Source organism: Phalangium opilio, unplaced genomic scaffold, assembly GCF_054372755.1.
Source record: "Phalangium opilio isolate 3A_F unplaced genomic scaffold, DU_Popi_V2 ptg000105l_1, whole genome shotgun sequence".
NCBI lineage: Eukaryota > Metazoa > Arthropoda > Arachnida > Opiliones > Phalangiidae > Phalangium > Phalangium opilio.
In genome coordinates, this window is record NW_028324207.1 from 1,666,924 (window position 1) to 1,781,115 (window position 114,192).

Consider the following 114,192-nt stretch of genomic DNA (forward strand, 5'->3'; position numbering starts at 1 on the left):
AGAAGTGTTCCTAAAAGTCGGGGGATTTTTAGAAGTGTTGCTAAAAGTCGGGGAATTTTTAGAAGTGTTCCTGAAAGTCGGGGGATTTTTAGAAGTGTTGCTAAAAGTCGGGGAATTTTTAGAAGTGTTCCCAAAAGTCGGGGAAACTTTGGAAGTGTTCCCAAAAGTCGGGGAAACTTTGGAAGTGTTCCCAAAAGTCGGGGAAACTTTGGAAGTGTTCCCAAAAGTCGGGGAAACTTTAGAAGTGTTCCTAATAGTCGTGGAATTTTTAGAAGTGTTCCCAAAAGTCGGGGAAATTTTAGAAATGTTCCCAAAAGTCGGGTAAAGTGTTCCTAAATGTCGGGTAAACTTTAGAAGTGTTCCTAAAAGTCGGGAAAACTTTAGAAGTGTTCCTAAAAGTCGGGAAAACTTTAGAAGTGTTCCTAAAAGTCGGGAAAACTTTAGAAGTGTTCCTAAAAGTCGGGAAAACTTTAGAAGTGTTCCTAAAAGTCGGGAAAACTTTAGAAGTGTTCCTAAATGTCGGGTAAACTTTAGAAGTGTTCCCAAAAGTCGGGAAAACTTAAGAAGTGTTCCTAAAAGTTGGGCAATTTTTAGAAGTGTTCCTTAAAGTCGTGGAAATTTTAGAACTGTTCCTAAAGGATAGTGATTTTTTAGAATACTTCAGAAGTAAGTTAACGGTTCTAATAAAAGTAGGCGTATTTTAGAATTGTCCATAAAATCAGTGAATTTTATAATTGATTTCAACTAAATATCAGAATCAATTCCTTGACATTCCTTGCGAATTTCGAGAAAAATATTTTTTGGGTGGTTTTCTTTACACCAACTATTTATCCTAAAAGTTCCCTTTCTAATATATTATCGTTTTTTCGCGTACAATAAAATTTTATTTTTCCGGCGCTTTTTAAGATATCCCCCAACACCTGAACATCCTTTATAATTCTTCATTCGCTACACCTGGATTTTTTTCACCAAGATTCTCTCCGTAGACAGCAACGGGTGCTCGCTCGCCTGAGATAAATTTTCGATTTCTAGAGTCTGTTCCAACCCCCCCTTACGTGACGTCAGCCTTAGACCTCAAGCGCGCGCGGTTTTGATTCTGTACGGTAGACTATATGAGAATTGCCATGAAATTTATTTTTAAAACGCTAATTATAGGGCATAATTTTTATATATTTTTTAAATTAAATAATTAGAAAGGGTTTGGCATAGATAATTGTGCACATTTTAATAAATAGTAAGGCAGAAACCGAAACTTTATGCTTCTATCAAACTTCATAGTTCAGTACCTATTATGATTTTCTTTAAATTCAAGAGGAAAATGATTACAATTACTTAATAACGGTGATAAGTAATCAATGCATTAGACCAAAAAAATTTAAACCAAGTATAATTCCAATGAAATGAATTTTATTTCTATTGATGAGTTTTGAGATCTTAATTTGAAAACTCCAGCCAATTATAACAATTATAGGAACTTTAGTTTACAATTTTCTTAAATTTTTTACCTAATTTTCTCCCACAATCTGTCTTGCTGGGCTTGATTGAATTGTGATATTTCATTCTAATGAAAATTCTTAATTTGACAAATGAATGGATTAAATCCAAAGGATAAGTTTCATGTTCTTGGTGAATTGAATTGGATATGTTTTTAACAATATTTATTTCGTTGGAGAGGACTTTGTTTGGAAGGAAATTACGAAAAATGGTTTCAAATGAATTCATTGCTTTTAAGAAAGTAGAGCTAGGAACAATTAAACCGCCATAAGATAATATTGTAGCCCAAGATGGTAATTGATAACAATGATCACTCTGACTTGAGTCTCTTAAATCCAGATTGGCATTATAAAAAAACGTCTTGGTTTGGACCAAGGCCGAAAAAACAAACGATATGTGTGAGGTTTATCAATTGGCTGAAGTTTCAGATATTGCAATTTTTTTAGTTATTTTTATCCATTTAATCCTTAATCAATATTAAATTCAATCAACTGATTTTACTGTTAATCGATCTATTCCCTCTAAATTAATTGAAAAAATTACATATCTACGCTTTTTCAAGAACAATTACATTTTCCGAAAACATTTTATCATGAAATTAATTATTTTGAAGGGAGTACGTGTTGAGGGATTTAATATTGAATATTTGAAATACTGTGTCTAAAAAGGCCAAGCGAACTTTGACATAATTCGAAAGGAAGATGTAAATATTTAATAGTGGATGCCAAACCAGGGTGTTGCACGAATTCATACATTTAATTTCGTATATCGAAATGCTACATTTCTAATGTCGCGACTGTGAAAGAAAGGTTGCACTGCAATTTTCATCTTCGTACTTTATACTTTCTTGGGGGGGGGGTTAAGTTAAGTGTGACCTTCTTCGTTTAACTGGTAATGAATGGAAATGAATACAAAAGCCATTGGTACTGAAACGTATTTCTTTTTATGTAATCTTTACCTATACCTTTGGTTATATTTATACCGATATCATATTTTTCCAGTGCTACAGATAGCTACTTACTAACAAAAACCTCACAGGATAAACGATGTTGCTTTGTCTTAAGTATACGGCATTCGTTTATTAACTAGTCTGAACAAAATAAATTTAAATGATCATATTTTTTTTAACATCAGTCTTCTTAGCAACTTACCGATTTAAAGGAATAGCGACGTAATTTAAAAATTATCTCAAATCTAAAGAAAACCTTACTTTTTTGAGAGTATAAACTCTTCTGATTCCAAAAATATGCTTGATTAATATTTAAATATGAAGGAAAACACAGAAAAAACACTTTGAAAACTTGAAATTTGGGGGGCAAAAGCAAATTTGCGGAGAAGATTTTTGGCGGGTTTTCTCCTTGCTACGTCACTCACGGCATCTCGCGGAAAAGCCAAGCGCGCGCGCCCGAGACTCCCGAGTATACCAATGCCGCGCGAATCTGAATAAAATAGGCTTAACGCGTCGCTGAGACACTTATAGGCGTCACGTGAGCGACATCAAGAGTGAAAGTTTCTCCTTACTACGTCATAAAGCGAAACAAAATTTTAACTAGGCCTTTTCCAAACACTAAACTTTGATTGCAATTTTACTAATTTCTACGAAACCAAATACAAATCATAATAAACTAGATTTTTCAAGGATTTTTTTAGCATTTTAAGTTTGTGGGTGACGAAAATTATGTCGCTAACACTTTAAGTTTTTTTTTTGATGCAAACTTGAAAATTTGTCAAGCCAGCAACAATTAAAACTATGTCCGTCAAGTGCTTACACGAAATCCCTTCAAAATAATTAATTTCATGATAAAATGTTTTCGGAAAATGTAATTGTTCTTGAAAAAGCGTAGATATGTAATTTTTTCAATTAATTTAGAGGGAATAGATCGATTAACAGTAAAATCAGTTGATTGAATTTAATATTGATTAAGGATTAAATGGATAAAAATAACTAAAAAAATTGCAATATCTGAAACTTCAGCCAATTGATAAACCTCACACATATCGTTTGTTTTTTCGGCCTTGGTCCAAACCAAGACGTTTTTTTATAATATCTGTTACTTCAGTCTTAATGTAATTGAATTTTGAATAATTATGTTTGCTTTACCGTCATACATTTGGGGTTGATCTATTTCTAATTGCTTAAAGAAGTACTTCAGTATCGTTAATTACATTTAACTTATATCCAATAACATTGATTTCGATAAGCATATAATGTTGCACTTTATTTATGAAAGAAGCTTAAAAACGACGGTATTTGAAATATGGAAGAAAAATATTTGTTTCGTACACTGTATACGTATACAGTGGTGTCGAGATCAGATTAACAGCTTCCTTTATGTACAACCCCCAATACTGCCAACGGGTGATGTCATACTAAATTATACAGGGTGTAAATAAATGTTTAGAATTCATGTTTTATTGTATGCAAGTGACAACGAGTGACAAGGTACAAAAAGAATACTGGAGAATGCAACAAAATATTTTAAAGCACTGTCCTACGATTAGTCTTAGAACGTGGGCCTCAAATTGCAACCTCTTAACTGTTTGGTAAACACCTCAACGTAAATATTCGACGTTTCTACCATTGTGGTTTAGGCAATCTTCCAGACGACTGTCCATGTCTTGCAATACATTTGCAAGCAGTAAACTCATGACGCATGGTAAGACTAATGGTATTGCCGTCTTGGGAAATCCTCGTCCGTTAAGGCTTGATGTAGGGGGTATGATAATGCCAGTAATGATGCCCTTGTAAACTGGCACAAACAGTAGAATGGCTTAGTGCAACTTCTTGTTCCACCGCTCTACTATTAGCATGAATTGGCTTCAAAACGTGCTACGATGTCAAAATCTATATCCTCATTACAGACTATACAGTCTCTTCTACGTTCATGATCTTGCACTACCGAAATCACGAAGGTGCTCGCCAATGTCGGAAAAGGTGCTTCGCACCGGATGTTGTCGGTGTGGAAACCGTTCGGCATAAAGCACTGCCTTTAGTTGAACGTTACTGCGACCTTCACCCAAAATAAACATCCTGTCCAATTTGTCCTGGTTAGAACAGGTTGGCATTTTGCTAGGAAACGAGACTAACTACTGTAATTCTTATACTTAGCTCCAACACTGAAGACCCTTATATCAAAAGGGACCGGAAGTACCTCAAAGTTGAGTTTTCAAAGATTGCCAGATTGAGCAGGTCATGGGATTTAAAGTGATGAAGGTCGCTTTAACGTTCAACAAGTGACACCGCGGTATGTTTTTGGTGCTCCAATGTCCTCACCCGATAGGTCCAAACAATTACCATCCTGGTTTTTCGGCTCAGCGTTGCGGTATTGCCGGTTCCATTAGAAATACAAGGTCTGTAGTGTTACAATTGTAACAATACTCCTGTTAAAAAGGCACACAAACTGTACCCCCGCCCCCTCCCCCCAAAACACTTTTAAATTTCGCGCCTTTTCAATGGCTCTCTTTTCAATATGGGAAAAATGATTTTAAATTTTTTAAGTGTAAGAATTAAACAGTAAAATGGAGGCTGAGTGAAAGATAAGTGTAGTTTTAATTATAATTTGTTAGTTTAATTATAAGGTATCCATGAATTTACCAAAAACATTCGTGTTTTGGGTTAATTTCAAATTAATTATACTTAATTAAGTTTTATTTAACGGTTTATCTAGTGTGGATTTAGTTTATAATACAAGTTTCAATGAAATATTAACTTTAATTGCAATTACTCTAAAATATGTATGCGCTTTTGATGTATTTTAATGATGAATTAAATTAATTCGAAAGCGAAATAGGAAACATCTGTGGCTGTGCGAAAAACTTGCGTTGTTTTAATCTTAATTTGAGCGCAGTTCGGGAGAGTGGATTAAGCTTAAAAGTATAATTTATTGGAATTTTTTACCCTAATTGGAATATTTTGTGCAGTTTAACATTTTTGCCACAGTCATTATTTTACCCTAAACTTTTGAATTTCGCGCCAATTAATCTACTTTAAACATAGTTGAAATTAACTGAAGTGTGAAATAGAAAACATTGGGATTTACCAACGGCTTGGGTAGTTTTAATCTTAATTAAACAGTTTATTTAAAAGTTATTTGAGCTTTTTATCCAAAAAATGAATATTTTTGGTTTAATTTCACGTTAATTATATTTAATTGATTTAAAATTAACGTAAGATTGTATTTCGGCAGTGTACATTTAGGTTATAAATGACTTTCAATATATACTTAACCTTAATTGCAATTTTTAGTGGGTTTTGACTCTTATTTTACCTTAAACTTTCAAATTTCGCGCCTATTAATGTACTTTAAAGATAATTTAAATTAACTAAGTATGAGATAGAAAACATGGGGCTATACTAACAGCTTGTGCAGTATTAATCTTAATTAAGTATTTTATTTCAAAGTTACTCGAGTTCTCATCCAAATATGTATATTTCATGTTTAAATTAACGTTAATTATACATAATTAAGTTGAAATTAATGAAGGATTGAGGTTTGGCAGTGTTGATTTAGCTTATAAAATGAGTTTCAAATCACCTTAATTGTAAAGTTTAGAAGAGTTTTTCATTCTTGCCAACACAATGTGTTAAACTTTTATCATACCACGTGCTAAATTTGCGGTAACATAAAAATCATCTATAACATATGTTAATGAATGATGTGATTCTATAGTTTAGCAACTTTGGCTTCAATAACAGTAATTAAATTAAATACCTAAACAATTCATAGCAATTTAGACAAATAAAGGTGAACTGTGGAGATAGCCAACAACGTAACCCTCCGTTGCTGACGTGGTTACGTTGGAAAAATCTGCGCTGATGTAAACATGGAAATTATTTGACTAATTAAATTACATAACGACACTGTCCTCCTGGATTAATCAGCACCACTGTTACTTATATTTATGAATTAACAAAATCCACTGTTGGTAACAAATAGTTAAGCTGCGCTAACGTAAACATCACGACTCTGCAGTAGGGAAAACATATTAAACTTTTTGTCATCTTACGAGTAGTATTTTGAAGTTTTCGATCTTTTCACAGGGTGAAAAGCATTATCTTTATTTCAACACGTTAATAATTTGAATAGGTATGCCATTTATTGGAAGCGCACACGGTAAATACAGCATAAAAAGCCTAGTGTTAACCCGGTTAGGCTATGTTTCTAGCATAAAATTGAGCAGACTATACACAGGATTCCAAAACAAATGAGAGCTGGAAATCAGCCTTTTTAATAATCTTTAAAGAGTAACTAAAATAGGGTAATGGCAGCCCTCTGCCTTCGACTGTATTAAGCTCTATGGGGAAATAAGATGGGGTGCTATTAGTCTATACAACTTAAGCCTTGGCCGTAAAGAACGTTCAAAAACTTACTTTAAATGATATAAAAACCTCTGTTAACTGTAATTATTTACCTGAATTACTTTTCTAGACGAAAATTCGACCTGATAACGACGTATTTCTTATTAAGGGTGCTACAGTTAATTAGAAAATACATATAAAGGTGCTCAAGCTCGGTTGAAATACCAAAGTAATTTGTTAGCGTCCACTGCTAAGAAATTAGGAAAATCAGCAAGAAAGCCATCATTTGAAATATGTCAACGTAACTTGTTAGCACCCACAAACCTAGGCCCTTCTAGTTGTCAACGAGAACGAAATGTAGAATTAGGTTTAAGCGTGCTATAAGGTTAGGCTGACTTCTGGCCCAAAAGTAATTTTTGACGTACTATCTTAATTAGTTAAATTACAAAAATTAGAATTCATTAATTAAAAATCGAAACACGTAAGTTTCCCATTTAATAAATGCTTGTTAATTTAGAAGTATTCCGAAAACTAACTTCGCTATACTTTTCCCGTATGACCTATGACCATTTCGTTAAAAAACCGAAAATTTTTTAATGCTTTTTCTATGGGACGCTAACCCTAAAAGGTGTGACTTTTTCTTTAACATTACGGAAGGGTGTCATGTCATATCTACAAGGGCCTACCGGCCCTGTAGAATATTTTTTATAGAATTTTTTGGCTATAAAACCAGACATGTATTCTAGCCCATTTTCTTCAAGCTTTGAGAATTAGTTGCTTCATTCGTGAGATTATCAATTGCAGAAGGACTAGATTTCTTTATTAAATTGTTAACGATGACTCGCTCCTCTCTTCGTTGCACTCTGGATTTTCTCTCTGTAGATTTACAGTTTTGACTTCCTTTCAGTCCCAAATTTTCAGTTGGAATAGCGTCTTCCAATAATTCCTTTTTATTAGGAATCCCCAGCAACTCAGACCTAAGATCCCTTTTGTAGGCATGTTCGTTAAAGTGCTGCGAGCAAACATGACTAGTCATGGGATTGATTTTATCCTCTCTGCGGCATTTAAATGCCCAAACCTTTCTCCTATGAATGTCATTTGGAAATTTGTGATACACAATATGTTTTGTACTATCATTCTTTTTGGTTAAAACTAGGCTATTATTGCACGTCGCGACCGCGCACCTTGTTCCAGGCATGGCTCATAAATTTTTATTATGTATGAATCTAAAAATATACAATTTATTCACATTAGTATTTTGGTTTTGCACCCAAATAAGTTATAACAACCCGAACCGAGTCCCTAGTCTTATCCCTTAAGTCTTAATACAAATAAACTAAAGAAGCAAGTTCCAAATATCTCTAAAAGCTTCCTAATTTAGCATTAATATTTCATACAAAAAAGTTATCAGAATAAAGTAATTAATTTACCTTTGAGGATGCCAATACAGCACAAGCTGCACAACTCGCGCCTCGAAAGACTATACATAAGCAGACGATGCTTCACTAAGGTCTACGGGAGACGTCATATTCGGCAGCCAATAAAAGTCGCGAATTTTCGAAGGTAAAAGATGGGCGCGTGAGCAAACCTATATTAGCGAAGCGGCAACTCTATAGACCTTGGATTGAAACTAGTTGCGAATTCGAAGCTCGTTTCACATTTATAATCTAAATTCAATCGTAATACGCTTCACAGCGTTAAGCTACTGTCGCCGTGGATTGTAGAAGGAAAGGTATAATAGCGGTAGGTATTGTCAATGTGGCAAAGTCGGGGTGGTTCGCGTAGAGTTTAAGACTCAAACACCTTCATAGGGGTTGGGTTGGCTAAATACGGAGAGAGGGTCGCTAGACTGGGTCCATAGCGGAGGAAGCCAAAGATGGAAAATGCCAAATAGAAGTTCTAATAAAGCCAATTGGGGATAGGAAAACTGGGAGGGCGCTTGCAATATAAATATATATATAATAATAACGGAACGCTATGCAATATTGGCAATACAATTAAGATTAGCGCTCTAGTATATCAAGGTCATTCAGTGCTCTGTTTATGTCAAAATAATATAATTATTATTCATCTAAAATTATCCTCCATTGAAGAAAATTAGGCTTTAACAGCTTGGAAATAGGGAGCTAACAGTTCTGACCCTAAAACGTCACACCCTTCTATCTCTTACTGGAGTTTCATCCCCCCTAACGGTTGGAAACAGTATTCTACACGCAAAAATGCCAACCAGAGAGGGGCTGCGTGACGTCAGACTATCTCTTCCCCCTAGCCAGTTGTTAGCTCCCTATAATAATCAATCCCTTGTTAGTTAAAAATAATATTTGGAGTTTTACTCAAATATAGGTACATAGTTTCAGACTTGGATAATTGATACCATTTACACTAAGAAGCCAGGTTGCTTGGCGGACAAAGTTTAGTACCAAGTAGCCTATTCTCCTGGTGTAAATGGAAATCAAGCCTCCTGGTGTAAAAGGTATCAAGCCTCCTAGTCCAAAATCTATGTATTGTGTTGTTTTGAATATTTTATAGCGTCTTATGGCAACTCCACGCTTAATCATCCTTGATTACACACTTTATGTCATTCTTTTCTTTTCCTTTTTAATGTATTTTAAACTACTTTATCTACGTTTCTGACATCTTTCCCTTTAAATATATTTTATCATTATCGATGATGACAACTGTCATTTCAACCTGACTCGTCATTTTTCAAACTTTGATAAATTTCGCGCTTCATCTCAAAAGCAGGGATAAGGGAGTCAGATGGATTGGAAATGATGATGGGCGACCTGCGGCACCATATCTCTCCCAGTGTACCTCGCGCACGCCCCTACCTTTCCGTAGGCGATTGCTAAGTGCTGCCGCGTAGCGCCATTTTATTTGAATGAGAACTAGCTTCTATTTTTGAGATAGAGGGAGCGTCCTTTACAATTTCGTCCGGCACGACCCTACCTAACCGCTGGGGATGATGGGAGGACTATGGTGCCGTAGGTGGGGGTACAAAGGCAAAGCTTAAGGTATGGGGGTTTCCACTCCATTACTCTCTCCTTCAAGTCAAAAGTAGCGCCTTATTCCGCTTCCTATTGTCATTTTCCATGGAGAGTTATTATTGGAGTGAGAGTCAAACTTTCTCTGAAACAGCAGTACTACAGTTAGGTCTCCCTAAATATTGTTCCATGGTGGCAGTTAGCAACCAATGAAAAACGGCTTAATGTACAGCAGGGTGAAGCCATCTGGCGACGATAAAAAGTGAACAAGCGGCTTTTAAACGTATCATTCTTAGCCAATCAGAGAACGACAGCACAGCCCGATTGAAACTCGTCACGTTTCGATAGAGCGGGAAGAGGACACGTAAAGAATTGTTAAAAGATAGAAAATTACTAACGTGTTCTTTCTGTGAGGAGTAAGGCTTTTTAACTCGCAGTTATCTACCGGCAAAGTCGCGGTACACGATAAAGAAGATGTATTTTAAATTTTTATTCGCATCTGTTATTTATTCTATAATTTCTCAGTGTTATTGCGAAGATGTATTAGATTTATCTGGCTCGGATTTTGAAGATAGAGTTAAAGAACATGACACAGTCTTAGTTGAATTTTTTGCTCCTTGGTAAGTATGTCCAGCCAAGGCTTGACTCATCTTTTCAAGGTTGCGCTTTTACCGGCCAATTTTGTACAATTTCGTTCATTATTTCGTCTGTAATTAAGGTGTGGACATTGTAAAAGATTGGCTCCTGAATACGAAAAAGCCGCTACAGTTTTAAAAGACAATGACCCATCTGTGCCATTAGCTAAGGTACTGTTTTACTATACTTTCTATGTTGGATATGGGTGTGGAGTCATGTGTTTAATTAACGCTAATTGCAAATTAACATTCTCGTCCTTAAAAAGGTGGATTGTACTACTGATAATGGCAAGGAAACTTGCTCTAAATATGGGGTTTCTGGTTACCCAACACTTAAAATCTTCCGTCATGGAGAGTTTTCTTCAGAATATAATGGACCTCGTGAAGCAGGTATGTGTCTTAGTTATTTTTGCATGGGGTATTGGGTTAATTAAGGTTAGAGCAGCTCTTAATTACCCTTAAAGTGACCTTACACTAAGCTGATAAGAATTATTTTTGCATGTCTTTAAAATAGACTAGTGACAGCTCATATTATTTGCCCATAGAACTTTACACAGTTAAAGCAAGGGGCTGCCATTAATCTTTACAAAATTGAAACCCATTTGAGTTAAAGGGTTATAGGGTAGGATTTCGGTATGAGTGAATAAGGTCAAAAATCATTTTAGAGCAAAATCAAGCACACCATTCAATAGAGCGTAAAATTTAGATCTAAAATAACCCCCGCTTTTTTCAAATTTCCAAAAAAAAAAACCAAAAAAAATTTTTTGCAGTATAGGTGAACAAGTTCAAAAACAGTGTGGAAAACATCAGAGGGCCAATAATTTGCCACCTTTTCCAACCTAACCTAACCAAACCTAACCTAACCTAACCAAACCTAACCTAACCTAACCAAACCTAACCTAACCTAACCTAACCAAACCTAACCTAACCAAACCTAACCTAACCAAACCTAACCTAACCAAACCTAACCTAACCTAACCTAACCTAACCTAACCTAATCTTATCTAACCTAACCAAACCTATTCGGCCTCTTAAGTGAAAATGAGCCCTAACGTTAAACATCAATATTTTGGAAAAGGTGGCAATTCTTATGGGGGATAAGACTTTTTTTTTTTTTTTTTTTTTGGAAATTTGAAAAAAAGCGGCGGCCATTTTAGATCTAAATTTTACGCTCTATCGAATGGTGTGCTTGATTTTGCTCTAAAGTGATTTTTGACCTTATTCACTCATACCGAAATTGTACCGGTTATAGGCCTAATTGGGGGAAAGAAAATTCGTCTCCCCTCTTTATCTTTGTTATAGAGTACCAAAGGTTAGCAGTGCAGTGTTGTCAGACTCTTTATTAGTCAAGTTACTGAAGTATTTATTAATAGTTCAAACTTACTGAACTGGCCTACAGAATTTGGCCTAAAAATAGATAATTTTTTTTTTAAATTAAACTAAGGATAAACCTAGTTAAATTTGATGACCTGGAAATTATTGAAAAATTTAATGGGAACCCTGAGAAATAGCCACTCAAATTTGACCTATTTTTGGCCTAAAAATAGATCATTTTTTTAAATTAAACTAAGGAAAAACATAGTTAAATTTGATGACCTGGAAATTATTAAAAATCTTAATGGGAATCTTGAGAAATAGCCACTCAAATTTGACCTATTTTGACCTATTTTTGAAACAGGGGGTATTGTTAAATACATGAAAGCCCAAGTTGGGCCAAGTTCAAAGGAACTTACATCTGTAGAAGATGCCAAGAAATATTTAACCAAAGATGAAGTAGTTATTATTGGTAAGAAACTACAAATTATTAATTATTGCCTAATTTTATTTAAATTAATTAATAAATAATTGGCATGCATTTCTGTAGGATTTTTCAAGGATCAATCTAGTAGTCTTAAAGACGCCTTCCTTAAAGTAGCTGATAAGCAACGTGAAACTGCCACTTTTGGCCATTCCTTTGATCCTGATGTACTTAAGGAATATGGATACTCCGAGTAATTAATTAGACTCATTAGAAAGTTATGAAAGAGTACTATATAATTACGCAAATTAATTATAATTTTAGGCAAGTTGTACTATTCAGGCCAAAGAGACTTCAAAGCAAGTTTGAGGACAGTGAAGTCAAATATGAAGGATCTGCTGATTCTAGTGGAATCGAAACATTTATCCGAGAAAACTAGTAAGAATGGCTAATTACTAGTAATTTATTTGATCTTGTATACTTGGTAATTTAATCACTTAATCCTATGACTAATTGCTTGGTAATTTAATCACTTAATCCTATGACTAATTGATTGGTAATTTAATCACTTAATCCTATGACTAATTGCTTGGTAATTTAATCACTTAATCCTATGACTAATTGCTTGGTAATTTAATCACTTAATCCTATGACTAATTGCTTGGTAATTTAATCACTTAATCCTATGCTCACGTAATCCTATGACTAATTACTTGGTAATTTAATTAGTATTTTACGAACCATTATAGCCATGGCCTTGTTGGACATCGTACCCAAGACAACCACCAACAATTCAAACCTCCAGTTGCCATTGCTTACTACAATGTTGATTACGTCAAGAACACCAAGGGCACCAACTATTGGAGAAACCGTATCCTTAAAGTGGCCAAGGAACTCAAGGGTCAAATGAGTTTCGCCATTAGCAACAAGAACGACTTTGCTGGTGAAGTTGATGAATTTGGTTTGGACAGCAAATCTGACAAACCAGTTGTTGCCGCGCGCGACGATAAGAGCCGCAAATTCCGTATGACTGATGCCTTTAGTGTTGAAAACTTGGAGAAATTCATCAAGGATGTCCTTGAAGGAAATCTCAAACCTCATCTCAAATCCGAACCTCTTCCAGATTCTAATGACGGACCCGTTAAGGTACCATTAATTTAATTTAATTAATTATATGGCATTCAACTCATTCATTAACTCTAGTTTAAAATCTCCAATTAATTATTTTTACTTAGGTTGCTGTTGCTGAAAATTTTGAATATCTCGTAAATGAAGCTGATGCTGATACTTTAATTGAATTTTATGCACCTTGGTGTGGTCACTGCAAAAAGTTAGCACCAACCTTTGAAGAACTCGGAAAAAGGGTATGTAAACGGAACCGCTGCTTTTTAGCGACGAAACTGCTGGTTTTTATCGACGAAACCGCTGCAGGGTTCATACGAACATGGAAAACAGGGAAAACCTGGAAATATCAGGGAAATTGGTGTAGAGGAAAAAATCAGGGAAATATCAGGGAAAATGAAAATTTCTTCGAAAAATCAGGGAAAATTAATTTTTTTTCTAAAAAAATCAGGGAAATTAAATAAAGTGAAACAAATACACTTCAGTGGGACCCATAATCTAATTTGGTGCACGAAAAAAATCGTCTTATGACGGTTTTAACGCAAAAATAGCGAGATCACAGTTGATCAAACCCCAAAATCGTGGAGCTCGCTTGGCTCGCTCAGCAAATGTTTAACTTATTATTTAAAATTAATCCAGTTCAAATGAATGTTTTGTTTTTGATTTAAAACGGCATCAATTGCTTTGAATTCTGTAATTGAATTTCGCCGTAGACCTTTTATGAGGTGACCTTTCCTTTGACTGGGCTAAATTACGACACTGACCTTCAAAATATCTTTCAAATCGGTCATCTCTGAAAACATTTCATTTCAAGTGGCCCTTTTTTATAGCTTAATTCGGCTCAATTTGCCCCTATCCTATTTAGTCACTTTTTGCTTACTATTTCGAAATTAATTAGTCACTTATTCAACTAAAATTGAGCGTATGAGTGAGTATCAGCCCTGGTGTATGGAATTCTGTATTTTGGTACTGTCTATTATAACCTAACAAAGAATTGTAAACATATAATATTTATTTCTTAACCAAAGCTACTGGCAACCATAGAGGCATGAGCCTATATAATGTGGTTGTAGGTATAGTATATATTTGAAATTATAACACTCCTCCAATGCCAAAAATGCACCTGGAAATTTATAAGAAGTACTCTGGAAAACCTGGAAATATCAGGGAAATTGGGTTTGGAAATTTCGTATGAACCCTGCGGCGGCTGGTTTTTTAGAGACGAAACTGCCTAATTTTAATAACAAAACTCAATTGGTTTTAGTTGGAAGGTGAAAAGGGCGTACAAATTGTAAAGATGGACGCGACCGCTAACGATGTTCCTCCAAACTTTGAAGTTCATGGGTAAATTATTAATTACAAGATTACTGTTTAATAACAAACGAAACGAGCCAATTAATATTGAATTAACATTACTTTCTTAAAGCTTCCCAACAATCTTCTGGGTTCCGAGCAATGATCGTCAAAACCCTAAGAAGTACGAAGGCGGTCGCGAATTGGAGGACTTCCTTAAATACGTTGCCAAGCACGCTACAAATGAATTAGACGGATATGATAGGAGTGGAAATCCAAAAACAAAGGAAGAATTATAGTTTCATTAACCCTAAACCCCGCCCCCTCTTTTTTTTTTTTCTTTAAACAAATGGAAGATATTTTAGGGAAATTTGCAAACAACCAAAACTTGACAATTGTTTAATTCTTTTGGTCCTTTTCTACAAAAATAATTAATTTCGTCGTCTGCTCTTTTTTAACGGAGTTGCATTCCATCTTCCTCGTAATTTGTTTGTTGCGTGATCTCTCTATCTCTCGGGTGTAATTCATGATGGTGTATAAAAGTTTGTTCCTTTTTTTTGTTTTGTATGAATGAGATTGTTTATTTTTGAGGAAAAAGAAAAACCAGTCATCGATTTAATAAATAAAGTTAACGACGTTTCTTATTTCTTACAAAGACTAGTTTTTTTATTGTGGGCTTTATTAGTGAGTAACGCTAAATTTGATCGGGGGTTTTATAGTAAACCACGCCTACTTAAATCGGTTTTTACACTGGCACGCCTACTTTAATCGGGTTTATACTGTAGCGCGCATACTTTAATCGGGTTTATACTGAGGCGCGCCTACTTTAATCGGGTTTATACTGTGGCACGCCTACTTTAATCGGGTTTATACTGTGGCACGCCTACTTTAATCGGGTTTATACTGAGGCACGCCTACTTTAATCCTGTTTATAATGAGGCACGCCTACTTCAATGGGGTTTTTACTGAGGCACGCCTACTTTAATCGGGTTTATACTGAGGCACGCCTAGTTTAATCGGGTTTATACCGAGGCACGCCTACTATAATCGGGTTTATACTGAGGGACGCCTACTTTAATCGCGGTTTTATACCGAGCGACGCCTAGTTTAATCGGGTTTATACCGAGGCACGCCTACTATAATCGGGTTTATACTGAGGCACGCCTACTTTAATCGCGGTTTTATACCGAGCGACGCCTACTTTAATCGGGGATTTATATTGAGCCACGCCTACTTTAATCTGGGTTTTAAAGCGAACAACGCCTACTTTAATCAGGGTTTTATAGCGAACAACGCTTACTCTAATCGGGGTTTTATAGCGAACAACGCCTACTTTAATCGGGGTTTTATAGTGTGCCACGCCTACTTTAATCGGGTTCATACTGAGGCACGCCTACTTTAATCGGGTTTATACTGAGGCACGCCTACTATAATCGGGTTCATACTGAGGCACGCCTACTTCAATGGGCTTTTGTAGTTAGCCACGTGCACCTTCTATTTCGTGAAAAAAACAAACGAACATCGAAACTTGTCTAAATTTCATAAATTAGTTCTTTAATATACTGTTCCCTTGTTTGTTTCGTGTAACTTACAAACCTAAACAGAGATATTGGCAATACTTTGTAACCTAATTTCTCGTACTGTCGTATCTTAGTTTTCGCAAGTCCCAAAAAGGATTTAGACTCCCTGTGGTACATTTGACGACCGATTAGAACGACGGCGATCATAGTGGCATCTTCTTTGTACGGTTTCACTATTTCTCCTTGCGGCCAATTTCGAATTCGTTTAGGTATTGCGATAAATGATCCGTTTTCTTTAACGAGGAGAATATCGGGGTTGGAAAAATGAGGTAGTAAATGCGTAATCGCGCACACTTCGTTGATGCCTAAATTTCGATCCAAAATGGTGGCAATTTCCAATGTTTGTCTTTCATTGAATGATAAGTGTCGCGTATTGTTTGTAGGAATTCGCGACATGCTTGAAAGAATTGTCTTTAATCTCAAATCCTTCTTTAGTCGATTTCCGTCGTAATTCGTGTTTTCGATCTCGACGGAATAATCCAGGAAACATAAGTCACGGTTGAAACTATTGTCGTGCGTAGCGTTTAGAGTTTTTAAAAAAGTTGGGCTTAAAGCGTGATTTATTAAAGTCACGGGGTAAATGTTTTGTTGCGCTAAAGAGACTAGACTCGTCACTAAACACGAAGGGTGTTTGTTAATTTCCTTCTTTCGTTCAGGACGTTCGAATTCGGTAATCAAGGCGTTGTTGAATTTTTTAGATTCGTAACCGAAAAACGATAAAGAATGAGCAACTTTCGCGATTTCTTTGATTCTGACGTCACGTATGTGACGAGTTACGTTCTCCGAAACTTCTTTCAATAAATTAGGTTGAAATATTTTAAAGTTATCGGCAAGGTAACATAAATGCATCCCAACAATCGGACTATGCTTCGATACGATATCGCAACTACTTTCTAAAAGTTTCTCCATTTCCGGTTTCTTGTAAATATTTCCGCTAAACCGGAAATGCTTCAAAAGCACAGCAAATGCGTGACTTTTTAAGGTTTGAATGTTTTCCCGCGTTATTTTCATAATGTTCAGTAATAACTCGTCGTTTTTCATCGCAGTCTGTGTTTTGAAAAATGACATAACCGCAATTGATATTTCATCAATTGTTAATGAGGGCAAACGTTTAATTAACTCGTTTTCGACTTGCATTGAAACTACGTTGGAACCCATTGTTCGTTGTAAGTTAATAAGAAACAAAACGTAGACAAATTGATCGTTTGTTAAATTAGATCGAATTTCGTTCGATAACATTGATTGAATTACTATGGAATTATACCGAACAAATTTACTCATTATGATAAGGTGGTACCATAAATCGGCTATTTCTAATTGATTTACGACAGAGTACTCGTTAATTCTTTTACAAAATTCAATGTCAAGTTGATGCCATATCGTGTAAAAATTATTTCCTTTAACCGCGCTTAATTCAGGCCACAAATTTAACACAAAAAGAATGTTTTTCAATGTAACATCATTTGTAGAATCCATATTTTGAACTAAAAATTTAACAACATTTGTGTATTTATTATCTTCTAGGTTTAATTTTTCCATCCTACTTAAGTATGATAGTGAAATGAAGTCTTCCCAAGTATTAATTTCGTTTTTAATTAATAATTGATCAATTAAACTTTGCGGAAGTTGTTCTATTTTTGGATTTAAATTAATGGGATGTGGTTTAACATAATGACAATATTTTGTGTTGTTTTCCATGTAATTATGAAAAAAATCATTTTCCTTTCTGGGCGTAATATTTTTTGTGCAATATAATTTGGGTGTTTCAAATTTAAATGTTTTTAATATTATTTTGTGAATATTGTGTGTGAATTTGTTCATGTGTGTGCACATCATTTGGGAAAATAAGGTAGTCATTGAAAGTGGACAGTCTGCACGTGGTTTTTAATACCCACAACTTCCCACAAGTTAATTATGTAATCTAGCAGGATTTAAAACACACGTGGCCTCCTTAATTTTAAGGGAATTCTAAATTTATTTACCTCAAAAGCCACAATTACACCCAAGTAATAGACGCCCTTAGTGGTCAGATTCAAACGCACGTGTTCTCGTCTAGCAGAAATTCTAACAGACTGCTGAGTGCTGACGCGCGTGCTGCACACAGTTTACAATCTCTCTCGCTAGACGGCTTCTTTCCCGCCGGAAGCGCAAGCCCGCCAAAATTGATCCAAGAATCACGCGCGCGATTAAAAAATTGGCGGGATTATCAGGAATTTACATGCGGAAACGATACAGGTAAAGGAATATTTTGGTTATAAGAAATATGAAAATTTACGTTGCGTATATGCACATCAATAAGGAGAAGGTATTTCTAGTTGCTCTTTAGACATAGGTTTATCGATATTATTGATATATCTAGTTCAGTGAACTGTTCTGACTCAACTATTCGAGTTAACCATACGAATACGAGAAGTTTTCGAGTTAAAATTGTATCTTCTTGAAAGCGGCTTCATATTCTCGCTATTGTTCTAGTTGATTTAACAAGTTCTCAGGTTCGGATAAGTTACTTTGTCATGCTGAACTATGTTAAATAACGAGACAATTAACGTCAATTGCGTTTTTCTGTTAAAAAAAGTGCACTTTGGAAACGACGAAAGTAGTGTCAGCTTAAATCTTTGAAACGTCTCGTTATTTAACACAGTAAAACTTAATAGACCAAAAAAAAATAATAATTTTCAATAGACTTATCTTAATGACGCGCGTTTAGAACAATCTTGTTTAACATATCTTGATTAATTTGATAACAATTCTTTTATTGTTTTTGTCAATGCAATGCAATACTGAACAATCAAACAATGGCAGCGGTGAAGATGGCAGAAGCTGTGAATTACGTTCTCATGCCGGACGACGATGAGTCGGTAAGACTTCAAATATTTTGTTATACAGGGTGTTTCTAATAAGTTTGCCACAAGGAAGATGTTCTTTGGGTCGCTGTTTTCGAGTTATGATTTGATGGGTTGTTTTACGGATAACTCCTTATTTAAATTAGAAATCATTGTCCAGTTCAGTTTCTTAATTAAATTTAAGGGGTCATCCGTAAAATACTCTTGATAATCTTAACTTGAAAACAGTGACCCGGACAGCATATTCCATAGAGGTTACATTTTCAACTCAAAGTTGCCCAAAGAACATCCCCCGTAATTTATGTCAGACTTATCAGAAACACCCTGTATATAGATTTCTTTTAAATAGGGCTCATACTTTAGGCAAGATTAGGTTAGCTTAGCTATCGACGATGAAAATTAAGAAATTATAGGTAGGTGCTCGGGAAATTGGGGAAGTAAATGAAATAAATGTATAGACCATTTCGGAAATTACATACTGAGAAACTAACACACGGGGGCGAGGCCGCCATAGACAAATCTGTTTATTACAAACAGAGAAATTAACACACAGGGGCGAGGTCGCCATTGGGGTATCCTCCCTCTTGCCAAGAAGTTCCGCCAGAGGCAGCGCGAGTTGGTTAGCTTCCCGCGTGTAGTGAACTCGGGCTCCGTCTGGCGTGGCTTCTTGGCGCGAAGGAGAATACCCCAATGGTGGCCTCACCCCTGTGCATTGGTTTCTCTGTATATAATTTCCAAAATGGTATATTCCCCTAAGATTACTGCATAATTTATGCTAATTTCATCGCAAAACAAAATCCCTTTTAAGCTTGTCCTGTTTATCAAAACAAAGTCCATGGTTAATCTGAGGCATTCTCAGAATCATAAGTCATCAACCTTTTCTTTAAGAGCACCCCATCACCATGACACAAAATTTTCCACCATTAACCGTTAAGTTCGTTAAACACCTAAAATATCCCACTTGTGAATTTCCGAAACTGTAACGGAAAAATACCGAGAACAGCAGCTCTTGAGGGGTTAGTTAGACTATATGGAGGACCACTCTCATTTCTGACACTCTTTCTTTAGCAAGCAACCGAAACTAACGGATAACAATGCACAACTGAGAGTTGGTGAGAGAGTTGTTTGTTTATTTTTTTAATAATGTATTGGTAAATATTCGGTTGCCTTAGTACCTGAAAACCCTGGGAAAAGTCAGGGATTTTATTATATATGGGTGCCAATTGTCCAGGAAAATTAGTACCTGGAAACAGTCAAGGATTTTATTATAAATGGGTGCCAATTGTCCAGGAAAAATATGGGAATTTTAAAAGTCAGAGAATTTCAAATTGGTTTGGTTATTTTCTTTTCTATAGTATTACTAGCATGAACTAATATATTTCTAAGTTCATGACCGGTACTGGTAATTTTTAGCAACTAATTCTTACTTTTCCAAAATTATAAAAGTGCAGGGCTCCCACCAGGTCCTTAAAAGTCCCTATTTTCTACAAGGTCCTTAATCTACCTTACAATCGGTATATGGTCCTTAAATGGCCCTATTTTCCAAAAACCGCAGATAAAAACCATTTATTCAGTAGTTAGTCAAGGGGAGATATCTAGAATGACTCTTTTCGTAAAGAAATAACGAAAAAGTGTCAATATAAACAAAAATATCTGTAAGAAAGTCCGAGATAACTCGCTACTTTGTTGAAAATCGGATGAAACAAGGCGACCCAAGGGCTCGTAATAGTAGCCACATCGTACGAGTGAATAGCCCCTCTATACCTACCCTAATGAGTGGATAACCCCTCTATACCTTACCTAACCTACTGTGATTGTTCAATCCTTTACTCCTCAATTCGAACTAGGAAACGATAAAAATGTACTGCGCACACACGACAATTTAAACGAACGTCAACAACAACAAAAAATTGTTAATTATAATAAGAAATTACTAAATAATTGTTAAAAGAAGTTAAAAAAATATTCCGCAATATCTTAGCACCAAAAAAATAAACGTCTCTTCGTTTTGAAGCTTTTACAAGAATGAAAGGAAAGGAATGCTGCCCCAAGCTAGTACCTTCTTTTAAAACTCTTCTCGATTTATGGAGAAACGACGTAACTTCTAGTAATAAACACCACCTTTCCAAATATAACGTCGGTATATAGTTCCTTTTGCTTTTTAAAAATCCCCCTCGATTTCTTTGAATTTTGAAATCGGGGGGTGAGATGAAAAGCGTGAAACCCTTATTGTTGACGGGTGACAGGAATTTTAAAGGGAGTATTAAACCTTCCATTTAAATTAAGCCAATACTAAATTCCTCTCTCTCTCTCTCTCTAGCTTTAAATATATGGAGCAAACGTAAACCACATTTCACAAAGCTTAACCTTACCTGTACAATTAAATGTATGCTTGCACTTACTATTATAATCCCCATCCTTTTAAAATACACGAACGAAAAATATCACCTCACCACAATTCTCTCACATTCACTCTCCCTTCAATGTCGAACGAAACGTTTTATACTGCCAAAGCAATAAAATAACCATTTCTTCGGTTAGCTCTGACTAACTATTTCTTTGGGTAACTCTGACCACATTCCAAATCGCGAAAAACTACTACGACCACCACGACCACCACCACCACCACTCCCACAGGCTCGCGGGACAAACTAATAGCCTCATCGTATATATACGATGTGGCTAAAAAAAGAGTGATAAAATGTTCTAAACTTCACTTAATACTTAAAAATGTGTCAGTTAAAGACTTTTTTATATATTAAAGATATCATTTTTCGGTCCCTATTTTACCTTATTTTTATCGCGGAAAAGTCTAGGCCTGTGCGAGTACTCGAATGAAGGCGAGACTCGAAAATCAAAATTTTAGGACTTGAAAATTATTTCGAGTCCTTAAAAATCTTCACTATTGGACTCGAGGAGGACTCGAACCGAGACTTGACGCCTTATCAAGTCCAAAAATATTTACTGTGTGACCCGGAATTTTAAGTAGAGCGCCGCATCTAGTGGGGTTTAATCGATTTAAAGTTTAGAATAGACAAAAATTTGACTTCAGCTAAAGGAGTTAAGCAAACCAGAACCAAAATTTAAAATTATTGTTACTGCGCGTCATTTTCGTCGTGAGATTTATACTTTGTGAGTAAAATTTATCCTTATTAAAAATTAATTTATTATAATTCTTGTATTATTAATTATGTAAAATTAAACTAAGTAAATTAAATTAAAGTTAGTATTAATAGAATTAGTTTAATAGGACTCGAGTGGGACTTTATATAATTTATCAGAACTCGACACTAGACTTGAAACCTCGTTCTTAAGCTGACTTAAGGACTCGATACCAATTAAAAGACTCGACTCGAGATTCTATGAGAGCTTTTTTAAGGACTCGAGACTCGACTCGAACCCTAAAAAACTGGACTCGCACAGGCCTAGAAAAGTCCCCTTTCACTCCAATTTATATTTGAGATTTTAGTGGGATCCCTGAAAGTGGAAATTAAAATTGGACATTGAAAATTGATAACGTTTGAGGGTAATTAGGGAAAACCTGATAAAGTTAGTTAATATCAGAAGTAAGATGAGACTAGAAGTAAAGAGCACTAGCATTGGTAGTAGATCCTGGCACTAGTGAACAAATTTGAGGATTTTATGCCGCTTCTATCGCGCCTGCACTAGAGAGAAAAAAATTGGTCGAGTTCCAAAAACATTTCCTACCCCCTTCCCCTCAACCTAAAGCCACGGAACACGGACGCGGGTGCTTTAATCTAGTTCGGCCGTCTACCGCCACGAGCGTCTCACGTTTTGGAGGGAAATCTCGGAAACCGCTGCCAGAGGGCCAACCGTTGGTGTGTTATCAAGAATATTCACTTTCGCCAAGTGAAGAATTTGGTTAGCTCAGTACTTCTAGTCTCATCTTACTTCTGTTAATATTCGTGACAACCCTGTAATATATCAGCGTGAATCTACTGCAGATTCGTGATATCCATCTAATACAGGTAGAAATAGGTTGATATTACTTAAGACACGCGATAAAGCATGTGACTCGATAATTTCAAATACATATTGATAGTGGATAAGGTTGAAATTAAAACAAGCGCCAAGTCAGATAAAAAGTACAAGCTGCGCTACTGATACGACCCCCATTTTGCGTAATACGCATTAACGACTTTACCTTGTAACTCTTCGTTGAAGTAAAGTACTGACCGTTTAGATAAACGAAAAATAATGGTTGGTTTTAAGCAACTTTAAGATAAAAATCATTCATTCAGAATTCTAGATATCACGCCTATATACTATCGTCTGCATGCGTCAATGAATTTTTTGTTCAGACCATGAAATACTTATTTCACCCTTTTATCAGCTAAAACTTATTCAGGCATCTTATAAATATTCCCAGGAATGCATGCAGATAATTGGAATCATGGTGTAGACATTTTCTCAACGTATCTAGTCGGATTTTGTTAGAAGAGCTAGACTAATCATTATACATGATGAATTTTATCTCGCGAATAATCTATCTCGAATTCTCTATGCGGTTGAACCATGGATTAACTAACGCTAGGGATTGTTCGTTCCCCCTAAAAGATAAAGTATACATGTTCCAAACGCCCTCTAGCCGCAGCTACTATCCCTAACAGGAAGTTATAAGAAGATCACGTGTCCTATGACGTCAAAATCAAAACCCAGCCTAAATTGGGCGCCGCCATCTTTAAAATCCGCAAAAACTATTTATTTTGACTAGAGATGGCGCTACATCTACATCCGTTTTGGTCCAACAAATTTGGGGGAATGAAGAGGGGAATTAAGGAATAATTCGGAACACGTAGCTGGCGATACCAATACATGGGAAACACGATTAGTGAACAATCCCTAGCGTTAGTTAATCCATGGTTGAACCTTGCTCTTTGCTACCAACCAATTAAATCACAGTTAGAAAGAACGTCAGAATTACGACGCATGACGGATAAAACTCAAGCCCGGCCCACAAAACCCGCATAGAAGTAACATGGGATTTATGGGGGGCACAATTATCCCTAGTAGTTTTATATATTCCCGATGCAATATCAAATAGGAAGTTAACGATTAGCGTCAACGGAACGACCATTCTTCTAAATTTAATTGCAGTGAACTCGCTGTTTTCTTTAGGCTCCTACGACAAACCCATTCTTATGGAGAGCGTGATTGGGTTACGCTGATACTAATAACAATATGAATTTATAAAGTAGATACCCTCTTTAAATATATAGTTGTTTACTTGTTTTCGACTTTGGAGGCGAGAAAAGACCTTAAAGATAATTTTTTTGGCATAAATAGTAGATAAACTAGTTAATTTAGCCTAGATTTTTGTATGGAGAATGTACACAATACGAAGTAAACAATTATCGTGGAATGCGAGCCGAATTTAATAACACATTTCAATATCATCACCATACTGTGCAAAAGATGATAATCAAGTCCTCTAAATATTTTAATTCTTCATCACTGAAGGACATTTTTAGTTTACACTTCTACGTAATTCTATATTTTTAATAACAATCTCAACCTTGAGTCTTGATAAACTAGTAATTTATAAAACTGTAAAGATAAGGTGAAATGAGCATCTACTCTTACCAGATATTGATGAGTGTATCCGGGGATTGAATCGATAGAATTATACGCTTTTCATTCTGCCTTTAAGCAAGAAGCGATAATACCCTTATATATGTAGAGAACCGTGGGAGATCTTTTTTTTCGCAGTTGCTAATATTATTATTTATTATTTTGTAAATATCGTAGGTTTATTAACGTAAGAAAATTGGGGAACGAATATACTGGGTGTTCCAAAAAGGGTAATTATATAGGATCGAAGTACAGTGGGTTTCATCAGGAATAGATTTAATTTTAGAAGTAGGAATGGAGAACAGAGTAATGTCGGCGCGCCTCAAAGTCCCAGACCGCTTCCCCGGGACGGAGGGGTATGAAAGAAGAGGGGGGTGATAGCGACAGGGGTAAAAAGGAATTACGTATTTTTCGCCGTCCCCGTCAGCGACGACATCAAAACGTAGTTTAAGTGAGCCAATAAGATTGTTCAAACTTTTCGTTACGTGTTGGAGGGAGGGGCTCTATACTGGGCTATAAGTCGGACTGAAGTAAATACTAACCGTTCTCCATTCCTACTTCTAAAATTAAATCTATCCCTGGTTTTATGGACTTTTTGAGTCGAAAATGTAACTTTTATAACATTTTGAAACAAGGGCCACCGTTTATGAGTTATAATTAGATTGTTTAACCGATGACCCCTTAAAATAGGGACACGGCAGTAAGGGATAGACCTCTACTTCAAAACTTCAGACCTCCGCTTAGCCAATCATATTTACTCCCCCAATAGCCTTCTACTTCATATAATCCTCCACCATGTCGATGTAGATATTGGAGGGGCCGTCTGAACCCCCGCCCCTTTTGCTGTTTCCTTATTAAATAAGAAATTTATTGAAAGATAATGCTAATTTAATTAAGGGCTGGTCTTCCCTAAAACACTCTAAATCATAACTTGTTTAGGGGATGCATCCCCTGTGGGGGCAAAATCTGTCATAGAAGTATAGAACATTTTCGACTCAAAATTGATTGATTGTCCATAGAACAGTCCCATTCAAACTGTACTTCAGTCCTATAATTACCCTTTCCTTTATAATCACCCTGTATATTTGAGAGTGTTATGAATTATGTTAGAGTTCTTAGAAGGTCGCAATTTATATATATACTGTTGATTATCTTATATCGAATAAATATATTCCAATAATAAACATCTAAGATCCAACTGTTCGATCTAAATTTATGAATATTCAATTACAAGAAAATAAATAATTCAAAACATTTATAGCTAACATCTCAAGCGGTGTCAGAAGGACGATAGTTTTGCCTTAGAAAAGTTATGAATTCCAGCTCGGTTAAGTTTAATCTTAGAGAAGAAGGGGTAATTAACTAATTGCGGGAGGGGGGGCGGTCTCATCACGCGTGGTTAGGTTAGGAGGAAAGAGAAAGGAAAGGATGGGCAGAAACTGCATCTCCCGTCTTGGGGAGATGATGCGGCGTCTCAGTGTCATTAAGGAAAGAGCTCTGCAACATTTTCAAGATCGCATTGAACGGGTGAGTTCAATACAGCTCTTCTCTTTCTGGCCCGAGGGGGTGTAGCAGCTCGCCAGTGGTTATCTTTTTTTTTCGTATTCTTTAAATTTTGTTATTTATCACGTCCCTTTTGGTTAATGATTATATTAGTTTCGTTTCTATCTGAAATCATACTCAATCCGGGCTGCAAACAGGAAAGGTTTGAAATTTTTCATAAATTTTTACTGGTAATGGCCAGTATAACGATATCGAAGTTTCACTGGAACCGATACCGATTTTGACCGATTATTTAAACTCGGCGAGATAACTAATTATTTAATTAAATGAAACCGATATCGACCGACTTTTACTATTTATTAATGAATTTTTACCGATTATCAATTAACCCATAATTATTAACGGATATTTCCTCATTATTATCTAATCGGAAAATTAACCTCTATTCGATAAATAGGTAAATTAATCTCAAACCAATTAATCAGTAAATTATTCTCGAACCAATTAATCGGTAAATCAAGCTCGAAACAATTAATCGGTAAAAATCGGTAAATCAAGCTCTAACCGATTAATCGGTAAAAATCGGTAAATCATGCTCGAACCGATTAATCGGTAAATCAAGCTCTAACCGATTAATCGGTAAAAATCGGTAAATCATGCTCGAACCGATTAATCGGTAAATCAAGCTCTAACCGATTAATCGGTAAAAATCGGTAAATCATGCTCGAACCGATTAATCGGTAAAAATCGGTAAATCAAGCTCTAACCAATTAATCGGTAAAATCGGTAAATCATGCTCGAGCCGATTAATCGGTATAAATCGGTAAATCAAGCTCGAACCGATTAATCGGTAAAAATCGGTAAATCAAGCTCGAACCGATTAATCGGTAAAATTCGGTAAATAAAGCTCGAACCGATTAATCGGTAAAAATCGGTAGATCAAGCTCGAACCGATTAATCGGTATAAATCGGTAAATTAAAATCAACTGATTTATAGGCTAAAATGCCATAAAATGTCACCGATACCGATATGATATCATTAAAATTGGCTCTATGAGGTAAATGCATGCGAAGCCATATGAGTAACCTTGATGAATAATCTGTCAGCACGCCTCTTTGAACTGAAGTTGTTGTTGAACGTAATAGAATTTCCCCGCGCGGTATAGTACTTGTACATAACAACACACGTGTTATACGCTAAAATTGTTGTGTCTAACGAGAACGAAGCGTTTCATCCCAGTTTACTCCAAATCTAGCAACGATACCACCTATCCAATGCCACTGAGGAATCAATGCTAAAATTGAATTCCCGAAGACTCTAATAGAGTCTTTAATAGTAATTAGCTATTCTACGTTGGTTATTGTAAATATAGGTACTGAAAAAAATCATTATAAGATGGAGTACTCAGTACGTAATCGCGTTATGTATTTCAGAATGACAAAGGTAATTATACTTTGCTCGCTTGTTTTTGTGGTCGGAATTATCAAATGTAAATAGAAAAGACAGATAGTAAGGCACGTGGAGGTTATAATAGATTCACCTGGGGCTGTTAAGTGTGAAATTTTCGATGACTGGTACCAGGAATACATAGAGCTAATTGGAATAATTGTGTAGCCATTTTGTCAACTTGTCTGGGCGGATTTTGTGGAAAGAGCTAAACTAACCATTATGTATGACGAATAATCTATATCGCTGTGTAAAGGAACTCGAGTGGCTACCAACCAATTAAAGGCCGACTTCCAGCAAAAAAGGTTCTAGCAAACTGAAAACCGAGCATCGAGACTAACAATAAAGCGACCGTGCCGATTTTCGAAGCCCCGCTGGGTCAAAAGTTGGAAGGGTTCTCGCTAACTGAAAGCCGTGCAATGTGGTTCTAGCGAACTGAAGATGAACAATAGAAATCCTTTTAAATTTATTTCCTCCCGAATTTTTTCTTTCCCTTGAAGGAAATTCTCTATTGTGTATCTTCAGTTCGCTAGAACCTTATTGCACGGCTTTCAGTTAGCTAGAACCCTTCCATCTTTTAACCCAGCAGGGATTCGAAAATCGGCACGGTCGCTCCATTGTTAGTCTCGATGCTCGCTTTTCAGTTCGCTAGAACTCTTTTCGATGGAAGTCGGCCTTTAAATCGCCATTATGAGGTGTGACGGATAGTTCTCAAGCCCGGCCCACAAAGCCCACGCATAAATTAACCTGGGAATTGTGGAACAATGATTCCTTTTATCTGTGTGTTTTCCTGCTAGTATTAGAAAATCCATAGGTGAGGCATTATATTTCTTTGATTCAGAGAAGTAAATCGCATCCTACTTTCTATTATTTTCTATTTACATTTGATAGAACGAATACGCTATTTTTTTCACGGACTCTCGGAGCTCGCGCAGTCTGTATCATTTCAAACGAAAACATGTTAATGTAGGTGTTGTTATTTGATATTGTTTTTTATTTTTTCAAGAGATGCATCGTCTCCCGTATCGAGATTGAAACTGGCACCATATTCTTATAAAACGTATAATAGCAGATCAAGTGTCGATCGTTATTTGATTCTTCAAAGTTTAAGATTACTTGAAATTTTAATGGAAGTATGAAAAATGTGATCGCTTTTGTAATATTTGAAGCAACGGAAACTATACGGTACATGCATAAATGGCAATGTACTTTTTTTTCTCATCGCGTGATTAAGGTTAATTCGTGCTCTAGAAAATCAAACGCCATCAAGTTTGGTTACTCGGTAAGCTTTTTGCGATATTCGCGAGTATACGCCCCTTTGTTAAAAGCGAAGTGCGTGTGGCCTACGCTGAATTTGCTCGGTAACCAAAAAATAGACCATTTTCGAAAGTCGTGCATAGGACCACATTGTTCTCTTGAGACGGAATATTCGGTATGTAGCCACCAAAGACGTTAGATATGGCTTGATACAAAAGAATTTTAGTGCAGGACTGGTAACGTTGAAGCCCCTTGCGTCCACATACTGTCCTATCAATGACGGGCCGGTCAGTGTGTTCCGCACGTGTTCTCGTCTAGCAGACTGCTGAGTGCCGACGCACTGGCACCAGTCTGGGAAATAGCACACTTCCTTTGGTCCAAAACCAGGTTATTAATCGCTTGGACCAGTTTTTAAATTCTAGAAGTGGGGTTACTGGTCTTTGGGACCAGTTTATTAATTTCAAATCTAAAAGAAAACAAAGGGGGGCAAGTTCATGGACCAGTTTATTATTTTGGACACTAGGGGGGTAACTGGACCCAAAGACTAGTTCAAAAGTATTCTTATTTCCCAGACTGGTTCCGTCTTCTCTTCACTCACCCTATCTGAAGCAGACGATACTGCACCCCTCCCCAATGAAAAGGATCTATTACTGATTGTTAGTCCTATTTAGAAATATAAATCCGTGTTTCGTATTAAACCATGGTTATTTTAACCTTTAAAAACGAATTTATTTGTTTTGTAGAACTTTCATTTTGAAAGTGGGTCAACCGTTTACTCGCTATAACTGGGTGGCCATTTTATAATTATTGCAAAACTATTTAGTGTTTTAGGATCCCTTATAAATAATTAAATTTTCTGTAATGTTAATTCACTTAGGAAATAGACTACAGATTATCAACAATGAGATTCATTGTATTTTAAACATGGATGATCGGTGGGTGTCATAAGCACGCAACATGTGTGATCCTTAACCACAGTCAACATCACGCAAAATTTTCGGTACCCATAATTCATATCCCTTGTTTTCTACCCCAAGGCCTGAAGACGTAAAGTCTGGAACCGGTCAATACAAGCATTAACAATGTTTTCCCAGACTAGTGAACTCTCCTCAGCAAAATAACAATTTTTTTCTAAAACTTGAGTTAAGCACGAGATTGCGCGAGCTAAATTTCGAATTAAAGAACACATGCACTCTGTGAAAATGTAAACGTATTACAAAGTCCAGTACGTTTTACCATATGTTGCATAACTAGTGAAATACTTATGCAACATATGGTAAAACGTAATGCTAGAGTCTAGAGACTTACTGAGAGCAGGGATATATTTAATTTTAGAAGTAGGAATGGAGAACGGTTAGTATTTACTTCAGTCCAACTCATAGCTCAGTATAGAGCCCCTCCCTCCAACACGTAATGAAAAGTTTAAATTATCTTATTGGCTCACTTCAACTACGTTTTGATGACGTTGCTGACGGGGACGGTGAAAAATACGTAATTCCTTTTTACATCTGTCGTTATGACCCGCCTCTTCTTTCATACCCCCCGTCCCGTGGAAGAGGGTCCGGGACCTTGACGCGCGCCCACATTACTCGGTTCTCCATTCCTACTCCTAAAATTAAATCTACCCCTGCTGAGAGCTAGTTCGAGAACGACAAGCGAGAATTGCAGTCCATCTTCCTATTTAGTCTGTACTAAGGCTTTGACAGCGCGTCACCAGGCGTTGCTTTACCCTGAATCCCTGACCTACTTCAGTCACTTCATGACAAGCTCCCAGTTACAAACTTATGGGACATTACTTATGAACTTATTGTTTTGCAAACGTGGCGTGGCCACTCCTGGCTATAGACATATGTGAGAAAGAGATCAAGATTTGGAGCTGGGTTGGGTGTAGGTCGCAAACGCCATATCTGGTAATACGCTAAAATAAGGACATTCATTCGTCTTGTGACTCTTGTCAGTGCTTAGCTCACTTTCAACAAAGTTATTTCTATTTGTCTTTGTCAATAAGGGAGAGAACACAGACGTGGTTCCTCCCACGTCCCACAAAATGGCGTATTAGAAGCACAAACAGGTGACTTTGAAGCCTATTATAACGTCTTTGCCTACACATATTGTCCTATCAATGTTCCATCTTAACCCTACATTAACTAGACGACACTGCACGCGACCCCCTGTTTGAAAAGGCTCTATTGAACGTAAATTTTTACGATTGCATGTGTGACTTTCTTTTAGCTCGTACAGTCATGGTGTACATTATAGTCGACGTGTCACGAGAGACGCTAATCAATAGGAACTCGCTAAAAGCATTACCATATTTCCGACAAACAACTCTTTCCTAGAGTTCCTGCATTCGGGTTGACATTATAGTTGGGATATAACGCGTGTCCGGTCTGACCGTTGCTATTTCTGTTACGTAAGCGCGCCAACGCGAGTTTAAGTGGTGCATATGGCGAAGGACGTTACTTACATACCCAGCCATACTACCGCGATATAAATTTAACTGCTGCCGTGAATTGACTACAATATAAACTAATTAACGTATTTACGACTTATCTAATGTCCAAAGAAAACTTTAAGAAAATGCCACAATATTTTTACGATCCTGATTTTGCTCAAAATATGAACTTTTATTCGGGTCAACGACGCAGGTCCGATGTACTCCTTCAAATGCCTTATCAGGGTTATCCATACGCACACGTAAATATCTTTCTTATACCGTATGGTGTTTCACACATGCCGAATTGAGGTTAAACGCGAACCACGTACGTAACTTTGCGGGAGTCAATAAAATTGGGCGGAACGGTAGTTTGTGGCTAATAATTTAATGCACTTATGCTGAGGAAATTACACTTTTCTTTACCAATGATGTTTCTACTGCAATTTGTTGTTCATTATTTACCAATTATCGTACATGGATAATAGATATCCTCAATTGGGGATGGAAAAAGTGGGAGAGGGCTTACAATACATAGGCTAAATAAAATATGTAATATTGGAACGGATGTAATATCAGTAAGGAAATTAACAATTAGCGTTCACTAGTATATCAATGGAACGGTCATTCGAAATTCATATAATTTCCGCGAACTCGCTGTTGAAACGTTTTAAATGGAGAAAACATAAGGAGTGGAGCCTATAGTTTCGTTTGTATTTGCCCCGGGTCCTCTCATTTCTCTTTACCTCATTGCCTGTCCAAAAATCAAAGTGTGTCAGCAGTAGTACATAGATTCCCCTGTTTGCAATCTTTAAGAGGCCATAGATCCCATACTAATATCTGATTGAAGGTAATGGGAAGGGCTTAAAACTTAATCTAACCGTCCGTTCTTCCTTCCTCGCGTTTCATTGGCTATTCGCAAATATATGGCAACCGTTGACCCTAGGTCTAATCGTTCACACTATGCAAAGAAACCTTGCTTACATTCGTATTCGGGGCCTTATAGGTCACGGGAGTTGTGCCACAAGTCGCTAGCTACGTCAATGTCACGTGGTTTCAAAGTTCATGCTGCTATATGCATGACGTTAACGTCAAGGGTGATGGGTTCTACAACTCGTCCCCTTTAGTTCAAGCGGAAAGGCCCGAAAATGGCCTGTTAAAGATTCCGAGTAGAACAAATCAATGTATTCCTGTTTGAAGCCATATCTTAATTTGTTGTCCGGATGTACCGTCTAATATTAACAAGGTGCTCAGCACACCAGACTCTATTTTACTTTTGAAACCAGGGTGTCTTACGATACATCTATAAATTACTGATATATTAAATATATGTCTATTTTTGTAGTTGATGAAATATACAAAATTTTACTCTTTTGTGTTTCAAGCCAAAAATAACTCGTAAAAATAAATTTTGTTGTTCTCGTTTATTATTCCTCCCCGATTAACCGTCCACAAGAATTCCGTGACTCCACCTTCGATCGTGACTCACATTTATTACGCATTAACACGATACTCCCTAAAAATGAAAGTTAATTAATTTTATCCTGGGAAGTATAAAACTCTAAGGCTTTCTATGGTAAACATTTCTTGGGTCTTGCGGTGATCGCAAGTAACCTAAGCTTATAAGGTATATTCCATAAGTATGAGACTTTCTATATACTTCGTAATGCTAGAGACTTACTTAGAGCCCGTTCGACAAGCGGGAATTGACTACACTCGGTTTTGCCGTCCATCTTCCTTTTTAGTTTGTACTATAAGCCTTTGAAAGTGCCTCACCACGCGTCGCTTTACAAGAATCTGAACAGTTAGTCTTATACTTCGCGGAATAGTAGTCATTAACTTCTGGTATGAAGAGGAGGGATTATAATTTAAGGTAATATGTAAATGCCTATAATTTCTTGACCATCGTCCAGGAAAGTGTAGTAGCGTGTGAGTGAACTTCTCCCGCTACTATAATGTAATAAACATCTGGCGTAGTAAAATTGTAACTTGATATTCCACGAGACCTCGCCCACAAATTTACCGGTGGACGTTTTACGTCACCGCGGAGTAGGGTTTTAAATTTGATATTTTCTCCTCGTGGGTTCGTTAGCGAGGGTTTGCCACTTGACCCTCGCGGAATCCTGACGTTAAAAGACACTTTGTTAATTTGACCAGTGAATCCGCTACCTCGTTAACGCCCATACCTTTAGTAAGGCCAGCCTCGTGAGGATGATGGTCATTCGGCAACGTTTTCGGGTTGACCTTAGCCGATATTTCGCGTCCGTTTTTTGGCGAACATTATTATGTATTACTCGGATTATCCGTATCAAAAACCCGTGATTTTACGAGATTCTTACATGGAGATACGGACAATAACTGTAATGGTACGTTTTGAATATACTGTATTTATTTTATATAATGTAATTAGTAAAGAGGGTGTTTATGAAAGGTGTGTCAGAAATTAAGGGGGATGTTCTTTGGCCGATTTCGAGTCGATAATGTAACGTCTATGGTATTTTATAGTAAGGGACACAGTTTTCAAGTTATGATTGGAGTCTTTTACGTATGATCCCTTAAGGTGTCCCTTGTGGGGGCAAAATCGGTCATAGAAGTTACATTTTCGTCTCAAAATTGATTGCTCATAGAACAAATTACCCTTTTTTGAAACACGCTGCGTATTATTTAGTTAGATAAATGTAGATTCAAGAAGTGATATCTAGTTTTATTAGGGAGAAGTTATAAGATGCCTAAGTATTCGCGCGCCATAGTCCCAGTCCCCCTTTCAAAATACAAGGGGGGGCGTAAAAGGAGGCCGGGCTATTTCGCCTCTCCTCAGTCGGAAAATACGTAATTTTCGTCATTCGCGCTGCGCTGACGTGAGTTTTCAAGAACCAATGAGATGCTGCTTGTAATTTAGAGGCGGGGATTAACTCCGGACCTGCGTTTGGACTGGAGATATAGCTAGAAATGTGGCGAATTTATACCTTCTCCCTAATAAAATAGATATCACTTCATGGTAGATTAAAAAGGCACTATTAAAACCGAAGGATATCTTCGTTTTGGTAGGAATTTTTCCAACCGTGTAATTAAATGAAAATGGACAATTGTATCAAAAACAAAGATTTTCCTCGTACGCTATAAACCTTTAACAAAGAAAATAATCATAATTCAAGCTAAGCATCCGTGACTGTAAGAATAGTCGCGACCCTGAATTTTATTTGGTTTTTTAAACGTTCCGATACAGAAATCTGAAATCGATACCTACAAATATTAGTATACGAAGGGCGCCTGTTCGATTTCGAATTAATCGATAATTCAATAAACCCACGATATCGTTACGTTTGCGTAAGTACGCCCCAAGTACCACCACTATCAGCTTCGCTATAGTTACAGAATAGTTATGTAAATTTTTTCATCTCATCAGCGTTCCTTCAACAATAGATAAGAACGCCTTCCAATCAGGTTACTAGAACCAGGAATACATACAAGTAATAGGAATCATTGTGTAGTCATTTTATCAACGTATCCAGACGGACTTTGTGGGAAGGGCTAGCTAGACTAATCATTATGTATGACGAGTTTTACCTAGCGCGGTACCAACCAATGAAATCGCGGTTAGAAAGACGTCAGAATTATGAAGAGTGGTGAAAGTACTCAAGCCCGGCCCATAAAGCTCGCGTAGAAATTAACTTGAGGACCGAAAATAACCTTTTAAATATTCCAAGTGTAAGAAATCTACGTATGTATAAGGAAAATAGAACCGATTAATCTAATATAACACCACTTATAAGTTTTCGTTTATCGCTAAATTCTAAACGAGATGTAGGCATAGTAATGTCTGGCGTATTATACCTTATTGACACGATGAATTTTCCAAGAAAGAGTTGTACAATTCTTCTTCAAGGACACCGTTAATACGACAGCGTCTTTCTTATCTTTTATTTAACGATATTTGTCCAACTGTTCTAACCTTACGCGAATTTTGGTTTTTTCTTTTTTCTGATTTCAAATTACAGACCTCAGCGTATGAGATAAAGTATTTGGGATATAAAACGCGAGGATAAAGACTGAAATTCTTTATTGTGTTTTGTAACAACAGGTGAATAAACTTAAGGTTAGGTTATGGTGTTTTGTAGAACCAGGGAATATTTAGTTAACGTAAGTTTAGGTTTTATTCGTGATTCGTTTAAATTTTGTTCCGATGATTTAATTGTTCTTCATTTCATTTTATATGTAGCCTAGAAGACCTAGTGTATTTCGAAGGCACAAAACCGTCGGCCCACCGGTTTCCGAATCTGTTATGTCCGTAGAGGCCGAAGAGCGTCGTGGTTTTTTCGATCAATTTCGATCTAACAGTACAACATTTCGAGAAATTTTAGCCGAGTTTCTTGGTACATTTGTTTTAACGGTAAGTTGATTTTTCGATCAAGGTATAATGACAAAAAAAATCCGCCTCGTTTTTAAAGGGATAAGCGTTTAATTTCGGCTACCATAAATTAAGGTTTTGATAGTTATAAATAACTTGAAAATATAGTGTATGAAAGCAAGGAGTGATATCAAGTTTATTAGGGAGAAGGTATAAGATGCCTAAGTATTCGCGCGCCATAGTCCCAGTCCCCCTTTCAAAATACAAGGGGGGACGTAAAAGTAGGCCGGGCTATTTCGCCTCTCCTCAGTCGGAAAATACGTAATTTTCGTCATTCGCGTCGCGCTGACGTGAGTTTTCAAGAACCAATGAGATGCTGGTTGTAATTTAGAGGCGGTGGGGATTAACTCCGGACCTACGTTTGGACTGGAGATAAAGCTATAGAAAGGTGGCGAATTTATACCTTCTTCCCAAAAAACTAGATATCACTTCTTGATGAAAGGCTTTCGTTTATATACAGAGTATTGAAAAAAACTTAATTATAGGACCGAAGTAGAATGAGATGGTCATAGAAGTTACATTGGCTACTCAAAATTGATCGCCTATTGAACCGCACCTTTTTTGGAATAAAATTTAAAATATGAACCCATCCAAATAGGTTTATATGGTACTATCCCTTTAAAAATAGATGTTATAACTTTAGTATTATTGTTGAAGCATTTGGTTCTTTCATTTGTTGCATATCGCGTGTCGAATTTCATTTTCACTTCAATTTTGAAGCCCAATCGATATATTCAAAGTTTCTCGTAAACAAACTAGTTAAGGTCTACTGCTCCAGCTTAAATCCTGCATTTTTAATGTACATTTATTTATAGTAGCATTTTATTAAATGTAAAATCAATGGAATGACTCGTGTCATTATCAAGGCGTGGCTTCTGCCCTTTCTCGCCAATGAAGATGACCAATTAGTGTTTTATATCTAAATTATAATTGTTTGAAGCAAACCTCATTTATTATTAGATTAGATTCTGCTAAAAAAATATAGTAATTTAGTAACGGTCTCTAAATTAACAGTGAAGGCAAGATTGGTCTTAGTATCAAAGACAAATAGAGCCAGAAGGGGATAATAGAAGAAAGATGACACTCTATATATCCAATAATTACTTTAGTTATGTAACATGATTCTTCCCCGGCTCACCTGTTTTAGTTTGCTGTACCACTCATCAAACTTGAGATGGGTATCGCACCGTGCTAGAGTGAATTATATAACTGCTTGGTACCAAATCCTCAGCAATCAACCCAAAAACCTTGTTTGTCTTGACGTGGGACAAAATCCCACAAGCGCATGCGCCTTGGCAAATAGTTAAACACTAATAGAGTAATGATGTGGGAACTATTTATCGCATATGTGATTCGGTTTAGTAACCTTGAACACTCCAAATGTAAAATGATGTTGGGAAGAATCATGTTACAATTACCCCGCTTTGTGGTACACTTCTCTCGAAGAGAAGTAATATATACTTCTGATAGTAGTAAAAGATTTGCGCACTTTCTGTAACTTCCATTGGTAATATTATCAGGATTTATAATTAACATTAAGCGTCTAAAAAATTAACTGCTTGTGTATGTTTTTCGGTGTTTTTCTTTCTTATCGAAAATGAAGGTTAATATGTCTCGTAATTCTTTATTTTTTCTCTACTTACTTCCTTAATATTATCTTGGCCTCAAATTACCAGGGATTATTCTGGTTTAACTCAGTCACATATTCATTTATTACAATTTGTGATAAATTCAAGGAAATTTGTCATAAAGCCCTGAAATTCCGCTAATTTTCGAAAGCATAATTAGATATGGTTAATTAGACTCTAACTAAACATACCACAACGGAAATAGGTTTTTTTTTTATAAAAGAATTCCAAATTGTCTACCATATATATTTGATGGAGGCCAGAATTTGTGTTTTCAGTTCGGTCTAAGAATTTATATACATCATATACTTTATTCTATTGTATCCTATTGTTTCAATTAAATGGCTCTTAAAGGACGGTTTTTGTGGATTAATGTAAGGTGTTAATGTAGTTACATTATAAAATATACCCTTTTCAAAAGTTTGACCACGGCAAAATAATAGTCTATTGTTTGACCACCTTCTTTTCTCAAGACGGAACATTGATGTGTATGTGGATGGACAACAAAGACGTAAATTAAGACATGGCTTCAAATAATACGGACCATCCAAATTTGGTGGTGGACTGGTAACTTTGAAGCCCTATCTAATGTCTTTGCGTCCACATACGGTCCTTTAAATGTTCCATCTTAACCCTATGTCAAGGAGACGAAAATAGTGTATATTTTTATGTCCAGGACTCGAGAACTGACCCCAAACCAGTTCATTCTAGTTTTTTATTTTTTCATTCTGTGTTAAGCCTTTGGGAAGAGAACTCTGAAAAGTTGTGAGAAAACATCAGGTTTTATGATGAATCGCGTATTGCTACACGCTACATCATTAACTTAAGTCAAACTGTACATATAAGTACATTAACTTACAATAACATTATTGATTAGAATAGAGTCCTCATTATATGTTTTCAAGAAGCAATGATTGACATATGAAAAGAGTATACGATTTCGAGTTTCGTATTTCATGTTGTTTTGAAACAAAGGTTCATACTGAGCCACGTGGTTATATTGATTAGTGTTCTTCACAATATATACAGGGTGTTTCTGATAAGTCTGGCATAAATTTAGGGGAATGTTCCTTGGGCGATTTTGAGAAGAAAATTTAGTTTCTATCTCCACTTTGATTGCCCTAAGGGCCACTGTTTTCGAGTTATGATTTGAGTGGTTTAGGGATGACCCCTTAACTTAATTAGAAATCATTGTCTAAATCAGTTTCATAATTAAATTTAAGGGGTCATCCGTAAAATACTATGGACAATCTTAACTTGAAAACAGTGGTCCAAACAGAAAAATGGAAATAGAAGTTCCATTTTCTACTCAAAATCGTTTACCCAAAGAACATCCCCCTTAATTTATGCCAGACTTATCATAAACACCCTGTATATTCCATATTTTCATAATTATGCCGGCTTTTAGTACAAGTCACGCATTAAGGGCAAGTACCATAAAGTAAACGAAGTAGATCACGCGATATGCAAAGTATTAAGTTGTTTACGATTCACTGGGCCATGCATTACCTACCGCGGGTTGGTAGAAAAAACGTAACTATGGATCAATACGCCTACTGTTTAAAAGATGTAATAACATTTGTTTGAAAACACAATGAATTTTAACAAACGTTTTGAGAAAAACCCAATTTAAAATATCCCTTATTGTGATGTTAATATTCAAAATTGTTAGACCTATTGTCTAGTTTGTTTGCTATTCTTTGAAAGTATGTTTAAGAAACCGTGGTCAAAACGTTAAGAACTATAACGAAAATAATTTATTCCTTTTGATGAAAAGTTTCTAATTGTATTTTGTATGAACAAACAGGAAATCATTTATTTAAAGTTAAAAAGATATTTCAAGTAATTTAATATACGATATTTATCTTTTTAATTTTAATGCTAATTCCCAATTAACGAAAATAATATATTCGTTTTAATGAAAAGTTTCTAATTATATTTTGTATCAACAAACAGGAAATCATTTTGTTAAAGTTAAAAAGATTTTTCAAGTAATTTAATATACGATATTTCATTTATTTAATTTTAATATTAATTCCCAAGGGCATATTATCGTTTCCTCGTGAAAAAAGACCTTTATCTTTTTCGTAGTATATAGATATTCAATATCAAACGACAACTTAATTAGGCTGATGATTTTATTTCGAAACAGCTTTTAAACACCCATTGATTAATAAGGTTATCGATTCCTTATCTTAATCGAACTCGAGAAAGACTTTAGATATCGTTTTAAGGGGGTATTATACGCTTTTTGAAACCGCGTTGAATTCTAGTGTCATCAAATTCACGAGTTAAAAGAGGGGACCGGCTTATCTAACTCGGGGAGACTCTACCAGGGGTTAAATGTGAAATTTTCAGGTTTTCATTCATTTAGTTTTCCCTAATTACTTTTCAGGCAAACAAAAGCTAGTTGTCAATCAATGTTCATAGTAAGGACTATACAGATATGCGAGCATCCAAGATGGCGGCCATGACATGGTTTGACTTTTGGTTTGAGTTTGGGGATGATGTCATGGCCGCCATCTTGAATATCTGTATAGTCCTTACTACCAATGTTACTACTAATGTTAACAGAGATATTTCTTAGTAAGATTATAGCGTTATAATCAACGCCAACTCTAATTTGAAAAACATTTATTTTGGAACACTTAATTTGGAACTTTGATTGCAATTTGAGTAAACCCAAGAATTTTGCCAGACTAAAATCACATTCCCTGATTTGGTTCAAATTCCCAGATCTTCCCTTAATTTGTCCAAATTCCCTAATTGTGTACAAATTCGGAGATTTTGTTCAAATTCCCTGACCTTTTTTGTCCCATTTTTAAAATTTCTGACTACTACGTGTTGTCCCAGCAAGACTGCTATATAGAGAAGTCATTTCGGTACCCAGAAAATAGACAAGACATGTGACCTCTCATTTAACAATAACAGGGATAGATTTTAATTATAGAAGTAGGAATGGAGAACGGTTAGTATTTACTTCAGTCCGACTCATAGCCCAGTATAGAGCCCCTCCCTCCAACACGTAACAAAAAGTTTAAATTATCTTATTGGATCACTTAAACTACGTTTTGATGACGTTGCTAACGGGGACGGCGAAAAATACGTAATTCCTTTTTACCTCTGTCGCTATGACCCGCCTCTTCTTTCATACCCCTCCGTCCCGTGGAAGGGGGTCCGGGACTTTGACGTGCGCTCAGATTACTCTGTTTTCCATTCCTACTTCTAAAATTAAATCCATCCCTGACAATAACAATAATAAAGCTCCACTATATACAGTCTCCCTGCCTAATTGAAATTAAACCCTTGTCAAGACTTGTTGCTATTTTACGGTCCCCAAGATAATCAATAAATTAATTAACCACGTCTTTAAAAGTGCCGATAAAACCGATACTTATGATAAATTTGTTTTAATTTTTTTTGTAGTTGTGTGGTAACGCCATTGGAGCTGTGGTAGCTTTTAAAGGCGTTACGGACATATCGTTAATAGTCGGTCCACTAGGATGGGGGTTCGCTGTCGGTTTCGCCATTTACATAGCCGGTGGACCAGCTGGTATGTCCTTATCTTGTTTTTGAAGTTACCACCAAAACAATCTGAATAACTTGAAATATCCAATCTAGGTGCTCATTTGAATCCAGCGGTCACTGTTGCATTAGCATCCATAGGTAAATTCAAATGGTCCAAAATCATACATTACATGTTGGCTCAATACCTGGGAGCGTTCCTCTCAGCCGCGGTGCTTTTTGGAGTTTACAAAGGTGAGTTGTAATGCGCGCGAAGTGGACTGTATATCATATTAACAATTATGTTTAAAACATATCTAGATTCATTCGACAAATTCGACGGAGGAGCCAAAATAACCGGAACAAGTGATAATGCCACGGCTGGATTTTTCTCGTGTTTCCCTCAGGATCATGTCGGGACAATGGCGTGCCTCGGTGACCAGGTAAATTATAATTTCAAATTAAGAAAAACACTGCACAATCAAACTAACTATGCACTAAATCGCACTTCGGGGGATTTTGCTGTTCCCTAGTGGAAATTATATACACTGGGCAGGACCGATGTACAATGGGTTCTATGATCGATTTTGAGTAAAAATTGTTCTATGACATTTTACCCTAAGGGTCAGCGTTTACAAGTTATGAACATTGGAGTGTTTTACGTATGACCCCTTAAATTGAAGTAGGAAACTGAAATCATTAGGGGTCATCCGTAAAGTACTCAAATGATCATAACTTGTTTTAGAGGCGTGTCCCATATCGGGCAAAATCGGTCATTGAAGTTACATTCTGGACTAAAAATTGATTGCCCATAGAGTCATTTCACTGTACCAGGGATAGATTCAATTTTAGAAGTAGGAATGGAGAACCGAGTAATGTGGGCGCGCGTCAGGGTCCCGGACCCCCTTCCACGGGATGGAGGGGTAAGAAAGAAGAGGCGGGGTCATAGCGACAGAGGTAAAAAGGAATTACGTATTTTTCGCCGTCCCCGCCAGCAACGTCATCAAAACGTAGTTTAAGTGAGCCAATAAGATAATTTAAACTTTTCGTTACGTGTTGGAGGGAGGGGCTCTATACTGGGTGGTCTATGAGTCGGACTGAAGTAAATACTAACCGTTCTCCATTCCTACTTCTAAAATTAAATCTATCCCTGACTGTACTTAGGTCTTATTACCCTATTTATAATACCCCGTTTAACTTAATTAATTAAACTTAAATTATTTTATTTAGGTTTTAGGAACGGCACTTCTTCTGATCGCCGTCCTGGCTGTCTCTGACGACAAAAACATGAAGGTCGTGAGTGGCCAACAACCGTTAGCCATTGGTTTCTCATTAACTTGCATCATCATGGCTTTCGGACACAATTGCGGTGCACCGCTCAACCCCGCCCGGGACTTAGGACCTCGTTGTTTTACCGCTATCGCCGGATGGGGGAGTCAAGTCTTTAGGTAAGTGCTCGGCGTTAAATTAACCTTAAATTCGCGCGTAGTAAGCGACTGCAGTAATGTTTTAAGTGAAAGGCTTTATTTTCCGGGCGTGACCGGATGTTCAGGGTTAGAAACGGAAATTTGAATTTTTATTTTTGTACCTATACTGTTAAGGTTAATTGTAACACTGAAAGGTTTGTCAGTAAGATGTCAGTTATGTCAAGAAACTTCGGCGATAGTTTAATGGATTACGTTTATTTAAGCTTTAGCAATATTAGCTTGATTATGCAAATGTAATACACTTTTTGAATGAAGTTGATGAACCTATTTGCGTAATTGTCATTCACAAATAAAGGGTGTTCCAAATTATAGTGAGATGGTTCTATTGGCAATACATTTTGAGTCGAAAATGTTACTTCTATAACATTTTGCTATAAGAGACACCTCTAAACAAGTTATGATTAGACAGTTTTAAAGATGACCCCTTAGTTTAATCAGGGATAGATTTAATTTGAGAAGTAGGAATGGAGAACAGAGTAATGTGAGCGCGCGTCAAAGTCCCTGGAGGGAGGGACTCTATACTGGGCTATGAGTCGGACTGAAGTAAATACCATGAATCTATATAACTATGAATATACAGCTGCGTTACGCTGTCTAACTTCTCGATAAGGTTTTGGCGGGGCTTAGCGAAAGGAGACATCATTCACGTGGTGTTAGGAGCGGGAGAAGGGAGGGGGAGTCCGGGGTGTGTAAATTCGAAACGTCGCTTCCTCTTGTCTTGTGATTGGCTATTAGAGCTACGCAAAACGCGTTAAAGCTAGGAGGGTAACACCCAAACCAAATCGACATGATAGAGCTGCATATTCATAGTTATATAGACTCATGGTAAATACTAACCGTTCTCCATTCCTACTCCTAAAATTATATCTATCCCTGGTTAAATTAGCACTGTCTTTCAAGTTCTTACTTAAATTTTAGTTGCCACTTCAATGATCATAATATGATTTGCAATTTTATAATTTCAGTTACCGCGACTATAACTGGTTTTGGGTGCCCATCGTCGGCCCTCACGTCGGTGCAATCTTAGGAGCTTGGATCTACAAGTTAATGGTGGAGATTCACTGGCCTTTGGAGCAACCACTTCGTGAGGAGATTAGATTGCCTCCTTGGAAACAAGAAACAATCACTACAATAGCCAGCGATGGACGGGGTAAAGACGAAATTGTTAAAATACATGGCAAATCCTCCGCATAAGGGAATGCCTTGTTGCTTTGTTTATTACCGTTGTATCCCGTTGTAAAAATTGAGTTCCATTTTTAACAACCCCTATTGTCTTCAAACACCTTCAAGTAGAACTGTAGTAGTAGTAGTTGTTGTAGTGAAAGGAAAAACAATTTAATGCAAATCTGTTTTTTTTGGTGAAGTTACGAAGTAACCAAAACAACAAACAAATATAAGAAAAAGTACAAACATAAGTATATAAGATATGTTCCATGATAAGTATGACACTTCCTATACTTCGTAATGGTAGAGACTTACTGAGAGCTAGCTCAAGAACGACAAGCGAGAATTGACTACACTCGGTGGCTAATTTTGCAGGACTTCCATCTTCCTATTTACTTTGTACTAAGCCCTTAACAGCGCCTCATCTGGCGTTGCTTTACGAGAATCTATGACGTTTCACCTACGTCACTTTATTAAAAGCTCTCAGTAACCAGTCACAAATTTATGGAACATATCTTATGAAATTGGTACAAACAATGCGGTTGCCTGTCCACACTTTCCGCATCTTTCTCTTAATCACATCTTTTCTATTTCTGTTTCTTCCTTTCTTTAGGTTCTAATAATCACTACTAAAGTCAGACTTAAAACCTCTTTCCTGTAAAAAAATCTTACGTATTGACGATAAAGGTCTATGGAAGACCACTTTTAACTCTGAAATATTGAAATTGAACTCTTGTATACAGTCAGTGAAAAAGAGAGAAAGGATTCATCTTTTGCGCAATTGTGCCAATTTAAAGAAATACCAGATTCAAGCTCACAATTTTTAAACGTTCAAAATTGAATAGACTACGACTGAAAAAAAAATTATTCTTGTTGAAAATTAATAACGTTTAAATCTCTTCTAAATTTTAATCTAAAAATGTTTACAATATATTCTAAAGTTTTTAAAGAAAAGTTAAAAATTATCATATCATAAATCAATTAGACCTAATTCAATATGGCATAAGTAATCAACCTGTATTGTACCGTATCGTAAGTCTATCATATTCTCCATAAGTATGGGCTTTGAAAGAATATTTGCTATGAGCCGATAAGCGTCTTCGTGAAGGCGTGTTCTCGTGGAAGGGCGCCTTCTGGTGGTGAAAATAGAAACCATGTGATCTTTATCACTTCCCAAAGGAAATCTCAGCAAAGAGGGTATAAAGAGGGGGAGTAGAAGGCTTGCCTGGAGTGTTCTCGCTTTGAAAGTTCTCCTCTAACCTTCTGGTGTGCGCGCGCATCTTTCTCTGCCCTCTTATTGGTTGAAATACGGTGAACCGGATATTAGGAGGAAAATATAACAAATAAATGAAAAGAAAAACGAGGGCTCCCACAATGCCTTGCCAAAGTTGCTAGGTTCAACTCCCCCTCACAGAAGGAAATGGCTGTATTTTGTTCCGGTTTGAAGTTAAAACTTTTAAAAGTAGATGGCGCTACAGTCTTAAACCCCTACGGAAGACCCATACTTATGTATTATAGGATTATACCTGTGCAATTCAAATCATATCATAACCACTGCCGTGGAAGTAAAGACATTCTTGAAGAAACAATTTTGTAAAATACGTTGTCCGGAAAGTTACCCGATTTTGAAATTTATCGGTTTGAAGAAAGGAATTTTAATTGTTAAAGTTAAGGGAAATTTGTTGGTTTAATGATATAATATCCCAAAAATAATGTAATTTATTAACTCTGACCTTATATTTTAATAATATCTACTGTAAATTACGAAGCAAGGATGATTTGACTTTGTACACAGGATGATTGATAAGTGAAAGCTGAGACTAAATCGCAGGAAAGGGCATCGTTAATCAACTGCGCTTGAACACCGGTGGTTCAATTGTCAAGCAGAAAAACCGTTGATATTAACCATCATGGGTACAAGGTCGTATCATGTCTCTATTGATAAATTTTCACGTTACTACTTGATCGTAACTTGTGATAATATGCAAAAAATAAATGTATTTGTTTATTAAAAAGAAAAGTGTATTTAAAATTTTTAAACCGAAAATCCATGATTTTTGTTTTTTAAATTTGACACAGAACCGGAAAGAAGTATTTTTTTAATAAGCCACCCTCCCTCTCCCTCTCCCTCCCCTTCTCCGCCTTTTTCATTTTTGGCGCAATTCCAATTAAACCTAATTTTCAAGTTCATACCGAAGGAAGCGGTACGCACGCTTTGTCTCACCAAAAAATACTTGTATTTTCGCGTTTCCAGTGTCGCGTGATGAATTATATGTTTTTTAAATAGTGTAATTAGCCTCGCATTATGGAAAATTAGGGTTAACAACGTGGAAATATTTTACGACGTTCATGTAAGTCAAAAATACAGTATTTTTTCTTATTAATTCTTACGGGGTAAAGGTGAATGAATCATTGACATGCGATAAGACGACAACCCGGCCACCCATGGTGTGATCGTTTAAGGGAGGTTTCTTTTGGTTAGGGTTAAGTTAGGTTCGATTTGGGGGCGGTGGTCAGATTGTCGTCTTCTATAGCTTGTAATAAAATAGAAATTGAAATTAATGGCCGTTTTGAAGGCGCGTAGAAACATAACATGTATTCAATCTTTTCTGACAATACTATAATTTCGTAGTGTTCTCAATAACGTTTTGTATTGTCTTGGTTTCTATGACTTTCTCTTTCTGTCCATCTTCGGTTTCTTTCCCCCATGGTTGAAGTTTAGACGTCCCAAAAATGACGAACAGTAGACAACAAAAAATAGAGATAGCTATGGTTATATAAAATGCCTTATGCCATTGCTCCAGGGTTTGCTGTGAAGATATAATGCGTTAAGGACATAAACACGAGTCTGTTGAGTTTGATGGTGATTGAAGAACGCCATCTATTATATTAATACTCACGTTATTGTCCGTTAAATATCCCACCATAAGCGGCGCTAATATACCACTTAAGTTAGCCAATCCATTACACAAACTAAATAGTGTACCTAAAAAAAATTGGAAATTCACCCAGAATAAGCCTCTTCGATATAAAAATGGGGGTAGGCAACTCTCATTATCAGCCGTGGACAGTCTAGGCGCTCTCGGGACTCAAAACGCCTAGAGCGCAGGCGCCGATATGCGAGATGGAAGGCAAAGTTTTACCCCCGTGGGTTTCCCTCTTAGAGGCCACCATGGAGCAATATTTATGAAGACGTAGTGGCAACGTAATGCGCTTACGCGTAACTTTCATTATCAATCCAATAAAATAACTCCATGGGAATTACCGATGGACTTACCCGCGTAGGAAGGTGCAAAGTCCATAATGGCTATTTTGACTCCAACTACAAGGAATCCGTTAACTGCTTCCGAGGCATATAATAATACCAAAACGGAGATTCTATCACAACCGACAAAGGTTACGCCCAACATTAAAGCAGACGCTCCGAAACAGCCAATAAAATGCATTAACTTTCTGGTATTAGTGATTGACAACCATTCTTTATGAATGATTACCTTGGAGAGATATCCCGATAATAGAACTGTCGCCATGGTGATCAAGTAGGGTAGGGAATTTAGCAAGGCATTCTGCAAGGAAATGCGAAGTAATATTTCTTTAATTATGGTTTCAATTCAAATTGTAGCCCTATAAGGGTGTTCGTCAAGGATGTAATTAGGTATCATGGCGTTATTAATCAGTTAAGGAATGAGGTTTACTTGGGAGGTGATGGAAGGGATGTTGGGGTCAAGTCACCTCAGGTGGACACGGGGCAGCCAGCACCCATAGAGTAGGTTCGCCGAAATGTGTCGCGTTCCCGCAAACTTTTTCCAAAATCAGCTGGGCTTACAGGAGTGCGAATGTTGGGTTAGAGTAGATATGGTGACCACTATAGGTTATATTAGGCCTTTTACGAAATAGACTTTCGACCCTTATACTTAAGGATAGTATGACGCTCTTATTATAAAGTTTAGTATTAATATTTGTATTTACCGAATTCAAATCGAATTTTAAAATTTGATTCAAAAATGTCGGGGAGTCTGTCAGCAGTAATGTGTAACCCCATGATTCTGCGAACCCGCTAACAATAAGGACCCATGATCCGGAAGACAGTAGGATTTTTTTCCAGGGAGTTTTGCACTAAGAGAAATCAGACCGCCATGACATTAAGAAACAATCTCAATAACCGAAATATATGTTCCATTTATGAATTGTTATTGTACGTACCTTGACTTTCCCAGTGTCTCCTTGATTATCAATTAAGTATTTTAGTTCTTTGGGAGAAATAGTAGGATGATCTGATGGATTTTCGTAGATAAATACGAACCAACATATTGAATATAGGACACCAAGGCCGCCTGAAATTACGTAATTAAAAAAATTACTCGAATTGGGAAAAATTTAATTTAATAACTTATAATTTGCACTCGGTTTTTTCGTAAGTCCACGCAGTGAGCGCGTATGAAAAGGACGCTCGGATAGAGTAATGTCAGTTCAACGTATGCAAACGTCATACCCTTCTATCTCTTAGCTCAGTGTCATCCCCCCGACCAGGCGCGTACAGTATCCCCTCTTACAAAAGCGCGCCTAGAGGGAGGGATACACAGTCTACTCCCCTCTCTACCGACACTACTCTATAGACCAAATAATGTCACGTGATTACGGTGGATCTATATTTACCAAAGAAATAGTACGGTGATTGCCATCCCCCTAGTGACTTGCACAGTACCGCGGTTATGGGCGTTGCAACGACATTGCCCAAGCGACCACCCAATTGAACAAATGAGTACAAAAAGGCGCTCTCTGTCGTAGTATACCATTTAGCGCAGAGTGTAACCATGGATCCTTGAGTTATGCCCTGTATTAAAAAAGAAGGTTACAAGGTTCTCAGGTGTTTTGGCTAAAAAATAGTTCAAGGTTTTATTACCTCGGCGAGACCCATCAACACCCGTAATACTATAAAGTACTTATAGCTGATGTTGGCTAAAACTGGTCCAAGTAGATTAAGAGCCGATGTTAAAAATACCCCAATGAAAAATACGATTTTTCCACCGAACCGTTCGGCCAAGTAGCCACCGAAAAAATTGGAGATTACGTATCCGTAGTAAAATGAACCCAACACCATACTTTGGACGTACTCGTCCCAGTCAAATGGACCTCCCTGTTAAATAACATTCTTAGCAAATTCAGGGCCGTGTTTCTGATAAATCTACCATAAATTAAAGAGTGTGTTCTTTTGATCAAACTGAGTGGAAACTGCGTCAAAGAACATCATGGGGTCTACAACATTTAGTTACGGAGATAACATGGGCTCGCAAACATTGATTGACCCCTAAAACCAGGAAATAGTTACGCGTGCGCTGTAAAACATTTCAGCCTTCAATCTAAAAACGTTATTGAACCTTTATCTAGCAGAAGTGTACGAGTAGATGTCTGCCTAAGCTGGTAAAGCAAAGGTATTTGCTCCACGTTTGTGTCTATTTTCTTGTTTTAGAGGCCAATAAATGTTTGGGAGCCCGTATCTACGTATAACCAGAAGGGGATAATAAAAGAAGGATGACACTCTGTATCCTCTTAATATTTTAGTTATGTAACGAGATTCTTCGTAGGCTCTCCTGCTCATCAAACTTCTGATGGGCATCGCACCGTGCTAGGGTGAATTCTATATCTTTTGGCACTAAACCCTCAAACCTGGTCTTGGGGCGGGACCAAAATCCACAAGCGCACGCGCCTTGGCAAATAGTTTAGCGCTAATAAAGTAATGATGAGGGAACTATTTATCGCGTGTGTGATTCGGTTTAGTAACCTTGAACACTCTAAATGTAAAATTATGTTGGGAAGAATGACGTTACATTTACCCCGCTTTGTGGTACACTTCTCTCGAAGAGAAGTATTATATACTTCTGGTGTAACTAAATGTTGTAGATTCCGGTTTTTTTTATACACTTCCCACTCTTTTTGACCCAAAGAACACGTACTTTAATTTTCAGCAGACTTACCAGAAACATTCTGTATACTGTTAATATTGACAACTATTTTTTGGACTAAAAATTTCTCAGTGAAAACCCAATTCAAACTGACCTCTTCAACCAAGATATTGGTGGTGCGATTTTCTGAACCGTAGGTGCATTGCGTACCCTCGCTGATAGTATCATTTGAATTTCGGTATTTGACCATGGCTATTAAAGCGATGTTGAGACTATTCCTTAATGAAAAAAGGTTACCCATGCCAAGGCTCATCAATAACGTCAGGACGTATCGTTTAGGTATCATGTTTTCTGTTGTTTGTTTCTATTAGAACCTGCACAGCACAGGCAAAAGAGAAACTGGAAGTACGCTAAAAGTTATATTTTTCATCGTTTCACCGAATGATATTTTATCCACCTGGTTTTAACCTAGTTCAGCAACATCTGTTTGTATGTACATGCGAATTTCTTTTTTACCATTAATAACATAACTACAATAAGTGTGATGTGCACCCAATGAAATACTTTAATAATTTTCGATTATAACATGATTTCCGTGAACTCAACTTGTTAATTTACTATTTGACAATCAAAACTAGCTTAGAATAGATCATTTCATTAATGCAACAAGAGAAGGAAGGGAGCTATTTCCTTCGCGCCAAGACGGAGCTCGCGTTCACTAAACGTAGGAGCAAAAATAAATAGGGAAAAGTGTCGGACTCTCTCCTTCGTCTATGACATGCATTTGGAGGGGTGAATGCATACTCGAGAAATCTGTTTCATCCCCCTCGCCTATTCACCATGTACCTAAGATAATTTGTGATATTGCGCGTGAAGAAATAGTGCGGTTTTATTTTACATTAGCTGCTTTTGACTGAGGCTAAAAGTGGCCACTGCAGTTTATCGCCACAATTTAATTTGATGATGTACATGATTGTTTTAATTTAGTTTGCTAATATTGATGCTATTTACTAATATTAAAACGTTTTAACTCAGGGCCTAAGTTTAAACGAAATTCTAAAGGATTTTAACGATGAGTTTTTTGAATTAAATGATGATTACAAGAACATCTGCGGCATTTTAAATTTAATTTCGGCTTGCTAACGTTTTAAACAAACTTCAACCTCGTTCAAACGCGAAAATAACACTAAAGAAAATAGAACAGAGCGCGGAGGTCCGAGGTTGTGACTCTTCCTTGAGATAAGCCTATGCCAAATTTTCCCGTTTGGTGGCGTACGAGCGTTATTTTCGGGAAGAATGGCATCATCAACTACAAATCTGATTGGCTGATACCATTTTAAACACCTCTCGCGCGCTTGAGCGTCTCGAAATGCATGTCAAGCTAAGGCAAAGGCAGGAAAATATGGCAGTCCGACACTTTCCCCTATTTATTTTTGGTAGGAGGTTGGTCAACTCGCACAGCCTCCGATGGCAGGCCCACCCCTGTGGTGGTTCCTTCTCTAGCCTTATGGCATTGATGGAGTAGTCTATGAAAGTAGATCAGTCAACCCTAAGAGTATTATTGAAGGTTTCAGAGTTGCTAATTTGTAATCTAAAGAAATTTAGAATTATAGCCGGGAGTGTGGCGCACTCCTGTAAGCCAAGCTTCTGGGCGGCAAAGTTTGAGGGAATAAGAGACATGCCGGCGATCCTACCCTATAGGTGCCGACTGCCCCGTGTCCGCCGGAGGTGACTTGACCCCCACACCCCGTCCGTCACCTCCCAAGTAAACCTCATTTCTTCCCCTGCTTACACACGTACAGAAACCTGTATAATCACATCCTTGCCGAGGTCCACTGACCCACTCGCATTGAAACCCTCCAAAAAAAATTTAGAATTATGGAAAGTGTCAGACTTATTAAAAATTCATCATTTGTGCATAAATTAACCCTGCTCGTAGTTTGTATACGTAAACTCTCGGAAGGGTACTTGCGTTAAGTACTTTTTGCCTCTCCGAGTGACGATGACGGAGAGGTATTACACTGGACGTATCTGTCTGCCTGTGTGTCTGTTACGGTGTACGCAGTTGTCAAATCGATGCAAATGTATATGCAATATCCCGTGTTCGGTAGAAGTCAAACGTTATGTTTAAAATAATTTTAGTAATAATCTATCTTATAACGACTTAACTAGAATTACTAACGATTAAAATAAATTAATATCTTTTATATCAGAATTGAGATGAGACTAGAAGTACTGAGCCAACCAAATTCTTCACTCGGCGAAAGTGAATATTCTTGATAACACACGAACGGTTGGCCCTCTGGTAGCGGTTTCTGAATTTTCCCTCCAAAACGTGAGACGCTCGCGGTGGTAGACGGCCGAACTAGATTCAAGGAGCCGGGTCCGTGTTCTGCCGCTTTATGTTGAGGGGAAGGGGATAGGAAAGGTTTTTGGAACTCGACCAATTTTTTTCTCTCTAGCGTAGGCGCGATTGAAGCGGCATAAAATCCTCAAATTTGTTCACTAGCGCCAGGATCTACTGTCAATGCTAGAGCCCTTCACTTCTAGTCTCATCTCACTTCTGATTATATTTATTTAACTATCTACGAAAAACATCATAATTGGGTGGGAGAGCTTCATTTTGGTTTTCCAACTTGTTAGAATATAATTCATATGTATTATAATAATGTTAAGCAAGATGGATTAATATTTAAAAGAGCACATTCATGATTCAAAATTGAACAGTTTTAATATAATAATTAATTTTTAAAATAATGTTATTTTAAAATTCAATGCTGTATGGATAGTTTGGATGAGCCTCAATTTCGCTGAAAATATATTTGAAAAATATTAATATTTGCAACAGCTGTTTTCTATGTAGAGTAGAATTCCATGAAGGGAGGGTTTAAGGTAGTATTGAAATAGTCTGACTCTGGTACGCCGAGCGTATGACCGTGGAACTTGTTTATGTAGGTAACAAGTGCCCTTGAAGTTAATCGCGTATAAGGCTATCATAGTAGCAGATAATGGTTTAATGCCTGACGAATATAAAAAGTATACAGGGTTGAGTCGTCCCTGGAATAACTGCGAAAGTCAGGGACTTTGAAAGGACTCTTAAAAGTTAGGGAATTCTCAAACCTTATCTTCAAGGAATTCAGTTTAGCTTGGTTCCCACTTGACCAAAATAATGACCGAAAATTATTATTATGTCAAAAGAAGCGTCATCACGAAAAATGTTTTGATTTTGTTATCAAAATATGAAATAATTTTACGCCAGCCTTTGCGTAAAAATAAATAGAACACAAATTCTCTCCGACCGAAAGCTGTTTCGTATGGGGCGCCAAACCGGACAAAATTCGTCTAAATAACTGGTATATCTTAGTCGAAATGTGATATATATTAGTCGAAATGTGATATATATTAGTCGAAATGTGATATATATTAGTCGAAATGTGATATATATTAGTCGAAATGTGATATATATTAGTCGAAATGTGATATATATTAGTCGAAATGTGATATATATTAGTCGAAATGTGATATATATAAGTCGAAATGTGATATATATAAGTCGAAATGTGATATATATTGGTCGAAATGTGATATATATTAGTCGAAATCTGATATATATTAGTCGAAATTTGATATATATCAGTTGAAATTTGATATATATCAGTCGAAAACTGATATATATCACTCGAAAACTGATATATATATATATATTAGTTGAAATCTGATATAGATATATTAGTCGAAATCTGATATATATATATTAGTCGAAATCTGATATATATTAGTCGAAATCTGATATATATATATATATTAGTCGAAATCTGATATATATATATATATTAGTCGAAATCTGATATATATTAGTCGAAATCTGATATATATATATATTAGTCGAAATCTGATATATATTAGTCGAAATCTGATATATATATATTAGTCGAAATCTGATATATATATATATTAGTCGAAATCTGATATATATATATATTAGTCGAAAACTGATATATTTTTGCAGCAAAATATTCCACGCAGGTTCGAACTAGGCCTACTTCAATTTCAAATTTTTAATCAGATACAAGATGCCTTTAATATGGTATCAGCTTTGTTTGTGATATTTTGTTTTGAAGAGAGGTAAGGGATAAGAGGTTCGATTTTAGCAGACCGCACTAAACCAATTGCGGCGTAGTAGACCTCGTTTTTAAGATTAATTAAATGCTAATTATTTTGTTACAAGATATAGTTTTTATATACTTTTCTTTTTGTATTTAAAAAGAAGCCTTTATTTTAAGATATAATGTTATGTTACGCGAACTTTTACTTTAATAGGCAAAAGAGCAAAAGACAGGGAGTAGGAGATAAGCGTTTCTTCATCCCATTTTTCATTCCTCTAGATCCCCTTACTTTGAAAGAGTTTACGTATTTTTTTGCTATTACAATATTTTTTTATTCTTCCGATTAATCCGCCTTTCAAAAGTCTGAATTGGCATTAAAACATTTTTTGTAACAGTGAGTTAAAATAAACATATTATTGATCTTCTTCAGTTGTGTCAAAATTCTCGACTACGTAAAAAATCTAATATTCGTAAGTAAATATTTATCCCATGATTTCCATCATCGGAAGTGAGATCAATGGAATTCAGAAGTTCTCCATGAATTGCATCACCAGGATAAAAAGCACACTCGTCAACAATAACATTGTTGTCACTTTCAACGGGAATGCTGGAAATCTCATCCACGCCGTATAACAAAGGGTCGTTAACGTATTCAAAATCAGCATTTTGAATGTCTAATTCATTCATGGTTGACATACACCAAAGTTGAATAGGAGAGTAAGAATTTTCAGTGCTTAAGGAATGGTGGTTCCAAGCTTCGGTCAGCGATCTACACGATTTTCGAATTCTCGGTAAGAATACCAAATGTAACGCGTATAAGTGCATTTCATTGTCGGCATCAAGGTAGCCTTCATCTTGCATAAACCGGAAAATGCCTTTAAAATAGGATGACACTAGACGATTTACTTCACGCCAAAGCCGTTCTATACGTTGGTTATGCACAGATAGACCTGTTATAAAGCTACCTCTATCCAAGCCACGATTATTCAACATAAATCTAGCAACTTCAATGTTCTCCATGCCCTTGTCTCCTCGAACCCTTAGAGGCAATCCATAAGACCTGACGCCCTCTTCAAAAAGACCCAAAACACTGCTCGCTCTGTTGTTAGAGAAGCATTGCAAATAAATTAAGTATCTACTGTATCCATCGATGCATCCGTGAAACACGAGTCTCCAAGCTATCAATTTATGGTTTGAATCCATATGCCTGTAAATAAAATCTTATCAGGATGCCCTCAATTCATATTTTCGCGGTCTACGACTTGAGATTTTCACTTACCAAAGAGCATTAGCTCCTTGAACATTGTATCTTCGTCTTGGGATAAGATTTCGTCGTCTAAGAGCTCTTCCCACAGGGTCTAATATATTTAGTCGCTCTCTCACTCTCCATCGTTGCACTCTTAATCTCGAGCTTCGCAAGGCACCAATAACGTACGTTTCCCCAATGTTGGGATTATTATTTAATATATTTGTAATAAATTGGTCAAGTTGGGCATCTGTTATAGGTTCGTAATTTTCACTTTCCAGGCCAAGATAAGAACGGTGTCGCTGAAGTGTTCGAACTGTTACTCCAAGAAATGACGCTACTCTCACCCACGACAAACCGAGTGTACTTCGACAAAATTCTATCTGCTCAATAGTTAATTGATATCGCGGCCTTCCTACAGTGCATTCTCGCAAAACAGGGCAAATGTAAGGTTCTTCTACTTCCTCCCTAGTGTTTATAATATCCTCCATTTCGTTAACCAAAGAAGCAAATCCGTTATATACTACTTGAACTAAGTTAAGAAGGACGCCATTTGGATCGGGATTACGTTGAACAGAGGTTAAAATTGCTTCCAAAACTCTGCAGTGGCCTTGTAGCCTACGATGATTTATTTCAACAACATTAATATCCATTGAATAACGGTGTCGCAAACATTGCTCGTAAGCGTGTCTTAATTCACGAATGTAGTCCTCAACTTCGTTACAATTACAATGTAAACAGAAAACAATGATAACTAAACCTAATCTAAAAAATGCAGACTTCATTTTGAATAATTTTGTTTCTAAGAGATACCAATATTGTGACTTTCTGCTATTTTAAAGAACAGAAGACTGGGACGAGCTAACAAAACATTTTCCACGCTTCAATTTTACCTTCCCCTCTATCTGTTGACCCCCACAATCCCACCCGGAGATTGAACAAGTGTCACTCTTGACCACCAACTTTCGACTAATATATATATCACTTTTCGACTAATATATATATATAACTTTTCGACTAATATATATATATAACTTTTCGACTAATATATATATATATATATAACTTTTCGACTAATATATATATAACATTTCGATTAATATATATCGCTTTTCGACCAATATATATATATAACTTTTCGACTAATATATATCACTCTTCGACTAATATCTATCAGATTTCGACTAATATATATCACTCTTCGACTAATATATATCAGATTTCGACTAATATATATCACATTTCGACTAATATATATCACATTTCGACTAATATATATCACATTTCGACTAAGATATATCAGATTTCGACTAATATATATCACTCTTCGACTAATATATATATATCACTCTTCGACTAATATATATATATCACTCTTCGACTAATATATATCAGATTTCGACTAATATATATCAGATTTCGACTAATATATATCACTCTTCGACTAATATATATCAGATTTCGACTAATATATATATATATATCAGATTTCGACTAATATATATCAGATTTCAACTAATATATATCAGATTTCGACTAATATATATCACATTTCGACTAATATATATCACATTTCGACTAAAATATATCACATTTCGACTAAAATATATCACATTTCGACTAAGATATACCAGTTATTTAGACGAATTTTGTCCGGTTTGGCGCCCCATAGTTTCGGTCGCGTTTTGTGGGAACGTTTTTACCGCAGAGGTACTTGCGCGGTGTGTCGGTCAAGTGGGAACTTTCTCTGTATGTTTTTCCGAAAAATGGTCTATTCTCTAACCATATCTTCAAGGAATCCAGTTAAGACTTATATGAACTTACGGAGTCAAATTAGAGCTGAAGAAACGTTTTCCAGCGTCTAATTCTCGAATTTTATCCATATCTTCTTGGGAGAGTTCAAAGTCAAATATCTATTAATTCATTAAGCAATAAATAAATCTTGTTATCTCGTGATTGAAAATTTATCGTAACATACTTGAAGATTTTGTTCTAGTCTAGCTTCGTTAGAACTCTTTGGAATTACGATAATACCGCGTTGAATGGTCCAACGTAGCACGACCTGCGCGCTGGTTTTGTTGTACTTCTTACCAATTTCAATCAAGACGTCGTTACTCAAAACCGACGGATTTTTGGGAACTTCACTGTAACAAATGTTAATCGATTCGGGTTTTTCGGATCAAGTCAAATAGAAATAAATACTTACATGTTATTCTCTATCTTTCTCCCCCCGTGAATGGCGGGTGAACCAAATGGAGCGTACGCAGTAATGGTCACTCCCAAGTCCTTGCAGAACTGGTAAAGTTTCTCTTGTTGCAAATAATTTGAAATGAACGTGCAACTCTACTTGATTGTTTGATGGTTTAATCCTGGCGTTGTCGCAAATTAGTTTCACTTGTTGACTGTTGAAGTTGGATACTCCAATGTCCTTAGCTAAACCAGAATCAACCAGAGCTTCCATGGCCTGTAGTGAATTTGTTTTATAGACAAGCACGAGTGAAGTAAATTCTAAACTTACCTTCCAAGTTGAAACTAAGTCGTTAATTTCAAGTTCAGAGTTCTCTCTAGAGAAGAAATCCTCACCGCTCTTGTACTATGATAATTTAAAATTAATCGTAGAATTTCAAGAATCACCTATGACATTTTACCAACCTGATCCTTTTATACTTACCTTAAAGGCTATTGGGCTATGAACGAGGTACAGATCCACGTAAGATAGTTGCAAATCTGCCAAAGACCTCTTTAAGAAATACTCCACTCTATCTGGATGGTGACCGTTGGGTGGTAGCTAATTGTTTTTTTATTTTTGAAAATGTTTTTACAAATGTTCAATGAATTAAAAGTAATTAACGATGTTAAGTACCTTGGTGGTTACAAAAATATCCTCGCGTTTGACTAAACCATTCTTGAAAGCAATTTGTAACGCTTCACCAATAGCACTCTCATTACGGTATACAAATGCCGTGTCAGTATGGCGATAACCCAACTCCAAAGCCTTCAATATGGCCGCTACCCCTTCTTGCTCCTTTGCCTGTAATATCATTATTTGGTGAACTGAATTGCATCATTAATAAAAGTAAAAGTTCGAGTGACCAACTGACCATCAAAGTTCCTAACCCCAAAAGGGGCATGTTAGCCCCGGAACGTAATTTAAGTCCAGACGTTGGTGTCATCTTGAAGTTTTTTAAAGTTTGAGCTTGAGTCAATTTGGGTTGACACTTAGCGTCTGCAGTTCTTTATATACGACAGATAAGTAACCGACACTCCCATAGTTTATCTTATGAAAGACTATGTCTTTTCTATACCTCTCAGAGTGACGATGATGTCACGGACTTATTTAAGATAATTTTATTTCTCAACTCAAAGTTAATACAGAAAGAGTAACAAAATCGTCTATTTGTGTGTGTGTGTCTGTTGTTACACTAGTGCATTGCGTAAAGTTTTTTCACAATACAAAACGAAAATATGGGATGTACTGTATTTTTCAGAATCACGATGCCTTTAGGCCAAGTAGTTTTGTAGCTATAAAGCTCTGCTTCATTTCGATATTCCAGGAATATTCTTTGATATTAATATTTGTAATATTAATTAGCTATACTTCATTAAAAACGGTAATTTAGACATTGCAAGATACAAAGGAAGGTAATGTTCAGTTTTATTGCGTCCATTGATTTTTACCTGCTCGTAAAGGCCCGAGATGAGATGAATGAAATTTATGTTTTGATTTTCGTGTTCACCATGAAGAGACATTAACGGTTCAGAGTGAGCTGAAAGTCAAATACACATTAAAATGAATTGTTCTAGGTAGTCTTTCTCTCCACTTGAAGAGGTAATATTTTGGTTTTCCAACTTGTTATGAATAGAGTTCGAAAATCACAATTCATTGTCGTACGTGTTTACAAAAGTAACAGATAAGAACAATCTAAGGCGCTTAGATATCACCAAAAATGTCATCGAAAAACTGTTTTCTCTATAATTTTTATTGAAACCTTATCTTTTTCCCAATATGAAAAGAAATTTCATCGAAAAACCGTTCTCTCGATAATTTTTATTGAAACCTCATCTTTTTCCCAATATAAAATTGAGGATTTGACTTACTTCAGATAATCAGTTAAAATTATTTTATTAACTATAATACAATGAGTCTCAGTTTCCGTTTAATTTCGTTTCCAGTGAACTAATTTTGAAAATTTAAATTTCAAATGATCAAGCCTAAATAAATCCGTTTCTTGCTACAAAAATAATTTAATAGTTAATTATTTATTCATGAAAAACTACTTTTTGGCGATAAAAGAATTTTTTTACGTTTCTAGAATAAATTTGAAACTCTGTTCGATTATTTAGATTACACTAAACCGGGAGTTTAACCGGTTGTTGTTAATGCTTATCCAGAAAATTGGGCAATTTCCCTCGCGCCGAGAAGCAACACCAGACGGAGCTCGCGTTCACTACACGTCATTTCGTACAGCATGGACGAACCAATATTGGTTAGTCCATGCCGCGATGGATAGCCTACGATAATGTCCCCGCCCTCGCGGTGTTTCCTTCACTTATGGCATTAATTTAATGGTCCATAAACAAAGCCAATAGGTGTAAACACTTTCCAAGGAGTTGCTAATTTTCCATCTTATGAAATTTAGTGTTACGTTAGGAAATGTGAAGTGTCAGACTTATCAATATTATGTTTTTTATGGTTTATAAGATAGTTCCTATACCCAGAGTCGGCATATGTGCAGAACTTGGAATTAGTTCAAGTACTCGTGTTTTGTAAGTGTAAATGCGCTTAAGGTTAACTGCGAAGGTTCTTTCTAGAATATGATGTGTAATCAAGAAGTGATATCTAGAATATTAGGGAGAAGGTTTAAATCCCAACAAAAACATCTCTGTAAAAATATGCCAAGTTGTTTGGCCATAAAAAGAAGTGAGATTGTTTGGCCGTAAAAAGAAGTGAGATCTAAAATACGGCCAAGTTATTATCTCCAGGTGAACCAACATTTTATTCGACTTAAAACTTCTCAAGAATGTTTTTTCTGACTTGGCCATTTGCATTTCAAAGATTCGTTGAATTCCAGATATGGATCGAAATTAAAATATTAAATCAAATTGGTTAAATATTCTTGAATAGCCTTTGTGGTTAAACTTGTAACTTCCGTTCTTCACCTTCACGGGCGCAAAGAAGAAGGATGCAAGTTCGGAATGCTAATGGCCAAGTCAGAAAAACATTCTTGAGAAGTTTTAAGTCGAATAAAATGTTGGTTCACCTGGAGATAATAACTTGGCCGTATTTTAGATCTCACTTCTTTTTACGGCCAAACAATCTCACTTCTTTTTATGGCCAAACAACTTGGCATATTTTTACAGAGATGTTTTTGTTGGGATTTCACTCCTTTTTGTACGTGCATGTTCTTGTAGAATTATAGAAGTAGGATTATGAAATGAAATAAACATTTGTACTTTAATATTAAAAGACGAAAAAATTAAATTATAATGACCTATTATAGAACCATTTCAGACGAAATGAAAAGGAAATGAGTAAAAAATGTATTTACTAAAACATTAAGTAAAAAACATTAATTTTACAATACGAAAGAATCATATTAGTAAAAAATATTAATATTAATAGACGAAAAAATTAAATTATAATGTCCTATTACGAGGGGATCTAATTTATTAAACCCCCATTTCAGGGGCTAACAGGGGAAAATTCCCGCTTTTGGGACTTTTTCCTTTCTTTGTATGCTAAGTCCTACTTGTATGCCAAATTTTATCATTCCCGCAACACCGGAAGTGCCCTAGAGGTTTAGATGATGACTCTAATTCTAAACCCCCAATTCAGGGGCTAAAAGGGGAAAACTCCCGCTTTTGGGACTTTTCCCTTTCTTTGTATGCTAAGTCCTACTTGTATGCCAAATTTTATCATTCCCGCAACACTGGAAGTGCCCTAGAGGTTTAGATGATGACTCTAATTCTAAACCCCCATTTCAGGGGCTAAAAGGGGAAAACTCCCGCTATTGGGACTTTTCCCTTTCCTTGTATGCTTAGTGGAACAAGGATGCCAAATTTCATCATTCTAGCACCACCGGAAATGCCCTAGAGGTTTTGATGATGTGTCAGTCAGTCAGTCAGTCTCATAATGTGTCATTTTCACATAGGATTATCACAGAAACCAGATGAGTTAGAAAGCTGGAAGTTGGAGGACTTCCTAGGATTAACACTGTGCCCTTGAGGTGTAAATATAAGTGGTGTACTATTCCCCAGTACCGAGTTACGAGGGGGTGAAAATGAGGCTGAAATGTTTCGGGTAAAGGATTGCTGGTAGTGCACGACAACTTGGCGGGTGCACTGCCGTGCACCCAGATTTGCCACATTAACAGCTTTATCTCCAGTCCAACGTAGGTCCGGAGTTAATCCCCGCCTCTAAATTACAACCAGCATCTCATTGGTTCTTCAATTGGCGAATGGCGAAAATTACGTATTTTCCGACTGAGGAGAGGCGAAATAGCCCGGCCTCCTTTTACGTTCCCTCTTGTATTTTGAAAGGGGGACTGGGACTATAGCGAGCGAATACTTAGGCATCTTAAACCTTCTCCCTAATAAACTAGATATCACTTCTTGGTGTAATCAAGAGAAGGCTGTTATTTAACGATGAGCATGATGGAATAATATTCAAATTTTTCAAAATTAAACATTTTATTTCTTTAATTAATTTTTAAGGTCATATTTTTTAAAATTCAATGTTGTACGGATAGTTTGGATGATCCTTCATTCCGCTGAAAATATATTTGAAAAATATTATTTATTGCAACAGCTGTTTTCTACGTAGAGTAGAATTCCAGGAATTGAGGGTTTAAGGTAGTATCATGAAATAGTCTGACTCAGGTACGCCGAGTATATGACCGTGAAACTTTCATTTTTAGTACCTTTCAAGTTTAACACGTGTAAGGGTATCATTGTGTGGCACATAACTTTAATTATTTCTATTTTAATGCCTGACGAATCTAAACAGTATAGGCCTACATGGTTGGATCATCCCTGGAATACTTGGGAAAGTCAGGGACTTAGAAAGGAGTCTTAAAAGTTAGGGAATAGAATATTTCGGGATAACATACAGGGAAACCAACACACAGGGACGAGGCCGCCATTGGGGTATTCTCCCTCACGCCAAGAAGCATCTACAGACGGAGCAGAAGTCCACTACACGCATTGTCTCTAAAGCAAGTAGTCCACTTAGCCTTGCGAAACCGTATCGTTACCGTTTTAAGTTAGTAAATCATCCGAAAGAGGGCGCCTATTACCGAAGTCCGAAAGCATCGTTTAAGAAACGTTATCAGATGGCGTTCTGTTCGTATTTGGATACGTGACGTTACGTTAACGATACGGTTTCGCAATGCTTAGTGGACTACTTGCTTAACGGTGCTTCTTGGCGAGAGGGATAATACCCCAATGGCGGCCTAGCCCCTGTGTGTTTCTTTCTCTGTATGTTTTTCCGAAGAATGGTCTATTCTCTAACCATATCTTCAAGGAATCCAGTTAAGACTTATATGAACTTACGGTAGAAAATCAGAGTTAAAAAATCGTTTCCCAGCGTCAAGTTCACGAATTTTGGCCATATCTTCTTGGGAGAGTTCAAAGTCAAATATCTATTAATTCATTAAGCAATAAATAAATCTTGTTATCTCGTGATTGAAAATTTATCGTAACATACTTCAAGATTTTGTTCTAGCCTAGCTTCGTTAGAACTCTTTGGAATTACGATAATACCGCGTTGAATGGTCCAACGTAGCACGACCTGCGCACTGGTTTTGTTGTACTTCTTACCAATTTCAATCAGAACGTTGTTACTCAAAACCGACGGATTTTCAGGAACGTCACTATAACAAATGTTTATCGCATTTTTTTACTGTTCGCGAGATTCGGTTTCAAACAATTAGAAATAAATCCTCACATGTTATACTGCTTCTTTCTCCACTCGTGAATGGCGGGCGAACCAAATGGAGCGTACGCCGTAATGGTCACTCCCAAATCCTTGCAGAATTGGTATAGTTTTTCTTGTTGGAAATAAACGTGCAACTCTACTTGATTGTTTGATGGCATAATCCTGGCGTTGTCGCAAATTAATTTCACTTGTTGACTGTTGAAGTTGGACACTCCAATGTCCTTAGTTAAACCGGAATCAACCAGAGCTTCCATGGCCTATAGTAAATTTATATTAGATTCAATTATGAGTGAAGAAAATAGACCGTTTCGATGTAATTAAGAGGGAAAGACACGGTGGCCTCCGCTGTAGCCGTTTTGTATCATGGGAGTGCGCAGAGATGGAAATTTATCAACCCTCCTTATATGTCCCGATACTGAGGGTTGCCTAGCCCTACTTTTTACGTCGAAAAGGTCTATTCAAAAATTACCTTCCACGTTGCCACTAAGTCGTTAACTTCAAGTTCGGATTTACCAGGCTCTCTGGAGAGGACGTCCTCATCGCTCTTGTACTATGATAATTAAAAATTAATTGCATAATTTGAAGTATCACCTATGACATTGTACCAACCTGATAATTTACTTACCTTAAAGGCGATTGGACTATGAACAAGGTACAGATCCACGTAAGATAGTTGCAAGTCTGCCAAAGACTTCTTTAAGAAATACTCCACTCTATCTGGATGGTGACCGTTGGGTGGTAGCTAATTGTTTTTTATTTTTGAAAATGTTTTTACAAATGTTCAAGGAATTAAAAGTAATTAACGATGTTAAGTACCTTGGTGGTTACAAAAATATCCTCGCGTTTGACTAAACCTTTCTTGAAAGCAATTTGCAACGCTTCACCAATAGCACTCTCATTACGGTATACAAATGCCGTATCAATATGGCGATAACCTAGCTCCAAAGCCTTCAATATGGCCGCTACCCCTTCTTGCCCCTTTGCCTATAATATCATTAGTTCGTGAACTGAATACGTACATCATTTATGAAAGTAAAAGTCCAGATTGACTAACTGACCATTAAAGTTCCTAACCCCAAAAGGGGCATGTTAGCTCCGGAACGTAATTTGAGTCCAGACGTTGGTGTCATCTTGAAGTTTTTTAAAGTTTGAACTTGTGGGTTTGATACTTCTGTTTTTCTTTATATATGACAGATAAGTAGCCGACGCCCCCCAAAGCTTTGATAAAACGTTTACGTTTATGCTAAAACTTATCTTATGAAAGATAATCTCTTTGTTATGAATATAGTTTGAAAATCGCTATTCATCGTCGTACCCGTTTACAAAAATAACAGATAAGAACAGTCTAAGGCGCTTAAATGGCACCAAAAAATATAATCCTCAAAAGTTGATACTGAGTTAATATAAAAATGTACCACTAACCATTTTAGAGCATTTGCAGTTATTATAGATCCGTTAAACACTCTTGAAAACAAATTTGTAAAAGCTGGTCCGAATGACCACTCGAAATCACACAAACAAACATTCCCCTTAAGCTTCAGAAAACTCTTGTGTATTTTGTTATCTCACGCGATCGTGAAATTACGCCGCTACTTTATTTTCTAATAAAATAAGAGTAAAATATGCAAATGATTGTAATTATATAAAGATATTAATTACTTCTATTCTCTGAAATATAATAATGACTTTGGTTACGACAAGAATCAAATATTTTAAGTATTTACTTTAACTAGAAGTGAGATGAGACCAGAAGTACTGAGCTAACCAAATTCTTCACTCGGCGAAAGTGAATATTCTTGATAACACACCAACGGTTGGCCCTCTTGTGGTGGTTTCAGAATTTCCCCTCCAAAACGTGAGACGCTCGTGGCGGTAGACGACCGAACTAGATTCAAGCACCCACGTCCGTGTTCCGCGGCTTTAGGTTGAGGGGAAGGGGGTAGGAAATGTTTTTGGAACTCGACCAATTTTTTTCTCTCTAGTTTTAGCGCGTGGGAAGCGGCATAAAATCCTCAAATTTGTTCACTAGTGCCAGGATCTACTATCAATGCTAGAGCCCTTCACTTCTAGTCTCATCTCGCTTCTGCTTTAACTAAAATGCTTTTTTTTTCTAAACAACTTTAACGTAAAACGTAATGGGTTAAAAGGTTCGGAAACAATGGAAAGTATTTGCAGTTCAATTAACGTCCATTTAAAACCTTTTAAACAATGGTATTTGAGTAGTGTATTTTTTTCGCGCTTTATAAGTAAAAAAATTAAAGCTTCACTCTGGGTCATCGACAACGACTCTACCTTCGTCATGGAAAGCTCTAACAGCAGTTCTTACCCTTTGAAATATTTCATCCCGGGGGTAATAATTTTTAAATATATAAAAAAATTAATTGTGTAATTACGTATAAATAATTGAACTTAACTCACTGCGCAGAGTGGGAGAAAGGACCTTTGTACTTGGAGATCGCACGGATATCAGAGTTATTTCACAGTAGTTTTTGGTACATTTGTTCTTTGTCATTTGAAGAATGTTTCGTAAGATGATAATTAGTCTTAATCGTTCAATCACACGAATTACCGCTACTTAATTCTATTTAATTTAAGGATTGTTCAACTCCTTCCGAATCATTTCAAGGAGTTACTAACTAGTCGGGACATTGTAATGACTGGTGATGACACTTGGGACGGTACAAAAGCCCTGACTGAAGGCGTATGTTCTTTAATTAAAGATGTTTTAAAATATATCTCAATGTTTCTTGCCTTGAATAATTTTATCAGGTTATCGATTTCTTATTGTACCCCATGGGCATTACCAGTCATTCTATACCCCTGAAAATACACGTATCGCCGAGCTACGAATGCTCGTCGAACGTTATATATACATGCGTTGACAAAATGGCCTCTAGGACTGGTCAATATAATATCCTTGGCCTACATAAAACTGTTTGGATTACAACTGCCTTCTGTATGCTTTTCGTCGTGGTAATTTTAACACGTTTGCTGGGAAATGCTTCCATATTTAAATCATGGAAAATGTCGTTTCGTATTTTGTGGGATTTGGTTTCTGATATTCTTCAGAATGGTGGGTAAAGTCTTTACTTTGACCTCTAGATGTAAAGAGACTTTTTAACTAAAACCAAGAAGTGATATCTATTTTATTAGGAGGAAGGTATAAATTGTCTAAGTATTCGCGCGCCATAGTCCCAGTCCCCCTTTCAAAATACAAGGGGGGACGTAAGAAGAGGCCGGGCTATTTCGCCTCTCCTCAGTCGGACAAATACGTAATTTTCGACATTCGCGTCGCTCCAACGTGCGTTTTCAAGAACCAATGAGATAAAGCTGGGGTGGAAATGTGGCGAATTTATACCTTCTCCCTAATAAACTAGATATCGCTTCTTGCTAAAACTTTTCGCATTCGAAATGTAGGAATCGTACCAACTGGTGTAAGCAATTCTGTAATGTTTGTTTTTGGAGCTTGGATTTTGTCATCGAGTGTCCTTATGAAAGCATTTAGTGGAAATTTGAAGAGCGAGTTTATGATCGCAAAATCTTCTCAAATTAATTCAATCGAAGACATACTGAAGAATCCGTCTATTGAACCAGCTGTTTGCATTGAAACGTCATTTTTCCACAAACTAATGGTAAAGTTGAGAAGGTAGGGAGACGCCGCGGGGTGGGGGTAGATACATCGCCGTCTTTGCGCACTCTTGGGACCGAAAAAGAAACTTCGGCGCAAGTGAAGAAAGCGGTGTTACTGCTTCGCTTTTCCACCTTAGTCCTGTCATGGAAACATATCATATAAATCAAAGTCCTGAGTCCTGACTGACTTCAACGCCCAGCCCAAACCGCTTGCCCTAGAAGGCTGAAAATTTTCAGGAACGTTACTCATAAGTAGTAGACGCGTACTAAGAAAGATTTTTCCAATCCGCCGCCATCTTAATAAATGGCGCCCAGAAATGTAAAAACTCTTCTCCATGCAACAAAGTCCGCGCGTTTCAACCGATTTCACAAATATTTAGTACACTGGTTTCCTTTAACCTATAGACGGGCTGAATGGTCATTTGGGTTCGATTTGTTGCCATCTTTTTAAATGGCGGCCAGAAACTTAAAAACCCTTCTTTATGGAATAATTTCCGCGTGAAAAGTAATAAAAAATGACCCGACGGGCTGACGGGCAACGCCGAGTGCCTTCGCTCCTAGGGTGCTACAAAATATTAGTCGTCAGTAAAATCAACCCATTCTTTATACCATTTTGATGGAAGTTCTTATTGCACGCGAGCAACGCCGCGGGTAACAGCTAGTTGGTTATAAATGCAATGCGAATTTTCTTTTAATAAACTTTAGTTCAACGAAGGACAGCTGTCCAGTTTTAAGGCGTTACGGGAACGAATAGACGTGCACGGACATTATTTCCAATATACTGACGAAATTGCGCAAGACTTTATTGCTGGAAAAGTCGCTGTGTTTGCGGGCAGCAATGGACTCTGGCCTCATCTTATTTCGAAAATGAGTGATGATAAAGTTCTATATACAGGAAAAGAACAGTACGAGTTATCAACTGCTCATTTTTTCCTAAGCAAATTCATGCCTCGTTACGTTAAGGAACTAATTGATTATCGGTGAGCATTAAGGAAATTTCAGGGAATAAATGATCATGGTGTATTTTGACTAGCTGCACGAGATTCTTGGAAACCGGTCAAATTCTAAACATTCCGCATAGTAAAACGTTGGCATTTAAAATTCGAAAAGCTACTAGTTTTCAACGTCCGAAATTCTGGGATTTTGAACCTATGGAATTGGTCTATCTTTCCCCCGTCTTTAAATTATGGATCTACGGAATAATGATATCAATCGTCGCCATAGTCTGTGAAATTGTAATTGGATGTATTAACGGAGGATATGGCTATTAAATTAAGATTTTTGCTGTCGTGCTTTCGTTCAGTTCAGTGTCGACACCTTTTGATTCAAAGTGGACATTACGAATGAGATATAGTCACGTCAGGAAATTATAATTCAAATCAAATCTTTTAATCATAGAATGGTACAGAATTAATTACCATTAATTAAGACAGTATCTCTTACATTCCACCATTTTTCATCTTATCACTGCCGAATTCGCGGATGTTGCTTACAAAGGCGAGGGTCAGGTTGACAAGAAATAGGATTGGTCTCATGACACGGGCAAGGTTTTGGCTTGACAATGGTAATCCTTGGGTTGTCAAGGATTATTAAAGGGTTTTTAAGGATGAGGACAGTTTGTTTTCCATGATGAGAAGGTTTTCTAGAGCTAGGATCCAAATCAGAAGGTTTCCTAGAGCTAGGATCCAAATCAGAAGGTTTCCTAGAGCTAGGATCCAAATCAGAAGGTTTCCTAGAGCTAGGATCCAAATCAGAAGGTTTGTATGGAATTTCATTGGTACTGTCGCTAATAGGTTTATAGGGTCTTGGTTTGATATTGGGTCTGGTATAGGGTCTTGGTTTGATATTGGGTCTGGTATAGGGTCTTGGTTGGATAGTGGGTCTGGTATAGGGTCTTGGTTGGATATTGGGTCTGGTATAGGGTCTTGGTTCGATATTGGGTCTGCTATAGGGTCTTGGTTCGATATTGGGTCTGGTATAGGGTCTTGGTTCGATATTGGGTCTGGTATAGGGTCTTGGTTCGATATTGGGTCTGGTATAGGGTCTTGGTTCGATATTGGGTCTGGTATAGGGTCTTGGTTCGATATTGGGTCTGGTATAGGGTCTTGGTTCGATATTGGGTCTGGTATAGGGTCTTGGTTCGATATTGGGTCTGGTATAGGGTCTTGGTTCGATATTGGGTCTGCTATAGGGTGTTGCCTCGGTAGTGGGTCTGCTATAGGGTGTTGCCTCGGTAGTGGGTGTTGTGCGTCGCACAGTTGTAGTTGTTGGTGTCCAAGTTGAGGTTGAAGATGGAGTTGTACTGATAGTCGTTCTAGGTGTTGCTGTTGTTCTTGGGGTAATTTCTTAAATTGATAAAAACAACAAACACGTTTTTCTAGGCGGTTAATTTTTTTTAAGTGTGTACAGGGATGGATTTAATTTGAGAAGTAGGAATGGAGAACAGAGTAATGTGGGCGCGCGTCATAGTCCCGGACCCCCTTCCACGGGACGGAGGGGTATGAAAGAAGAGGCGGGTCATAGCAACAGAGATGGAAAAGAATTGCGTATTTTTCGCCGTCCCCGTCAGCAACGTCATCAAAACGTAGTTTAAGTGAGCCACTAAGATAATTTAAACTTTTCGTTACGTGTTGGAGGGAGGGGCTCTATACTGGGCTTGGAGTCGGACTGAAGTAAATTCTAACCGTTCTCCATTCCTACTTCTAAAATTAAATCTATCCCTGGTGAGTATAATTAACCTGTTATGTATTGACAAAGACCAGGAATTTCAATTTGGCACGGTACGTCGTTCCACGTTCCGTCAATTAACATTTGTCCACAAAATTCCACGTTACGTTGCTAAGAAAGTAGAAATGGTAAAAATCGCTAGAAATTGACGGAAAATCGTGTAGTTTTACTCTATTGGGTTCACCCGGCGCGTAGTTTTTGTAAATGGTAGGTGTACCGTCAACCCATTCTAGGTCCCCTTTCGGAGGGTTCTTCATTTTCAATCCAATCCATACTGGGCCCCGATATATTAGTTTTCCAAGAATTTGTCGTTCTATGAACACTGAAAAATAAAGGATGCGTGTCCTAGTTTGTAAATATCCTTTCGACCAATACTTATTTATTTTATGATAGCCTTATGTTTTGCGTTAATAAATTAAACTCACAATTTTCTTCGCTTGTTTTTATCATGGCGAGAGAACTTATTGAGGTGTCGTTTAGGCACAGGGCCTCCATATTTTTGAAGTTCGTTCTAGTGTCAATGTACTTAAAGCATTTCACAGTTTCGATAGTAATACCATATCGAAATTCTACCCAGCCTGGGGCGCAAGACCCTTCGGCAGTGACGTAATTCGTAAATGTACCAATTACAAAAAATGCCCAAGAAATGGCAAAAACTAAAAATATACAATGCGGTTGTTTATTTAAGCTATAGATCCAAATGCAAATAGAACCTTAGTCTGTGCTTTTCTTATTTTCAATTTGTCTTTGCCCAATACTATAGATATTTAAAAACACTTACCTGTTAGTTTCGGCATTTTCAATCGTTCTCAAAACGAAATTTAAAACGACACTCTAACGAGGAAGTTTTGTTTTATACCATTTAAATGCATTGTAAATTACGTTACATTTGAATCGGAACGTAAATTGTAAATTAAGTTTATATCATTATTTTTAATTCACTATAGAGTTGTAAATTCCATTATTAAAACGACAAATATTACATATATATACATAATTAATGACTATATTCTTTTAAGTCGTACTTTATTGATTCGGTTTTTGTAATAATTCTGGCTTATTTATATGATGCGGTCGATACGTATCGGTGTTTGTTGAGGAACATTTTCACTTGACGCTGTATTGTGTTTTAATTACGTTAGTTTTGATATAGTTAATTATTATTGACTTTTGAAACACGTCGGTATTTTGTATTTAAATTTTACGTCAATACCAGCAATGGTTGATTCACAATTTAAGTGTAAACGAAGCTTAGCCTAAGACCAGAAGTAGGATAAGGGACTAGAAGTACTAAGCTAACCAAATTCTTCACTTGGCGAAAGTGAATATTCTTGATAACAACACCAACGGTTGGCCCTCTGGTAGCGGTTTCTGAATTTTCCCTCCAAAACGTGAGACGCTCGTGGCGGTAGACGGCCGAACTAGATTCAAGCACCCGCGTCCGTGTGCCGCGGCTTTAGGTTGAGGGGAAGGGGGTAGGAAATTTGTTGGAACTTGACCAATTTTTTCTCTCTAGTGTAGGCGCGATGAAGCGGTATAAAATCCTCAAATTCGTTCACCAGTGCCAGGATCTACTACCAATGCTAGAGCTCTTTACTTCTAGTCCCTTATCTTACTTCTGCTAAGACCAATTTGACCCATGGTTCAATAGACCGGTTAGTATGATCAATTGCACTGAACCCAACTTAGAAGACGTCTCCTTTCTCGCATTGTAAAATCGGCCATTAAATGAAGTTTTTAAAATGGTTAGTCAATTTTAAATTTTAGTATAATCAGATTCGTAATCTATTGTACACGTTTTTAATAGAAAATTGTCGACGGCTATATCGCTATATAGTTTGGAACCCAATATGGCTTCAAATATAATCTACAACCAAATAATTAATATTTAAAATTGATTAACAAAATTTATTTAATTAAACTCACCTTAACGGGTGTTTTTGTTTGAAATGATAGTTTCATGGGTTGCCATTGTGGACCTTGATTACCATCGATTTTGGTTAAAAGTACAGTGCCTTCTTCATTAGACGCGTAAACGTTTAAAGTACCCATTTGTCCATTTCCACCCCACATAGAGTAACTAAATGAAAGACAGACGATGCTCTCGTCGGATTCTCCGCGAAATTCAGGCGAAATCAGTTTCGACTTTTGACCTTCTTTTTGAATTTCTGATTCCACGTAAACGTAGTACCCTGCAATAGACAATGTTAGCACCATGCTAAACGGAACAAGAATGGAATAATACGCATTACGTAATTGGTAATCTTACCAACCGTTTCCTCTCTGGTATGGTCAACTAATGGTCCAGAATATTGCACAAGTTGTAAACTCGCTGACATTCTATTCCAATTGAAATCGTTATCATCATGATGACTGAAGTCGCACATGTCAGTCTCAAAATCACACGCTACGAATGTTTTTGGGTCTATAAAAGATATTAAAGCAATTATTGGCGTAGTTTGGGAAATATTCAAGTAATTATTGGCGTAGTTTGGGAAATATTCAAGTAATTATTGGCGTAGTTAGAGCAATATTCAAGTAATTATTGGCGTAGTTAGAGCAATATTCAAGTAATTATTGGCGTAGTTAGAGCAATATTCAAGTAATTATTGGCGTAGTTAGAGAAATATTCAAGTAATTATTGGCGTAGTTAGAGAAATATTCAAGTAATTATTGGCGTAGTTAGAGAAATATTCAAGTAATTATTGGCGTAGTTAGAGAAATATTCAAGTAATTATTGGCGTAGTTAGAGAAATATTCAAGTAATTATTGGCGTAGTTAGAGAAATATTCAAGTAATTATTGGCGTAGTTAGAGAAATATTCAAGTAATTATTGGCGTAGTTAGAGAAATATTCAAGTAATTATTGCCGTACTTAGAGAAATATTCAAGTAATTATTGCCGTACTTAGAGAAATATTCAAGTAATTATTGCCGTACTTAGAGAAATATTCAAGTAATTATTGCCGTACTTAGAGAAATATTCAAGTAATTATTGGCGTACTTAGACATTGAGGTAAAGTGCCAGAATACTGTCCGTCAAACCTACACGTTCTGACGGCTGACCCAACCAATACAGTACCAGGTTCGCATGCGTAGCGAACCATGTCTCCCACCATGTAAGGACCACTAGATATTATTGATACGAACTTAGAAGTCTCGGGTTTATCGCATGCCATGATATCTGCGTGGAAGTATTAGTGTTAGCGAAAGCCTATCACGCTCTTCGAAAGTGAAACTCACCACATTCGTATAAGAGGTTGATTTTCTCAATGTCCAAATCGCTCAACCCTTTTCTCTGTCCAATAACGTTAGTGTATTGCGGTTGCAATACGTCAATAGTATTCTGTCCGTTGACGGAATAATCTTTATGGCCGTAATGCATTATTGACTCGTAGTCATACTCCGCCAAAGTATCCGCCAAATGTTCCGGATGTTTTTCGAAGTTAAATTTCATACCTGCGTATTGCGGCGAAACGCCAAAATTGTTAGTCTTTATTAGTCAATTGGCCAATTCGTAAAACTTACTCGGTTCGATGTTATCCGAGTTAACCTTAATATAATCATCACGGTCAGGTCGGTTATGTTCATGCCATAAACCCAAAGTATGCAATAGCTCGTGCAACGCGATTCCAGCACCCCTTTCCAAACATTGAGTAGGTAAATTGACTGATTGTCGACCACCGTATCTTCCGATGTCAGAGAAGCATCTTAAGGTGGTAATTTCATTAGAGGTTAAAGGTCAGATGGTAGCGTCCACTTACCCTCCTTTCTTCTTTGCGATAAGGACGTAATCGAATTGATCTCTCCTTGGAACGAAGGTAACGCAACTTTGCTCCTCGATGGTGTTCATTGCAGAAATGATTAGTTGTCTTTCAGGCGGATCTGATAATAATAAATTAACGTGGTGTAACTTGGTATATATATAATTTTACATATAATTTGGATACTTAACTGTAACCGGGATCTAAGGTGTAGGGTATTATCCTTTTGTTCCAGAGTCGATATTTGTCTTTGGGTGCCATGTAAAATGATACCTTAATCAATTAAAAATTGTATTAGATGAATTTTAAATTAATAGGAATGTTAATTATACCAACCGGATTGTTCCGAAATATTATATCACCTTTCACCAAAGTGACATTAGATTCTACTGTAAAACAAGGGCCAAAATCATTTTACAATACTCCGTGTGGTTTCCAAGGTACTAAGTTTGTACAGCACCCAACAATGATCTAAGGCTAAGGGTTTTCGTGAGCATCCCATGACCCCACTAACTAACTAACTGGGTATCAGCGCATAACTCCGTTGGCTATTACATAACCACACGGAGAAATGAATGTAGTTAGTTATCTAGTTTTTGTTATTTTGGTTATCTTTCCCAAAAAATTAAATCATACCATGATAATCAAATTCAGAATTACTGGTATCACCGTCAATCTGAAACATATTTAAATATTTAGCAGCAAATGAAACATATTGAAACGCGTATCTTTACCTTTAAGGGAAGCCCTTCGCAAAACCTCTGCGACAATATTAATAAACCTAAAATCAACCATAACCTAAATAAGGAACTCATTTTGTGTGGCCAACAATACGTTTCAGTGTTAATTACAATCACCTGTCTCTCAAAATTATCTCGAAAACAAAGCTTAAAATTATATCTTATCTCTTACTTATTATATCAGGAATACATAAAGCTAATAGGAAACATTAAGCCTCCATATCTTCCACCTCAATTTTTTACACGGGTTTTGTGGGCCGGGCTTGAGAACTTTCTGTCCGTCACGGCTCATAATTCTGACGTCTTCCTAACTGTTGTTTCATTGGTTGGTAGCAGCTCGAGTTCCTAGGCGCACGCAAGATGCAACGCGTAGCGAGATAGATTGTTCGCGAGTTCACACATAATCCGCCTAGATACGTTGAGAAAATGGTTAAACATGATTACCATTAGTTGTATGTATTCCTGATTATATTAAACGTGCTTGCTAATCTTTTGCTAATTGTGCAAAGTGTCACACGTGTAATTAATAGATATTTCCCAGCTTTAAACACATTTGTTGAGCACTGACAAAAGATTTAAGTTAAACCAGGGATAGATTTAATTTTAGAAGTAGGAATGGAGAACGGTTAGTAATTACTTTAGTCCGACTCCCTCCAACACGTGACGAAAATTTTAAATTAACTTATTGGCTCACTTAAACTGCGTTTTGATGACGTTGCTGACGGGGACGGAGAAAAATACGTAATTGCTTTTAACCTCTGTCGCTATGACCCGCCTCTTCTTTCATACCCCTCCGTCCCTTGGAAGGGGGTCCGGGACTTTGACGCGCGCCCAGACTACTCTGTTCTCCATTCCTACTTCTAAAATTAAATCTATCTCTGGTTAAATTAAAGAGTTTAAGAAAATGTGTGGCCCCAACCATCCCTTTAACAATTAAAAATAGAAGGTCGTATACGAAAACCTACAAAACAAAATTAAAATTAAAAAAAAATCTTCTATTTCCATTAAATCCCGCAAGACCCAACTTTCTTTTTAATTTGAAATTTCTCATTTCTTTTCTTTCCACGATATCTTTTAAATAGAGACGCTTTAGTTAAAGATTTATTTATTTCATGTCGACTTTTTAATTAATTCCCTTGACTAGTTCTACCCTAGCTTGAATCTGAAGGGTTAGTAACACACACTAGCGAATATCAGCGATTTGAACTATACCGCTTCAACAAACATATAAAAAGATTGGTCCTAAGTCATTAAAGGGATAGAATCGGATTTATCTGAGTTGGTCAAACTAACATTGGTTTTCTATAAATTAACCACCCCTAAAAACATGGGAGTCAGTAGAAATCGCGAGAAACATTTATTAATTAAAATAAACGTGAATAAAAATTAAAATTTTGAACGCCAGATTTAAAATCGGCCACCATTTTCAACCCACTACCTACGTAGGTAAAGTTCGGCCTCTGATTGGTTGCTAGTAGTTGGAATGAAAACTGTTGTTTTAGGAGTAAAAAGTAGTAGGAACGAGAATCTAGGTCAGCTTGCCTGGTGAATCGTCGTCTGCTTATATGCTTAAGAATGTCAGACGAGAAAGTATTTCTGATCATTCCGGTCCTGAATCTGAGGATGAAAGTTCGAACTCTGATTCTTTGGATTCAGAAAATTCGGAACAATTTATAATAAACGAATCCGAGGGTAGTTCTTCTGAAGTAGAAGAATTTGGTGCGCAGTCATACCATTTCGAGCCTCTGTCACTCCCGTCAATCTGTATCATACTGCGCTCACAGAATGAATCCCCCTACCAGTAGGAAAAACACTACGGAACCTAAGAGACTTATGAAGTCGAAATTGGAAGAGACAAACTAGTAACGTTTTTCGGTGGTTCGACTATGTATCACCAGGTGTCCTCATGATCGCAAAACAATAGCATTTTGGATCTTTCAATCGTAATTTAAAAATCATTAATTAAACTAAAATATAAAAACATATATTTTCAGAATCCTTATTTGTCTATCTATCGAAATAAATTAACCTTATAGGGATTTATTGCAATGAAATTAAAAGAAAGTATCCCTTTAACCCTTTAAAATGAACGCAACAAAAGCTGGAGTTTCAAGTCAAACAAAAGGATAAGTCTGGAAGCGCGAATGGGAATAGGGATTTTGGGAATTGAAAGAAAAAAACTTAAACTTGGAAAGATTAAGATGTGGGTTGTAATCGTAAGACAATATTTTGCAAAATAGGTGATATTTAAAATTATTGTTTGGGAATAAACTAGCTTGTTTTATTGATCTGTCGTTATTATACAGAACGGCTCCTCGATAAAACTTGTTTTTGTAGTACCAAGAAGCGATATCTAGTCTACTAGGGAGAAGGTAAAAATTCACCACATATCCAGTTTTCTCTCCAGTCCAAACGTAGGTCCAGAGTTAATCCCCGCCTCTAAATTACAACCAGCATATCATTGGTTCTTGAAAACTCACGTAGCGTGACGCGAATGACGAAAATTACGTATTTTCCGATTGAGGAGAGGCGAAATAGCCCGGGCTCCTTTTACGTCCCCCTTGTATTTTGAAAGGGGAACTGGGACTATGGCGCTCGAATACTAGGGCATTTTATAGCTTCTCCCTAATAAACCAGGTATCACTTCTTGGGGCACTCCGACATAGCTCCGAGCAGTCCAATTGATACACTATTAGACTCTTAGCTTTGGCTTCAAAAACGAGTTCATTCCAGTCCTTTCTTAAATGTCCTTGTTGAAAAAAGCTTTTTTATCCCCCAAAAAATAGCAGGTTTTATTAAAAGGGCTAGGTTTTTTTGCGGGCTACAAAAGAATATATTGTCAAGAGAATGGGATGTATCTGTAATCATTAAGAGCCGAAAACTTTGCTTGCTAACTCTCGAGATCTTGAAAATCCTTTTTTTTTAGTTTCGAGGATTCCTTAAATCTTTCTCACTTGGGATATATATGTACATACCAAATAGAGTCAAAGCTAAAACTTTCCAAGGGAGTCTTCGCTCCAGTTAATCTGATACACCCTTAAATCAATGAATTTTCATTAAACGCGGTGAACATCATTTACTTTAGGAGAAAGACTAAATAGAATTGGTGCGTAGTTTCGGAAATATTGAGTTTTTACTCAAATTGTGAAGCTGAAGGGTGGGTGTGGCCGAACAGCATAGACCCTTAAAGAAAATAAACAAGCTGGACACCTTATATCGCCGAGTCGGGATTTTTCGAATAGAGTACCAACGCCATCTAGTGGCGAAAGGTTTCGTTGAATAAATTTATTCGTCTGCTCTTTCAATTTCAAAAAACTTTACTAAGCCTTTGCCAAAATCTAAAACTGTGTAATTTCAATGACAAGCTTTGGAAATCTCCTTACCTTTCTACGATTTGAGACTCCATTGCGAAAAACAACAAGGTAATTACCTTGTGAGCTTGTGGTAAAGCGAAATCTGCTCTAAAAGAGTTCCTAAATCACTTTCACCTGAAACTTCAGTTCCCAAGTTCCGCCATTAAATTTTTAAAGTACACTTCCTTGCCACTACTGCGCAAAATCGGCCCATAGCCACGTTACATGAAAAGGATACATACTGAGGCCTAGAATATTTACTTTTTAATAAAAAAAGCGTTTAAAAAATTAATTAAACAATTTTAACACAATAATATTCTCAAGAAATATCCCTCTTAACCTTGACTGACGACTAGCTTTTGTCTTAATGATTAAGTTAAGGTAATAATCAGGGAAACTCTGAAATGTCAGGAAATTCGAACTACGGGCGTCATATGTAGTAGTGAGGAACACCTCGGTATGTACCCAAAACGAATAGATTTAAACCTTAACGTAATTATATCTTTTTTTTCTCGTTTAATGTTCGACTATCTGTTACATCCCACATAGGGACACTAAATAGCGTTTCCAAGGACCACTGACCATTTTCTGTTGTAATGGGAATGGCGGCTTAAATTTATCGAGTGGTTTAGTTAAGCACCGATTTTAGAAACCTAAAATTAAACAGTAAAAGAAAAATGATAAACAACGTAGTGTATACGATAATAAATCTTGAGTAGTTTTAATATAATTTTTAGTATTTTAGGATTTAAAAATACACTTATTTTTTGGTTTAACTAAGAGGAAAAGGTGAGGAGCTCTGTAGTTACACAGCGGCGGTAAAATTGATCGATGAATACTGAAAGTCCATTTTCAGTAAGCGAAAACGCGACGAAAATTCACTTACCGCGCGCAAAAATCTAAACGGAATTCTTAGAAATCATGACATTTTTCAGGGACGACTTCTATCATGTTGAAACAGCGAGTTCATTGAAATGCTGGTGAACGCTAATCTCTAATTTCCTTGCTGATATAGCATACCGTTCTGTTATTATTATGTCATAATTTCGTATTGTAAGCGCTTTCCCATGAATTTTTAAAACCGCATCCTAGGCCCATAGGAAATATTTAAAAGATCCATGGCATTGAAAAATGGGCATAGCCATAGTTTAAACTTGTAGCTTCACGCGAGATGTCGTTACGATAGCGGTATGACACTGGCTATGAAATCCAATTTCCTCTAGACTGTAATACCAAAGTAGATAAAGTAAAATGTCATTTAAAATGCTGGTAAAGAACTTGAGAGGATTTAAGTTTCATTAGTTGCGGAAATTGGGAAGAACTGCAGCGTTTTAAATGAAGAAATACCGTTGTTTTTCTCGAAAGCCGCCTTTTGCAGCAGATGCACGCAACCCAACCCAACCTAAATCCCTGCAGTTTCTATTAAAGTTTAAGCTTTAATGTAATAGCGTTGCACGCTCCTCTTCGAGCGAAGGATCTTTTCGTACGCCAAGAGAAAATTAAATTAGGAAATAGCGTAGGATTTAAGTTTCGTTTTCGTCTTTTAATTGAACGCGAAGAAAGAAAGTTGCCGTTATTTTTTTAACCCATCTGACATTCTTCAACATTCATGGTCTTACGCGTAATCTCTTCAGTACTGTCAAGGGTACAGCGTGTACGCTGCTGAGTGACTGTTCCTATTACGCTACCCACGAGAGAGAGATGGTTCCGAATAGATACTCACTTATCACTATTCAACCGTGTAATTGTTTTCCGTTTTCGACTAGGCTCTGATGGATTCATTTTAGACTTTGGTTTCATACGTTTCTCTTTTTGCTTGCATCTTTTGATCAGTCAGCTGTGCAGAGTGTTTCTTGGTCTGTATATGTGATCTTTGCGCGATTTCGAGTCAAAAATGTAATTTCTGTGATAATTTGTCGTCCGGGCTGGCCACTGTTTTCAAATTATAATTGTAGTGTATTAATTTAATTAGCATTGTCTTTCAGTTTCTTAAATTAATTAAGGGGTTATTCATTGATTGGTTAAAACTTTGACCAATGATAACATCAAAATGATATTTGCGGGAACTTGAAAAAACAAATGAAAATGGTCCGATCTTTTAGGTTTATTATCAGGTACAACTTTGAAATTCAATTAAAAATCAATTTATCGTTTTTGTTCGAACCAACTGTTCATTCTACCTTTAAAAACCTCTAAACGTGTTCCTTATGGCCTTCAGTTTTTTTTGTCCCTGAATTTAAGACCCCGGGAAGTTAATATCTTGAAAGAATACATAGTAGTGAATTTATTGGACGAAATTGTGTGACATTTTGGAATCTGTGTATACATCAATTCTTAGGAGACACAAAATTGCTTCTCTTTCTGGGAAAAAGGAAGCCTTTAGTAAACTTACTATAATTCTTGTCAAAGGTTAAAATTTATAAAATGCTCTAACACTATATCAACTGTGTTTTTTCACTTGGCCCATTTTACCTTTTAGCTACGCTGTAACGTAGGTCGCCAATTCTCGAGCAGCCGACAAGCGTACTCTATAAATCTTTGACAATGGTCGTCTATTCGCACCTGAGACCAGCGAGGCTTCCTTCTTTATACAATAGCGATAAACTTGGGCCATATATATGCTCGTCTCACGCGTATAACAAACCTTATACTACAAACTAAAATATATATACAGTGACTGTCTTTCTTAAAATATTTTTCTTCTCATTTTTCGTTCTTTCCAAAGATTTTCTTGTTTTTAATGTGTTTAGTGTAAGGGGTACCAACGGTAGATGACATGGTGTTGGTTGATGCTTTCTATGAAATGAACAGTTGTACAACCCTTTGATGCGTAAAATTATAGAGGTCAACAGGTCATAACTTCAAACAAGGATTTTCTTGTTCTTAATGTGTTTAGTGTAAGGGTCTGGGTAACAACAGTAGATGGCATGGTGTTCGTTCGTGATTTCTATGAAGCAAACAGTTTTATAGCCCCTTGGAAGAGGTCAACAGGTCATCACCTCAAACAAAACATTTCTTGTTTTTAATGTTTAGATGACACGGTGTTAGATTTCTATGAAGGAAACAGTTGCATCCCAACACTTTAGAAGGGGAAATTATAGAGGTCAATAGGTAATGACCTCAAACAGAAACAGACTGCAAACTCTTTTAGGTATGGCACCATGGGGAAAAGAGATAAGATGGAGCGGTAATGATAATGGGCGACGTGGGGCAATGAGTCTCCCAATGTGCCTTTCGCACTATGCTACCCTTCGGTAGGCGACTGTTAGGTGCTGCCGTGTAGCGCTATCATATTTGTATGGGAACTAGCTTCTTTTTTAGGACACAGGGGGCACCCTCGACGTTTCCGTACCGTACGACCCAACCGAAACGCTGAGAATGCTGGGGGAACATCGTTGTCGTAGGTGGTGGGTTTACAGACTGAAACCTTATAGGTGTTGAGGTTCGGCTCCATCTCTCTCTCCTTCAAGCTGATAGTACCTTATGTTAGGTGTCGTTTAACAAATTGTCGGTTTGCGGTCATCGGTTCTCGAATTTAAACACCGGCTCCAGGAAAAACCTGGAAAACTCATGGAGTGAATTTGGAAATTAACTTGAAAACTGAAATTGAAATCTGCGCGAAAGACCCCTTCATATATTTCACACGAGAATAAATTTGATTACATACCTACCTTAAAAAATGTTGCTAATACTCTAGGGGCTTTCCCGGGTACATTTCTTTCGCTTTTTCCCAGAACCATATAAATTCTAAACCATATTCAGTCGGTATCTATGTAAAACATTCATGGTATGTCTGTTCCGAAGCTTCATATACCTGCCTAGAAGTACACGATAGTAAAGCTTAGGTTCGAATAAAGAACTGCCATTATCAAGATTCGTCGAGGTAGAATGAGTCGTGAAGACCGCACTTCGGGTTAGTGTTGAACTTCTAATTTAACGAAAGACTCTCTCATAACTTCTTAGAATCACAAAACTGAGTCTCTCGGGGTGAAGGAACTGAAATTGAGGTTGTTTTTTTATTATTACATTAAAATCGTGGAAATATATTTTACCTCAAAACTGGGAAGTGGAACGAACGTTCTTTTTTTTTTAAGAGGACCTGCAAATAATTTTTGCGACCAAATCAGGATTTGCAGTGAGCAGTGATAGATTAAATTTTAGAAGTAGGAATGGGCGTCAAAGTCTCGGACCCCTTTCCACATGACGGAGGGGCATGAAAGAAGAGGCGGGTCATAGCGGCAGAGGTAAAAAGGAATTACGTATTTTTCGCCGTCCCCGTCAGCAACGTCATCAAAACGTAGTTTAAGTGAGCCAATAGGATAATTTAAACTTTTCGTTACATGTTGGATGGAGGGGCTCTATACAGGGCTATGAGTCGGACTGAAGTAAATACTAACCGTTCTCCATTCCTACTTCTAAAATTAAATCTATCCCTGCAGTGAGCTTAGGAGAATGTATGCAGGCCACTGTTTTCAAGTTATGTTTGGATTAATTTTACGGATGACCCCTTGAATTTAATTAAGAAACTGAAAGACCTTGATTTCTAATTTAATTAAGGGGTCATCCCTAAAGGACTCAAATCATAACTCGAAACCCGTACTGCAAAATGTAATAGAACATGTTCGACTCAAATTGGCCCAAATAATATCCCCTTAATTTATGGCAGACTTATCAGATACAATCTGTATATTATATTTTTGTATCGACATATCGCTCTCAAAGTTTTCCCATCCCCTATAGGGAATATTTATAAGAACCAAGCTTAATTAAAGCTAACTCTTTTGAATGGAAAACTGTTCCAATCCTTTGATGCAATCAAGTTTTTGCGGCGTTTAAGAAAGTCTTTCGAGGAATAAGTAACTAAGCTTTGAATTTTGTCACAACTTTTCTTCTTTCTCATCTGTTCATCCAAGCTGTGAAGAAACTCTTTTTTTTGGGTTAGGACGTTTACGCATACATACGCTAAAGTGGTATAGTGGAAGACAGGAAAGTTAAGCGAGTTCTTCTGGAAGAATGTTCTTCAAGAGCAACCCCTGTGTCGCTTAGTTAGGAATAAATTATTCAAACACGACTCTCCGATTTTATCCCCCATCCCTTCTCAATTCTCTCCTTCTCTTAAATTGAGAGCCATTGTTATTGTTGCATTTTCAAGAAGTACTAAAGAAGCTCGTTAGAAGGCGTGTTTCATTTTGCAGCACCAGATTTGAACTACGAATTCTCCCTGAAGCAAATTAAACAATAATATCAAGCGCATTTCCTTCCAATTAATCAAATGAACAAACCCAATTGGCTAAATATTTTGCTCTTTTATAGCGGAATTAAAACAATATAACTGGTAAGACCAGAAGGAGATAATAGAAGAAGGATGACACTCTGTATGCTCTTAATACTTTAGTTGTGGAACATGATTCTTCCCATGGCTGACCCTTTTTGTTTGCTCTCCCACTCATGAAACTTCAGATGGGCGTCGCAACGTGCTGGGGTGAATTCTATAACTGTTTGGTTCTAAATCCTCAGCAATTAACCCACAAACCTTGATCGTCTTGACGTTGGACAAATTCCTCAAGCACACGCACGTTGGCAAATAGTTAAGCGCTAATAGAAAAATGATGAGGGAACTATTTATCGCGTATGTGATTCGGTTTAGTAACCTTGCTTCAAATGTTAATCTGATGTTGTGAAGAATCATGTTACAATTACCCCGCTTTGTGGTGCACTTCCCTCGAAGAGTATTATATACATCTGTAATATTAAAGTAGAGTGATCACTGATTGGTATTGAGGAAGAGATCAAGACTCGGAGGAGGGTTAGTGCAGGTCGTGAACACCATACTGGGAAGACGGTAAAATTCGAGGCTTTCATTAACCTCCCCAGTGTCTATCTCATTTTATAAATTATTTCTATTTATCATTGCTAATATTAAGGGTAAGGGTTTGTCTCTCTTAAATTATACAGTATCACTAGCTTGACTCTCAGTTTCAAAGTATAGAGGTGATGTTTTTTATCCTTTTTGCGAAAATCCCTTGCATACAGTAGCGCGCGTTTGCGTCGCCTTGGCTCTAACAGGGATTTGGACGCAATTTCGTTGCGCCATGTTCAGATCAGGGGTGGTTTGTGGAAAGAACCAATAAAGTAGGGACAGCAATCAACCCACACCTATAGAAACATTTCGGTAATTCCAATTACTTCGTGAATACGTTAATTTCACTAAGCCTTTGTTTGCTGGATTTTGATTTTTCACGCGATACAAAAAAGAATGATTTCACGTGATAAGTGAATAGGCTCGGTTGTAAGGATCCCCTCCAGTCCATTTTTAATTCCTCTGTTATTGCAGAGAAGTGTAGAGTTATCGCTTCCCCGTATAATTTCAAGGCAATTCGTTCTTCCTGGGATGAAAAACAAAGCTACACGACCCTTTTCGTTAGCAGCTGCAGTACAACGAACAAACGTCTCTGTTTCGACAATTATATTTTACTCTAGTTATATACGAACGCAGTTTCTTCATCGAGGATTGTTTTTCAATTCAAACCTAATTATAAAAGACTGATGTTTCATCTTCAAGTGTAAATCCTGCTCTCCTCTTCGCATGTATAAATTTTATATTATCATTTCAAAATTATGCGTTGCGCATTTCTAGGAACAAAGATTAAATTTATACGAAAATAATACTAAGATAACCATAGACCCTCGAGATAGATCCATATTTATGTAGAGTATGATAGGGTTATGATTATAATGAGCTCTTCCTATGAAATTTAAACGTTAATTGCATCAAGTTTTGTCAGTATCAAGTTTAAAATTTAAAGGAAATTCTTGGAAGAAAACAAGATTAAGAATCGATGATATCCTCTTTGAAGTAAGGTACTGTAACAACCAATTTAATTTAAGTTTCCGTTGCAATAATTTCTCGTTTTGTCTCCTGGGAAATTTTGACAGTTCAAAAGTTCTTTCTTGATACCGCATTGTCTTAATTCAGTCTGAACTTGAATGTACAAATTAAAGTATTCTACTGGATTGTTAAAGGGGTTTGTTGGCTCGTGGGACGGACGAACGACGATCTGAGCAGGTGCGTAAAAAAGGAGAGGCCCTTTAATTCTTCAAAGGAACAGTCTTCAAAGATGATACTTGACTTACGTTACAGTTCATTAAATTCGACCAAAACATTGAAATTAATTTTTAATCTACTTTCAAAGCTAAGCCAGGGATAGATTTAATTTGAGAAGTAGGAATGGAGAACAGAGTAATCTGGGCGCGCGTCAAATTCCCGGACCCCCTTCCACGGGACGGAGGGGAATGAAAAAAAGAGGCGGGTCATAGCGACAGAAGTAAAAAGGAATTACGTATTTTTCGCCGTCCCAGTCAGCAACGTCATCAAAACGTAGTTTAAGTGAGCCAATTGGGTAATTTAAATTTTTCGTTACGCGTTGGAGGGAGGGGCTCCATACTGGGCTATGAGTCGGACTGAAGTAAATACTAACCGGTCTCCATTCTTACTTCTAAGATAAAATCTATCCCTGGTTAAGCCTAATAGCTCCAACCATATTTACTCAAAAAATACCAACATAAAACTTGTTTGAACACTTCATAGCCCCTTTAATCAAAACAAAACAGGAAAAAAAGAATTTGCATTCGTTAAAAACATAACAGAGCGATATGGTTACGCTGCTATATCCTGTTTGTTCATTTAAAGCACTTATTCGTTGGAAAGCAAAGTGGCGTGCGATTAGACAGCCGATGTTTTCCTTCTCTCGGTTTCAGTCAGGGAATTTCGTAAACGCGTTTAAATTTACCCCGGCTATTTTCTCCTCTTCGTGAAACAAGCAAAAGAGTTATTCCTAAAAGTTTTCCGAAACGAGATCTGCGGGATTTCGGTTGCGCGCAAGGGTTAAATCGACCTGGCACATTGTCAAGCCAATGAGACTCGCCAGATGTACTGGTGTAGTAATACTAAGTTCTGCATGAACGTACACTACTCAAAATAGGGAGGAATAGGAAAATAGGAACATCTAGGAGTAAAATAGACGAAATATTCTCCGCCCCTGAGGAGGAGGCGAACGTTATTTTGAACGCTCATGAAATTATACCCAAAGTAGAACCAGGCCCAAGATAGAAACAGGCCTACCTAAACGCGTAATAATTTACTGTACTCTGGGGACAACTCGAGTATGCTACTAGGTACTTGAGCAAACCGAAAATGTAAATTCATTTACCAGCACCGTCCAGGTGTTGCGCAACTCGAAATCTAATCTATTATTATAATCTCCTTGAAGCAAATTTAAATATAATTAATTTCTAAGGCATTCCGTTACTAGATCAATGCCTCAATTCATTCAAATAAACCCAATTGACTAAATAATTTCTTCTTTTAGAGTAATTAAAACAAGATAATTGGTAATATTAAAGCTAGGCTCGGCTGTGGTCTAGTTTAAACAAATTCCACTAGATGCTCTCATAACCGAGGGGTGGAGTTGACTCACCCTCTAAGCTTAGCAAAGGCTAGTTTCAGCTCCGCCCTCATGGACGAGTTCTGATTGACTCCTGCCTTTAGCAAGGTAAAATTTATGTGTAGAATATCAGCCAAAATGTTAGCGGTGCCTCACGAGCCGACATTGCTTTAAGGTAGAGTGATCACCGATTGATCTCTAGCCAATTAAGTTAGTAGAGATTTGGGTAGAAGGGTTGGTGTGGGTCGCAAACACAATACTGGTAATAGACTGCATCCCCATTGTCTAGCATGTCTCTCTGAAAATTATTTATGGGCCCTATTTTGGTAATTCCAAAACACTCCTTTGAACGGGGTTTTGCCTTTTATTCTCGTAGCTTTTACGAAAGGAAAATTTCCCTCCTTTCCTTTGCATTATCATTACACCTTTACCCTTCGCCTAGAGTGCAGGAAAAATGAAGGAAGGGGGGAAAAAATATTTTTCCTGAAAACTTAAAATTTCCAACGGTAGTATAAAAATGACAGGAAGTTTGGGGACTTGAGGTTTATAGTACTTAATAGTCGAGCGTTCCTATCGGGCGGTTTTATGTCAACCGACAAGATGAATTTACCTTCGGGTCCCGAGTCTTTTCTTTAATTCGATTTAGAACTAGACATGGTTTTTTTTATACCTATATACTCGTATGCAGCTAAGAGCTGGAATTTTATTTTATTTTTTTTTGACAGGTAAGCTTAAATTTTTAAAGCAATTCAAGATTTACTGGGTTAACTACGTTGTGCGTGGATTAAAAATTGCAGTACGTATAGTGTGTAATAGATTATACAAACACGCTTTTAAATACAATAGAATTATAACAATAGGGAGATAATACTCAAAGGGACCATCTCGCATTAGGAAAGTTGTGACGTAAAGGTTGGATAGAGTACCAATGAACTCAGCTCACCACGAGCGATATATAACTAACGTCCCCTTACGGTGAAGATGAAACTCATTATACCGCTAATTGCGTTTAATTTTTCATTTGAACCATCTTGTGGCATCTTTGCCAGGGGCAAGCCAACATTTTCTATATGAGCGGTGGGCAAAATGGCTGCCTAATTTTAAAGTCCCATAGAGTAGAACGTGGTTGGCACGCCCCTGATCTTGGCCTTTCTATTGGTTGAGTAGTTTATCATCTGCGAAGAAAACGTTCTATCCAAAAATAGAAGTATTAAATCACGTAATGGAGTTCCAGTACCTCTAGCGGTGTAGCTAAAATACAGCGCCCTCACTAGATTTGATGGAACGGAGAAAAAGAGTTACATCACAGAAAACTCCTTTTAACTCTGTCGTAGCATAGGAAATTGATCCCTTGGAGTTGTATTAAATCCTTATGTTTAGAGAAATGGAAAATAATACATAAAGTAGACTTTGCATAATCCATTATACATTTTTCAATATGGATAAATTTTGACTGCTTGGTAAAATGAATGATTACGATGCTTTTTTCTAAGGGATAAACTCCTGTCTTCCGTTTATGGGATGGTCCCGATCCGTCGAGCTAACTTATAGTCTTGGTAAAGGGATCCGCTCCTCGTTCATCTATCACTCAGTCCAAAGTCCTAATTGCTCCTACCAATTTTATCCCCGAACTTGGGGAATACTTCGGAAATATTGAATGTCTCGTATCTGGAAACTTGTTCAAAACCCTTCTCTGCTAGTTTTGGATCTCTACTCTAGTTTTAAAAGGGGCTAAAAAAGTAGTCTTTCCGAGTACCAATTAACCCATTATTGATTAGTGCTCCCGAACAATTTCCTCTCTTATAAAGCTCACATGCAACGGGACAATAATAATGACTAAAAACTTAGACTTACTATTTCATTAACGTCACTACAAATTTTTAGGAAGTACCAGCAAAGAAATAATAGACCCTGGGGCCGCTTTATAAATAGTTAAAGGGCTGTCCGACCCCTCTTCTTTTTACCCACCCGCTATGCTAAGCTCTATGAAGAAGACTAAACATCCCAACTGTATGGACGCAAAGACGTCAGATAGGGCTTGAAAGTTGCAAGTCCGATAAAGTCTTGTTTGAAGCCATATGTAACGTCTTTGTTGTCCATAAACAAATAAATGTTCCGTCTTAAGAAAAAACGTGGTCAAACACCAGTCTCTATTTGAAAATGGTAATGGTACATTTACTTCCCCCCTGTGATCCCACAGAGATCTTTGGGACATAGAAATCACTCCACCAGTTTTCCCATCCACTCTTGGGTTTAAGATCCATGATTTACACTACATTTTTTTTAGTAACTATCAACATTTTAGAGTTTTAATCGGTTTTTGATGTTAAATATGAACTTACCGTTCGCATTTGGACTTTACTATTCCCCATCTCTTCCACCCCCTGTCCTTTATGCATTTCCCCTTTTCCCAGAACATCGCAGTCCCAGTCGTTTCTCTTAGCTGGAGCCCTTTAGTTTAATCAAGTCGCCGGCCCTTTCCATATCTTCACACGTAATTAATCTAATTATAATTAATGCCCCCCTTTGGTCTCCTAAAATTTCCCTCGTGCACCAACCGTGCCTTACTACTGTACCTAGTTTCAGTTACTAATATTACTCCGCACCGTGTTTCTAGTAATCTAAACCAAGACCATGTAAGTATGGACTTGCAATCGTGTTTTAACTTTAAGATGGTGCCAGTAATAAACTTCCAATTTTTTGTTGTTGGAATTTTTTATATTGGAAATATTGGTGACGTTCATATTTTTTGCCCCTGTGCACCTAGGGTCGTACGGTACTGAATCGTAAAGGACGCCCTTCTGTCTTAAAAATAGAAGCTAGTTCTCATACATATACAATGCCGCTACGCGGCAGCACTTAACAATCGCCTACCGAAGGGTAGAGGCGTACGCGAGGTATACTGGGAGAGTTACGGTGCCGCAGGTCGCCTATCATAATTTCCAATCCATCTTATCTCATTCATCCCTGCATAAATGGCACTTGCCTGGTGATAGTTGATACTCCCCGTTATAGATGGCGCCATCGGCAAATTTCCAAACTATTCTCTCTTATTTAGGTTTCTAGTCCTTTCTTAAACGTTCTGTCTAAACTTTGGCAAATAGGACTGAAGCTTGTAAATAACGAGAAATTGGTAACAACACCGAGACCGAGTTGTTGTTAGGTCAACGTTGCCAATATATGTATATCGAATTTGGCGGTGTACCTACCGCGTAACTCGCTAGAATTTTGAAGTTCTGTTTATGCAAGTTGTTCAAAACCTTCTATTGTATATTTGTTCCAACTTAAAAATAGTTACAAGAGTTTAGTTAACAATCGGTACGACTTCTAACAGAAGGAAATAATAGCAGAAGAATGACACTCTGTATCCTCTTAATACTTATGTTATGTAACGTGATTCTTCCCAGGCTCACCCTTTTTGTTTGCTCTCCCGCTCATCAAACTTCAGATGGGCATCGCACCGTGCTGGAGAGAATTCTATAAGTGTTTGGCACTAAATCCCCAGCAATCTACCCACGAACCTTGATTGTCTTGACGTGGGACAAGAGTCCACAAGCGCGTGCGCCTTGGCAAATAATTAGGCACTAATAGAGTAATGATGAGGAACTATTTATCGCGTATGTGATTTGGTTTAGTAACGTTGAAGAATCATGTTACAATTACCCGGCTCTGTGGTACACTTCTCTCGAAGAGAAGTATATTATACTTCAGGTATAACTTAGTACGCGCTTCTATGTGCTTTGTCGCGTTTTGAACACGTAGAGTTCTCGAGTTTCGTTGTGTCCCATTAAGTCCTTGATTTTATTCACAATTTGGAACTTATTTTCGCGCCCCATATGTTATAAAACATAAACGTCAATTAAGTAACTCTTTGACACGAACCTAATTATTACAAGGCCGTTTCTTAACCCTCTTGAACGGAGGAAAAGCAATAAGAAGCTAGGCTACCTTTTTTTCCAAAGATTATTAAAGCTTCTCGGAAAAAGAACCTTGGACATATGGTATGGTCTTGGGTTCCCTGCAGCTTGACCAGCAAATATAAAAAAGTTTTCTTGGGTTTGGATCGTTCTTTGCCAAAGAGGTAAAAGGGAGGGCTAGCTGTGACGTACGTTGTATACGGTTCCCGTTCATTGAAATGAAATTGATGAAGAAGGCAGATCGATGGAGTTGGCCGTTGCTTGAGAAAGACGTCGAAGAGGTGGAGTAACAGACGTTATTCGTCATTCCTAGCTAAAAAAAGATAATAAAGGACACGGTTAAAAACTTCCAATATGTGGTATTCACTATGGAAAATTCAAATATTTACCTTCAAATATCTGAAAGGGAAGTATTCATTGGGGAGGTTAAAGAAAGGATCCTTTAATTTAGGTGCAATAATTCCCAGAATGGTTTTACGACCTACACAAACTCTCCAAGTCTTCGTCTCTTCCTCATTCAATACTAGGTTCTTTGGGTCTAGAGTCCAATCAGAGATCACTCTACTTTAATATTACCTTAATATGACTTATAATTTCTCTAAAAGTCTATAGTCAACCAATTCGGTTCATTTGAATAAATTTGAGGCATTGATATGGAAGGGAATGCGTAGAAATTATATTTTAATTTTTTTTCAAGGAGGTTCTAAGGACGGTGTCTAGAATGACGATTTACGTAACTAGCTCCTTTGACTGGTCGAAATCGGGGGCCTTAGCCGCTGAATTCCCGCGACCCTAATTGAGTGGATGACACGCTCTTTCTACCTACTTCCCTCGAGTCTTCGTGTCCAGGCGTCGGTACCTTGCCAACGGGCTTCTAACCAACTTTGGGACGGGTGCCAAAAGCACCCTGCTCTAAAAACGAAAAAACCAAATTTTTTGTTTGACTCGATCGTTCTACTTTTTAGAGGCCAGGGTTTGGGTCCTCCTTATTCTCAGTAACGACCCGGGTTAACATTCCTTGGCATTGGGTATCAAATTTTGGCAAATACCCCTTGAATGGCTTGCTTTGGATGGAAATGCTAGGGTGAAACAAGTTGATCTAGCAATTTAGATATTCGTAGGACTCATCTTTGTTTGTATACATGGAAACATTACTTATTATAATAAATTTATAATAGACCCTTAGAGTCTGGTGTTTGGTCAACCACCTTGTCTGAAGATGCAACATTGCTGGGCATATGGACACACTCAAAAAAATTAAGATACGACTTCAAACAATTCGGACCAAATTTAGTTATTTAAAGCCCTATATAACGTCTTTGCGTCCACAACATACCGTCCTATCAATGTTCCGTCTTAACCCTATTTATAGCAGACGATACTTCGGTCCCCTTTTGCCACACCCAGAAGAACGCGACATCCAAAAATATGACCATTTCGTAAGGTGCGTACGACTGACCCCCCAAGACTGGTCGAATTTCTTGAACAGCTGGACGTTATTGACTGCGGAGGCCCGCTTTATAGTGTTAAATACCCTCAGCAGGTACTGGAAGCGAGCCCTATTTTCTGTGATCTACTTTCTTTGAGTAGATATCTTGGAGAATACCAAGAAAAACTCTATGGTAGAATATATAAATATATAAATATGAAATACCCTTATAAGGATGGTACTATATTTTTGTTCCATAAAAGCGCTTCTTTTTCGGTATCCCAATATATCAAAGAATTATTCCTCTATTTTTTGGTGAAAAAAATAGGTGTTTTTGCGTCTTTATGCCTTGGCGACTTGAAGTTTAATGAAATGCCTACGTGGATTTTAAAACGCTTCAAGGAGATTATGAAAATAGATTAGGTTTCATATAAAGTGCTGATAAATGAAATTAGATTTTCGGTTTTCCCACTTATGTACTCGTCCATCACTTGTATCCAAAGGCCCACGCTCTCTTTAACGTCTTACATTCTTACTTTCTGTTATTTGTATTTGCATGCTCCCTTTAAAACGGAGGGGGAATAAAACAAGAAAGTTGGTAGTAAACAAATAAAGACTTCTATTTGTTTTCCATTTGACAGGCTTAATTCTTTTTTTTTCTTATGGAGATATATTCAGTCCATTCCTCTTTCTTCATTCACGTACAAAGACAAGAAATCTCCTCTTCATTGCTATTGTTTCCTGTTTCTTCTATGGACATTAACCTAGTAAGGGGATGGGAAAACTGCAAACATTCGCTTCCAATGCAAAAACTTAACGCCATGCAATGTCAGCAAGGAAATTTCGGTCACTAGTTTATCAAGGGAACGGTTATTCTTTTAAATTTAATTTCAGTGAACTCACTGACTTTTAAAGCTAGGCATGCTAGGGGGAACTTAACGGATCTGTATTATTTCTGGTATATCAAGGTCATTTTCAAGCAATTAATGTAGTACACTCGTACTGTTTAAAGGTAGGCGCACAGAAGGGAAGTAAAATGTTTTCCCCTAAGCTCGCTGCATAAATCAAAGTCCTGACTGACTGACTGATAATCAACGCCCAGCCCAAACCGCTTGCCCTAGAAGGCTGAAAATTTGCAGGATCATAACTCAAAAGTAGTAGACGCGTACTAAGAAAAACATTTTCCAATCCACTGCCATCTTAATAAAGGGCGGCCAGGAATGTAAAATATCTTCTCTATGCAACAAAGTCCGCGCGTTTCAACCGATTTCACAAATATTTAGTACACTGCTTTCCTTTAACCCATAGACGGGCTGAATGGTCTTTGGGTTCTATTTGTTGCCATCTTTTTAAATGGTGGCCAGAAATTTAAAAACCCTTCTTTATGGAATAATGTCCGCGTGAAAAGTAATAAAAATGTCCCGACGGGCTGACGGGCAACGCCGAGTGCCTTCGCTCCTAGGGTGCTACAAAAATATTAGTCATCAGTAAAATCTGCCCATTCTAAATATCATTTGCTAGTTTGTGATAATTTTCAAATTGCAAAAATGTATTTTTCTTCGATTTCTGTCCTTTTGAGTTTAAGTCCATGTTGCTTCTGAGCTTCGACTCTGAGCAATACATCCTTAAAGCGCTTTTTGTTACGCGTATACAACCTTCGTAACACCGGTCTACAACTTTCCATCTTCTTTAGACAATCCAAGCTGAATTACCTATGTTACTTATATACTGGGATGTTTTCTTCTGTTTTCTATTTATCTGGGGTCTACAACATTTCATCTTTGACACGCTAAAGGTCGCTTCCTTTGGCGGCATCGATAAATCTTTCCTTATTTTTAAAAATATATTCTATCACAGTTTTTGATGGCAGAAGGTAAGAAACTATGGGGTTATGATACTATGATGTTTTAAGTGTGGTAAACAAAAAGTAGTCCCTGTAAGTTGGAAGTGAAGTAGATATAATGTATTACTGTACGAAATTGGAGAGAGAAAAAATTAAATATTTTTTCGGGTATTTTATTTTCCAATACATTGCTTACAAGTGATAAAACAATTGATATTGATAAATTGTAACAGTTAGTCAGTCAGTCAGTCTGATAAGGCTGACATAAATTAAGGGGGATTTTGAGTCGAAACTGTTCTATCTCCATTTTGCCGTTTGGGCTACTGTTTTCGAGTTATGATTTGAGTATTTTAGGGACGATCCCTCATTTAAATTAGCATTGTCTATACGGAACCAGTGTAATAAATATTAGTGAAATCGGTTGAAAAGCGCAATCAACGTTATTTTTTTAAATGTATTTTTTTTACATTTCTAGCCGCCATTTTGAAAAAATGTTACTTGGGGCGTGCTTACTACTTAAGAGTAACGTCCCTGAAAAGTTTCAGCATTGTAGGTTATTCGGTTTGAGCTGGGCAACAATTGTCAGTTATTCAGCCAGGAATTTTACTTACATAAATGTAGAATGTAATTTTAAAGCTAATTGGTTTGCAAAATGCGTACTTATACATATTGAGAAACGAACTCCCTGAAAGAAAGTTGATTTATTCCCGAGTGTTTACAAGACGTCTCGAGTAGATATTGGAGGCGAGAGAAAATGATTTCGAAATGATTTGTCGATTCTTTATCGATTTGTGTAATTTGAGAAGAAGAAATACAATCCACGAACGTTGAATTCTCTTTCTCTCTACTCCGCGAATCAATAAAAAGAGGAGGAAGGGAATGAAGCCCCATTCAGACTAGCTCACTAGATCACGCGTCAGTAAGGCATGATCGAGTGAGCTATGACTAAAGAAAAGGCGCTAACGAGGTGGTGCCATCTCCACACAGCCCGAGGAAATTGTCAATTTTCAAACTAAACCCGTGCACGAATATTTTACGTAGTCGTTAAGCGAGCAAATCGACGCCTCCGACGTGAACGCAAGATTTTAGTCGAGTCTGAATAGGCCTTAAGACAGAAAGAAAAGACCAAGAAAATTGGATTTGTTTGAAACAGAAAACTAACGAAGTTGAAAAGAAAAAATACAAAACAAGATAACGTTAGTGCCATCTTAATAAAATGATACAGAGAAATTCAAAACGTTTTGCTCTTTAACAACTGATGGAAAATGAAGACAAGTCGTTCATTTTTAAAGTTAACACGCAATAGATCCTTTTCCAAAGTTGGGGATGTTCATTCTTAACCTTATACAGCAACCCCGTTTTTTCAAAAAATTTATTAAAGCTCCGAAACTAATGATCATTATCTTATATTTGTCGCATCATGATTGGATTTACTCCCATTTAACCCAAACCGTTTCTCCCAATTCCTATATCTCCCAATCCCATTTGACCCAACACTATGCCTTTTCCCCCAATTTCTTTTCTCCCAATTCAGCATAAAACATATGTTAATAAATTAAAAGAGATTTTTTTTGTTTTATTAACAATGATATGTTTTACATATTCAGTTTAGTTTGAATTTCCATTTTATGATTTCTAGATATTCAAATGGAGTTTTTCTCCCCGCATCCAGTTCCCTTTTAGTTGTTTTATTCTTTCCTCCTGAATCTTGTATTTTCTGTTTAGTGGTCGAACAGGTTACCCCCCATTTCACCCAATTTAAAACACCCAATTCCCATTTACCCAAACATAATTCAACCCAATTCCCAGTTCTATTCCAATTAGCCCAATATTGCATACCCAAAAAGACTCAAATAGAGTAGAATTTGATGGTTTTATTTATTTATTTTTTCATTTCATAAGGGGTACACTTACTTGAAGTGTATAACCGCTCCAAAGAGGAAGAGACGTCCTCCTAACCAAACCAAACCTAACCTAACATAACATAACAGTAATGTTTTGGAAAAGGCATATTATTTGAGAAGTCAATGAAGCTAAACGTCAATATTTTGGAAAAGGCGTAACATTGTTAAACGATTTATAAAATATTACTAACCTAACTTAACCAAACCAAACCTAACCTATCATAACAGTAATGTTTTGGAAAAGGCATATTATTTGAGAAGTCAATGAAGCTAAACATCAATATTTTAGAAAAGGCTTACCAAAGCTAAATGATTTATATAATATTGTTAACCAAACCTAACCTAGCATAACATAACAGTAATGTTTTGGAAAAGGCATATTAATTGAGAAGTCAATGAAGCTAAACATCAATATTTTGGAAATGGCGTACCATAGTTAAATGATTTATAAAATATTACTAACCTAACCAACCCAAACCTAACCTAACATAACAGTAATGTTTTGGAAAAGGCATATTATTTGAGAAGTCAATGAAGTTAAACATTAATATTTTGGAAAAGGCGTACCATAGTTAAATGATTTATAAAACACGAACTTTCTCGTGGATCTAGCAGAAAAATATAATACATTTAGAATAACACTTCACATTAAATGGAAGGAAAATTATTTAACCTAACCTAACCGAACCTAACCTAACCTATTCGCATTAAAAATAATGAAAGTCATTTTGAAAGCAACCCTTTGCAGCATAAAATATTAGACGAAACCATTCGATTGGGAGAAATGAGAATTGAATAGTTTGGGATAAAAATTCCGATTGGGAAATATAAGATTGGGAGAACTGGGAATCGGAAAGTTTGGGATAAAAATGTATTTTGGGAAACACAGAATTGGGAGAAATGGGACCATACCCATGATTGCATATGATCTTTAAAGAATAAGAGAGAGAAAAAAAAACGCAAACGAATCGCAACCATCTTAAATAACGGGGCCTCAAGATAAAAGAAATTATTTCACTAATTATTGCCTTCAATTCCATCGCTTTTTTTTCGACATGTTTTTTCTTTGGCGTGAAGGTTCTCTGGTTATCAATTAGTGATGACGGGTAACCGATTAACGAAGCCCCCAAGTGATTTCGAATTACACTTCTTAGGCTTTCATTGAAAGAGGAAACCGTAACTCGAAACGATGTATGTCAATTACGTCTCCGCGAAGAAAGAAAGACCCCGAAGATTAGACCCTAATAAAGCAATCTTATATTTTAAATTTCTCAATGTTAAAACAAATTCTGACTATCTTGCGTTCAAATCGTCGGTGTTATCGCTTTGCTCGCTTAATTAGACACGTGTCAACGACTACGTAAAAGATTCGCGGGTTTAGTTTGAAAATTTTCAGTTTCGTCGGGCAGTGTCGAGATGGCGCCACCTCCTTAGCGCCTTTTCTTTAGCCATAGCTCACTCGATCATGCCTTACTGACGCCTGATCCATTATTATAATCACCTTGAAGCGAATTAAAATATAATTTTATAATTTAATAACTCATTCCCTTCCCAGATCAATGCCTCAATTCATTAAGATAAACAAACCCAGTGGGTTAAATATTTTTAAGTCTTTTAGAGAAATTAACAAAAAGATAACTGGTAATATTAGAGTAGAATGATCACTGATTAGTCTCTAGCCAAAGAAGCTGGTAGCGCGTGAGACTCTTACTTTAATTATGCTGTATGGTTAATATCCTGGTATTACAGAGGTGGCGTTGTAGTAATTATTTTCTCTCTAATGAGGTTTTACTAATGAGCATAAGATGAGACGTCCACTGAAAAAGGAAAAGATATAATTGCTATACTACCTGTTGAATTAGGACTGTAATCTGTTAGGGTTATTACTGGTGTGTATAATAAGTTAATGGGAATGCTGTAAGGCCTAGCAATTGTAAACAACTTAATACCTGAAGTTGAAATTTCAGTATAAATCCTAGAGTAGAAGAAAAACTATTTATTTCAAATTTTTTTACCAAAACCTTTAACAAGATATTCGTTTCCTTGAAAAAATACTTTTTAAAGAAATTTCATTCCGTCAGCTATCTTGTTGTAAATGGTGCGCGAAGAATGGTTAATACAGCGAACGGGTCGACGGGGGTTTACTGCCAGATTTCCCCGTAAGAGAAAAGAAATTGAGATGACGCTGTAAGATACGTTGCCAATGAGATAAAGACAGAGGGTTTTCGTATCTATTCATTTTGTTTCTGTCGTATCGCCGATATATCGAAAGACATTTTTCAGTTTCTTGGAACCCTATTCCTTTCTTTTTTCCGTGTGAATTTTTAGAGGGACGCCAGTTGCCAAAATGACTCGCCTATTGAACCGCTCATTGTGTTGTCCTCGTTTCCAAGTACTCTAAAGGTGGATTAGACTAGAGTATAAAGGCAAAGACATAAAATTATAACAGAAAGTATGGAGAGTACGGAAGACACCCAGTATCTAGGCTTATCATACTGGCACTACCAGGGATAGATTTAATTTTAGAAGTAGGAATGGAGAACGGTTATTATTTACTTCAGTCCGACTCATGCTCCAGTATAGAGCCCCTCCCTCCTACACGTAACGATAAGTTTAAATTCTCTTATTGGCTCACTTAAACTACCTTATGACGACGTTCCTAACGGGGACGGCGAAAAATACGTAATTCCTTTTTCCTCTGTCACTATGACCCGCCCCTTCTTTCATACCCCTCCGTCCCGTGGAAGGGGGTGCGTTACTTTGATGCGCGCCCAGATTACTCTGTTCTCCATTCCTACTTCTAAAATTAAATCGATCCCTGGCACAACCGATTTCTTTCATCCACTCCAGCTTTTCACTATCCATTATTTCTATTTGCTTTTGATAATAATCTTTCACGAATTAGTTTTCTTTAAAATTATCTTCAACTTACGAATAAGAGCTTTAAGCCGTGTAGTGTAATGGTGGGTAAAAAAATGGCAAAATAAATACTGGAGGTATAGAGTTCAACTTGGCGACTTCCTCAGAGGAAGTTAATTAAAAGCCCCTCTCTATCGGAAGCGCTGAGATCGGGGGGAGCACCCCTGAAAGATACGCCAGCAGTGGCAACGGAAAAATCAAAAGTCTGAAGTACTGGAACTCCTCCGGTCACTTCTTACTATACCCAGAAAACCAGTTAGGGTGTACTCGTGAAGGCATTTAGAGCAAGGTAACAGTAAGTCAAATACGGCCATTTATTTTTCTCATATTTAAATTACAGTTATTAGGACCACCAAGCAAAATTATTCAGAACGAGATGTTAAATTTTATTAACAGGAATGCATACAGCTGATAGGAATTATTGCCTAGCCATTTTCTCAACGTCTCTGAGTGTATTTGGTGATAAGAGGTAGACTAATCAATATGTATGACGAATTTTACCAAGAGAATCGCGTTGCTATGTACCAACCAATGAAATCACAGTAAGAAAGACGTCAGAACTATGACGCGTGACGGATAGTACTCAAGCCAGGTCTTCCCCAAAACCTGTAGAAATTAACAATGGAGGAGGGTGTGACGTCACGAGAACGTTCGGAGTAGCAGACTATACTTTGTATCTGAAATACAGTTTAAATATTTTAGTTAGCTTTTCAGTTATAGAATCATAAATGATTCTAGACAATTATTCCAAATTAATTAGAAGTAATTCAAATCTGCGTTAATCAGTTTGAATCCAATAAAATGGAGTTACATTAGTATGGACCTAAAATGGCCTCGCTATTTTGGCCTTCCTTTCTTTACTATGGGTCAGTCACCTACATAAACTCAGTACGAGGGGCTAATCACTCCCGGATACCCTGTAAACCGAATATGAATAACCTGATACTAATTTCAAGGTTAAGAATTTCACTTTCAATCCCTTTAATAAGTTCATATACCTTAAGTACACAGTTTTACGCTTAGTGAACAACCCCACGGCTCTCTACTTCCACTTCTTTCACTTCCTGCTCTTTCGGTAACGACTTCGATTCCTGATAAGTGACTCCAAGGAGAAAATTAATTAAACTGGTTCGATACCAGCGGCGGCGATGGTGGCTAGGGGTGTGTATACCTCCTAACGGTAAGGGAAGCCTTCTCAGGCCTTGCCTTGCCTTCCAACTGTAACTAAGCTGGGTAGCCTCTTTCTTAAAAAACACCAATAGCTGCGATTTATTTCGTAATGTTAGGTACACTGATTTCTTTTTCTCCAGAATTTTTATTTTGGGTCAAGTCAGAAAGAAGAGCTGTTAGTAAATAGACACGTTTTGTTTTCTTATATTTTTAGAGGGTTGTAGTTGCTCCTACATTTGAGTGGATAGCTTTACGGATGTCGAAGCAGTAGTGTATTCCCAGTATGGTGTTTGTGACCTACACCAACCCTTCTACCAAGTCCTGACCTCTTTCCCATTCACTACTAGCTCCTTTGGGTTTAGAGACCAATCAGTGATCACTCTACTTTAATTTTACCAGTTATCTTCTTTAATTTAGATCTAAAAGACGTCAATATTTAGTCAATTCGGTTTGTTAATTTGAATGAATTGAGGAATTGATTTGGGAAGGGAATACCTTGGAAATTATATTTTAATTTGGGTCAATTAGATTATAATAATATTAGATTTTGCATTGTGCAACCCTTACACAGTGCTGGTAAATTGAACAATCTTGGTTTGACCGCGCAATTGATTATTGTACGTCAAGTATTCATGGGCGAGTTTTACCCTACTGGGGCAGTAAATAGGTTCTTTGAAAACAGCTGACCCCTATATTGTAAGCAGTACTAGTCAGCATTTTTTATTTTTGCTTTTTAGACTGCTATAGCTTTTTGGGCTAACTTTCGATTAGTTGGGGTCTCTTGTGACCGACACTGTCCCCAAAATTGCCCGTTGGCTTTGGCCTTTTACAGTCCTCGGAGAGAAAGTGTGGTGTACTTAAGTCGAAAGAAAAAGGTGGGATGTATTTGTGGAGAGAGAAAAACAGTTAATGTCATCAATAGTTCGCAAGCAAGGATGCGCTTTGAAAAAAGATTACTTGATTCAAATGGTTTAAAAACAACTTAAGAATCGTACCGTAAAAGCTACTGTGAGTTACTTTACAGTGTATTTATTGTAACCAACATAACCTTTGCTTTGACGTCACTAAATCCCATATTAAGGAAATCCTTTGCCATATGCATATACTCCTTATAATGAAGCAGTCCGGTTTTTCTATGTAATTTCCTGATTTACTTGGCTTAAGTTTGTATTTTGCTGTTGTTGAGAAGAACTCATATACGCAAAATAGCCCCATAAAGAAGAGCGATGATTGGTCGACCCAAGAAGCTGGAAGTGTGAAAGAGATCACCAAGACTTGGAGCTGGCTTGGTGTAGGTCGCAAACAGCACACAGTGAATATACTAAAAATAATTAAAAGCTTTCATTAACCTTCCCAGTGTATACCTAGCTCACCCTCTGAAAATTTATTTATATTTTCCCTTAATAGAAGTCTAAATAATAAATTTCTGCTGCATATTGGGCTTTATTTTTAATTTCAAAGTGGGCTGTTTTAGACAATGGATACCCGTATCTAAGGAAGGGCTCTTAGGGAATTGTATGGCAGAACCTGCAGTCTTTGAAACAGTAGAACTTGATTCTGAGGAACCCGGTTCTCCACGTATATATACGAATGCTTGTACTAGTTACCGAAGCTAGATATATCGTAGTTTGGCGAGCGAGGCAAAAGGTCAAGTTGTTTAGGGAGCGATAGTCTTTGTACTTGATTGATCACGAGACGTGAATTACAAAAGCTTTTCTTTTGTTATTGACTTTCTATTTCCTTCTCTCGACAACGGCCAACCTAACCTTTTCCGGATCAAGTTCTAGCTTACAATTGCCAACACAATATATATAACCCTCTATTTTCGAAGGTCTAATTCAACCTTTTAAACACCGGACCGAGAACGCATTTAGAATCTGAGAAAGTTCAAAGAGAAATTGCGCACATTGATTTCACGTGATTCCTCCCAATGTTCCTGGTGCATTGCCATCATATAGTCTCCTACTACGAGCTTTCTCGTGACGTCACATCTTACCTCGGTTTTGGTGACCATATTGGAAGTCGTCAGCTCAGACCCTACAATTTAGGCTACCAATATTGACGTCACGTCCCCGTAGCTCCTCCCCTCTCAGTACCAATCTATTGGGAAGTGTACAACTACGCAGCAGTCTGGGAAATAGCACACTTCCTCTGGTCCAAAACCAGTTTATTAATTGCTTGGATTAGTTTTTTAATTCAAAAAGTGGGGATTACTGGTCCTCGGGACCAGTTTATTAATTGCAAATCTATAAGAGAACAAAGCGTGGGACCAGTCCGGAGACCAGTTTATTATTTCGGACCCTAGGGGGGTCACTGGTCCCAAGGACTAGTTTAAAAAATGTCCTTATTTCCCAGACTGCTATGCAGTACCAAAACGTATGGGCTCAGGGACACCTAAGAAGGCTATTTATACGTTCTCAGATCTTAAATGCGTTCTTCGGACACGTATCCAATTGTAGTAAAAGCATCTAACATATTGACGAAGGAACACCCCGCGTAGTTCTGAGCCAAAATACGAATTGAACTGAACTAAAAAATTAAGTAAAAAAATTGGCGTTTAGAGCCTGAATGAGTGTCACCATAAAATAGACTAATGAGTCTCAGGCGGGTCGTTACCTTCTAAAGATAGATCGACGATTCGTCCCAAAACCAAAGTCTGCCTCCCCAGAAACGGACAAGTTTGGTGTAAAAACAGCCTACGAAAGTAAGGCAAAATGCAGGAGCCCTTTGAGAAAACGGAGCACCGGCGCTTTGGGGATCAGGGCTGCCAAGGTACTTAGTGGCTAGGGTACATTATATTATATCCTCTCCCTTATTCCTGACACTTCGCTACCTTTTTTCTTATTCGCCCTAGAAAAAAGCCCCTGTCCGTTAAATCAAGCAAACTTTATTTAACCTTAACGTCCGTTAAAGTATTTTCGGTATATTGACCTCATGAACACGCGTAGATCAATGTAAAGCTAATTTCTTATCAAATTTCTGCAGAGAAAGAGCGCGAAATGTTTTTGGCGCGTTGATTTCAAATCTTCACATGTTATTGTTGTATCTTTATTGAATAGATGGCGCTCTAATCCTATGAAACTACGTTTGAACTTTGAGCTGAACTGCAATGCGCATGCGTTTATTACCCGTCGGTTGTCTAACTTGTCTTCTTGAAACGTGGTATTACGTATCGAATTTCAAGACAATCCCATGCTACGTAAGTTTATTACTTTGTATGTCATTAATTAATTATAATTACTTTATTCAACTTTAATTTAACAGATTTGGATACCATATTAAGAAGTATTACGTAAATGTGATATTTCTACAACTGTGTAAATGTAAGTAATTTTGCATGTTTGCTGTTGCTATGGGTGATGGTGATATTAAGGTACTATAACATTTAAACCTTTGAATTTAGGCCTATTTAAGTATTTTCAATTAGTTCGGTTGTTCATCTTTAATAAAAAGCTTCCAATAAGGTATTTACATAATATGAAGCAGTCATAAATATAGTTTTATGGATAAATTTGAAGAAATCAGGAGCAACTCTTTTGGGCCTTGGCTTCCCGATCTTGGTGCTAGAGGGGGGCGTTTTAATTCTTCCCTTCCCCGCGCAATCGCGACCCTTTTCCGGGGGATGAAACTCATATTCTGTGTTAGGCGAACAACGTTAAAAAATGCATTTATCTCCGACTTTATTGCACCCTTTACGTTAGATAGGGTTACAAGTTCGCCAAAGTTTTATTTATTTACTTAATCTAACGTTTTTGATCAACATACCTTAAGATAACGATGTGGTCAAACACCAGACTTTTGAAAGCTGGTAGTTGGCTCAACTTGTTTTGCGCATTTTCTTTCTCTCTATCTTTGGCTATCCAAGTTTTTCTGGATGTGCCAGCATCCAGATCCAGTTGGATCTTGCTTTTTGATGGCCTTTTCAAAGTTATGACCCGATTACGATGGTCGTTTGGGGGGATCCGCCCATATCTTCATCGTCTCCCGCGGGTTTTTTGGGGGGGGGGGGCTAGTGACTGACATCGAACGCTGTCTTAAATGCGGGGGTGATTAAAGAAGTCGTCATTTATAGAGAGAAAGGCTTAAAACTAAATTTTCTACGACACCGCAAAACTATAAATTGACTCCCTTAGGTCCCATAAGACTAGAGATTTTTACCTTTAATTAAAATTAAGGTTGTGGTGGAAGTTTTATCTTTGTACGAGATTTTTGAGGTTAAAAAATATCAGTATATTAAAAAAATTTTTAATACCGTAAGGAGTTCCTAATTTTTAACCGAAACCATTTTCGTTGGTTTTATCTTGTGTTAAAGACGTCAGACATCGAAGCCCCGCCTATGATAAATGTAGTATAGATTTACAACGTGTATTTGTCAGGAACTTGTAAAATTGATGATAGGTCTGTGATAAGTTAGTTATTTCATTATGTTTATTAAACCACGCGTTTAGCAATTCAAAATACAATTCGAGGGTCATCAAGTGAACTCTGCTTAGCACCTAAACATTGTTAGGGATTTTGAAAAAAATAATTTTCAGGAAATCGGTTTTCCAAAAGTTGTATGAACCCTGTAAACCCTACTCACTGTAAAATGTACTGCCTGTAAAACCTTGTTTCTGTGAAACATAATTATTTTAAGTTCAACTGCTGTAGAAGTAGTCAAAATCCCTACTCACTCTAAGACCAAATCATTTTAAGCTCGATCGCGGTATAAGTGGTCGTTTAGATTTCAAAAAATATCAGTATATTCATCTTTATCTTTTCTTATCCCAAAAGGAGTTTCTAATTTTTAACCTAAACCATTTTCGTTGGTTTTGTCTTTTATTTAAGATCTAAATAACTACTCACAGTAAAACCTAATCATTATAAGTTCAACTGCTGTATAAGTGGTCAAAATGCCTACTCACAGTAAAACCTAATCATTATAAGTTCAACTGCTGTATAAGTGGTCAAAATGCCTACTCACAGTAAAACCTAATCATTATAAGTTCAACTGCTGTATTAGTGGTCAAAATGCCTACTCACTCTTAAGACCAAATCATTATAAGCTCGACTGCGGTATAAATGGTGGTAAGAAAACTATCGTAAGAAAAAAGTCGAAGATAGAGTATGGGGTGGAGGTAGGGTTATATATGAGCAGAAGTAATAAAGCGAGAAAAGAGCGTGGAGGAGGTATTGGAATGACTGCGAGTCTGGCTAACGTTGACAGAGTGTCGACTTGATGTATCAGACCGTGGCCTTAGCATGCTTATTGACATTTTTCTCACGGCTGCACCTCACTGCCCTCAACACTCTCTTTCCCATCTCCCGAACCTCCATGCTCCTAAGAACCACTTCGTACCTTCTTACGGATGGTTCTAAGATAAAGTACCTCACGGACTAGAATCATATTCTACTTTGTAAGATTTAACGCTATTGAAAGTGAGGGAGGTTAATGAGAGCATTAGATTTTAGTATATTGCCAGTATGGTACCTACACCCGGGATATATTTAATTTTAGAAGTAGGAATGGAGAACAAAGTGATCAAAGTCCACAGGACGGAGCGGTATGAAAGAAGAGGCGGATCATAGCGACAGAGGTAAAAAGGAATTACGTATTTTTCGCCGTCCCCGTCAGCAACGTCATCAAAACGTAGTTTAAAACTGACCCAATAAGATAATTTTAACTTTTCGTTACGTGTTGGATGGAGGGGCTCTATAATGGGCTATGAGTCGGACTGAAGTAAATACTAACCGTTCTCCATTCCTAATTCTAAAATTAAATCCCTCCCTGCCTGAACCAAGCCATCTCTCTAGCCTTGATACAACGTCGCTTTCCTTTCTGCCTCACTTTCTGTTAATACTAGTTGCCTTTGGAATAGGAATTGCTTTAATCATAACTGCGTTTCCGACAGATAAGAGTCCTGTAGTTAGTTCGTCGTAGAAAAGGCTAGCGATATAAAAGTTCGGTTGGCTGCCCGGGTGTGTGGTAGGATATAGTAAACGATCGTTTTATACCAGCTTGCAATTATTTACTGGAATGATTGATGGTAGACCATGCAGTTTTTATTAAATTTCCATGGTCGACAAAATGGCTAGGCACGTTCTCAAGCGTCTTTCACATCCCTATGTTAAAAAAATTATAAAATTCTTCATGATCATATACTCTTAAAGGGGGCGAAAAACATTCTTTACTTCTTATTTTTAAATGGATGGTTGTGTATATAAAGAAAAGTTCTAAACTTTAAAGGGATAGTAACTTGGACTTTCTGATAAGTCTGTCATAAATTGGGGATGTTCTTTAAGCGATTTTGAGTCGAAAATATTCTATGATATTTTGCCGTCCGGGCCACTGTTTTCGAGTTAAGATTAATAATAGTATTTTGTTGATGACGCCTTATATTTAATTAAAGGACATCTCCCTTAATTTATGACAAACTTACCAGAAACACCCTGTGTATAAGCAGGGATAGATTTAATTTTAGAAGTAGGAATGGAGAACGGTTAGTATTTACTTCAGTCCGACTCATAGCCCAGTGTATAGAGCCCCTCTCTCCAACACGTAACGAAAAGTTTAAATTATCTTATTAGCTGACTTAAACTACGTTTTTATGACGTTGCTGACGGGGATGGCGGAAAATAAGTAATTCCTTCTTACCTCTGTCGCTATGACCCGCCTAGCTTCTTTCATACCCCTCCGTCCCGTGGAAGGGGATCCGGGAATTTGACGCGCGCCCAGATTACTCCAGATGTTCTCCATTCCTACTTCTAAAATTAAATCTATCCCTGATATAAGATTAAAAAAATTTACAAGTTGCAATGATTTCCTTAGTTAAACTTTTATTTATTTTCTACTTTTATTGCCTGTTTAGTATAAAAGGTATTTAGTCGTGATTTTAAGTTAGGGAGGGAAGAAGCTATTATGTCCAAAAGTGATTAAAAATTATCGTGCCGCCGGAAAGGGAGACGCTTTAGTTACGTACCTCGTAAAAGTCTGGATCTTTTAGGACAAGGCTTAGAAAATTAACAATTTAAGAGTAGGGTACGTGTACTTTCTATTGATCCCGACGTCGTTTAAAACCTAATAGAAATTCCCCTGTTTTTATTTTACGGCCTTTAATAGTTTGGGGATTATAAAAGTTAAAGAGAGAGAAAGAGGATGTACGTTTAAAAGTTTTTCCAGGCTCGCGCGCCATATGCGCTTTTATGTCACGTGGGGTGTGAGATATTTTTACAACGAGGAATACCTTCCGTCGACACATTATGAGCATAATATCCGGCACCCTAAGAACGAAACTGTTGTAAATCTTGTTGTCTACAGTGCAGGGTTTTGCGAAATTAATCGAAAATCGTGTTTCGTAGAATCGATCACTTAGAATCGTGAGCTTTGAATAGCGGAAGAAAAACCGCTGGAATAGAATCGTTTGCTTAGAATAGTGGAACTGGAATCGTTGACTTATAATCGCATACGTAGAATCGTTGGTTTATTTAATAGTTAAGTTATAGTTATAATAAATATTTTTTTCCGTGCTAAAGCGGTTTTAAGATGTGGAAAAGATTTAATAAAAGTTTGAACTTCGTAAAAACAGATTCCAATAAATGAAGGTTTTTCTTGGTATTACACGGAAAACGGAACTAACTATACTATTGTATTGATCGAATCAAAGAAACCTTATACACCACTCAATTTCCTTTTTTTTAAATAATTTCGGAAACATACTCTTATGGTTTCCCAAACGGTTAAATATAGTGTTTCCTGTAACCTAAGAGATTAATAAATTCCCTAAACTTCCACCGAAAGTTCAATAACAAATAGTGTTTTGGTTTAAACTCAAATTCGGTTTCCTTCTGAATGTTTTCCCAAAACATTTGGTTTAACTTCGAAGTTCTAATTTCGAGGGGACAGTCAGTTGGTGTTTACGAGCTTCCCATAAATCAGGAAAATTCTTAGTCAAGTTAGGGATTTTAAACCAAGTCAGGGGATTTGATTTTAGCAAGAAGTGATATCTAGTTTATTAGGGAGAGGAGTAAGATGGCTAGGTATTCGGGCGCCATAGTCCTAGTCCCCCTCATTCAAAATACAAGGGGGGACGTAATAGGAGGCCGGGTTATTTCGCCTCTCCTCAGTCGGAAAATACGTAATTTTCGTCACTCGCGTCGCGCTGACGTGAGTTTTCAAGAACCAATGAGATGCTGGCTGTAATTTAGAGGCGGGGATTAACTCCGGACAGGCTACGTTTGGGCTGGAGATGAAGCAAGAAATGTGGCGAATTTATACTTTCTCCCTAATAAACTAGATATCACTTCTTGATTTTAGTAGGAAAATTTTTGTCAAGTTAGAGATTTTAAACAAAGCCAGGGAATTTGATATTAATGGGAAAATTCGTTGTGTTTTCTCAAATTGCAATCATCGTTGAAGAGTGTTCCAGCGTCATTGCACTTTACAATAAATAACCTAATTATTTTCCCAAATTAAAGAGTTGGCGTTGTTCATAACGAAATAATATTTTTAAGAAATATCCCTCTTAACATATTGACAACTAGCTTTTAGCCCTAAAAATAAATAGGGAAAATCAAATTAAAATATTACTGAATTTAAAACCGAGACTTTAAATTCAGCTTGAATTCTTTTTGATGATTTAAAAACTAGTAATTTGAAAATCCTTTTAAGTATTAAATAAATAAATGATACGAATGCAAATTATGAGAGGTACCTTTACACTAAATTACGTACAAATAAAATCGGAAATGTTACGAATCTTCCAAATAAATATAAAATTAATCTTGAATCTTCAAAGGAGCACCCCAGTCCTCAGACGGAATTAAATAAAAAAAATATCGTACAAGTAAAGTCGGAAGGAACTTGGGTACCGTTACTCAAAATAACAGCCGCCGGCGTGCAAGCCCCGATTAAAATGTAATATGCGAAAGATATGTGGAGTGTGTGCGGTGTAGGAAAGAACACTCCACTCTGCTCTGGGCTTACACACGGTAGTTGCTGGGTTTGTCTATTTTCCTAGTATTCTATGGCTCTCAACATCCAACCGGGGAATCGACGTTTTGTTCGACAAGGGACCAAAGTTTCCCCAGGAATTTTTATTCCTTTTTTATAACTTGGTAGTTTTATAGGAATTGTGTAGTAACTCCGTAGTATCTGGGATACTTGTATATTTGGGAAAGATAAAATTGTTATTTGTTGGGTGTCATGGTATATTGGTCATTTTTGGTACATAGTAACATTTTTGACTAGCTTTTCCGCAAATTAAAATGGAAATTTAAATTGGTGAAGAAATTAACAGTTAGGGAGTTTTTAAAATTGTCAAACGTCCGGGAATTTCATAATGGCTTATTATTTTCCGTTCAGTATAGTGCTAGCGTGAATTTAATTAATATAAAGGGTGTTTCGGATAATATATATCTATATAAATGAAAGTCCTGACTGACTGACTGATAATCAACGCCCAGCCCAAACCGCTTGTCCTAGAAGGCTGAAAATTTGCAGGAACGTCACTCATAAGTAGTAGGCGCGTACTAAGAAAGATTTTTCCAATCCCCCGACATCTTAATAAATGGCACCCAGAAATGTAAAAAAAATCTTGTCTATGCAACAAAGTCCGCGCTTTTCAACCGATTTCAGAAATATTTAGTACACTGGCTTCCTTTAACCTATAGACGGACTGAATGGTCTTTTGGGTTCGATTTGTTGCCATCTTTTTAAATGGCGGCCTAAAACTTAAAAACTTGTGTGGAATAATGTCCGCGTGAAAAGTTATAAAAAATGTCCCGACGGGCTGACGGGCAACGCCAAGTGCCTTCGCTCCTAGGGTGCTACAAAAATATTAGTCATCAGTAAAATCTACCCATTCTTAATATATTTTGATGGAAGTCTTATTACACGAGAGCGACGCCGCGGGTGAAAGCTAGTTCTGGCATAAATTAAGAGGGATGTTCTTTGGTCAGTTTTAAGTCGAAAATGTTCTGTGACATTTTGCCGTCCCAAGTTGCTGAATCGTTAGTTCCACGCCGAGTCTTATTTGAATATTTTTCCCAGTTACTATACTTTTCCTCTTGATGTAATAATATATATTATTTGCGAAGATGAGGATCCTTCCGGAACGGAGCTGCTCGAGAAAAGTAATATTCATTTTCTCATCCGTGGAGCTAGTTCCCTGGAAATTAGAAATTTTGTCCTTGCTTATTATTAGTATAAATGTTCTCTTCCCGGTCGTGCGCGCGGCTGCTCGCTCTTCTGGGAATAAATATTAAAATCCTAGACGGGAAACTAGTTATCCCAGACTAATAACACTCCCATCTCCCAATGCCACGCGCTTCTCTCTCCTTTTTCTTTACAAAGCTCGCTAATAATTTTTCAATCAACCCTTTTTTTTAATTTTGCATACTAATCGTTTTATGATTGAACTTGCTACGAAGGAATGTACCCGGCTTTCCTAGCTGACTTAAAAGGGCATTTTTGTTACTTGTCACCATTTTAAAAGATGGCGGTGGCCATGTTCAACACTGTTTTGCTTTAACAAACTTTAAGTTCATTTAGTCTGTTTAGGTTTTTGGAAGTTGGCTTTCCTTCGACACAACTTACACCTAAAACGCTTAAATCTTTTGAACTATAAGAGTTAGTCTAATTAAAAGTACACATTTATGTCTATATAAATCCAAGTCCTGACTGACTGATAATCAACGCCCAGCCCAAACCGCTTTCCCTAGAAAGCTGAAAATTTGCAGGAACGTTACTCATAAGTAGTAGGTGCGTACTAAGAAAAACATTTTCCAATCCGCCGCCATCTTAATAAATGGCACCCATAAATGTAAAAATCTTCTCTATGCAACAAGGTCCGCGCGTTTCAACCGATTTCGGAAATATTTAGTACACTGGTTTCCTTTAACCTATAGACGGGCTGAATGGTCTTTTGGGTTCGATTTGTTGCCATCTTTTTAAATGGCGGCTAGAAATTTAAAAATCCTTCTTTATGGAATAATGTCCGCATGAAAAGTAATTAATAAGAAATGTAACGACGGGCTGACGGGCAACGCCGAGTGCCTTCGCTCCTAGGGTGCTACAAAAGTATAAGTCATCAGTAAAATTTACCCATTCTTTATACCATTTTGATGGAAGTTCTTATTACACGCGAACGACGCCGCGGGTAACAGCTAGTACCATATAAAGTAGACATTTTGCTGGTGTACTCAATTAAGATATCATTAAATTTCAATCATAATTAAGTTAGTTATAAGTAAAATAAGTTGCAATGTACTTCCAATGGCTCCTTTCTTATCCGTGGATATCTATAAATTCTCATAGACTTTCTCTCCTCTATTTCGTTATCAATTAGTTTCCGGGTCTCTCCTCTTGATTCCACGCCTTATCTCTTAACTTACTTTAATCTGACAAATTAAGTTAAATGAAGCTTAAAACGAACATAGACAGAAGTAAAGGGTGAGCACTGGTACCTTTGCTGCCACATTGTAGAAGGGTCATATCGTATACTTGCTCACAGTATTGTCTTTTCGCTTCTCTGCTAGGTAAGAAACGGCTACGAAATAGAAAGGTACTGGCCTTGGTCTGTTGTTAGGGATGCTGCCTCGTCTGCCTTTTTCTAAAACCTACATGCCCTATCGTATATTTTCACCTATAGAAGGCCTGATCGTAATCCCCAAGGAGAATATAGTTCGCGGATATGTCATTGGTTCATAGTCAGGGAATTTAAAATTGGGCCCAAAGGTCAGGAAATGATCCCAGGGTTTTATTAATTTCAAGCAAAGTCAGGGCTTTGGGTTAACTTAAATTGCAATCAACGTTGAACCCAGAGTAGCACGTGAACTAAATGTTTTGAAACAATCATTTTAATAAATTAAAACAAGTTAATTAAGTTAATCTATCATTAACTGCTTCTCAGACTTTCGAAAGATGCTTCTTTAAAAAAACTTCCGTCTGCTCACGTGGACGTGCCACAGCCGTAACATAGTATACATTCTTTGGATTTGGTTACTTAATCATTTTTATGGTATATCTCTGATTTTTTTCCCCTCTTAAGTCTCAATAATTTGGGAAGCTGTTTTCTCGCGTTTTTTTTTTGCAATCGGACCTAAATAAAAAAGTGGTTATTCTGTGATAATAATACTAAATCTAGGCCTGCAAAGTAGTTCGAATTTTCGAATTTGGTTCATCTTTAGACGAAAGGGTTTTCCAATACATTTACAATCAACTGAAGTCCCCGAGGTTTAGATTTCGTAAACACCACAGTTGCGCAACCAGACTTAAATCCTCCCTGGTATAGAATGATCCAAGTACATTTAAGGAAAAGAAAAGAAAGTATAGACGCGAAGAAGGAGCGCGCGAGCAAGCAAGGGTTTGGGGTGTATAACGGCGGAAAAGAGCTGTATTAGCCTATTATCTTAAAGGACTATAGCCTCTGACCTTAGCGCGCGGGGGGGGGGAAGGAAGAGGCCAGAACCAGGCCTTGGTACCCAAGAAGAAAGGCGATGCTCTCGGAAGACAATGAGATAGCGGAGCATCCTAACGATTCTTTATGCGTTTCGTGGAATTAATGGGCGACGTAATGAAAGCGGGCAAAGTCTCCGCTACGGGTGAACGCTTACTCTGACCGTAACTTCAATTTCGCGGTTCGTCGACTTCGGTAAACATGCATTAGTTGCCATGTTTCGAACTGAATACGTGCCCAACGACCACCATGGTACCATTGCTGGCTGCCGAGAATTTCGTTCCTCTTTTAAAGAGCCGCTACGGAACCAGCCCAGCCCAGCTCCCGCGCCTATCTCGGTTTTCTTATCCCGAGGAGAGATACCTAACCTTAAAGGGAATTAACAAAGGGGTGTTTCATTCTGCGCGTATGAAATAGGAAGTCTAGCTCTGAATTTGCCTTATTCCTATTCAGCGCCACTGGCGGAGAGTCTGGAAAGTTCTACCATAGAGAAGAAGAATTGTAGAATCACCGCCAGGTGGTTCGGGCGCCACGATATCAGCGAACCTTCGTAAGTTACCCAGTTTCTATGGGAGTAGTTTCCAGACTCTCCGCCAGTGGCGCTGAATAGGAATAAGGCTAATTTTACTGAAGGATTGGAAAGGTTTCTTGAGGTTGTGATGACGTAGTTTTGGGGATAGGAGCTTTGACAAAACCAGATATAGGTACTAGCCAATGGTGAACGCGCTAGAATGTCAAATGACATCAGGGCCATGATTTAAGCTATAAGTATTCTAGTTCGTGGCCAAATGCGGCACGTGACCCGGGGTGAGAAACTCAGGTGAAAATTGGTCGAAGACTTTGATTGGGAATTAAAATGTCGTCTGCTATAAATTAACCGATTAATTTCCAAAATTAAGGGAGGAGTCGCCACAATTACTTTAAGAGTATATGCTAAATCCATATAGTATTTGCCTCCAAGCCTGTTCAGTTCCTCGTGTCTTAGTCTCTCACCCAGAATTGTGTTTAGAGAAGCTACGGATGAGATGCAGAGAGAGAGAGAGAGAGCAGAAAAAAAAGATAAGTTTTCCAAAAGAGCGAGACTCAAGCCACCGTGTCCCTATTTGAACACGTGCTGACGGTTACGTGGGTCTAGGTATGCCTGGTTGACTACATGTAACTGTTTCATTTTCATCTGATGTAAAACGTTAGGCTTAGTAAAGAAACCCCAGGTTTTTAACGCTATGAAAGGAATATCTTGTGAAATACAAAAGCTGATATGGAAATAATTTTCCGCACCCTTGCCAAACTAGATACAATCTGTCAAATTGGTATTTTTTACATTGCATTTTTACAGGGAATTATGGGATACATTTAAAGCTATATTATGCAATTTTTTGGTGTTTACACCTTCGAAATAAGTAGGGACATAGGTTATACAGGGTGTTGCAAAAAGGGTAATTATAGGACCGAAGTACAGTGGTACTAGCAATTTATTTTGAGTCGAAAATGTAACTTCTATGACATTTTACCACAAGGGTTAACCCAGAAACAAGTGTTTTACGTATGACCAAGTAGTAAAATTAGCATTGTCTTTAAGTTTCGTACTTAAATTTAAGGGGTCATCCCTAAAACACTAAATGTCACAGAAGTATGGAACATTTTCGACTCAGAATTTATTGCCCATATAGAGCCGTTCTACTGTAATCGCTCCTATAATTACCATTATTGGAACACCATGTATAGTAAGGTTAAGTATGCTATTTTAAATTGGTCACCGGCGACGGGTCCCACCCTGTATTTTCAGACAGAATCCAGAACGTTGTCAGTTAAATTACAAAGTGTTAACGATTGATTCTGAATTTGGTTAGAATATATCGAATATTTTTAATTTAACGCTAAAAGCTTTGTTCTCTAAAACCCTCCTCTGTTCCATGGCACGTGTTTGACGGAGTAGAACTCCCCTTTTAAACCTACTTAACTATGTGATCTGATTGTTTCCAGGAATCCTGGCTCCGGGATAAGGTTATCGTTAGAGTGCTTTCCTAATATCGGACGCTGCTCGCTTAAAAGCCAACCGAGTAAACAAAGTATTATTATGTACTGTACTAATCCACAATATTTCGTCTCGACGTCGTAGGCTTTCACTACTATACCAAAACCAGAGTGTTAAACTCGTTCGTTCTAGCGACAATAAATTATGTTTTAGAGTAGCTTTACGATACGGTATTTGCTTTCAACTCGCAATCATTATTATTTACTTTTCCATAGTCATTTGGATCTCATAAATAATCCTTGTGAGTGATGGGCAAACTGGGAGATAGCTTACAACAGAAGTAAGATGAGACTAGAAGTAAAGAGCTCTAGCATTGGTAGTAGATCCTGGCACTAGTGAACAAATTTGAGGATTTTATGCCGCTTCCATCGCGCCTACACTAGAGAGAAAAAAATTGGTCGAGTTCCAAAAAATTTCCTGGCCCCCTCCCCTCAACCTAAAGCCGCGAACACGGACGCGGGTGCTTGAATCTAGTTCGGCCGTCTACCGCCACGAGCGTCTCACGTTTTAGGAGGGAAAATTCAGAAACCGCTACCAGAGGGCCAACCGTTGGTGTGTTATCAAGAATATTCGCTAATTTCGCTTTCGCCGAGTGAAGAATTTGGTTAGCTCAGTACTTCTAGTCTCATCTCACTTCTTCCTACAATAATAAATGAAAATATAATATGTAATGACGGAACGGTATGCACATATTAGCAAGTGCACTACTTAAATGTTTAACGTTGTTGAGTTTTATCCACTTCATATTGCCTTTAATGTGCGAGATACATATATAGATATATAGACTGTGATTGTAATAATATCTAAAAGGTTTTTTCTAGGTGAGCAAAATGGTTTTATCACGAACGATACCAGGGGTGAAGGTGACGAAAGTTAAGGCTTAAAAAGAAGGTACTATCGTGAGATTACGTTTTTCCCTTTCTTTTTTGAAGTTCTACAAATAAGTTACCCCTATTAAGTTGACTGTTTCAAGGATGCTTTGATTTTAATTTCTCGAAAGTGTATGGCCGTGATATACGAGAAACACCTACAGATCATTTACGTATGTTCACGTGTCCACTTTTAAATTTCGTATGACCTCGAGTCGATCCTCCCTCGGACATACCGTGCATGGATTATTGTAGTTTGTTCACTAATAATACGCTGGCACCTATATATTGCTATTCGACCAACTTGTTTTCTTTGGAATTGCTACGATTGGGATACGTGCCTTGATTAAGGGAAAGAAGATCAGTCTTCGCTATTCTAGATTTCTTCGTCTAAAAAGAGAAATTGGTCTTGA

General features: G+C 37.1%; 10 protein-coding genes and 2 long non-coding RNA genes across 14 annotated transcripts; 2 read left to right on the forward strand and 10 right to left on the reverse strand.

Annotated features, from left to right (window-relative positions):
- Positions 1 to 3,885: 3,885 nt before the first annotated feature.
- Positions 3,886 to 7,202, reverse strand: LOC149625168 (uncharacterized). 2 transcript variants are annotated; one of them, XR_016374566.1, is made up of 2 exons: positions 7,118 to 7,202; positions 3,886 to 7,040 (listed from the first exon to the last, which is right to left on the reverse strand). It is a non-coding gene; the product is annotated as an uncharacterized LOC149625168 (long non-coding RNA). The 2 variants fall into 2 exon arrangements; XR_016374565.1 differs by having other exon boundaries at positions 7,100 to 7,202.
- A 34-nt stretch (positions 7,203 to 7,236) lies between these two features.
- LOC149625169 (uncharacterized) lies at positions 7,237 to 8,406 on the reverse strand. Of its 2 annotated transcripts, XM_089851943.1 has the most exons (3): positions 8,224 to 8,406; positions 7,872 to 8,019; positions 7,237 to 7,805 (listed from the first exon to the last, which is right to left on the reverse strand). In XM_089851943.1, the coding sequence occupies exons 2-3, from the start codon at positions 7,989 to 7,991 to the stop codon at positions 7,536 to 7,538; spliced, it is 390 nt and encodes a 129-aa protein (XP_089708069.1). In that variant the 5' UTR covers positions 7,992 to 8,019; positions 8,224 to 8,406; the 3' UTR covers positions 7,237 to 7,535. The 2 variants fall into 2 exon arrangements, with proteins under 2 accessions (XP_089708069.1, XP_089708068.1); XM_089851942.1 differs by having other exon boundaries at positions 7,253 to 8,019.
- Positions 8,407 to 10,114: 1,708 nt separating this feature from the next.
- ERp60 (disulfide-isomerase A3) lies at positions 10,115 to 15,220 on the forward strand. Its single transcript, XM_089851941.1, has 10 exons — positions 10,115 to 10,397; positions 10,496 to 10,583; positions 10,679 to 10,802; positions 12,091 to 12,198; positions 12,277 to 12,403; positions 12,475 to 12,588; positions 12,900 to 13,296; positions 13,386 to 13,514; positions 14,537 to 14,616; positions 14,699 to 15,220. Exons 1-10 carry the CDS (start codon positions 10,252 to 10,254, stop codon positions 14,862 to 14,864), a joined length of 1,479 nt encoding a protein of 492 aa, XP_089708067.1. The 5' UTR covers positions 10,115 to 10,251; the 3' UTR covers positions 14,865 to 15,220.
- On the reverse strand, positions 14,774 to 18,213 carry LOC149625171 (non-canonical pre-mRNAs endonuclease FASTKD5, mitochondrial). The gene has a single exon (XM_089851940.1). It carries the CDS (start codon positions 18,000 to 18,002, stop codon positions 16,098 to 16,100), a length of 1,905 nt encoding a protein of 634 aa, XP_089708066.1. The 5' UTR covers positions 18,003 to 18,213; the 3' UTR covers positions 14,774 to 16,097.
- Positions 18,214 to 18,266: 53 nt separating this feature from the next.
- Positions 18,267 to 45,459, forward strand: LOC149625172 (aquaporin-9-like). The gene is made up of 9 exons (XM_089851944.1): positions 18,267 to 18,380; positions 18,948 to 19,003; positions 35,441 to 35,611; positions 40,684 to 40,810; positions 40,879 to 41,016; positions 41,083 to 41,204; positions 41,992 to 42,209; positions 43,214 to 43,398; positions 44,026 to 45,459. The coding sequence occupies exons 2-9, from the start codon at positions 18,956 to 18,958 to the stop codon at positions 44,043 to 44,045; spliced, it is 1,029 nt and encodes a 342-aa protein (XP_089708070.1). The 5' UTR covers positions 18,267 to 18,380; positions 18,948 to 18,955; the 3' UTR covers positions 44,046 to 45,459.
- Positions 45,460 to 45,694: 235 nt separating this feature from the next.
- LOC149625173 (dietary and metabolic glutamate transporter-like) lies at positions 45,695 to 51,514 on the reverse strand. Its single transcript, XM_089852080.1, has 8 exons — positions 49,470 to 51,514; positions 48,316 to 48,549; positions 48,069 to 48,246; positions 47,616 to 47,746; positions 47,238 to 47,528; positions 46,690 to 46,978; positions 46,313 to 46,398; positions 45,695 to 46,222 (listed from the first exon to the last, which is right to left on the reverse strand). Exons 1-8 carry the CDS (start codon positions 49,659 to 49,661, stop codon positions 46,031 to 46,033), a joined length of 1,593 nt encoding a protein of 530 aa, XP_089708206.1. The 5' UTR covers positions 49,662 to 51,514; the 3' UTR covers positions 45,695 to 46,030.
- A 506-nt stretch (positions 51,515 to 52,020) lies between these two features.
- LOC149625174 (aldo-keto reductase family 1 member D1-like) lies at positions 52,021 to 56,819 on the reverse strand (the record flags this gene model as incomplete). Its single annotated transcript, XM_089852081.1, has 3 exons — positions 52,021 to 52,125; positions 56,492 to 56,580; positions 56,646 to 56,819. Coding segments are annotated over 3 exons (309 nt in total), but the record flags the coding sequence as incomplete, so codon positions are not given.
- Positions 53,808 to 55,452, reverse strand: LOC149625175 (uncharacterized). Its single transcript, XM_089851945.1, has 2 exons — positions 54,701 to 55,452; positions 53,808 to 54,628 (listed from the first exon to the last, which is right to left on the reverse strand). The coding sequence occupies exons 1-2, from the start codon at positions 55,450 to 55,452 to the stop codon at positions 53,857 to 53,859; spliced, it is 1,524 nt and encodes a 507-aa protein (XP_089708071.1). The 3' UTR covers positions 53,808 to 53,856.
- Positions 56,671 to 57,953, reverse strand: LOC149625176 (aldo-keto reductase 1B-like). Its single transcript, XM_089851946.1, has 6 exons — positions 57,769 to 57,953; positions 57,531 to 57,698; positions 57,339 to 57,455; positions 57,186 to 57,260; positions 56,874 to 57,131; positions 56,671 to 56,811 (listed from the first exon to the last, which is right to left on the reverse strand). The coding sequence occupies exons 1-5, from the start codon at positions 57,838 to 57,840 to the stop codon at positions 56,877 to 56,879; spliced, it is 687 nt and encodes a 228-aa protein (XP_089708072.1). The 5' UTR covers positions 57,841 to 57,953; the 3' UTR covers positions 56,671 to 56,811; positions 56,874 to 56,876.
- Positions 57,954 to 61,342: 3,389 nt separating this feature from the next.
- Positions 61,343 to 63,882, reverse strand: LOC149625177 (aldo-keto reductase family 1 member A1-like). The gene is made up of 8 exons (XM_089851732.1): positions 63,662 to 63,882; positions 63,420 to 63,587; positions 63,229 to 63,345; positions 63,073 to 63,153; positions 62,613 to 62,860; positions 62,373 to 62,538; positions 62,219 to 62,307; positions 61,343 to 61,437 (listed from the first exon to the last, which is right to left on the reverse strand). The coding sequence occupies exons 1-8, from the start codon at positions 63,731 to 63,733 to the stop codon at positions 61,392 to 61,394; spliced, it is 987 nt and encodes a 328-aa protein (XP_089707858.1). The 5' UTR covers positions 63,734 to 63,882; the 3' UTR covers positions 61,343 to 61,391.
- A 5,991-nt stretch (positions 63,883 to 69,873) lies between these two features.
- LOC149625178 (zinc metalloproteinase nas-15-like) lies at positions 69,874 to 76,194 on the reverse strand. Its single transcript, XM_089851950.1, has 12 exons — positions 75,196 to 76,194; positions 73,457 to 75,106; positions 73,359 to 73,398; positions 73,059 to 73,111; positions 72,914 to 72,995; positions 72,723 to 72,843; positions 72,487 to 72,668; positions 72,202 to 72,417; positions 71,963 to 72,142; positions 71,230 to 71,385; positions 70,887 to 71,152; positions 69,874 to 70,827 (listed from the first exon to the last, which is right to left on the reverse strand). The coding sequence occupies exons 2-12, from the start codon at positions 73,535 to 73,537 to the stop codon at positions 70,717 to 70,719; spliced, it is 1,488 nt and encodes a 495-aa protein (XP_089708076.1). The 5' UTR covers positions 73,538 to 75,106; positions 75,196 to 76,194; the 3' UTR covers positions 69,874 to 70,716.
- A 16,496-nt stretch (positions 76,195 to 92,690) lies between these two features.
- Positions 92,691 to 96,606, reverse strand: LOC149625179 (uncharacterized). Its single transcript, XR_016374582.1, has 6 exons — positions 96,408 to 96,606; positions 96,302 to 96,327; positions 96,064 to 96,169; positions 93,060 to 93,292; positions 92,916 to 92,979; positions 92,691 to 92,831 (listed from the first exon to the last, which is right to left on the reverse strand). It is a non-coding gene; the product is annotated as an uncharacterized LOC149625179 (long non-coding RNA).
- Between the last annotated feature and the right edge of the window lie 17,586 nt (positions 96,607 to 114,192).

Bases quoted from the DNA above. Each gene is read 5' to 3' on its own strand.
- LOC149625172 (XM_089851944.1), top strand. From the start codon at position 18,956: ATGGCAGAAGCTGTGAATTACGTTCTCATGCCGGACGACGATGAGTCG. The intron at 35,612-40,683 runs GTAAGTTGATTT...TTTTTTTTGTAG, and splicing joins TTGGTACATTTGTTTTAACG to TTGTGTGGTAACGCCATTGG. The intron at 41,205-41,991 runs GTAAATTATAAT...TATTTTATTTAG, and splicing joins TGGCGTGCCTCGGTGACCAG to GTTTTAGGAACGGCACTTCT.
- LOC149625169 (XM_089851942.1), bottom strand. From the start codon at position 7,991: ATGCCTGGAACAAGGTGCGCGGTCGCGACGTGCAATAATAGCCTAGTT.
- LOC149625177 (XM_089851732.1), bottom strand. From the start codon at position 63,733: ATGACACCAACGTCTGGACTCAAATTACGTTCCGGAGCTAACATGCCC. The intron at 62,308-62,372 runs GTATGTTACGAT...ATGAATTAATAG, and splicing joins GGCTAGAACAAAATCTTGAA to ATATTTGACTTTGAACTCTC. The intron at 61,438-62,218 runs GTAAGTTCATAT...ATATATTTTCAG, and splicing joins TTTAACTCTGATTTTCTACC to CGGAATGAAGGATCATCCAA.
- LOC149625171 (XM_089851940.1), bottom strand. From the start codon at position 18,002: ATGACTACCTTATTTTCCCAAATGATGTGCACACACATGAACAAATTC.
- LOC149625173 (XM_089852080.1), bottom strand. From the start codon at position 49,661: ATGATACCTAAACGATACGTCCTGACGTTATTGATGAGCCTTGGCATG. The intron at 46,979-47,237 runs TAAGCCCAGCTG...ATTTCCTTGCAG, and splicing joins ACCCAACATTCGCACTCCTG to AATGCCTTGCTAAATTCCCT. The intron at 46,399-46,689 runs GTAAGTCCATCG...AATTTTTTTTAG, and splicing joins CTTTGCACCTTCCTACGCGG to GTACACTATTTAGTTTGTGT.
- ERp60 (XM_089851941.1), top strand. From the start codon at position 10,252: ATGTATTTTAAATTTTTATTCGCATCTGTTATTTATTCTATAATTTCT. The intron at 12,199-12,276 runs GTAAGAAACTAC...GCATTTCTGTAG, and splicing joins AGATGAAGTAGTTATTATTG to GATTTTTCAAGGATCAATCT. The intron at 13,297-13,385 runs GTACCATTAATT...ATTTTTACTTAG, and splicing joins CTAATGACGGACCCGTTAAG to GTTGCTGTTGCTGAAAATTT.
- LOC149625176 (XM_089851946.1), bottom strand. From the start codon at position 57,840: ATGACACCAACGTCTGGACTTAAATTACGTTCCGGGGCTAACATGCCC. The intron at 57,456-57,530 runs GTACTTAACATC...AAAAACAATTAG, and splicing joins ATATTTTTGTAACCACCAAG to CTACCACCCAACGGTCACCA. The intron at 57,261-57,338 runs GTAAGTATAAAA...AAATTATCATAG, and splicing joins ATAGCCCAATAGCCTTTAAG to TACAAGAGCGGTGAGGATTT.
- LOC149625178 (XM_089851950.1), bottom strand. From the start codon at position 73,537: ATGAGTTCCTTATTTAGGTTATGGTTGATTTTAGGTTTATTAATATTG. The intron at 72,844-72,913 runs GTTAAGTATCCA...TATTATTATCAG, and splicing joins CACCTTAGATCCCGGTTACA to ATCCGCCTGAAAGACAACTA. The intron at 71,386-71,962 runs GTACGCCAATAA...TATCTTTTATAG, and splicing joins CACTTTACCTCAATGTCTAA to ACCCAAAAACATTCGTAGCG.
- LOC149625175 (XM_089851945.1), bottom strand. From the start codon at position 55,452: ATGAAGTCTGCATTTTTTAGATTAGGTTTAGTTATCATTGTTTTCTGT. The intron at 54,629-54,700 runs GTAAGTGAAAAT...TTTTATTTACAG, and splicing joins CAAGGAGCTAATGCTCTTTG to GCATATGGATTCAAACCATA.